Consider the following 113665-nt stretch of genomic DNA (forward strand, 5'->3'; position numbering starts at 1 on the left):
GGATATGTTGTTTTTAAGGACTGTACAGTGAAAATACATTTTTCTTTTGAAACATACTTTAAGTGTCTGTGTAGGGACTCGGTCATCCAGGTCGAGGCCCTCGTTGTCAAATCTTGAAGCAACTTGTTTAGTGTTGAAGATTTTTCATAATTCATCCGATAGGATTCATGCGCTTTGAGATTCTGACTCACTTTCGCTTTCAGTTTTTCAACAGACCTTGAAGAAGCTTCTCTGATGAGCTGTGACATGTCAACTACAGAATAACTCCGGTTGCCAACTAAAGTTAGGTTAACTTCTGCAGATTTCTCCTCTCAGATTGTCTCTCGTCAAGTGATTTTATATATTCATTTGTCTATTCATTACCTGTACCACTTATCCTGCAGTCAGGTTCGGGAGGGGTTGCCACTGGGTTCACCCTGGACCAGTCAGCACTCGATCACAGGGCCACTTCTAGAGACAGACTCTCATTCACACGTCTGGGCAGTTAGTGCATATAATGGGAGGAAAGCGGAGAACCTTGAGGAAATCTACGCAGACATGGGGAGAGTGTATTCAAGAAATTTCCCTGCATATCCTTTGTACGCAAAGCAAAACAGTAAAAATAAATAAAAACAATAATGAAACATGCATGATAGTAAATAAATATATAAATAAATAAAGGGCTGCAAAGTTAATTTCAGACTGAAGCCAGATCAGTTAAGATTTGGTGAGGAAAATTTCAAATAATCTAAAACATATGACTCAAACACTTTAAGTCAAACTGCAATTTTAAGAGAAACTGTAGTTACTGTGGTTGGGCTTTTAACACCAGTATTGATATGTTCACATTTTTAATCAATATACAGCCCATGGATAAGTCTGACATAGAACAAGAATTGGCTATTGTGACAGATATTTTATCCCTAACAAAAAAACGGAACATGACGAATAAAATATCACATAAATCCATTGAGAACGTAGTCCCGCTCTTCAAAGGGCACATTGTCCATGAGTTAGCACCAGATGTAGGAAAGCATGACTATAAAAATATATTTACATTGTATATTATATTGTAATCCAACATAATATTGAGCTTACTTTGTAGATAGGGATATACAATTGTATGCAAGAATGGTCAAAATGCAAAGTTAAATTTCAGACAGACATTTGAATTGTAATGTAAAACAAAGTAGTCATTAAACAAAGGTTAGCATTAAAAGATTGTATGGAGGGTCTTAAAATTGAAAAATGTAAAAGATAAAATAAATTAAAACAAATAAAGATAGAAAAATAAAAAGAATAAAAACAGTATTAAATTACCCCTACTTGAGCTGCCACCTTATCTTGGTGGAGGGGTTTGTGTGTCCCAGTGATTCTAGAAACTGTTGTTGGGGCTTTATGACCCTGGAAGGGTCACCCAAGGCAAACAGGTCCCAGGTGAGGGACCAGACAAAGCATGGCTCAGAAGACCACCCATGATGAATAAAGACTTTGGACCCAATTTTCCACTTGCCCGGATGCGGGTCACCGGGGACCCCCCAGGGGGGGAGAGCCAGGCCTGGAGGTAGGGCTCGAGGGCAACCTGCACCCATGGGGCTCAGCTGGGCACAGCCCTGGGCTCACCACCAATAAGAAGGGCCAAGGGGGTCGGGTGCAGCGTGAGCCAGGCAGTAGCAGGGGCGGCGGACCTTGGTGGTCCGACCCTCGGCTGCAGAAGCTGACTCTTGATACGTGGAATGTCACCTCTGGTGGGGAAGGAGCCCGAGGCTGAGTGATTCGACTAGATATAGACTCACCTCAGACTCACCTCGACACACAGCATGGGGTCTGGAACTGTGCCTCTTGAGCAGGGCTGGATTCTCTTTACTTTGGAGTTGCTCCCGGTGAGAGGCGCCGGGGAGGTGTGGGCCCTGACTCGACCTTGTACGCCTGTATATTAGGGTTTAACCCGGTGGACAAGAGGGTAGCATCCCGCTGCCTTCCGACTGTTGTTTGCAGCTATGCACCCAACAGCGGTTCAGTTTACCCACCCTTCTTGGGGTCCCTAGAGGGGCTGCAAGAGAGCGCTCCCACTGGGGACTTCCTCATTCTCCAGGGAGACTTCAACTCTTAGGTGGGCAACAAGAGTGTGATCTGGAAGGGTGTGATTGGGAGGAACTAGACTTCTGTGTCTGTTATGGATTATCCATAATGAACACCATGTTCAAGCATAAAGGAGCCTAAATGTGCACTTGACACCAACACACCTTAGGCCGCAGTTCTTTGATCGACCCTGTGGTTGTGTCATCGGATTTGTTGCGGCATGTTCAGAACATTCAAGTGAACCGATCACTACTTGGTGGTGAGTTGGCTCCAATGATTTGGGAAGATGCCTGTCTGACCTGGCAGGCCCAAACGTAACACGAGGGTCTGCTGGGAGTACTGCTTTTTAAAAAGGGGAATCGGAGGATGCGCTCCAATTACAAGGGTATCACACTTCGCAGCCTCCCTGGTTAGGTCTGTTCAGCGGTGCTGGAAAGGATGGTCCGCTGGGTTGTAATAAATTAGTGCCTCAAATGAAATCAAGATATTGACGATGTCCTGTGGTGATCCCTTATAGGGAGAAGCAGAAAGAATCACAAGTAGAAAAGAGAAACTCAAGAAGCTACCCAAAGTTTAGTGATGCATCACCAGGAATCCTGCAAAGAAAATCTGACTATCCTGATGAGGTTAGCTCGACACGGCACAGAAATGTATAAAACCTTGCAAGGCATTAAATTAATTATTATTAAATTAATTATTATCCCAATTTTTTATCATATGTTATGATAAAAAATTGGGACAAAATGTGTTATAAAAATCAGCCAGTAATTCCCCCAAACACAGATGGAAATTATGAAATGATGAAATGATGAAACAAAAATAATCCAGCAAGGCATCACTTTTTAAACTTGTACATTTTTTTTAGATTACAAGAAACATCAATAAGAAGTAGTCGAATGATCGTGAATGGCCTCTGATGTGTAAGTACAATGACAAAACACTAATATGTTATATTATCTGTCTGTATTCAAATATCCTTTTAATTTACAAAACGGAAAAATCTTTTGCAAGATTTCTTAAGGCACTTATTTCAAAAGTATTTTATGCTTCTTACAAGAAGGATGAATTTAATTTTCCCAAATGTATCAATAGTTTATTACATACTATCTCATAAAAACATGTTCAACTGTTTTCCACATATAAACACCGCAAATTGATACATTTACAAATCTTTAACCATCCAAATTCATACAAAAAGTAACACTGCCATAGAGCGATACACAAGACATTCTATTGTAAAAGGATCACATGTCTTCAAGTGTAAGAATCTATATCCATCTGTCCGGTGTTGGTAAAGTTCAAATATTGGAGGCAAATGTTTACTTTTTTTTAATTAATTCATCATGACATGAATCGGTTTCAGTGGACACACATTTATAAGATGAACACTTTGGATACAAATCTGATCCAGGCACTAACTGGGGAACCATAGTCATACTGAGGAACCACGGTGATTTACCAGTGTGTATTACTTTTCCAAGTAAAATGTTATCTACATCACTCACTGCTTTACAGTTGTACACTTCAGTTTTAACCACAGAACAGTTAGTTGTACCACATATTCCTAGCTCACCCTAAAACATGTTTTCACTGTGTGCGTTGTAACACCAACCACAAAGACATTACTTTTTTTTTTTTGCTTTACTAATTCTAAGATTGATTCCAAAATACTTTCACACATCCGCATACACACACACACATGCAAATAAATTAACATGAAAAAGAAAACAGTTTCAAGAAATATGCTTTAAAGTTTTTGGTTTGGTGTCTTAAAAATGTATAAGTAAATGGCAAAAAAGAAAATAAATTAGCAGCATAAATTATAGTACATTCACATGGGTGCTATAAAACAAAGTTGCACTGTAGAAATGCAAAAAATCGTGCAGGTTTGAGAACAGTGTTTGTTCGAAAGCAAATATTAATGTGCCATGGAGTTAAAAACAAAGTGAGATATTGTGCAATCAGGCAAAGAAAAAGAGAGAACATCCTGTCTGTCGATTACATTAACCCTTTATGACTACATCAACACGGTGTTCTTAGATTCTTTTTCGCCTAATCTCATTCAACTTTGACCTTTTCTTTGGATAGTTAAATGATCCTCCCACCCAATGCCTTCCTTGTACCTTTCAGGTGGATATTTCTATATGTGAACTTTGCAGCTTCAAGATACAAAATATGACATTTTGCACCATTTGGGATTTATCCAATTCTTCAAAACTTTGCTTTCTGCAAATTAAACTCGACGTGTCCCATGCTGTTTCACTTGGGGCTTGTAGTATGTGGTGCCATCCCAGCGCTTTGGTAAGTACGCAGCAACACCTTGTGTTTGGTGGCACTCTCTGTACGACGGCATTGTTGTTCCACCACAAACTCTTTGAGTTTGTTTGAGGTGAAAGTTAGAGTCTGTCTCTTCAGCTTCATTAGATAAGAGTCCTGCAGCCAGGCAATTGTGAAGCAGTCTCGAGTAGTCGGACGGGCCCTGGAAATGAAGTAAATAAATAAATAAATAAATCATATGTATTTGATTTTATGATCATCTTAAAACTTTTTTTTTTTTTCACAGAATACCAATAAACATATAAGCATCTTTATGTCATGTTAACTTTGTGTTCACACATTGATTTTTAAAGAATATGATGATTATTATTTATTATTTGCACCTATTATCTAAGGTACTTATCTTGGTATAAAACTCTTTTTAAAGCATTGTTTGATGTATAAAGTCACAATAAAAAAGCAGACTATAAACATTATATTATTTAGTGATTGTGTCTTAATTGCAACATTGCATATATGGCTAGTATTTGTTAGCTGGTAAAGGGAACTGCAGAAACAACAAATGAAAAACTGATGCAACCCTAACTTTAAAATATGAGATAGTCTATTCTATTTTGTAAAATGCAATAGCATTATTTTGTGATGTTAGCTGTTAATGTTTAGTGGTCAGCTTAGGCCCACTACCAATCTGTCCACTGTATTTTCGGTAATAGATTTAGTGGGTTCACAAGAAGTGATCTCAGTAATTCCTCTTTTTATGTTTTGTTTCTCATGAAATATTTAAGATAATACACACAAACAATAATGATTCTTACAGAATCATGGAGACAAAGAGGAAATAAAAATATATGTTAAAATTATTTTGGGGGTTATCAAGCGGTAAGTTCTTGTACTCACCAAGGGTAACTACTCAGCAACTTCTTCACAAAGGCAGAGGCACTTTGGGACACGTTTGGGTAAAGTTTTGTTGGATCAAACTTTGCCAATAGGATCTTAGATTCAACCCGCTGAGGATCTCTATCTTCAAAGGGGAGTCGACCACTTAGCCTTTTAGAACACACACACACACACACACACACACACACACACACACTGGTTGTGCTTTTTTTATCGAATTATATACTCACATGAATAACGTCTTAATTGGAAAAACTGCGTTGATAAAATCTGCATCTCCGATGAAATTCATGGAACTTTGCAAAATTTAATTTTGACTCACATTATGTAAGTTATGACTCCGACAGTCCAGACATCTGCAGGAGGCCCCAACACTTCACCTTTGACCATCTCAGGAGCTTTGATTTCATTAGAACATAAGAGATTATTGGTTAGCTTAACATGATTTGCTTTTTAAAAATGCTTATAGCTTAAAAATATAGTAATAAGGCCTTTGTATTCTTGATTATCTGTGGATAAAATATAGGTATATAGCTTGTATTTCAACAGTCAGATAATGCTATTTCAAAGAAAAATCAAAGTTATTATGCTCAAGTTTTCGTATTACTCACGTCCAGACACAGATCACTATCCATATATAGACACCCATATCATTTTTTGTTTGAAAATGAATAAGAACAGATTTTTCCATGAAAATGAACAATATTCATCCTAATCACGAAAGAATAATTACACCTTATACCACGGGTAGGCAATTATTTTGGCTGGCGGGCCACATTTCTTATTTAATTTTTATGTGCGGACCAATTAGGTATCAAATTGCACAAAATGAAAATTTTAATTTAAATATTTCATTTTTTTTGCATCTTATTTCAACTTTAAAAACATGAATGATCATATAAATGTACTGACATTATTTTGTATGCAATTATCCAAGTATCATCCAGTGCTTATATGATACAAAATTAGATAATAATATACTGCTCAAAAAAATAAAGGGAACACTTAAACAACACAATGTAACTCCAAGTCAATCACACTTCTGTGAAATCATAGTGTCCACTCAGGAAGCAACACAGATTCATTTTGACTTGTTTTAAGGACATTACATCAAAGTTGGAATTTTGAGTGTGATTCCCAATCCAGACCTCCATGGGTTGATACAATTGATTTCCATTGATCATTTTTGTGTGATTTTGTTGTCAGCACATTTAACTGTGTAAAGAGCAAAGTATTTCATAAGAATATTTCATTCATTTAGATCTAGGATGTGTTTTTTTAAGTGTTCCCTTTATTTTTTTGAGCAGTGTACTTAAATATTCAAAGAAAGTAGTTTGGCAGGCCGGATAAAGTAGCAAAACGGGTCAGATGTGGCCCGCGGGCCGTAAAATACCCAGGTCTGCCTTATACAGTAATATATAGTAGGCCTATATTTGATATTTCATCAAGTCCATCTATGTTATATGTTAATCTGAACATCCAAGTGGTCTGTCTTACCCATGTACTCCAGCGTACCAGGTCCTGACTCCTGGTTTTTCAGACTGAGAGGATTGAAGCTCTGAGCACTCCCAAAGTCCACAATCTTGATGGTGTTTAGGTTGGTAACCATGATGTTGTCTGGTTTGAGGTCCAGATGAAGGACACGGTGGTTGTGGAGGTACTCGACTCCCTGAAGGATCTGGACCAAGAAACCCACCACATCATCCTCAGAGTATCGGAACCTTTTTGTGAACAGAGGGATGGTTAAAATGATACTGAGGAAATGTGGAATCTGCAGAGCTTATGCTTTTTTTTTCCAAAATGAGCTTGTGTTTTGAAGACTAGATGGAGTGAAATATTTATGACTACCTGTCTATGAGGCTGTGCAGCAGCTCCTTGCCAGTGCAGTACTCTGCAACCAGCACCAGGTAGCGAGGTGTGATGTAGGCCTCATGGAGAGCCATAACCTTTTCATTCCGGAGAGATTTCAGAATCTCATACTCTTTCAGGAATTCCTGTTTTCTCTCCTGGTTATAAGGAATGATCTTGGCCATGTAGATTTTGCCTGTTGCATTCTCCCGGCATTCACGGATGACTCCAAAACGACCCCTAATAAGAAAATTGCATTAGAAAAATGCCTCACAAGCATATCAAGTACATTTTAGTTGTCTCGATGAATAAACCTATTTTTTTTTGTGGCTTTTTGTTGTTTTTTTTATTGTTTTGAGATTTGGCCTTATAATATCTCCGCATTTAACACTCCGTTAAACAGATTTATTTACTTTTGAAAGTGACTCTTAAGGCTCATAAAAGGAAGTTCATTGTGGGTTTTACTGAATGTATTGAAATCCTTCTACACCACACAACTAGCCCATATACAATATAATACAACTAATTGTAAGTTAAGGAAGTAACTCAACTTTCCAAATACCGCATGTGCAGCAAATTTCTTAAAATGAAAATGAAATCTCACCAAAAATCATGGTCAGAGAGCTGAAAGGTAGAAAAAGACTTCTGATAGCAGAACCTAAGGTTTAATACCCATTGCCTAAAAACTAAGATGTCCATGTTTTTATGGATGAAAACATTTTAAGATACACTAAACAATTGTGGATGGCTATTGCGAGCATAAGGGGGCATTAACAAGAGAACAAAATTAGCTTTGTCGTATTTTCTACTAATCTGAGATGAATGTTATGATTCAAATCTAATTCTGATCCATCCCACAAAGCTTTGCAGTCTAATTATGCTGGGGAAGTAATGTTATGATGAACTCACCTGGCTTTCTCATCAAGGAACGTGTAGGGTTTCTGTGGAACGCCTTGGCGTAGAGCAGTGGAGGGAGTAGAGCGTCCCGATGGTGTGCTTCTAGTGGGGATAGTGGCTGTTTCCCCAATGGGACTAAGACTCGACATCTGGAGTACTTGTGGAGAAAAGCAGACTGAAGTAGGGGCTCCACGATCAGTGGCAGAGACATAGGTGGGCACTGGGGTTATTGCTGGCTTGGTGGGACTGGACGGAGGAGTTACAAGTGTAGCGGGGGTTTGGGTCATCGGAGACACCACGTTGATAGGACTCTGGGGCTTTGGCATGACAAAGGGTAGGGTCGCTTTGACAGTGGTCTTAGAGGGAAGTTGGGAACTTATTTTCTGATCTGAAGCTGATTGTAGTGAGCGGATTGCTGTAAGATTGTTAGGCGCAGCAGCTGGAGGTGATGTACTTGGAAGAGGGGAAACAGCCTGGGGAGTGGAGGGAGAAGTGATGGTGGATGTGGTGGGTTCGGGAGATTTGCTCTGAACTGCTCTTAGTGACGGGATCGTCACTGAGGAGGTCACTGCAGGTTCAGGAGGCGTCGGGACTGTTTTTACGACAGTTGGAGGGGGTGAAGTGCGTCCCACTGCACCAAATGGAACAAAAGAAGTACATACTCATAAAGGGATGGGAACATTGATACACAATGGCTGCATATTTTCATAATATAAATAACAAGGGGAAAAAAGCATTAAAATGCAATATAAGGGTTTTGATTTTGCATTCATCAGTCTCAATAAGAGATCAAAATGTTAAGAAAAATAAAAAAACATGACTGGATGGAAAAGAAGGAATGACATAAGGAGTCGCCTTCTTCTTGAGATAGTGATTTGGACCATGGTTCTGTGACATCTTTTCAATGGAAAAAAAATCGAACTACCCGAGTCAAACATTCTTTGACATATTTTAACGTACATGAAAAACAAGAAAAGTTGACAGAAAATTTAGAGATTTTACCTGATTTAAAGACTAAATCAAGTAAAATGCACATTTTCCAAATATTAATGTTTATCAGACAATTTATGATAGTTTAGGAAAGAATGAAGTACCAGTTGAGCCCAGGATGACTGGGGCAGAGCAGCTGCTGTACGGCCCCTGTCCTGCCTTGTTGACGCAACAGACCCGGAACCTAAATGTGCCTCCTGGTGGCAGGTCAGTCACATTGTAATAGCAGTCAACGACTCCGGTGGCAACTGTCAACCAGTTTGAATCTCCTACAGAATGTGGAAACAAATGATTGTCTGAAGGCGGTGTTTATGGATAGTGCGCCATAAAACTTGCTGTGGAGATGATTCTGCAATCCAAAGGTTAACCACAGTAACCCTCCTCTTGCTCCATGACTGAGGTATTTTATTTTGTATTTCACGACAGACATACCCAAAGGTAATTTATATTGATAGTCTACTGTAGTCCTTGACTGAAAAATATGATAATGATAGAGCAAAATGACAAGTTAAAAAGGAGTCAAAATTCAAATACTTAAAGAAAAACAATGTCAGTTGCAGTTTCCAAAAATAGACACTAAATGGCAGTAGAGTAAAACTGGTAGAATAATGCAAACAATGTTCTTTATACACAGTGATGTTAACATAGTGGAAAAATTATCAACATAGTTGGCAGTAATAAAAACAACGACCATCATCTTCGTCTTTAACATCACTATTATAAGTTACAAAAAAAAAAAAACCTACCTGTGTAATATTCTGTAACTTTGAGGGGGGTCATATTGTCATAACTTTTGCAAACACTTGAGGGAATTCGGTCGATTAAGTTTTAAAAAATATGCATTTCTGTGTCTGCCTTTCTGATTTCTGATTATTCAAACCATGTAATGACAAATTTTACGGTAGATTCACAATTCTCTCATAAAATGGCTCATATTCTCTTTTTAACAGATGATTATAGAAGGTTACACCTTGCTAACACTGTTGTCATGTCTGCTTACTGCCTTTTTTTTTTTAAATGCCAAAACAACACATAAATTTAACACCCATCAAAACTGCCAGATCTTTTCCACAACTTTAAAAGAGGTTACTTTTTGGATGATTTTGATTGAAGTGCATGATTAAAATCAACTCACGCTCTGCCCTTCTTTCAAGAGTGTAGCTACATGGGGACTTAGTGTCAGCTGGCTTCCAGATCACCAGAGCTGTATTGTTGTATGTCTGTGGGACTTCAGGTGTCCCTGGTCGTTTTGGAACATCTTCAGCAGACAAAGAAAGAATAAGGTGAGAATAGAGATATGTAACAAAAGACAGCAGCCTCATTCCAGTGAGTTCACTGTTGTTCATGTGTGGCTTCACAGGAGTGGTTTGCATCGTTAGTGATTGAGCAACACACACAAATAAAATATGATTTGAATATGATTTTAAGAAAGGTGAATAAGCATTTGCAAAGTTTTTATGAATTGACTTGTGACTTGTCAACTCTCAACCATTTACCACTTAGTATTTTTATAAAACATTTTAATACATTTTTACTTTCTCATAGGGTTGTTTTCTAATGCTGCAACTTCTAAACACTTTTAAAATCTAAAATGGAAACAGTTACATCAGATAACAGTGAGATGGCTTACTTTTATAATGATTTAAATAACAAAATATGAGATATATATATATGTATATATATACACACACACACACACACATATAAAATTATTTATTATTATTTATTTATATCATTTGTTTATTATTATTTACTATATTTATATTATATATAGTTATAATATATATAATTATTTAATACATGTATTTGTATGATAAATATAATATCTACATTTTATCAATCTAAGATTATACTATCCAGATCATTGTAGCGAAAGAAACAAATGGGATTTCTCTGTGATTACAATGTATGTCCCGTCAGGCTGGTGTAGCGCCATGAACAACAGACCCTGCAGACTCAGGCCAGATAAGCTGTCGGAAGTATTTTCATTCAACTGATAAATGATCAAGAGGAGACAAATAGCATTAGCGGCAGGGATAACTAATTTGTCACAGACAAATGCCCAAAGTCAACATAAATAAAGCTCTAATGCAAGAGATTGCACCTGACATCTGAGAAATATAGTTTCTTCTGCTGCCTCAGAAACATTATTATTTAGTTGAATTTGTGGGCCACAATGTAAGGATCCAGACAGTGTGGCTGCCATGATGTTGTATTTTTTGTTCAAAGACATTGTTAAGATGCTTCACATTTAATTTCCAGAGAAAAACATGGACCAATTCAGATGAGACACCATTGGCCTTTGTTATAAATGGGACAATAGGCAAAAGCCCGCTAAATTAATCTAAGCAAAAAAAAAAAAAGTTTTCTGACATTAATATAAATTTCAGCTGTACTCATATTCCTGCTGCTCATCTCTGGGGGGGCATGTTAAACGCTCAGGTGATTTGCATATAAGGGCAACAGGGCACTTACAAGCTATTGATAGCGAACAGGAGGTGCTAATCGTGGCTATGGGGTTATGTGCGACACAGTCATAAACCCCAGCATCCTTGTGGCTGGATTTTGAGATGGTGAGGAGCTGCCTGCCATCTGAATGGGAGGTCAGGTTGATTCTGTCATCTATCTCCAGCGGTTTGCGATCTGAAACACACAAAAAAAATCCAGCACTGACAAAAACAAATCTCAATGTGTCGAAGAAAGATTTGACTGATTTTCTGACACACCTTTCATCCATGAAATGTTTGGCTGTGGACTGCCGGCTGGGAGGCAGGTAAGAGTGACTGGCTCTCCTTCGAGGAGGACTTGATCTCTCAATTTGATGTGGAACACCGGGGGAAAGTCTGAAGCTGAGCGGGTAAACTTTTGACTGTTGGAAGTAACCTCCTCTTTGGCTGCAGATGAAGGGAGGTCAGGCTGTGAAGGAGTTTTGTCCTTCTTGCTCCTTGTCAAACCCCACCGGTCCCATCGGGATCGCCTGTCACTCTCTGATGCCTTCTCAGCTTGAAGACTTGAAGTGGATTCTATGGATTCAACGGATGCGCCGGCACCTGTCTGTTTTGCCAGCTGATTCTCAGGGATGCCCATTCCTTTTAATCCACGACCCTCCGACTGGGAGTGACGATGGCGAGTGAACAGTGATGTCCTCTTCCCCTCTGCGTCTCCCGTTCTCTCCTCAGACTGACTGCGAATGGTCGTGGATATTCCCGCAACTTTGTTCTCGAATTTCTGTCGCATCGCAAGGACAGGGGAATCCGTGACCTTCTTCAACTCTTTCTGACTTCCTTCAGTGTCTTTATCCTTCCTGTCCTCTGACTGGCTTCTTATCCTAGCAGAAATTCCTGCCACTTTGGACTCAAACTTGCGTCTCATCGAAGAGACCGAAGACTCTTCGGTTTTTCTATCCTCAGATCGCCTCTGTTCTCCTGAGCTGCTCGGCTCCTTAGTGTCCAGGGATTTACTGCGACCGATAGCCCAAGAAACCCTCTTGCTTACAACAGTGTCCTGCACATCTGGATTCTTATCACTTTTTACTTTCTCCGCCTTTTTATCAACAGATGCTGATCTCTTTGCCCGCAAGGACAGCCTTCCGATGAAGCTGAGTCCGGGTTCCTTATCATCTTCCCTCAAGTCTTGAACAGATTTAGATTTCTCTTTTAATCCCTGAGCAACCATTTCAATTGGTGCTCCCCTTGGTCCTGGCCTGTATACCTCTTCACCCCCCTCGAAACCCTTCCGGCTTAAAACAGGTGATTTCTCTTCAGATTTGTTTCTGGTCAGCTTTCTGAGGCCGAGAGTCAAAGCCGATTCCCGTTTCTTAAATCTAGCTTCAAAGACCTTTTCTGAGTCGATGTCCTTGATATCAGATCTGAGCACGAGCTGACGAGGTATGGATGGAAGATCGGGGTTTGATGATGAAGAAATAGGACCAGGAGTTCGGTCACCGGTTGCCACTTTGGCAAAGACTGCTGGATGTTCAGGTAATGAAGTGTTGTGTGTGAGCTTTGTTCCCGCTGGCTTGGCAGATGGCACCTTTACAGCATCCTTGACACTTCCATATGAAGATGAAGGTTTACTATCCTGGGATGATGGAGCCTCTTTTTTATTCCCATGTAAATCTTGAAATTCATTTCTCTCTTCTGCATCATCATCATCATCCTCCTCCTCAACTACAATTATTGGAGTTATTACTGAGGGCGATGTAGACTCAGACTCTACTTTATCATCCTTCTGTAATTGTGTTTTGGTCCATTTCTCCAGTCTCACATCGACATTCTTTTCATCTGGCCTTTTCATAGCCTCTTGTTGGTCGTGTCCTCCTGGTGGTGGGAGTATAAAGGAAGCACATTCTGTTGGCGAGGCAGATAAAGACGTTGTTGTTTGGTCTGTTAGCACAGACATTGAAGTTGCTTCTTGAAGCTTCATCCCATCCATGCTACCATTGCTCACCGATGGGATCTCCAGTGGTGCTCCAAATCTTCGATGCAGGGGCATGGGCTCAGAATCCCCCTGAGTGAAAGATGCACTCTTCCGAAAAACTTTGGTCTTTGGTGTGTCCTCTCCTGGACCTTCAGATGAAGCTGCTCTTGCGAGTGTTGAGGGACCAGCTCTAGATTTTCTCAGATTCCGATCAAGCGATCCTGTCCGCCTCTCATCATCCATGCCAAGCATTTCAAACAAGGGCCCTCGTAATCCACTCATTTTTTTTTCTGCGCTCCCACCCCTGAGCAGCCTTTGTCTCATGAGCTCCAGTTTCAGGGCATAATCCTCCTGACTTAATTTTGTAATTCCAGGACTTGGGCTTCGATCAGGCAATTCCATAGAAACAGCCTTCTTCAGGCCTTTATTCGCCTCTGTGCCCTCACTGGCATTTCCCTCTTCTGAGTCGATGTGGAGAAGCAGAGCGGAATCGGCTGAACTGCCTCTCCTCATGGTAGCCCTTCTTGTTTTGGTCTGTAACTCATCTAGTTCTGTACTGGAACCTTTTTTAAGCGGAGCTCTTTTTGTCTGTTCCATTTTCTCCTCATTTAGGGTTTTCTTTTCATCCTCAAGCCTTTTACAAACTCCTCCTCTCACACCTGCTCTCTCTGGGCTGTCCTTGCGACCTGTCACACCAGGACCAACATGTTGACATCCACTAATGTCTTCATCTCCTGGGATCTCATTAAGAGAGACTCTGGAACCGGAGAAAACCATGTTAAGTGGCATTGGAATGAAGGGAAGCTCATCCACATCTGCATCTGAGTCTGAGGAAGAGGAAGGTGGTGGGGAGCCTTCTTTTAAATGCCGTGCCACAGCAAGGGATACATGGCTGGATGAGTCATTAAGGAGTTCAGGGATGGTTTGCATAACCATCTTGGATTTGTAGCTGATAAGGGAACGCTGAAAACATGAAACAAAGTTATCTGTTACGAATACTTTAATTCTGAAACATTTTAAAATTAAAAGTGAACACTGACTAAACATTGAAAATGCAGCTGATGTTTGTTTTTGAATCAGTAAGCTCTTACAAAGGCAGAGGGGTCTTTGTTGGGGCTCATAAAGATTGTCTGAATAATAAATGTAATACCAATTATGGATGCTATTGATCTGACCCAAAACCTGCCATATCAAATACCTAACTGAAGCTTTAACCTCATGCAGGAGTGGATCTAATCTCCGTATTCTACAAACCATATGAGAAAAACAATATAATTCAATAAATGTAAAACAGTCTTACAGGCTCTATGAAAATTAAGCAATTTAGAGTGTGTGTGTGTGTGCGTGTGTGTGTGTGTGTGTGTGTGTGTGTGTGTGTGTGTGTGTGTGTGTGTGTGTGTGTGTGTGTGTGTGTGTGTGTGTGTGAAATCATCAACCACAGGAACCTACCTGCCATCGTCTTCGAGACTGGACTTGCTTTAGCATAGCAGTGCAGATGTTCTTATTTGTTTTTGACTGCAGAAAGAAGAAGACACATAGATTGCTTTTATAATTGTATAAAAATAAAAGATATGATGCTGCATATGCCAAATGATATTTTAAAGGAATAAACAAGGTACCTTAAACCAAGGATGACGGAGGCACTCAATGGCATTTGGCCTCCTAGAAGGCAATACAAAATACATAGGACACAATTAAACACTGTTCAGTTTAGTGATAGTTAGTATTTTGCATTACATAATACATGCTTTTTGACCTTATGTCTTTGTAACATTTGCAAAAATCCTATAAATGTTTGAATAAAAATAGAATGAAATGTTGAGAAAAGTAACCCTACATCCACACTCTTGTTGAAACTATGACTGTCCAATAAATTGCTGTGAATAAAATCATTCTTTAGGAAAAACTACCACACAATGTTCAGTTTAAACCACTATAGAGGTATTTATCTGACTGTGTGATTCCTGATGTAGTTTGCGAAGATGTTGAATAACAATTGAGAAGCTGAATGTCTTTATATCATACTTTTTCCCCCTGTTCATCTTTTTTGACCAACACGGTTTACAAACGCATAAGGAGCAGAATACTGAAATCATCACTATAAATTATATTGCTATACAGCACAGCAACACACGTAGAAAAAATTTGAAAACTTTCAAAATTAATTAAAAGTCTTACAGTCTATCCACCATCAAAAGCTTGACAACAAATCCCTTTGCTTCTTTGCAGAGATCCTTAAACATGCTCTCCTCAAACGCCACATTGTAGTTGCGGATGTTTAAAGCTGTCGTTCTGTCATTTTCACCCGCAAAAGGAGAAACTCCCGTTAGGCTTAAAAAAGAGAATGCACAACATACAGCCGTGTTAACCATATAAACACCATTTCTGTGCGACAAATATGTATTAAATGTAAAGGGTACACATTTTGTAAGAAGTGATGTGTGGAAGAAATCATATAATCATATAACGTACCACAGATAGGTAATGACACCAACTGGCCTGATGGGGAGCCAGAACAAACAGAAATACATTTTAGCCACAGTGTATAATATTGTCCTGCTGCAGGGTAATGCCTAGAGTGTGTGATCACAGTAGAGAACAGGTGGCTCACCATATGTCCGTTGCTGTGGAGACAGGAGTTTGGTTGACTATCTCCGGCGCAACATATTCCGGTGTGCCATATTTACAGTATTGCTCCTCAGGAGCTTCCAATTTGATGGCATTACCAAAGTCACATATGCGAATCTTGTCACTGCCGGGATGTGCCATTAAAATATTTTCTGGCTAGGAGTGAACACAAAACATTCAGAAATCAGAATGTAACATTGACTGTAAATTTGCTGAATGGTAATAGTGGGATATTAGAGGGACACCTTTATGTCAAGGTGGGCAATGTTTTTATGATGAAGATAACGAAGGCCCTCCAAAACCTGCTGAATACTCGAGCGGATCTGTGGAGGAACATGAGGAGGGAAATTCAAAGTCATGTTACATAACGATGGTGCAGTGCGGAAAGCAGAAGCAAACAAACCTCCAGTTCCATGACTGTTGTTCTTTTTGTCATTCTTTCCAGCAGTTCCTCATGACATCTTCACACAACAGGTCAGGAGAAAAACTGAAAATAACTGATACCACAGTCCGACCACCACATTCAACCACATCCCCTTACTAATGCTAATTCCACTTATTGTTGTGTGAGTAAGAAATAAAAAAAACCCTTTCAGAATTAATGGCCTGAATCTTCAGTGCTCTTCACTTGCAATTCAGTACACTTTAGGTTGAGCATGAATAGAGGAAGTTTGAAGCATCACCACAGGAACTATTAGGCTTTTCAGCATTAAAACCAAAAGTAGGGCTTGGTAACATGGGTAAATATCTGTCTAATATCCAGATACATACTGTATGTTTATACATTATCTAATTAAAAAAGTACAAGTCAAAACACAATAAGAAGGGATGGAAAGTATTTCCTTCATGAATTTTAGCTACAGGTGTAGAGTTATTTATGGATGCACAGCCATTTACACAGATGTATAGTTTATCAACGGATGTTGGAGTTTCTTCACTTTTATTTTTACCTTGTTATATTTTATATGTTTATAAATGTCGGATCCATTCTAGGGTCTTATGCTACCCAATGTGCACCCCAAAGTTTTTCTATTTCTGATTATGACATTCCCTTCTATTTCCTTCTTACTTTCAGCATGTGTTGATTGTGTGCGAGTGTGTGTGTGTACGGTGTGTGTGTGTGTGTGTGTGTGTGTGAGAGAGAGAGAGAGAGAGACAGAGAGAGGAAAAATGCATCACATAATATATCAATGTGTGGCAAAATCTCATTGTACTCGTGAAAAAAAAAAAATACCAAAAGGATACAACTCTGTTATCAACACCACCACATTCTTCTTTTCAAAAGCATCATGGAAATATAGAATTTTGTCATTGTCCAGCTCCGAGAGCAGCTCTATCTCCCTCAGGGCCCAGATTTTCCTTTTTCCTCTCGCAGAGATGAACTTGGCGGCAAAGTCATTCTTGGTTTTCTTCTGAGTCACTCGCTTCACATAGGCGTAGGCCCCCCTGCATCACCAGTAGCACAGATATGGTTTCATGTACCCCAAATGATCATCCACTGATTCATAGACTTATGCATTTCAGCCTGTCTTCTATCTGCTTTCGGACCTCGAGTCCTAAATGTTGGCTTTACCTGCTAGAATGTTTCAAGCAGTTTAAGTGGGTGTAGTGAAATTGAATGCCGTAAAACTCAGCAGTACAAGAAAGTAGTAAATGGGAAACATAAATCCAGGAGGCTATTAAAACAAAAGGTTGAGCATTGTGCAAATGAAAAGAAACAGCCAGCTCTTGCTTTTCCTAAATAATTCTCTAACGTTACATGTTCCCAACTCACACCGTATCTCTGACTCGAATCTGGAAATATTTGAGAGCCTTAACTGATATGGATCTCATGCTGCTAATATTGATATGCAAATAATCTTTTGAAAATGGAATATCTGTCAACATAGCATCAGAGAGCTTATTTTTATACAAAGTCATTTTTTTTTCTTTTATGAGAATACATTTTATGAGAATTTAATTGGTTGTGCTGCTTCTTTATGTAGCTTGTTGTATGTGGCGTGTGTATTTAAGCAAATACAATTTGCTTGAGTCTGCATTTTATTTTGAAATATTTATTTACAACTTGGCTCCCCAGAAATGAAAAATTATGATTTGTATAATATTTGATCACATTTCAAAACCTATTGCACACATCAATATTTTGTCACGTTGATTTGATTATCTCGGTTGTACTTATGGAGAGGAAACCAGCCTCAGTTTATGACTCTGTTGCTATGCCAGATAACCAAAGCACATCAGAGAAAAGACTTTCCTTTGCTGTTTTGCCAAGGAAATTGCTCTATAATTCACAATAAGCGCTGTCGCCTCCAAGTCGGAAAAAAATCAAATAATCCATTGGGTAATGTATTCATCCCTCTCTGGCTGGTGACTCATCGGCTGTGGTTAAGCAGGAGTGACTCCACAGGCTCCCCTCCCTCAAAGAGCCTGACCCTCAGCACTCACACTGCTATTAAGAAAGATGTCCTGGTTTTATGTCAAAGGATGTGAGGCGGTATGAGAGTGCACTCACACCTACATACTCACCTCCCAATCTCTTTGTGGATATCATAGTAATCTGTCAATCGCCTCATCTTCCTCAAAATGGTTCCTTCATCTTCTCTTGGCTCTGTAACATCTTCTTGCTCTGCAGGATAAATCAACAAAATTATTTTTAATTTTGTGTTTGTATGTGCGTTCTATGTTTATGCCAATGTAGCAAAGTGGCAACCGGCTCCATAATGTTGGCAAAGATTCACATGATTCATCTCAAATGGGGCACTGAGAATAATATTTTAAAGTTGACGAGGTGAATGAAAATATGATGTTCAGATCATATTGTTTCAGGTTTTTACGTGATGTTTATTTGTTTGTAATGCTAATCTTACCGGGAGTATATTTTCAAAAATCTTAGTTGACAATGAAGAGGAGATAACCAGCTATAACTGACACATTCATAGAAAGGGTAGTTTATGTGCATTGTCCCTTTAAAAAAACAGAAAAGATAACAATATTTCTTGAAAAGGGGTCTGACTATGTTCCATCATAATCAGCAGAAAGAAAGACAGTAACAAAGTCAAATGTAAAGGGGTAAAACTATAAATTAGAATATTTAGAGTGCATATGGCAATGAACAGCAGACCTGAGCGAACCGTCAGTTCTGCCTTGCAGGAACTGGAACCAGCCAGGTTCTTGGCGGTGCATGTATATACGCCCGAATGCTCAGGGCGGGCGTTGAGAACCACAAGAGAATATTCCGGGTCATCATAAACAAATGTGAAGTAACTGCTCTCAGAAAGCACAACATCGTCCTGTTGAAAAAGTATGAAAAATGATTTAGATGATACATCTTGTCCTGTGGTCATTAATTGACAAGAAAACATCATCAAATATAAAAAATGTCAATAAGTAAAGGATTCATGCTGCTTAGTTTACTATTCTCAAATATTTTACCTTAAACCATAGAATGTCAGGGTCTGGTTTGCCTTCAACCACAACAGCCAGACGGGATGTATCTCCAGTGTGTATGTCCACATCCTCCATGATGCTTTCAAACTTTGGAGCCACTATTGAATATAATTACATCAAAATAAAAATGAATAAAAATAATGGCTTTTTTACAACTGCAAAATTAGAATGGACTATGGAGGTTGGGTGCAATGTGAGCTTGGTGCTGGCTGGAGTGAGGGACCTTGGTCGTCGGATATGCTGCTGCAGAGGCTGGCTCTGGGAACATGGAGTGTCACCTCTCTGGTGGGGAAGGAGCCTGAGCTGGTGTGGGAGGCTGAGAGGTTCCGGCTAAATGTAGTCGGATTCACCTCAACGCCAGGCCGCTCGAGAGAGGTTGGATTCTTTTCCACTCTGGAGTTGCCCCCAGTGAGAGGTGCTGGGCAGGTGTGGGGATATTGATTACCCCTGTCTCGGTGCCTGCATATTGAGATTCGACCCAGTGGACGACAGGGTAACCTCCCTCCCCCTTCGGGTCGGGAGACAGGTTCTCACTGTTGTGTGTGCACTCGACAGCAGTTCAGACTACGCACCCTTTTTGGAGTCCATAGAGGAGCTTCCAAGGAGCACTCCTGTTGGGGATTCTCTTGTCTTACATGGGGAACTCAGTACTTCAACACAACTTAAAGCTTCACGCTATCAACACTGTGTACAGTGGAGATGGTGGGCTTCTGACCTTGACCTGGGACATTGTGGAACGGTGGAAGGAATACTTCCAAGGTCTCCTAAATCCTGATGACTCGCCTTCTAATGAGGAAGCAGAGCCAATAGTCTCTGGGAAGAACTCTCCTATTTGCTTACGGCTCTGGATGTTGTGGTGCTGTCCTGGCTGACACACTTCTGCAGCATTGTGTGGAAGACAGAGGAAGTGCCGCTAGATTGGACGACTGGGGTAGCGATCCCCATCTTTAAAAAGGGGGAGTCAAAGGATGTGCTCCAACTGCAGGGGGATCAGCCTGGGTCATTGAACCTCAGATCCAGGAGAAGCAATGTAGTTTTTTGTCCTGGCACTGGAACAGTGGACCAGCTCTACACCTTCGGCAGGGTCCTAGAGGGCGCATGGGAGTTTGCCCAACAAGTCTACATTCCCGGCTCCTCCTAGTGTGTCGAAGTGTTGTTGAACTAGACACTGAACCACTAACTGCTCCCCTGGCGCTGGTTGACAGCAACCTACTGCTCATTGTTCATTCATGGGTTAATTGCAGAGAACAAGTTTCCCCATGGGGATTAATAAAGGATAAATTATCATTATCATGTAAGTCAGACTCATTTCCAGTCAGGGGGACTCCACCAGGACTGCCCTTTGCTACCGGTATTCAAAACTCTCATGGACAGAATTTCTAGGCACAGCCATGGTGTTGAGGGACTCTATTTTTGTGACTTCAGGATTTGGTCTCTGCTTCTTTCAGATGCTGTAGTTCTGTTGGCTACATCGGACCTGGATCTCCAGCTCTTGCTGGAGCAGCCGAATGTGAGGTGGTCAGGATGAGGATCAGCACCTGCAACTCTGAGACCATGGTTCTCAGCCGGTAACAGATGGAGTGCACACTCTGGGTCGGGGAGGAGGCCCAAAGTGGAGAAATTCAGGTATCTCTGGATGTTCTTCATGAGTGAGGGAAGGATGGAACAGGAGTTCGACAGGCGGATGGGTTTGGCGTCAGCAATGATGCGGACCCTGCACCGATCTGTCGTGGTGAAGAAGAAGCTGAGCAAAAAGGCAAAGCTTTCAATTTACCGGTCACTCTACATTGCTACCCTCACCTATGGTCATGAGCTGTGGGTCATGACCGAAAGGACAAGGTCATGGATCCAAACGGCCAAAATGAGCTTTCTCCACAGGATGACCCCTAGAGATAGGGTGAAGACCACGGCCATCCGGGAGGGGTTCAGAGTGGAGTCGCTGCTCCTCCACATGGAAGGTAGCCAAAATGAGGTGGCTTGGGCATCTGGCTAGAATGCCTCCTAGATGCCTCCCTGATGAGGTGTTCTGGGCATGTCCAACTGGAAGGCGGCCCAAGGGAAGACGCAGAACACACTGGAGGGACTATGTCTCTAGGCTGGCTTGGGAACGCCTTGAGATCCCCCAAGAAGTGCTGGTCCAAGTGGCCGGGGAAAAGGAGGTCTGGGCCTCTTTACTTCAGCTGCTGACCCTGTGACCTGATCCCGGATGATGGATGGATGGATGGATATCATAAAAGCTTTTTACATCATAAGATGTAAGACGTAGTTTTTCATTATCCTTTCTTTTCAAAAAATCAAATTAACCTAAGTGATGTGATTGTGTTTATATTCTACAGTATTTGATTTCCACAGACTGAACTTGCTAATATAAATGAAAGGGTTTTAACATGATTTCCCTGAAATCAAATTACAGATAAATATTTATAGAAGCTGACATGCTGAATGCAATGGTTTATACAAACCAGCCATAGCCAGCTGAAGTGTGCACAGGTCGCTGCCAAACTGGTTGCTTGCTGTTACCACCCATTGGCCAATTTCTGTGCTTTTGACACGGTGAAGCTTCAGGGAGTGTTGATCATCATCTGGCATGCTCATCTCATACACCCCTGGTCTGCTGACCAAGACCACCCCTCTCCTAGAAAACACAAGAGCAATCTATTCTGGTTATAGCTGCACATTTAGTGGCACATAAGGGTGCAATAAATGGCACACAGGGCACTTACAGCTCAATTTTACTATGAGATTGAAACAGAACAAATCTAATGACTTGGATGGATTTTGGCGTGATGAGGTCCCCAGTTAAGTGGCCTGTGGCTCAACTTGAGCAACTACACAAAGCCCAAAAACGGTCCTTGGAAAACTAAACTTGAAACCTAAGCTTCATAAAAGCTCTGGGTTTTTCTCATGAAAAGTCTTTGTGGAACATTTGAGAAACAATTTCAGTTAAATTCACTTGCATTTTTGCCTACAGTGATAGTGTTTGTGCATGTGTCTGTGTGAGTGTGTGTGTGTGTGTGTGTATGTGTGTGTGTGTGTGTGTGTGTGTGTGTATGTTTGTTTTTTATCAAAGTTCATGTGGAACCAGACCAGAGGCAGAAAGAACTACTCCAGAAGTTAAACATTATTTTGGCAGGAGTTTCTCTGTTAAATCAGTAAAGATCAGAATTTGGCAAAATTGAATTTAGCCTTATTGAATTTATAAAAAGCTCTGAATAAATATGGAGATCAAAGATTGTTGATATTCAAGTACGTATTCCTCCCGCATTATGCCTATATTGAACCTAATTTCTTTGAAATTACCAGACTGATAACGGTTGTGATCAGAAAACTTATGGAGACTGCAGATTATGTAGTTACGCCATGATGCCATGACAATGTTGTAAAGGCAATTAAGTATTTATGTCTTTATCCTTAATAATTGATCCTAAATGCATATTAACAGACCGACAGACCAACAGACAGAGAGACAGCATGATCATGGGTCCCATCTTGCCAGCCAAGTCCTGTTTAATAACTACCTGAATATGGTTTATTTGGTACAACTGCTTCATTTTCACATTGGGTAAATATATCTGAGAATACTGACTTTAGCGCAGACCGATAATTTTCTCTTTAATCTCTGTTTTGTAAAATAGAGTGGAATAAACTAACCTCTTCCAGGTGACAACCGCATGTACATGATTCAGTGTGATGGTGAAGTTCACAGGTTGATTCTCAACTGCATACACCACATCAGGTTTGTCCAATATGACAGGTGCTTTTCTCAGATAAGGCCCTACAAAGATTTTTATAGACACTTAGCAAAAAATTTTCTGATTTTTATTTACCAAAAAGATAATGCCAAACGAGGAGCATTCAGCAACCTTGTTACCTCTGTCCAGGAGCTGGACTAGATCTGTGGAAGGGGACGGTTTGCTGACAGCCTTGCCGGTGGACGTCAGGATTCTAAAAGCATATCGGGCTCCTTTTGACAAGTTGGTGATGGTATAGTTGGTTTCTCTCAGGTTAGATGCTACAACAGACCACTGGATTGAACCCAGCGCCTGCTGCTGGACCACATAGACCAGAGTGCCAGGGTCTGCAAACACATGTGGTTCGGGATGAATTTTAAAATTGAAATACACACATATGTGTGTAAATGGAAAATCGTCCATTCAAAACACAAAGAGAGCTCCGAGGCAATTGAGTGAGTCATTAAAACTAATTAAAACCTAATTAAAACCAAAATATAATGTTGCAAGACGATATAAAACGACAAAGACACAGAGGTTACAATTACACAAACTCATTCAGTTTCAACAAAATGAAAACATGGCAATGGAAATAAGGACAAGGAAAAAATGAAATGAAGAACAACTGTACTGTACACACACACACACACACACACACACACACACACAATGGAAAAACATTTGGTAACAAAAAGTAAATAGTTTTGTATTGAAGGCGGCAAGAACTGCAAAGAATTTGTGTTAAATGAAGGACCTACCAAATGATGAGTCAAACTTCTTTGGTCTCTTCCAGCTGAGGCTTATCATTTTTCCTGTAATGGCCTCAATCACTGGAGGGCCATCCAGGGGATCAGGAATGATATCTGATTGAAAAACAAATAAAATATCTGAAAACGCTTGTTTTTGCATAAACAAAAATGTCAAAGGAAATCCCCTCTTCCATACCTGTGACATAAAGATGTGCATAGCATGTGGCTTTGCCCACTTTGTTGGAAATTACAGCCTTGTAAACACCTCCGTGGGCGTGACATGTGTTCCGAATGATCAGACTGTGAATATCCCTTTCTGAAAGACACACAAGATCAATATTCATCATTTTCAACCAAAAGAGTCTCAACCTTTTCATCACCTTTAGGGCCTTGTCTTACCCTGGCTCATTTTCCGTTCTTCGCTGCTCTCAATTTGCTTACTGTTGTGGTACCAGGCAATGGTTGGGTAAGGCATTCCTGCCACCTTACACTTCAGTATGGCCTCTTTGCCTTCGATCACTTCAGCATCAGCCAGTGGCTTGACAAAGTCTGGCATAGATCGTTTCTCCAGTTCGCCCTCAAGAACTTCAGGCTCCTCAGGGATGGATGGCATCTTCTCAAGCTTGGACCTGGTGGGATGGGTTTGGTGTAAAAAAGGTAGATATTGACAGTGATAACAGATTAAGTCTAATAAATGTAAACTGCTGTACCAGACACACTGAATGTAAAATGGTAGGCTGCACTGAATGTGTATGGATTGATTTATTGCACAAAATAGAATGAAGGGAAACATGGTTATTTTCATGGTTCTTCACATGGTTATGTGAAGAATATTGTAATGTTGACTTTTTGTGAAGGGCCCATAACAATTTTGGCGGGCATTGCATTAAAACAATCACTCTTTCCAGTACTTGGAAGGGGAATGAAAGCTCATATCGTGAAAAAAAAAAATCTCGAAATACTGAAATCTTGAAATCTGTGAACTTATGTTGTCTGATTGACTCACTGAAAGACTCGCTGAACTGAAACACTCCCTTCATTACACTTAGAAAAAAAAAACATTCTATATAATTTCAGAGGATTTCCTCCTCCCTTGACTACTTTACTTGTCGCTGAAGTCTAATATATATATATATATATATATATATATATATATTTAATGCCTGATGTTTTATTTAAATCTGATAATGTTTTAATATCTTGGAAATCATAAAGTCTAACTAATGAGTCGATAACCTGCGATAAGTGATTCCATATGAATTAAAAATGTTCTTACATATGAGATGAGATGGCAGCTCTGTGCTCTTGCATGTATAGCTCAGCGGTGCATTCAGACTTTCCATAGATATTTTGAGCCACCGCTGTGTAGAATCCTTCTGTATCACTGCTTACGTGGGTGATGACCAGTGAGTGCCGACCCCCCTCTTTGACGATCCTCATATTATCGTTATCCTCCACTCTTGTCTCTGGGAGAATGGTGAGGAAAAAAATCCATATGTGATGCACATCCTTTGGGAAAGGTTATTTTACCATACCACATGTGCTGAATATCAAGACAGTTTCATACCGAAATGCATCCAGGTGACGCGGGGAGCAGGTGATCCGCTCACCTTACAGTCAAATCGGGCTGTGCGACCTTCAATTACTTCAAGGATGTCGAGTTTGCGAGTAAACAGAGGCTCCTTGGATGGAGTGACCTTCAGGTTGGCACTTGAGGTTAACTCCTCTGCAAGTTAAGTGACGTTTAATTTGATGAAAACCTATTCAGCATATGGTCAGGCTCAGTGGTCAGTGCAAAGTCATCCCAATTAGTGACCCTCAAAAATACTCATCTATTTTTGATCAGTAAAGTTTAACCCTCTAAATATCTCTTGGAAAACAAGATGAATAAACAAGACAAAGAGCCAAAGTCTTCGAAAATAAATGAATTTGATATTCATCCTAATTTTTAGATCAAAAGGAACCACCCCTTGTGTGATTTTGTATAATATACAGAATCAAGCCTTTGTGTGCGCAGATCTAAATACTTTGTAAGCCAATAGCATACCATAATACCAAGAAACTGTACTTTGGTCTTTGAACTCATGGACATGATCTTGGCCAACAACCTCCTTCCCTCACTAAGAGCCTTGAAGATGGATTGTGGCTGGGTCTTCTAGCATGACAACGATAGCCAGGGCAACTAAGGAGTGGCTCCGGAAGAAGCATCTCAAGGTCCTGGAGTGGCCTAGCCAGTCTCCAGACCTGAACCCAAAAGAAAATCTTTGGAGGGAGCTGAAAGTCCATATTGCCCAGCGACTGCCCCGAAACCTGAAGGATCTGGAGAAGATCTGTATGGAGGAGTGGGCCAAAATCCCTGCTGCAGTGTGTGCAAACCTGGTCAAGAACTACAAGAAATGTCTGATCTCTGTAATTGCCAACAAAGCTTTCTGCACCAAAACTTAAATTCTGTTTTCTGATGTATCAAATACATATGTTATACAATATGAAGCAAATTAATTACTCAAAAATCATAAAATCTCAGCAGTGTTTCAGATAACTGTTCTCCCCACTTTATATTATGTCTATGTCGCAAATTGATCACTTCTTGGACCAAAGAGAACTTATGTTAATATGTTTCCATTTTCGGTATCTTGAAACAAGTACCTGAGGGGGGACTTCAAACAGGAGAGTTTGATCTCTCGGCATGGTTTCTCTGGAATAATTCAAGCAGACATGTTCGTCTGACTAATGTGACCTTGCAGTGCTTCAAGAATCAGCCAAGATTGTTTATTTTTTCACAATTAGATTTGCAAAGTGGTAATTGTAGATACTGTATAGTCAGACTAGCCTCAACGCATTGCTTGGGCTACGGAACCAGACTCTTTGAGAGGGGATGGACTCTTTTCCATTCCCATAGTTGTCCCAAGCGAGGAGTGCCGGCTAGGTATTGGCATACTTATTGACAAAGACAGCAAGTATATGGACAACTTTTGTGAATTGTCTTAACCAAAGTAATCAGTGCTGTTTGAGTCTCTTGATAGACTGTTATTTCCATACCTTTTAATCTCTCAACAACATTGAGTAAGAGGTAAACCAAGAATAGTATTATCAGTGCCAGACGAAGTGCAGTTTATATCTTACTCGTCTGATAAAAAAATTGAATAAAAGTGTCTGTTGTTCACCTTTGGCAGTGCTCAGCTTGCAGGTATACGTCCCACTATCATCCTCATGAACCGAATTAAGCAGGAGACGGCACCTACGAAAGAACAGTAAGCCCTTTTTCAAAATGAGAGAAGCTGAATTACTCTTACTGTCTATTTTATACATACAGTATCAAAGTCACAGGAGAAAATATTCTGATCAACCTATCAGTCTATTAGTCTTTACCAACCTCTTGCCGTCAAAGTGCATCTTGCAATTGAGAAGCGCAGGCTGAATCAGTTTCCCATTGGACAGCCAATCTACCTCCAAGTCTGGAGGGCCAATAATGTAACATTCAAACAAGGCTGACTCTCCAGCCCCCACAGCCATGTCTCTTACATTGCTGATGATTTTCAGGGTAGTTTCAGCTGCAGCTGTATACAAAAAACAAGCGAGTGGCCCAAACGGATAAAAAAAGATTTAAAAATAAATGAATAAATATACATATATACATTGTATACTGTGTACATATACAAATATATAGTGATGTGATTCAACTTGACACATTCAGTTTTTCATTGCCTACCTTTAACCTCCACTCTGAATTGCTCCTGCTGGGTTCCATACTCACTGATGATCTTGCAGACATATAGCCCGGCATCTGACCTTTGTGCTGAGCTGATTCTCATTTCACTGGTGCCATCTTCTGTCTCCTGTATGGAGAAGCGCCCCCCCTTTTCAACTGAGACTCTGTCCTTCAACCTAGGTGAGAATTAAGTTGCTGTCAGGGTCATTTATACTTGTGTTTAATAGCAGGCGGTGTGTCTGACAAGGAAAATGAGTGACCTTGGCCACCTGAGGTAATGGCCTGAAATGTCTCCTGCTGTAATGAAACTGTCAGGAGAGGCAACTTACCAGCAAACCATAGGTTTTGGCTGCCCTCTGACTTTCACTGAGATGACGACATCTTGGCTCTCAATTACCACTTGGTCACATGGTTTCACCTTTTAAAAGACATGTCATATTGTGTGTTCAAACACAGATTTGCAGCCTAGAGTCCATTTTACTACACCTCAGTTCACACCTAGTAGTAAAACTTCTACCCTGGGGATGCCACTCAGAATGATCATATTGAAGTATTAGTTGGCTGCTCCAGAACATATGTATTAAAAGAACAGAAACGTAAGTAATGTGTTTTTGAGTAATATATCAAAAATACAAAGGTTTTGTTTTGAATCTCTGAAAAGGAAAACATGCTGTTAAGTTGAATTGAAGTCCACAAAAGGTTGCTATATTGGGAATGTATAGCTTTTGGACACAACACTTGACATTCCGACATCCAAAAATTCCACATCTGAACTATAAACAAATAGAAAATCATGTGATTGGAGCTAAATGAAACACTTGTCTGTAAACATACTATGTTTATTGTGATGACAAAATGAAGCAAGTGTCATCCCATTAAAAACACACATTTTGATACGCTCTGTCAATATCTGAGCTTATAACGTTTTTCCTTTTCCTGATTTCAGTTTCTGGCCCACACAGAGGAGGAGTGTTACACCATCATTTCACTGTTGTTAAAAATAAATGCACCCCCCTCTATCTGTCTTTTTTTACATTTGTTTTAATAATCATTTAGCCAGACAACCCCAATAGATGAACAGCAATAGCAATGCCTTTGCTCTAAATTAATGACATGTTATGATGTGCTATGACATTGATAAATAACAAATGAACACTGGTGTTGATAAGTGCATTTTTTCAAGATGGTAATGTACTTGGTGTTATGAAATGAACTGCCTGTATTCATGATGACTCTTTTGTTTTTTAAGCATACATTGGTTTTAAAGCTATTCACTCATGACTGAATGACCCACGGCGCATGATGATACCATATGTTCTAATTTCATTGTTTCTGAAATGCAACGACAATAAATGTTATTCGACTCTATTAACAGACTGTTGCAACGACTGTGGCAATACTCCACATTCATGTAATAAATGTACTGATAAATATTTGCAATAAATCTTTAGAACTCAAATGAATACATATTTTCATGTTTTAAGGCATGTTGTAAGACAAAAATACATATCAATTTGTTTTGAGGATCAGATTTTAAGAAACAAAATCTTGTCCAGAAGGTTCTCTGTCAGCCAAGTCATGGCTTAAACATTGTTAAATCTCATCATGGGAAGTGGAATTAGTTCTAATAGACTGTGAGAAGCTTTCAAAATATACTTGCTGCAGTCAGGGTTGGCCTGAGTTGAAATGGTCCATTATGCTAATAAGTAAATTATTGTGCACCATTATGGTTGAATGGAATTGTAATGTCCATGTGTGTGCCATTATTTGTTTGTAGTTTGCGGAACACAGGAAAGAATTTGGGAGACTCACTGAACTTAGTCCAATAAGATTTGGAAGTGCTGGTGTTCCATCAGTCTGAGAAATTATCCTACCTGAAAAGATGGAGGCTCTCTAAACTGAACACTTTTAGGTGGAGCAACATCTTTGACCTCCATGGCATCCTCCTGAGGACTCAGGTACTCCTCATCTGACTGGTTAGGGCTGCTGACTTCTGGAGACTTAACTAATATCCCACCTTGCCTGTTGGTTGTCTCTGGAAAAACACATCCAAAATGCAATTTCAAGCATATTGTTGAACGCCTAATTTGCCATTGCTCCGATTCATGAAAAAGTTAACTCTCATTTGCACACTCAATTATTAAAAGCTGTTAAAGGAAAGGCCTTTGAATTGCGGTTAACAAATCACAAAGGTCTTTCATTAAACGTTCACAGAGAAAAAGTCTGTCTAAGCTTTGATATTTCCAGTTTTTGCTCAAGTCTCTGAAGATGTCCATGTTTGCCAAGACATGCATTTGGCAACATGCAGCATTTAGTTTGAGTTGTGTGGGCCATGCATACACAAGTACACACTCAAAGCATTAGCAAAGGAGTACTCTGGAGTGACCATATCTGCAGAGATAATGAATGAATCCCGTAATCCCTGACCCATACGCTCGCTTATTCCCATGGAGTCCCCCGGCAGACACAATGTCTGGATTCCTGGCAGCCTCAACAGATCAAATTCACAGCTGGCTGAGGAAAATATAAAAACACTGCCTCTGTCTTATACTTTTTTTTCTAATTGCACTTGTTTCTTTTTGCCTCTTTGCGTCTCACTTTCTCGGCAAAAGCTGAGAGAGGACATCTGGCACAAGCAGATAACGCTGTATCATGAGAGAACTAAAAATTGCAATTAGTTAAACAGAAATGATGCATCCCCTTCTTTCATGAAAAGAACCGCACTGCAATGAAACCAACACAGCTGCAAAAAAGGAAAGAAAACAATGTTTTATATTATGGGATTTGTATAAACGTCTCAAACATTTACAGTGTTACAATATTCTCTTAGCATCACTAAAATAAATATAACAGTGTATGCCATGATAACATATTCGAGTAACCAAAGATTTGGTGATAAATATTATCACATTGATATTTAAGAAAGAAAAAAAAAATCAAAATAACCTACCGAGTGTCACATCTCCAAACCGTGTCCGTGCACCACGGGATTATACTCCAGAGAGCATTTATGTAAACCTGCCAACTCTTACACAACTGAGGCACGGCCCCGGCCAACTAGCATTTCTTTTTAGCTTTGTCTTCAACTCTCTACTCTGCTTCCCTTCAGCTCATGTATGAAACCACTGATTTTCCAGTTTTCTTTTCATTAAAACACAATCAACCACAGATGCAAGCTTGCTTCATGTTTTTGGATGTTTGACATCTTATGGCATTTATTATATACAAATCATCATTTGACTTTAGAGTTTGGCCAAATTGCCTTGCCACATTTTTACAACACCTCCAAAAACTCTACTTTGATATCTGAAGGCTCAGTGATTACAGCAATCTCTCTCTGTGATAGAAAGATGTCTGCAATTACTTGAGAGCACAGGACTGTGGCTAAAAATACTTCTCTGAGGTTGACTCCGCTGGCCTAATATGGCAACGTGCACCCTTGTGCTACTGCTGCTGCTGTTGCTGCTCTTGAAACTCGATTATCACATTTGTTTACAAAATAAGGGCTGCATTTACATGAATCCGCACATTGGGAGTTCTACAATACAATATAAACACGATCACAAGTATGCCTAATGCAGAAAAAAAGGAATATTCATTTTGTTTACTTCTCATTCTGAATGCCATGCCTGCCTGTAAGACTCAGGGGACCTTTGTCTGATGGGGTAAGTCTGCATTTTGAACCTACACCAAGGAGAGCTCAGCGCATTTAAGAATTAATGGGTTGCTATGGCAACTATCACAGTGATAACTGGATGTTGAGCTAAAGCTTGCCTTTGTAGTCATTAAGACAGAGTGTCACGCGGAGGAGGGCTGGCACCAGAATAAAGCAAGTTTGTGTGACTCAACATGTCATTGGGTTTCACAGCGAAGGCATTACTTTCATGAGACTTGATGTTTCGGTTCCCATGTGTTTGCAAATGTGTCACTGCAGCACAGCCAGAATCAGTAAATCTCCTCTTTTTATTGTCTTTTTTTACCTGACTGGCTGGAGAGTATTGCTCTGCAGGATGCTCTGCCTTCAGTGTTGACAGCCGTGACGCTGTACAAACCAGCATTGTTCAGCCTCATCTGCTTTATCACAAGACTGTGTGTCTTGCCCTTTGACTTAATTTCATATAAGGCATCGTCCCGAATCTCAACATTATTCTTCTTCCATGTCACTGCAACACCATGGAAAAACACATTAACATTATCAACATAAAACAACCTGTACAACATGTTAATGATGTGTTTTTCTGTTCAAATTCTTACAGGAAAAAAAAAAATCATTTTGTTCATATTCATGCAGGCTGGCAAGTAAAGACAGTCTTACGTCATTTTAATCAAACCATTCTTTTTGTTTCATGTTTGTTTGATGTTTTGTTTCAGGTAGGTGTTGTAAGCCATGCTATATTTATGTAGATTGATGCAGTCTACATAAAAGCACTGTATGAAAGCACCCTTAGATTGAAAGCACTATGTAGTCAGTTTTATGTGTAAACACTTGTAAAGCGTCTTTGAGTACCATGAAAAGCGCTATACAAATCCAATGTATTATTCTTATTCTTCTTATTATTATTAACACAATCCCAGAGACTGTGACTAAAAATTAGCCAATTGGCAAATACTGGCACATTTAGAATAGTGTTCATTAATGTGCATGGTCCCTTTAACTTTAAACCAGAAATTAAATAAAAAAGATAAGAGCCCAGATTTCCTGAAAAGAGTGACTGCAAAAACAAAAATGAAGTTGTGCATCCCAAGACTTCCTCATTAAAGCAACTGGACTCAGTTTTTGCTGTCAGAGAACCATAACCAGATTGTGAGCCTTCACAAACATATCCCAATGTATGTGATGTATTGCTATAAAGCTACTGTAAGCTTTTTTTTAATAATTGAGACGATGATGAAAACATGATGAAGGATAATGTTTAAGGTGTGAAGAAGGCATGATGGATACAATGTTCTGCAGTTTTAAGTTCTCTATAATATAAAAATAGTCTGGGGAAATTTACCAATGGTCTTCATGGATTGCTTAAGCAGAAGGCTTTCTTTCTCCATGTAACCATGTTCCTTGCATCACTGGTACACCTGCTGCTTAAAATGCCCGACAACTGACCTTCTGATTGATTCATAGAAGGTTGCAAAAACATGCACTTCCATTTCAGATTGGACTCAGGACAACCTGTGTGAACCATGTACTGGGCACAGTGTTGTTTTTCTTTTTTAATCTTCAGAAAAGCAGGTTTAGATTCAGCAGTCCTTGAATTAATCAAGTTCCTTTGCATCCTGTTCTTTGGACAACATACTTTAAACTGACTCACTTGAGAGAACCGGTTAATCATAATTATAAATAAAAAATCATACTGTACAGCACACACACAAAAAAAGAAAATCACCACCTAAAAGTGTTTTTCATTCATGTGCAAATAATAATCGAGACTGTACCAGTGGGATGTGGTCTTCCAGTGACAGTGCATTCAAGTGTGACCTCCAAGCCGCTGGGAGCAATGGTGTCCTTAAGAGGCCTCTCAAACCTTGGACATTCAAGTGCTTCCTCATCAGCTGACATGTAGGAGTCATCTGATGAGTCCCCTTGAGAGAAAGAAACAAATGGATCAGGAACAAATATTTACCCTTCACATTAAGCCACAACTGGTTGAAAAACTATTTGATTGACAGACATCTTTAAATCCTTACCTTTTGCTGGTGACTTTGGTTGACCAGAGCAAACTCCCTTTCCTTTCCTAGTTCTCTCTTTTGTCCAGGGCATGTTCTTTCCGTTACTCCTGTCTTCAAAATAATCTGTTTCCATGGGTTCATCCTCAACCAGGAGAGTGGGGATGACTACTTTCAAGGCAGGAGATGTCCGTCCCAAATCTGCCTTCCTTCTTTTCAGGAGAGGACTAATGGAAGGGGTGGGTGATGGAGTTGACCGAGGAGGCTTGGATGGATATTGGGACCCTGGTTCTATCACTATTACTGGAGACATTCTTTTCTCATTTGGGCTGGGAGATCTGTAATCCGCTTTATCATCCATCTTGGTCTCCTTCTTTACCTCGACTGCCAAGCCTCTAATGGCAGATGAGTGTCCTTGTAAGGGGTCAGCTGCCTCGGAGCTTTCAAGGGTTTCCCTGCATTAAAGACAAGTAACTTAATTATTGGCAAGTGCGACAAGTGTGGAATAAATATTGTGATTTAATGAAGGCATAATGTTGATGTTAAGTCAGAAACATTCACTTATCAGTGAATATAATTTCCCCCAAACCTGGTGATACTTGTCCTTGTGGCTGTTGGCAAGGGTTGTCCTGGTAACTGGTGAACTGATGCAGTCTCCATGGCAACAGAGATTTTCCCTGTGCATCCTTGAGATGAGCTATCTCTTGGTTTCCCTCGTGAATTTGGTTGTGCCATCTTATCTCTTTCAGCACTTTGATGCCCCTGGCATTTGACTTGAGTCTGTGGATGAATTTGCAGTTCTCTGGTTCCTTCCCCCTCCCGTCTTTTTCTGCTCTCCAGGGCTTGCTCTCTAGCCTCCATATTTTTAATCACTTGAGGAGAGATTGGCTCTAATTTTTCTGTCACCATCCTTTCTCTCTGAAGCAGCTGCTCAGTGGAATATGCCTTTATCAAGCTCGGTTTGCCCACCAGCTTCTTAATCCTCTGTAGCTCATCTGCAAACTTGCTTTGGTAACTCTGAACCCTTTGCGAATAGCTCGTCTTGTCCTCCAGAGAGGAGGCCCGTTGTTTGAACGCCGTTCGCTTCTGCTTGGCGTCCTGCCCTACTGTCCTCTTTCCAGTGTGATCCACATCGGAGGATGTCGCTTGTCCGTAACCCGGAAAATCCACGCTCGCCCTTTGTTCCTCAAAAGCCCGAACTTTGTCAAAAACCTTCGGCCCTGCACGAGCCAGTTTTGGTGTCATGACGACACCAGTAACACTAGATGCCTGCTCAGTGTTGGACTGAGCAACTGACAGTTTGTTTTTATCTTGTTTGGGATTTGGGGTACTGATGTTGTATTTGTGTGTACTTGGAGGGGGCTGAGGAGAAGACAGGGGTACACAGGAGGATAGTCCCCGTGACTCATCATCGGTTTGAGTCCTACAGGAATGCGGATCAAGGGGGAAATGGAGGTTTAAAGTTAGAGCTCCAGTTGAGATACAAGAACGCTCGGAAGAGTTATAAACAGGCAGATTAATATCTATTTGTGTTGTTTTCTTTTTTTTTTTTCCATTGTCACCAGTGAATTTCCATGTGTTTTCCTTGTGCTATTTGTCTCATTGTTGGGGCACATTAAAGTAGAATGTAGAATGAAATGATACAGAAATTAAATTGAAATGAAATAAAAGTCCTCACATTTAAGATTCTTAAGAATTTGCCATAATTTAATCTAACTCTAGTAATGTTGTCATCTAAGACAAACCGTAATTTGTGTAGCATGTTGTAGCAACAAAATTAATTGAAATTTACAACATGAATTTTTACACATCGATAGAATACAAAGGGGTTGTGATTAAATCAAACCCAAGAGTCACATGATCATTTTGTGAAGGTTTTCATGCTAATATTAGCTCGCATCAAAGCTAGCAACCCATGCATGCCACAAAAAACCTTTAAGGATAGGGTGTTAATCTAAAAGTAACGGGTAGCTCTGGAAACATGCAGCAGAAAAATGTATAGTCACAGTTTTCAGAAGTGTTGAATAATACAGATTAGTAGGGTGCATCATTGCATTGTCTCTAGTAGCTTAAAGAACCAATACCAATATCTTTAATAACTGTTAGACTGAAATTAAACAAACCACAGGGCAAAAGAAACACAGAGTCAAAGGAAAGTGCGTAATCAGAATGAAACATATGAAGTAACAGCACTGCATGAAACGAAATAGAAAAAAATAAAAGCTAAATGATCACATACTGAAGAATTTTTGCAAGTTGGGTCTCTATAATGATGATGATAAAATGATATCTTGGCTAAAGCGTCAGTTTTCTTTGAAAATATGGGGTTTTGGCCAGTCTGTTTTTCAGTGGACTCCTTGAAATAAAAAGCCATATACTATAATGGCATAGAAAATGTTCTCCCTCTGTACAGGCTGAACATGCTTCCGTAGTAGTCGCTGCCGACAGAAACACTTTCCTCTGACCCCTGAACCGGTCGAGCCAGGTTAGCGTGAGATGCCCGAATCAGTGGTTCCACACCAAGATGACGGACAGGGGGGGGGCCCTCAGTGGGACCCCCGCTGGGACCTTGCCTGGCTGGATTTGTGGGGTCCAAGTGGGGCCCCGGTGGACGTGAGCCCAGGGCCCGGAGCTCGCGCTCCACAACGGGGTCATATGAGCCTGGAAGAGTGGCTCTGCGATCTGAAGCATCTGGGTTGTAGTCCATCATCTGGCCCACCTCCCCTGGACAAAGATAGAGAGGAATATTTGATTACGGTTTTGTTATTAGGATGTATCACAGTATGGAATGATGACTTTCACAAGAGGATTACAAGTTTTTAAGTTATCAGAGGTAACTTAGTTTAATTGTAACCCACAGGTCTATGCGCAGGATTTATCAGACAACAAAATACACTAAAAGTCAATCGTCATCAAGCATTCGGCAGGCAGGAGGGTGAAGTAGGAAATGATGAATTAGTTGCGAAGGAAAGATTAACAATGTATTCTTTGATGTATAAACATCTTACATGATACTTTAATCGCAGATTCAATGTTAGATTCGTAAATAGATTCACATTACGGTAAGAATACTGTGTTTCAAATGACTTTTTCCTTTGACTTGATATTTAATTGAAGACCACAGTTGTTATATTAAGTACCAAAAGCATAAAAAACTGTTCAAAATCAGATCAATGATAAACAGTCATTATGATTAAAAGCAATGCTCTTCAGTTGGGTGGAAATTGTGCTGATGAATTGACGCGTCGAAGCACTAAGAAGACAGATTGAGGAAATAAACTAAAACATTTGCAGGGCAACAATGTTGAGTGCGCGTGTCTTAAAGTAATCCGCCCTTCCCACTATCACAAATTAGGTAGTGATTGGCATTTTAGTGATGAGCTGTTCAGACAGGAATGCTTGAGCAGCAAAAAGAAATAGCAGTCAGCACGTTCTGTTAACAACGATAACCCAAGAGTCAAGGAAATGGAACCGTACACAACAACCGGAATTACAAATGATGCTGACTCAGCAACATGATCAGAAATCAAAACAATACTATACTAAAATAGCTATAACAAATCCTCATAAAGCCTCCAATGAAAGGAATCTATTCAAAGGGGGTTTCCAAGAAAAATAACTAGTTCGGGTTCTTTCCATATTCACCGATGTTCCTCATCACCTGTCCATGTTCTTTTGACAGTAAACTGCAACATTAGAATTATTTTCAAACACAATATTCTTTTGTTATGTCCAGTGGAGTGATGCTTGTGCCTTCAGAGTTACAGTACTCAGGAGGAAAAAAAATAAAAATTTACTCTTGCTTGACATGGCATTCTGGTTTTAGCATGCAGCCGAGGCAACCAGAGCCTGTTCCTTGAACAGAACAAATGATGTATCACCTCATCTGATATTCTTTTGTCTATTTTTTTCAGTTGCTTGTCTCTGGGGGTGCATGATGAGTGTGCATTTGGCTCACCAACACAATCACAGAGGGAAGGTAAAGGAAGAATATAATGTGGGATTTCTTAGTTTCAGTGAAGAGGGGTTTTAATATTTCTGTCCAAACTCATCCTTTTAGAAGTAAGGAATCACGGCCTGACATCAGAGGATTAACATCCTCTCAGCGAAGTATTGAATGTTACTAAGGTTTTTTCATCCAGGAAAATTTTCAAGGAAAATTTCCTAGTTTTTGTCATTGTCTAATTCTCTGCAATTACACATCCCACAACAAGAGGTAGATCAGTTAAGCTCTCAGAAATATTTATTTATGGCCTTTAAACTAAATTTGTTTTCTGTCCCTCCACAAATTGTGAGACCTGCTTTACATCACGACATGTACGTTCTTATCATATGCAGGTCAACAAAAATAGGATGAATCAGTCAGTTAAGATGATCTGACATGTCACAATTACAGGTGCTTTAGTAATTTGATATCACATTTATCTTGTTCCCTTGTATTGATCCAGTGTCTTCCCAAATGCAAGATGTTAAACTTCTTTATATTTTCTGCACATGCACAGGAAAACTGAAACTGGATTTTCCTAAATTCAGCAGGTAAAGATTTTGTATGGAATACTGAGCAAAAATTTTCATGTAATGCCTGTCCCATAACACTGTATATACTACCAATCTTTTTATTTTATCTTTTAGTTTTTTATAAATTGTACTCACAACTTTCATTCTCATGTCTTCATTAAAGCAAATCATGCATTTCAAAATCAATTCAATACTTTTCTAAAATTTCAGAGGCGGTTAAAAGTGTTTGGCATAGCCACTGTGATTGATCATTAACTAACAAGAGAGGCATTTAACAAAATTAAAATACTAACCCCGTGACAGTGAATTGTTTAGTTACACAAGTTACACAAACCACCTTTCAGTAATTAAGTATTTTACATTCCTTCATTGAAGGAATACCTATAGTGTAGTTTTGCTATCCAGCATGACAGCCTAAAATACTCTAATTTCTTCTTAAGCAATAAAAGGAAGCAAGATGTATTTTGTCATGATAAAATTATGTAAAATAATGCTTTGTTGGTGGGAAACCACAGAGCATATCAGGTACATAATGAAAACAGCGTCTCCGTATGCTGAAAGGCAGGATTGCATTACAAACAACAGAAGCAGGCTGTTACTGCCTCGGTAGCAGTTCTTGATTTTGACAGTCACCCAGGCTTCTTTATGATGGTCACTTTAGTATTCACCAGGAGTGGTGCGAATGTGATAGAAATATCTTGGAAATATACTGTACAATGAAGAAAAAGCTAAGATATGCCAGGAACTTAAATTCCCTCATTAGCAGGCTTATCGCTCTGCATTGATATTCGACTTAAACCCTTATAGCCAAGGACAGCAAAAGAATACTGTGACATAATAGAAGCCATTAGCTTCACCCTGATCTAACTCAAACCCTCAGTTTTCCAACCTGTAGAGAAACCCGGTCAGATACAGACCTGAGACAGCTTTCCTGCTGGTAACTGGGGCAGTGTGTCATATTGTTTCATCACACCATGAGGGATTAATGTATTCCGCTATATCGGATTTCATCCAATGCACATTTGTGCCAAGCCAATAACGAGCCACTATTAATCAATCTGAAATAAATCTAAATTTCTTCCTAGTGTGATTTTGGCAGTAGTCAGTGTTGCAGTAAAATGTGCGGACTCTCACCTCTTAAATACAATTTAAACAGCTGCCGAATAAGTCCGCGTTGCTGCTACACTCTCTCCTTTTACTGTGTCATCATTTACAGGTATTTATAGGTATCTTGTGACAAAAAAAAAAAAAAAAAGATACCTGAATGTCCTCTCATTCCAGCCTTGTCTTGGTGCCTCCCAGGCCCTTCTTTGGTTTCCACCTGATGCTCTGTTGTCTCATCCTCTGTGGTCTCAGAGTCTGAAACAAAAGCAAGAAAAGAACAAGGTGGGTGGACATGGCAGGCGGACATTTGGCAAGGAGTGATAGTGATGGGGAAGATGAAGATGGGGCTGCAAACAGTCAGTGGAAATGGGTTTTCAGATATGTCTAATTTGATGGTTTCATGAAAGAAGGCGTGGAGAATCATCAGAGTAAAAAATGAGGCTAGATATGGCTTATAAAAATACATGACTGGTCCATGGAAAGCAGGGTTCTGCATAGAAGCTTTTTCAACCAAAGATTAATACTCATTTCACAGATCCAACGAAACAGAAGGTTGGCCTGCATTGTTTTTGCATTTCCTCTTCATGTACAAAAATGTTTATTACAATTGCATTTCTAATAAAAAGGCACTGAGGGGGTGAACAGGCTTGAAATTTATTTTAGTGTATCTTGCAATGCAAAGGGATCGTGGCAAACTAAAACCCAACATTATAATTTGCTAACATACAAGAGGGGCACAGGTGTATTTGTTTGGCTTATGATCTTACTAATATGATATTTTTCTCTCGTTGATGGACATGCAATACTGACTGACTGATGTACATGGACTCATTGATAATAACTGTGTTTGTAACACTGGTTGTAAACAGTGGAAACAGCTCTAATTAAAGAAATAAACTATTGCTTTCAATGCAGAGAAAAACACTCATTAAAAATCAGAGAAATGGCAAAGAAAGTACTAAAAGCAGCCAAAGACTTTTACAAACGTGAAATGAGAAAAAAAAGGAACGTGACCCACTGAAAATTAAAATACAGAATGGGCTGACTCCTGCATTTGCAAAGCAAATTCTTATTTAAAAACAAGACAAAGAGGAGGGAGGGGTGGTTTGTTTTTTATTTTGCTTTACATCTAACCTGCTTGTTTTGCTTCATTTTTGTTTTATTCTCTCAAGGTTAATTTCTAAAATCTTTTGTGCTTTATATGTTTGCATTTTGTGAATCCCAGATGCCGAAAGCTTGTGCAATTTGGTTGTAGATTACTGGTCCTTTTCCCTGACAACAAAATACTCTCGTTATTTTGTAGTAATGGCCGTGGTTTGAATTCTGAATTGCATGATGTTATTAATATGAAACAGGTTTACTGTCGATGTAGCGATGGGCTTTTATCTTATTTTTGCGAAAATAAATCATTATAACCACCACCATATCTGCACATAGGGATATGTTTCCTTTCTGAAAACAGAATCTGCAAAACATCCTGGATAAATTGTCCGGTAGCACAAAAGGAAATAAAATACACTTGAAAACATTCACTTCATGAAGAGCTTGAATAGATAATCAACATTTTAACACTGAAAGATAAAATATGTCGGGATGTGATGAATGACAAAAATATTGAGTGAATGTTCCCGACGGATTGAAATATTATGAGCAAGAAAACACGAAAAATGACACCAGCGGAGAAAAGAAAATGCCACTGCAGGGGAGGAACACGATGAAACCAGGGAAGGAGAAGGAGAAGGAGAAGGAGGACACAGATATAACATGAATCAAGACACGTAGGTTTACCATAGCTTTGCTTTCGGCAGGAGCGGAAAACTTCGCTTCCATAGTGGCAGCAAGAGAGGGCAGACGGGAGAGCACCGTTACTATGGAAACCAGCATCTCTCTCACCCACACGACCAATCCTCTTCGTACCCATTAGAGTCTAAAAATCACCAGCCAAACTGCTGGGTGGCTGACAGATATGTTTACTGGTTAGAGAGCTCGTGCAGGGGGAGGACAACAACCTCCAAAATAGGTTGCACCTCATTGCGTCTCACATCATGTCAGATCCTGTTTAGATAATTCCAGAAGGTCTGCCTAATGATAAAAAAGTCAATGCAACATGATCAATCACCATTTACTCATTACATTGTTTCCAGCATGTGTGGGTATGTAGATCCACCCATCTGTAACAAATAAAGCTTAATAGCTTGCACGTAAGATGAGGAAATCGACTCACCAATGTAATTATGGAATATATTTTAGACTGTATGCTTGGATTGTGATGCGTATGTTGTTGGGAGTTGAGATCAGTGAGCCTCTGGTTTGACTTATTATAGATTGCCAAATAATATACTGTAAAGTCATAAAGGTATTATTCACTCAAGGGTTTTCTATGCAGAGGCAACAGCATCATTACAAAAAGATTGCTTTGCGGGGGTGGATTTACAATAACAAAACCCACTCTTGGTGTAAGCAGAAAAGCAGTAAGGACATATCACCACACTAAAGCAATATAGATGTTCTACAACCACAACTTTCATTTATTCAAGATATTAAAGGAATAAATCATAGCACAATCCATACTGTCCAGGCCTAGAATACAAACAGGTCTGAGGAAATCATAATCACAAGGCTAATCTAGGGCTGATCTTTTCTTTTCCTTTACCAGACGAAAGCAGAAGATTGTAACGAATGATATGCTCATACTGATAACACACCATGGGTGAATCTGCCAAATGTCCTTGTCGAATGCCCGGTTTTCTGAAACAAGATACAGAGTAAAATATATTATTCGGAGAATGAGAACAAAAATAATTGTATGCAGAGGCCCTAAGTGGGCTTGTTTTTTTTTTTTTCATTTTCTTTTAACTGAAATATTGCATCTGTGTGTTGTCACATTCAGCACAAGCGGCGAGTGTGAATAGTCCCTGTGGGCCTGAACGATCGCTCTTAATCGACAACATCACCGGAGCAGCAGCTTTTCTTAGGTGAGCCAAAAACAGGTGAGCAGCCAAACGGTGTGAAATTAAAACTGAACCACACACCTTTTGTTTAAATTCAACTGTATTTGCATTAACATATCAGAAAACTGTCTCGTCTGGGCAATTAGTCTCTAAGTGTCAGAAAATGGGGGTATTTTATGATCATAGAGTCCTGAGCGCAGAGCCAGTAAAGAAATAAGATCACTTGAAACTATTGGAAATTGTTTTTTTTTTTTTCTAGTCAAAATATAATTCAAGATGCTCATCAAAAATGTGCATAGCCAACTTAAATTAATCAATTGATCAACTAAAAAAAGAAGTTTATAATGAGTTTATTATATGTTTTGACTTTGCTGAACAGTATAGAAACTTTAGTGAAGAAGTTATATAAGGTTTTCCGACAAACTGTATTTTTTGTTGGATTTTTAAAGGATTTTGTCTAATATTCAGTGCTAAAATATTATATAAAGTCTATGTTGAGGTCCATTTTTTTAACATGTTACATACCATAGCTTTCCAACCAAAAAGAAATGATTTAGACAGCAAATAAATAAAATGTTGCCAGTTGAAGTCTGACTGACAACAAAACCTGTTTTGTAATGAGAAAAAGCGTTGCTTTTCTACAGGTGTTGAATGTTTAATTATAGAAACTTATACTGCCGTAAAGTGCTGTTACAACTCGACACACTACTTGAAAATATGGAATTAAAGGGCGATGGAGCTCACATTTAAGATTATTTCTCTACAGGCCTGCTGAAGAGGCACCCCTGCTGAGAAAGCAGCAGGAGAAAAACTGCTTCTTGGACATTCTGTCAAAGAGAGCTTCTCAGAATGACTCACTTCTTTGCAGTGGATGGAAAGTCTCAAAAAGTGCAAAGTGAAATGACTCATTTCTTACTTATTTTCCCCCCACATTGTCTGTGCGCTCTCATTGGTTAATGTTTTTGTGTCTGGCAATTTGATAAACTGTTGCCGAGTGAAAACTGCTGTTTGATATAGCCGGAGGCTCTCTTCGTCGTCGTGATCTCCATTGTTATGGCTTCCAGGAAATCATGTCAGCGAAGACTAGTAGCAAATGGCATTCTTTTAAAGGACTGGATTCGGCAAATACTTAAAAAAAAATGTTGCATGGATGTAATCCAAAGCCTACAAGAATTATTCTCTCAAATTTGCTACTGGAAGCAGAAGAACAAATCTCAAGGGTTGCAAACGAATGCAGAATTCAAAGGAGGCAAAGTGACCATCAGAACCCAACTGCATCCAATGGTTTGCTCACGGGCGACTGCCTGCCCTGGTTCACTTGTCTCCATGGAGTGTAGCCTACTGACACACTTTTCATGCATTCTGAATTTGTGCAACGCTTTATATGAATTTCATATTATATAACAAATCTGTCAAGACTGCCAAGGCAAGATACATATTTCATGATACAGAATGTGGACTGGTACGGGGGGAGCACAGCAGGAAACTGGCCTGTTTTATTATGTCACAGTGGAATATTTGCAAGACCTAATGTACCCAATGTTGATTTGATAACTGTTTTTCCTATTATATCTAAATTTACAATACATCCTTCATTTGGCTGTATAAGTAGCCTTTGTTGTTGTGATCTGTGTTGTCAATTTACACTAGAGGAAGCGACAACAAAGACGAAAACATCATTTAACCTATCCATCATTTTCTGCCTTTTAGTCTCTTTTCAGACAAAAAAAATTCTCTCTATGGTTTTCTGAAAATTTCAGATCTTCATTTTCCATCATAAATAAACATGTTTGCATCTAATTAACAGGTAATGGGTGTGGCATGATCTCTAAGACATAAAAAAAAAAAAAAAAACAACCAGCATAAAATCAAAGGAATAAACTCACCTGAAATCTCTTCTTGGACCAGATTTTCTTCATCTTCAAGCAAACCTTCCTGTCAAGTGTGCAAGATTACCTGTGGCATGAGCTCACAAAAACATTCCTACAAACCCTAAAAAACTGAGGGTGTGGCATCAACAACAATACAGTCAACAAAACTCAATTTCCAAAAAAACGATACTGCTTCCTTTGTTGCGCGTGTTTGTGTTTACGCTCCAGTCTGGCGACACGACAGAGAAAGGGAGAGAGAGGAAGAAGATACAAAAAAGCCAGTGTAAGGTGTCTTTGTGTCTGAGTGTGTATCCGCTGATGTGAACAGCATCCCCCTCTGACGTAGAGGCTGCCTGCCTTTAGAGGGGCAAATCTCAGCTGGTTCATCCAGCTCCCCAGCTCAACCTATTCTGCCTTGATCCAGCGTGCACTCAGAAGCAGAGGAGATGGGGGGTTGTGCGCTGAATGGGTGTGTTGCTCTCGAATGCAGTGATGAGTGGAAATTAAGAGGAGGAGGAGGAGGAGGAGGGAGCAAAAGGAACCTACAGCTGACCGTGTTGAGGTTTTTTTTTTATTCCCAACCCGAAACGGGGGGGGGGGGGGAGGATAAAAGCGGCATTGCTGGTGATGGGGATGGTGAGGAGTAGATTCATGAGGGTGGATGTAAAACAGGCGAGAAACAGCAGCTCAGTGGGGTGAGACATACACGATTGCTTGGATGCCCAAGCTAAAAGAGGGGGGAAGGGTGAATGTGTCTTACACACTATCAAAGATTACCATTCTCTCTTTTCCCTTTTACCTACTCTAAGACAAGGAGCAGACTTGAGCTAAACCCACACGCCGTCAATCATTTATTCATATTGCATGTCTCCTAGCATTTACCAGTGACAGGGTCAAGGTTACCAGAGTCTCAAGCAGCCAAGGGCTATTTACCCTGAGAGACAAAATACATCTCAGGTCTTAGACCGCAGAATGACCATTTATTGTTAGAAGGACAAAACACAAGCAACATCAGCTTCACATAATGGGAAAATATGTTATGTTCAACACTGATTTATACCGTTGGACGCACTGCAGTTTCCCAAATGAGCAAATGGCAATAAATTACAATAAGCTATCCACATTACAAGACTTTAACTTATTGGTTAAAAACAGAATAAAGCTGCAAATCAATACATTCATGGAAAAAAATGGCTTTTTTTTGCATAGCTGATTGAGATATTGCTAATAAATGACAAGAGGTACATATATAAATCTCTTAATTGCCAGCAATTTGATTAATGGGCTAACTTTTAAATAACCAATAGACCCCTTTTGTTTCCACAATTAAGTTCAGAGCCTGGTGTTGCCATCTGCTATTCATTTTCTAGAGTGCTTATCCTGCACAAAAGGTCGCAGGGGGCTAGAGTCAATCCCAGCTGGTATTTGTGTTTATCCTGGAATGGTAGCCTCTCAATCACATGTCCATATGTAAGGACTTGGAGCTAATAAGTATTTCACTGAAATCCATGGACAATCTAGAGCCCTCAATAAACCGCCTGCAGGTTTTTAAACAGTGGCAGGAGAATCCAGAAAGACCCCATCGGGCTCAGGGAGAAATTGCTCAGGGAGAAATTGCAAACATCGTGAATTTAACTGCAATATTCAAACTGGAATGTTGCTGATATTTGGGAGGTTTATTCACGGTGCATCCTTGCTGCCTCAGTATTTTAGATTGTTTCATAAGACATGACTCTGCTTCCAGTTTCAAGCATTGTCTGTCTCCAAGATTCCAGACTCCTAGATTCTTTGCTGACAGATTTATCGGTAAGGAAAATAATCATTAGCCGCTGCTTTACAAGACACCGGTTTTGCGTTAACCAATGGAAAACCAACAATATCATCATCCTTATAAATTGTGGGTTCCCTTTTACACATATATGAAGACATAAAGAAATATCAGACATACAGCATAGCTAAATGTATTTTCTGATTTCAGATGCCTCGCCCCATGTGAACTGGCAAAAGGAAATATGATAATATATACTTATCAACAATACCTGATGTAATGAGCAGAAATGTGATAAGAGCCCGAAACCACTTCCTCGTCCTCAAAGCCCCTCGCTCTCACGAACACAAATTGTGTTAATTGTTCCTACAGTCACGTTTGTGCTCTCAACACCTTCTTCATCAAATGCAGCTAAAAATAGTTTCAGTCAGACCCAGATCTCTCTGTCTGACTCTTTTGCTGCACTTTCAGCTGAGCTATTCGATTGCTTTGCAGAATAATACGCTTATAAAATTGTTAGGTGAGGCATGCAAATGTTAATAGTCTTTTAAATAGAGTATCAATATCTGATATTTACCGTTGTTTATGAAATGGGAGGGAAAACATTCTCACCTATTCTCAGCTGTCTTCCCATCTAAATCTCTAATAGTCACAAAACAAGTTCTATTCTTTCAGACTTCTGAAACTATATTTAAATTAAAAAATCATCCCTCCATACAGGCCAAGAGACCGCTGTTATTTTCACAAACTTCTTTACCCTGGACTGCCTCACCTTCTCCTCCTCCTCTGCCATCCATCAGCAGTGAGAGGCACACAGTCCTGCCTAACGTGCAGATCAATAGCAATGCTTTATGCCTGATATGAGATACACCCATGAGTAACAGTTCAAACACCCCCCAGATCAATTAGACCATCATAGCACACAATCCCATGATTATCATCCAATCAGAGGCAAAAATTATGGTAAAGCTTCTGTTTCGTGCTGCTTGGAAATCTGTCATTCCGTTTTTTTTTTCCCCCCAATAGTCCAAAAAGCCATAACAGCTACACCCTGAACTGAGCAGGACATCATAGAACACCGGCAGTAAACAGCACACAATAACATGTATCTAAGGCAATGAATGCTTGTGAAAATAAGTTAAAATTTAAAGCATGCTATAATCTAATTAGCTTAAAAACAAGAGGACAGCGGGCAGACTTCACGGAAACCCATTAATTTTGTGACAGACGCAGCTTTCTGTGGAGCAGCCGTGATGGATGCGGTCCAGACATACAGCTTTATCAGCAGTACGTCTGTCATGGTCCCTGTTGTAAAACAGACTCAGTTACTGTTACATCACAACTTGATTGTACTGTTTCTGTTTTTCCGATGCAGCCTGAGCCAGACCAACCAGATCATGTTGTTAAGCTGGGTTCTGTTCTTGGAATCCTGGACGGAGTAACCGGGAGAAAGACTTCAAAAACTGAAACTCTCTCCAGAATGATCACATCACCCTGCAGTTCATCCAATAAGGACATATTGACAAGAAAACTCAAGTCAAAAGTAGTGTAATAATGATGAAAAAGTGATAACATAACAGAAAAGTTCTACAAGCAAGACTTAGGTTGTTTAATGAACAAATGAATTTGCTGCATAAGCGTACTTGATGCAGGTCAACTTTCTAATGAAGTTAGATTTTGTAAAAGCTTTGAAATTGTAAAGCTTCTTTGCAACAAAGTAACCAATGTATGAGCACAATTTCAGCACTAAACCCCATCTGTCTGGTATAGTGAAAACAATAAAAAATTCTGCCTTATATTCTATATATTTTCCCCTTCACAGGTAATTTTTGTATTTGTGTAAAAATACTGAATATCATCTTAAAGTTTCAGGAATTTATTCTAATAATTTTTTACATTTACGCTCGTAATCTATTAAATGTTCTTTAACCTCCATACCTATCTTATTTTAAATAAGAATTTATAAGATTTCAAAATGTCATTTTCAAATAACATTCATGCTGAGAATAAGACGTAAATGCATTTTGAAAATGTATGCGTCCCTTGCATTTTAGTAATTTGATTTGTTTCTCTGCACTGAGAAAGGTTAAAGGTAATGTGAAAATAGCAAAACAGTAGTGACTGCAAAGAACAAAGGGCCACAGATTATTGAATAATCAGTTACACCAGAAATGTTTGTGACTCTTTCCATAACCTTGCAGCTCAATGGTTACATCTGTTTTCAAAAAATCAAACATTTACTGTTTACCGTCATTACATCTGCCAGGAAAATGCATGGTAATTTAAATGTCCTGATACATTGTATCTTATAACCCACAAAAGAGTTATTTTGTACATTAAAGAGCTGAAAAGCATCTTCCTGCAGGTTGTTTGCAGCAACTTGTTTCTAAATCAAACATTTTACAAGCAGGGAGAGCAGGATTTTACAAGAAGGGGAAAAAAGGATAGAATAGAAAAAATAAATTAAGTAGAACCAATAAAATAAAAATTTCCTCTCTCCACTCCACTGTTTCAGTGCTTGATCAGCCAGTAAGAATGCTTTTATAAAATCAAGTAAAGGTGCAAAGCAGAAAGGAATATATTACCCAAAGCTGGACACCCTGAAAAATAAATGGTATGTGATTTCATCTGGTGAGACGGTTTTGGGCTCCTACGTGACACTGGCCAATGTTGACAGTCACACTGCAACCTGATCCGACCACCTAATCCAGACTGAATCCCTGAGGGTTCCTGTCAATGACCGAGCAACAGAACGGAAAACAAACCCCCTCTTTCTCAGATCAGGCACCCGGGGACACTGCGCTGCCCATACTTCCTCAGCTTGGTTGCCAGAAAAGACATGTAATTAACTGTACTGTGTCCTTAAGCCACTTATGAGTAATATTTAGAGAATGTGAAATCGTAAAGCAACTGTTTCTGCTCCAGGATGCTCATCAGGACCCGACAACTGGGTCACCAAGAGGTTGGTCTGAAATGAAAGACCTTTCTGGGAAAAAAAAAGACATCAAATGCAGTCATTAAACTAAAGCTATTTCAAAATGAACTTAAATAAAGATACAAGATGTTTTTTGTTTTTTTTTGGTTTGCATGTTTGTCTGTTGTCACCCAATAATTACATGTATCTATTTCAGTTTGGAATTTATCACCTTGTTGTTATTTTTTAGTTTTCAACTTCGGTCTATCTCTCTAGCAGATCTTTTATTAGCATTGCACATGTTCTCTCAGATCATAGGTTTTATGAAGTTATTGTCAAGATATAACTTTTGAGAACTTCAATTGACAGGGTTATGTAAATTTGTGCTAATTGTTGCATTGATGGAAGAAAATGTTGCTTTGCTGAGGAATATTGAAAGGGAAATGAATTTCAACTAACTGCATAATGTACCAATGAAATAAGGGTGTGGAAATGTAAAAAAATATTACGAGGACATAAAAGCTACGCGAACAATGGCCGAAGAAAACAACACACAGCAACTTACTTGAAAATATTACACATCTCTTTCGAAATCTGAACCTGCTATCGATAACTATCAAATACGGTGTAATGCAGTATAACTCCCCATCTGTTTCTCAATATATCAGTAACCAAATTCACACATAAGATGTCAATAGATGCATGTCAACTTGTCAGGGAAGAATCTGGACCAGCGTATGACATGACATTTATGCACTATATATATATATATATATATATATATATATATATATATATATATATATATATATATATATTAATTAAGGATTTACCATGCATTTTTTCACAGTTTTAAAGAAAAGAATGGAGAACAAAGAGAAGTGCCATTGAGCTGCAATGACACCTTCCTCAACTGGATTAGTTTGTTTACATTTTCACCACAGCTTCCCCTTGAGTGTGCAATTTATAACTCCCTGCAAGAATAAAATCCTTCAGTCTGCTAAAGGATCCCTAACAAACCATTTTTTGATAGCATACTGAACATAAAGCGCCCACTTACCTCTTTGCTTCTGACTCCTCTGCCCACTCACGCCACCACTAACACTCCTCAAAGTCCTCCGTGCATCGAGTAGTTCCTTCCGCCACATCATTCCTATCCTCCTCTGTATTATCCTTTAAATCCGATAGGACAGCTCTTGCTTTACAAAAGATGATCCTCTCAGCTAAGACAAGAATCTCCTCATCTTTCACAGGGAGTCAAATCAATAAGATATCTATTAAATATGGTTCAGACATTTGTTACATGTGAAAATATCTTAAAAAAATGCTTCTCAAGTGAGGGCTGCGTCATTGATGAATTATCAGTGGATCTTAAAACTTTATCTATTTCAGCCCATATCACTTTTTCTTGTCCTCTCTCTGTCCTCCCCTACTCTGACTGTCAACTTCAGCTGTCTATTTCGAGTTCGGCATAGTATAACCCCTCCAGTTGTACAGTACTTTCCCTGTGCACCCCCTTTCTGCTAGCCTGCCGCCCAGGAGATTAAACACCCGACGACCTTTGCTGTCCTCTGTGAGACGCTCTGCTTTGACTCGCGAAAGTTTTAAAACTTCAGACCAAGGCAGACATGCAGTAAGACTTGAGATGTTCTGTATCTGTCTTGACGTTGTCGGAAAATAGGGCAGTTGCAGGGTGGGAGACCATTTATCTGATTCAGATAGCAAAAAAACCTTAAGAATGGAGTTAAAAATGGAACGTCGCCTCACATTACTTCAACATAAAGTTCAAAATGTGTTATAGAAGAAATGAGCGTAAACAGATATTGGTATTGAAATGGCATCTATGCTTCTGAAGTGTGGCATTCACTATGATCTAAATATGAGGGTGATTATCATGGCTCTTCACTGTAATGATCTCACAAGCTTTACATTTGCTTGTCCTGTATACCAGGCCTGTCACTCTAATTTATATAACATGAAATAGATCTCCTGGGATTTGAAGTGGAAGTCCAAGCTCCATTTATGACAAACAATTGTATCTAAATTGCCAGCGTCTCCAAAAATAATATACAATTTGTGAACTAACTGATGAGTCACAGTTCTCTCCAGCAAAATGATTTTCATTAATCTTATCGACATTAATAATTATCATTGTAGCCATACTGATATTAATAAGTATGCGTGTGTATGTGAACCTTAAAATCACATCTGAATAACTAAGGGATCTGCCACACATCATGTATGAAATTCCAATAAACTTTTACAACAGTCAAAGGATACTAATTAGTATTAAAATGTAACTCGTCAGGATGAATGAGTGAATATTGTGCCATTCTTAAATAAACCTACAATTGCATCAACAGTTTATGTCAACATAAATGATAATATTACAGTTTTACATATTATCATTGTGTGGATTTTTTCAACTTGAAAAATTAAGATTTTATGGCTGATTATAATTTTGATTATCATTCTAATTATCATATTTTATATTTTGTATTTTATCCTCTAGAGCTATTCCTGGATATATTCAATACCCTTGAAGATCATGTGTCACAGATTTCTAATTTATACGTTTTCATTTTCTTTATTCAGCTTTTTTTTTTTTTTTATTAAATTTGACCTTTGAAAAAATCCAATAACATCTGTTGAGAGAGATAAATGTTTTTTTTGAAAAATAATCTTTTGTGCTTCAGTCCTCGATCTTCAAACACACAATGCAGGTTTTTTTTCCATTTTTGGGATCCACTGCTATAAAAACGAAAAAAAAAACAGGATGATCAAATGTTAATCTATGACTTGGTGTCACCTCTGTCTTGAAGAGTTCATGATTCGGTGTCACTAGACGACAATTAAATATCATAAAATACCACAGGTGGCCTATCTTTGTAAGAGCATCCATTAAACTTTGCACCCAGCCCTCGGATGCCTGAAGTAATGTTAATAAAAATCTATTTGCCAGATGACGTCACTAACATAGGCCAGACTTGTGACACAGCATTGCTGTGGTTGGTCTGATCATACAGGATGATATTTTAAAGTGACAGACCTGACCGTCTGACTCACTGACCAATGCTCAATAGCAGACGGTCCAGCCATTAAAGCTAACCACACACACGTGCACAGAAACACACTCAGCCACCCACACAAATACACATCCCCTATCCTCCAGCCACAGCGTACCCTCTCTGACTCTCTTTCATCACGCTGACTGTGATTGAATGTGACAGCACTGCATCTTGACCATGGCATTGCTATAATTATCTGTGATGTCTGCTGGTGCAATTTGAGAAGGGAGCCAGCGGCATCCACACATCACTGGAGCAAAAGCCCCCTGGCCGGCACGGTGCATACCATGCCATAAATAAGCATAAGGAGAGAAAGGATGTGAAGGATACTGTGAGGGGGGGCAAGACGAGGAAGTCTGGAACATATATTGTTCATTGGGCAAAATGAGGCGAGAGAAATAATTTTAGCCTTTTTCACTGAATTATTCATTTGATTGGTAGACCTCTCTTAGCAACATAACGCAAAAAAATGTTGCTAATATATAATTTCCAAGCGTTATATTGGAAAGTTGGGGAATTTTTTTGAAACAATAATTCAGGATGGTTATGTTACATCTGATGGTGGGAAACGTTCATATTGGGGAATCTCCTCAAATTCTTCAAATCGGGCATTAATTAGTGATACCACGGTCGGCATTACATATAAAGTTGCTGTTGCTCTGATTGCGATATGATTATTAACATTTTTGCATATTTGGCTTTCACATTTGGTGTTCAGAACATCACCTAGTAGCCAACTGAGGTTTCTATAATCCACATCTGCCGGTGTTGCAAATGTCCATTTATAGGTCTGTGTTACCACAAACTCATGTTTGACCAGGAAAATGTTACTTTGGATATCAGAGTCCACGACTCCCAGGTGTTGAAAGTGGGAACTGCAATTTTTGCATTGTTCCCAGTCACCTCAGGGTTAAACCTCTGAAAATATCTTTAGACATGAAGGTAAAGAAACACACATGGACAGACCTATTTTAAAGTCTTCAAGGACAAATACAGATACATTTTCAAGTCTGAAATATTAAATTGAGTCATCCAAACTGCAGGGTTAAATTGCAATTTGCATTGCAGGAACTGACAATTAATTTGTCAATAAGAATAAATGTATTAATGAATACATCTGTTAGTTAAGTTCTTGTGTAATATTTCAATTCTCAGTGTTGGTTTTACTGATGCTTATAAATCTGACACGCCATGTCTTTAAGTCTGAATACTGAAATTGACATAAGAAGGGGCTGAAAATGAAAAAAAAAAGTAATTAACACAACATAAAAAGAAAATAATTTGAAAAGTGGAAAACATGAGACAAGAACAGTCAGAGACACATGAAAAGAAAAAAAAGGGGATGAAGATGGAAAACAGAAATAAGAGATGCAGCCTGGAGTAGAAGACACTGATATTTATGTTGGATTGAGGTGAGTAGATGAGAAGGAGAAGAGTAAAACAGGACAGGGCTGAGTGACGTGCCAGCTGGACTGTGTGCATCAGTAGGCTGAGAGCTGCTGACAAGTGAGCGACACTGGCAGCTTTCACCTCAGATCATGGCAACAAGCCCACCAACAAAAGCCAAACAGCCCGACCGTATTCTAGCTCAGTCAAATGTAATGTTGATGTTCTTGTGATATTGCACGCATCACTGTGGTTTTATCCTTGAAAGGTTTTTCAAATCACAAACCGGATTTCGAATTAATTGCCCTTGACAGTAAGAAAACTAGAAGATAATGGACTGTGAGGTTTCGCTGTAAACGCCTTACTCTGGTTCAGTTTTGCTGCTTTGTCTTGCAAAAAGACACTTTACGAACCGAAAATTCGGTGTGAAAAGTCAATCGTAAGATAAATACCTCAAACAAGAAAAATATACTTGCTGCATCATTTAGGAGAACCATATATACTTTTTTTCTTTGTCTTTATAGATCTTCTGTCATTTTCAAGGCGTTACAAAACCTTTACAGTACTGACTTCACAATACCAAGTTCTTCAATTATAAATTATACATACTGACCAAAATCTTCCAATGTGGATTGGATGGAAATCAATGAGGTGATGTGGTCTTCAGTAAATTAAAGAGACAAGTTGAAGTATTGTGACAGGAGGTAGTTAAACTTGGCTCTCTCTCTTTATACTTCAATGAAAAGCAGTTATGCAAAGAACCCATAACATTTTCAACAACTTCAATAAACTACGAGACATCGTAACGATACTTGCTGGGATTTAATTATGATGTCACTTATCCACTGACCTTAAACTTGACCAGAATTAAAAAAATAAAATAAAAAAAAACAGCTATTACTGTTCAATATCTCCTCTTCACTGGTAAATCATTTATGAAACATTTGCAGAGTGATGTTTTATATGTCAGTTATCTGATCTCTTTGTTGTATTTCCTTTATACGTCCATTCATTCATTCATATAGATATATATATATATATATATGTATATATACACACGGAAACACACACACACACACACACACATATATATATAACTATATCTATAATTAAGTCTATATATATATGTATATGAATATTTTTTTTCAGTTTTTTTTTATATATAATATCATTATGACTCATGCTAGAATGATTTTCAATTAACTGTCATCTGCCATCTGACTGGTTCCTTTGGTTTGTTGGTTCCAATAATACTCAACTTGCCCATTGCAGGATTCCTCTTAGCTCCAAATATCAGCATCAGCCTTAAAAACTATGGTTGAACCAGATCTATATCGAGCAGTAGTAGTATGGAGGAAGGGGAATATAATTTTCTAAAATAATGACAGTACACTGGTTATCATCTTTCAATTCTTGTCTAGTCACTCGGTACACAAGCCCCCGGGTAAAATATGTCCTTTAATATATTACTGTTATAAACCTTTATGACATAAATCTGACACTGTCTTGTCCTAGAGCAAGATACTTAAGTGTTACTGTCTATCCTTTAAAAGTTAATAGGATAGGTTAAACTAATAGTAAACAGCCAAATTTTCCATCTTGTGGAAGCTACATGCTGCAGATACACTATTATTCCAATCTCCAACTTTTTATTCAGTTCGTACTACATCCTGCCCTGACGAGTTATTTTCTCAATATTTACATGCAAATGATATGTCAACAGTATAAAGGATGAGACGGATGCAAGGGAAGGCACTGCAAGTACTAAAGCTTTTCAAGGAGATTATTTGTCTTTCATGCTTGGCTGTGTTGGTTTATGCAGACAGAAAGGCAACTCTGAGCAAACTTTTGCACCAAATTATCCTGCGATGTTGCAGAGCTACAGCAGTATTGATACACAGATCTATCTATTATAGCTTCAGTTAGGCTTCATTGTTTTGTTTGGTCAGTTGTATTAGAATCAACCATTTGAAAAATGTATTGCTGACATACTGCAAGCACAGTGCATCATGTATCACCGATCAGTATTTAGTGATACGAAGTGGCAATGATGTTTAAAAAATTATTGGGTTGTTTTTTTCTTAAACCTGCTTTAAAACTCTAACTTTTAAAATTGTTCAAATAGAAACAAGTATCACATAACTTTCAAAGTCAGGTAAAGAATTTCCTTTATATTTAGATTTTTTTTTTCATTTATGTGATCTGAAAATTCATTTTTTCCCCTAGTTTCCAGACTCAATGACTATTTCAAGCAGAATTTAAATGATAGTTCTTGCTCTTATGAACTATTTATTTCAATGTATTGAGTTCAATAGCTACAATAAACGCCCTACCAAAGGTTGGTGGGGTCAAAGGGAGGGGGTCTGCTGGGTCTGCTGTAGAGCTTAAAAAATACATCCTTGGTAAGTCCTGTCAATTTATATCAATTAAGATCCAGGAGATAATGCTATGAATACAGTTTTGAGACAGAGGACAAAGACACTGGCTTCAACACCCATTTTCAAGAAAAGCGCTTGTCAATTATCTGTCTCAATAGGTTAGGTGATATTATGAATACAACTGCCACTACCAGTTTACTGCTTTTTTTTTTTTTTATTGACTGATCAATAAGGTGTTAGAAAGTTGAAAGAAATTACCCTCTCCAAGGTCCATGATGGCCAAAACTGCGCTGCATCTTGCCTCTCCCAGCTTATTGGTAGCCACACAGGTATACAGGCCAGCATCAGTCGTATGGCAGTCCCGTATCCACAGCCCGCCGGAGTCCTGGGACTCAGATGGAGGAAGGAGCTTCTCATTGTGATACCAGGTCAGCAAAGGTTTTGGAAATCCTGCTACTGTCACCCTCAAGCGAATATCACAGCCGGTTCCTACTGCCGCCTTCCGCAGTTTACGGATAAAAACAGGCTCCATACATTCCTGCGCTGAAGAGTCACCGTCGGGAACGACCTGGTCCTTGGTGACTTTGGCCCTCTTGGATGGGATATTAAGACTGGGACTGGATGCTGCGTCTTCTGCCATTGTGATTTCTTGACAAACTTCTTAATGGATTGGATTGGATTTTATCTTGAAACTGTCTGGTGTCCAAGGATGAAATGCAATTCATGTAAGCTGAGGAAGAATCCAACAATAAACCAGTTAGAATTACATCAGAAGCTCTATGGTCTATACATGAAGAATAAAGAAAAAGAGGAGGAAAAAAAATCTATTATTTTGACAAATAGAAAACATCATAATGTATGTTCTTGAAAACGAAGACGAATGAGAAAAAAGAATCCTAGCCCTTCCTTTGTTTTATGAAGTCCTTTTGACTTTCAGGTTCATAAAACCACTTTTTATTTTTTTCAATTTTACACATCAAATAAACTGCAAGTTAATGCTCACATCAGTGTTCTTCAACCTTGAAGGAAAGTGTTAGAGAATTATGATTTCTTCAAAGGCTATCCTCTAGACTCCCAGTACCATTCGGCTTATGAATTATTGGCACATAGCTTCAAAATTTACTTTTTTCAACCGTCTCAAATATCTTTCCATCTCTGTCTGTCACTCAGTTATCAACACATGAATTACTTTTGAATAACTTCTAAACCAAGAGTCATTTTACCTGCCAGAAAGAGATGGAAAACACTGTCATGCTTGTGATGTGTGGTAGGTTATGGAATCACTGGCCCGATAATACCGGGGCCCTCAGGCAAAAACAAACAAGAGATTTAATAAATGAATAAATACATGAATGAATAAAACATGTTGATGCAGTATACCTTATCTATTGAAATTCACCTGAAAATTGTTGCATTGACTCACACTAACACTGTTGTTCACTATCACTAACTTATTTGGGTAGACATAATGGTCTTACAATGTTCGAAAGAGTTTGAATCGGAGGGATTAAAAATTGATTCCCAGCAAACTGACCACATCTAATTTCATTCTGTGATTCCACTTTGGGCATTTGACACACCCGGTTTCTTATACTAGCTCTTTCTAAAACCTTTTAACACAGTAGGTTTCCTGTAAAACACCCCAGAAACGTTTATGTTGCTTAGCAATATATATATGTATGTATGTATGTATGTCCACAGGGTGACCAGTTCAGCAAATTTGTGAATTTAAGACCACTTTTTGAAACAATTTGAAATATCAGTACACGAAATTTAATCAATGATCTTCCAAAATATCAATACATAAGTATTTGCAATTGTTACACAGCCGGTGATTATATTCAATACTGGATCATAGTGATGCCTAAAATAGAAAACTTACCTCACTCCTGCTATTAGAGCCAAAATGATTCCCTTTTGACATTCCTTCAAAATCCGACTTAAGGTAACAAGATCCATGGAGTAAAATATTTCATCTCAAATCATTTGTCGAAGCCTGTGTCTGTATGTGTCCTTTCGTGAGCCCGGCTATAGGTGTAAGTCTGCCCAGATCATGTAGCATTAGCAGCCACAGCCATGGTCCCTTTCAACAGCTCTGACCCTGGAGTAGAAACCAGAGATAGAGGGAGAACAAGTGGGGTGGAGGGGTGGGGGGTGCTCCCTAAATGTCACGCCACACAGGCCTCCAGTTCTACCCTGTTTTTTAAGTTGGCTTTCCAGTCATTTAAAGAAAATATGTAGGTTAAACCGTTTGACGCTTCTGAGTATTTGAATTAGCTCATGTTATCTGTCTACTGTCCTGTCTCTTCCCATCGCTCTGCTTCAACCCTCACTCCCTCTGGTTTGGAGTGACAGCTGCAGCACCACAGAAAGGTTAAATTCTTTGGCCCTCCATGTCCAACACACACACACACACACATTTTGCATGATAACATTATCTATAGAACTTGCTTGTGTGTGTGTGTGTGTGTGTGTGTGTGTGTGTGTGTGTGTCAAGAGACATTACCCATGTGACAGTTGGAGTCGCTATAAAAAGTGAATCTAAGAATACACGCGCGTCTGAGAGATTCACAGTATGTATGACAGAGATGTGACAATACACTGCAATAAAACAATTCATTGCAACAACATAATGAAGAAGAGTATTCCATTTAACACCGTGTCATAGTAGAAATCAGATGTTTTTTTCTACGACTCGTATTTGCACCTGCCTTGTTATTTTTATGGTGTGACATTTAAGTCATCACAGCTACTCAATATATTTCAAGAGAGAGGCGGCTATATTTAAATGTATTTTTCTAACAAATCAAAACAATAAAAGAAACACTTTTGTATCAGGTAATCATGAAAAATAGAAGACTGAAATCGTGTCAACTGGTTCTGTGACACTATATCGGCGCGTAACTGTCATTCTGCTGTGTGTATCCCGAAAACTCGCATTCTTACATTAATCTTACACATCAAATTGTCAATTCCTCTTCTTCTTCCGCTGCTGAGTCTTATCATTATATCATTATTGCCATCATAATAATTTCACTTAAAAAAAAATATTACTCATATTGATGGTATTAGCGATGTAGAGAAAGAACCCAACACAAAAGTGTATTGCAGTGGTGGTAAAAGAATATAAAACATTTTAGTGAAACATGGAAAATGCATTAAATTTGTCAAAAGATCAAATTCCCATATTTCATTTTCATCCATATTTAAGAGTTTTAGCAAGTAAATAATTTGAATGGCTTCCACCTCCGCCAGCTTGCAGAGCAATTTTCAGGTATTAGAATTTAGTTCTGAAAACATTGAATAGTTTTCATGACATATCAACTATCAAGTGAAAAAATCCCAAATGACAACCTAAGTATTTTTACTCCAATGTAAAACATGCATATTTTTATCTTTAAAACGTTTTTAACCACATTTTGGTTACAAAATTCCAACAGCAGCCCTATTATCATATTAAGAGTTGTTTCAGTCTTGTATTTAATTGTATTCTTGAGTCGAGGCTCCTGCTGCTCGGAAAAACTGCCTCATGACGTATTAATACACTTATCTGTTCTGTAACTTATATCTTTATATGAATCAGTCACAATTTCAAAATACACTTTTTCCTTTAAAACAGCCAACCTGCACTTATGGAAAACTGCAACACAAAATATACTTTTAAAATGTTCTCTTCTGTCAGAGCCTTAGAGCTATTTTGCCCTATAAAATTTGACTTGAAAATATTTACAGTGAATTGCAATTTTGGAATATAATATCAACTCTGACAAGAAAAATTATACTTGCAGGTGGGTGTTAAAGAGTGTATTAAAGGACTATCAGTGCAGTTAGTGGGAATTTGTGGCATCTTGTGGTAAAGGAGCAAACTGCAATGAAGTAAATAAACCCCATCCTGGCTTACCTGCTGTTCTTACTACCATCTTCTTCATTTGGTTTGTCATCTACAATGAAAAGGACTGTACAATTTTTTTATCCACTCAGGGTTCTTATGTTTCGTACCACATTGAAATACAAATAACAAGGATGTGACCATGAAAAGCCAGGTGCTGTGGGTTTCAAGTATTTGGGTTTTTTTATCATGCAATGAAATATATTTCTTTGCATCTGGTACAAGAGCTCAGTGCTAGATTTTTTACAGTATAGTGAAATACTCATATGACTTAAGATACTTGAAACTTAGGTGAAACTTTATGTTGAAACTTTGTGTTTCGCCCCGTAAAATCTGTGCCATTTTCATAAAGTCCAGCCATAATAGTTACAAACCTATCACCTCTGAGAGAGCAGTGTCATAAAACATTTAACCCAATTGTCTTAAAATGATAGAATTTCATCAAAAGCCACTACTAATGCTTGAAAATATTTCAAAAGACTGGGATTAATGACCTTACAATTGATAAATAATCTGGGCTGTGTGATACTTTGTTTAATATTGGATTACTTCAAATCTTATGCAACTTGAAACCAAATCATTGATGATTCAAAGTGTAATGACAGGGTTATGTTGTTTTTTTTCCTACATGTTGTTGATTAGAACATTAATTTTATGGTCAAGAGTAAGTGTTATCCTCAAAAGTGTCATCCTCCGCTTGTTGAAAATAGCAGAAACGGTTTGGTCCATCCATCTATTATTCTACTTCTTTTAGTGCCTTCATATCAATTTAAACTTAATTAATGCAAGATCTTTGTACCATATCTGGTTTGATAACAGTTTTTTGGCTGCACATTGGAATATTCCAACATTGCTCCCCTTAATAATGACTGCACTCAAATGTTTTTCTCACAATATCATTATTCTTTAATGTTGGATTTGGATGTGTTCAATAAATACTCTGATCAAATTTGTTTTGGAACCAGTATTTTCATTCTAAAACATTTAAATACTAAAAAAAGACAAATATTTAATTGCTAAATGGATATCTGCGTGCCTTGATATGAAAACTGCTCCAAACAAAAGAGTGCATCTGCTATGAAATATATAAACCCTGTTACCGATTTCTTGGATGTAAATTTTTCGCTCCGTTCTCAATGTGCTCAGGTTATGGAATAAAAGACTGGTGGGTTTTAACTTTGGAAGAAAGAAATCCAAGTTTTCAGCTTCCTCAAGCTATGAAAACCAACATGACTGCCAGCAATAATTGACAGCCATTGCAAATGATTCTTGCAAATGATCATTTGTATTCCTTTTTTTTAATACAAATATTGGCCTTGGTAAAAATGTGGGCATCAGTCAGGGTTCATTCAAATGTTAAAATAACAGATAACTGTATAAAAGGCCATCTGCCATCACTTGTTTCAGTAGACAAGATGCTTCTCACAAGACTCTCAGTCATTGCCTGTGAGTATCTCGCCTGTACTGCTGGATTTAATTCATATTGCTTTTCAATATCGTGAATAAACTTAATGACATTTTCAAATACTCTGTGTTCCAAAGTCGTGGCTGCAGCATTCGCCTTGGACAGCCCAGGTAATCTGTTTTCAGTGATTGGTTTTCATTAAGTACTACTTCGAATTTTTTTTCGGATTTATTTACTCCAGTTTACGCACTGAGCTTCATTTGGCTATAACTTTTAAGTTATGGAAGTCTGATGCTTTATAATGTCCGTATGCTTGCAACACTGAATTATCATTGTTAGCCTTTTGTAACAACTTATATGTTTGCTGTGTGTCTCTTTTGCTTGTTCATGCCTTCTCTAATTCTTATCAGATGTTTCTTGGAGTATTTATACTATCACAATTATATTACATATGCTTAATAGTTCTTCTTCTTTCCTTCATTCTTTGTGGTCGATATTTGAATTTGATTTTTATCACAATCAAAACTACAGAAACAGACTTGGTTTCATCATGGTTACAGAAATTGAATGAAGATTAGTGCGGATATTTAGTTTTTAATTGCTTTAAGTACACCCCTGACAAAATTTAGGGCTTTGGGAAGAGGAGTTTTTTTTATATATATCATAACAGTACAGTATTATATTTATATTACTTTTACATGCCCAATTATGTATTTAGAGCAAAATTGGTAATTTCTGACTCAGTGTGATATTCATTGATATTAAAATATATATATATTTTGATAGACATTTCATATTTTTGAATATAATGCACTCTGGTCTACAATTATCTTTGTAAGCTGTGATAAGTAGTTTCAGGTGACAGTATAAATGAAATAGCTCTCCTTTTATTTTAGCTCAGATATCAAATTGATTTGGTTTAATCGTTTAAGCATTTAATTTTTTCCTCTCAAAACCTTATTTGTAACCAGTAATTTATTTTCATTTACGTGACAGGAGAACTCTATGATGTGGCATGTCCCTCTGTCAACAGTGAACTGAAATGTCGTAAGTACCAACGTCACCCAAAAAAAAAAAAAAAAAATCAACAGGTTTGTTATCTCACAGGAATGTGCTGTAGATCATTGCCTCTTCTCTCTTGTGTATTTTCAGCTGAAGGACATACAGTGAACGTGCTGAAAGTAAACTACGGAGCTGAAAAATTTGCAGATTGTTCAGCCAGAAATGAGCCTGCACAGGTCTCCGACGAGCCCTGCATACATCCATTCCTGTCACAGTGGTTTAGTTTCACGTAAGACAGTATTTTTGGTTCCTTTGATGAAAACACATACATTTTCTATATTTAAGAAGGAGCTAATTTGTACAGATAATATCTGACTTGTAAGTGAGAATGTACAAATGTGTCATTTCTTTTATGTCATTTGAATTTATCGTTTACCGTAAGCTATCTTTCATTTCATTCACTTCAGTGGAAAAGTTAGAAATGACACGAGCAATAAAAAAAAAAAAAAAGATATCTATCAAAAATTAAAATGCAAATCGATTAAGACAATTGTGATTTGTTTTGTTTGGTTAATTTTATTCTACATTTTTTATAGTTGCAAAGGCCTGGAGCGCTGCCTGCTGCCAAAGCCTGAAAAATCTATGTTTGTCTGCGATCATTCTGAAGACAACTTCATTCAGATCACCTATAACTGTTTGAAGAATGATCCTCGTGAGTGGCATATCATCATTCATTCATTCATTCATTCATTAGCTCTGGTTTGCTTGCAATTAATCAAGAGAATCAATATGTGCTATCGGTGTCTTTAAAAAAAAGCATACGATTTCTTCAAACTATTATGAATTTTTGTTCCATGTTTCTTGACAGATTTTCAAACTGCAATTATATGCCATGGAAAAAGTGAGGAGATCGAGTGTGGTAAGGGCTGACGTGTCTGAAAATGATTAGCTGTTCCAAAAAGTAATGTCTGATGTTGACCTGTGTTACATTAAAGCTGATATCGAATCTATTGTTTCTTTGATTGGCTTTGGCCAACAGCTTCTCTCAAGTAAATACAAGTATAGTGTTTTAGTGAATCATGGAAAATGCATATAATTCAGCCCAAAATATCATAACAGAAGTAACAATGATACCCTGAAATACAATCTATGAATTTATCATTAAGAAATCAACAAATAATCAAGAAAGGGGAAAACTAACTTTTAGGTAACGGTGGCTAAACTAGTTCTCTTTTTGCTGAGAGAGGACGACCAGTTTTAATTTTGTGTTGAGCCTCTGATATTTAATTTGATTGAATTTTTTTTTTCATCAATCGCTCTTTTCACCACATGATGGATTTTCTTGGAATGAATGTTACATTGAAATTTGTTTCTATTATACTGTACGTCTGTCTTTGTGTGTATTATTATAATGTCATACAGAAGACTTTAAGGCTATTTATTTGGTTTTGTATAAAAGTCACGATTTTTACTAAGTTGGTGGGAAACATAAAATCATAAAAGGGTCTTTGAAAGATAGTGTGTTTTTCCTCCAGATGACGGAGACATTAAAATTTTGACGGCCAAATACGGACGTTTTGATGAGAATATCTGCACAGCCACACCGACAAAGGTCACCTACTGCTCAAGTTACTCTGCCCACCCCATCGTTAAAGCCCGGTATGTGCTATGCTATACATACATAACAATTGCAAAATTGTTACTTGATAAGTGAGAGTTCAAGACATTTCCCTCCAAAGTTGACTCCAAAGTTTTGTTTTTTTTTATTTCCCTCAGATGTGACCATAAGGATGATTGCATCCTTACGGCAACTGATGAAATATTTGGAAAACCGGAGCATTGCGAGGATCAGCCTGCTTACCTCCATGTGAATTATGTTTGTCATTGAACAGTGAGTGGTATAAAAATGTGCGAACAAACAAACACACACTTGCTGAGCTTGTCATGAAGCCTTTGTTTTGATCTATATATTGTCTTAGGACATCTCTCCAGAAGAGGGTTTTTAGAATCCAATCTGCTTTTCTGGCTCTACTTTCTGTAATAATATTGACTGTTACAAGAAGAATAAATTATTTGCATCAAACCATTCTGTATTGGTCTTTGTTGACTAAATGAAGAACCAGCTTCTGCATTCATGTCAAGTGCCTGAGAGCCCAACAAACAGTAGGACTGCCTCGAGTGTGATTCCATATTTTGTTTGTCTGTCCTTCCGTCCGTAACACATTTCTTTAGCCACCACTGGAGCTCTTTAAAACACTTCTTCCATTTAGAAGGATAAGACAGAGTTTTCAAAAAAGAAAGAAAATGAAAATATGAACCTCGTCACGTGATCCTTGAGTCTTTAGTCCAACTGCGGATCACAAATAATAATAGTACTAAATATTATTCAACAAAAATGGCATACTATATTGTCACTGTGAATAATTTATTTCAACATAACACTGTGATAGGTGTTTTTAATGTTATCCCATATTATAAATGTTAAAAGTTTTGAACTTTTTGCTATTCATGGGAAATTCCCTAAGATAATAATTTACTGATTTAAAAAAATAAAATAAATAAATCCAGATTTGAATAAGCATCAATGGAAAGCCCACTGTCTTCGGATACTTTTTTAAACACAATGGTTTACCTTCACACAACAGCTGAGCAAATGCTACATTCTCAGGACGATCATATAATGTGGAGGAGGGTTCATAAAAAGTTTGACTGTTTTAAGACCAAGGCATGACAACAAAAGCAAAGATAATGAAGTTGTGTAAAATACCAGCGCTGCCTAGCTGAGATTTCAGACACTTTGCGAAGGAAATATTTCTCTCAGAAACTGTCAAGGCTGGTTAGATAAGGAGGGAACACATTACAGTGGTTCAAGACTTTGTACTCAGTGGGAAAACAGGTGTGTGATCAGTGTTAGAAATTGCTGCTGCGGTAACAAGCATTCAAATAATTTCACTTACTTCAAGTACGCCCAATTAGATATAATTTTTCTTGCTTTTTTTGATATGTTCCAGGACATTTTATGCAAGAATCAAAACAAGAGCATTAAGATTGAGAAATGTGTATAAATAGTTCAGGAGACAAATCCCGTGACTCAATCCAAGACAAAGCAATTGGCATTTTAGTGTGCTGTCCCTGTGGCAGACAGGGGCCAAACCTCCTGACCCAGTTTGAAATATCCCTGAAGAGAAACATGAACTCAAATGATGAAATTTGCAGACACATTCCCTCAACAGTGTGTGAAACGATAAAGCTACATCCCAAACATCAAGGTCATTCTTTCCTATCTGCTGCTTGTGTATTAGCAACAAAAACCTCTTGCTTAGAAACATTGTCCACACTCAGATAGCAGTATGAATAAGGAGAGAGCTACCAGGGGATATTGCTTTAGGAGTTGTTGCAGTTCCATCCACAGTCATGGTGTTCCGTGTTCTCCTTGTCCTTGCTCTGTTGTGGATTCACAGTTTAGCAAATGTCTGCCAGACTGAGGATGTGTCCAGGGAAGCAGTGTTGTCCTGGTTTAGAGAGCAGGTTCTGGAGAGTTTAGGCTTGGAGGAGCCACCTATGGACACAGTGCAAAGACCTGATGGGGACTTGAAACCACAAGTGGACTGGCCAACGATCCCAAGGACCAGCCACGCGAGCAGGGTAGAGCCTAAAATCAACACAAACTCGGATACATCTCAGATAATTCTCTTCCCCACTCCTGGTAGGATTTTTTTGTGCCTTTAAATGTATATATTTATATCAATAAATATAAAAGTCATTCTAGGTCAAAAATTCAAATTTTGAACAATATAGTAGGCCATCCTAAACATTTTGTTTGATAATTATAAATAGGTTGTGATGTTTTTTCAAATGAATAAAAAACACTAAATCTTTACTATTATTTGAAAGCACTGCATAGGGGTTTTATTGACCTTGCATTGTCATTATGATTTTGATCACTACAGTTATATTATTGCTAGTGGTAATACACTGAAATTAAATTAAAATGATAAAATATGAAGAATATGAATAAAACACAGGTTGTACTTGGGCGGAAAAAAAGTCAGCAATGCTAATTTTAAGAGGTACAAATATTTTCTGCCCTAAAAATTATACAGATATTGAAAACAGTAAAAAATGCATGAAAAAGTTTTTGCCCACTCAATGGTGTAAAAAGACTAAGCTTGTCAACTTACCATGGTATATTGGCAGACTCATCCTGTGACCAACTGGACTCAGCTTCTGAGGGAACCCCGATGAATAACCTTACATACCACTTCAGGCCTTCTATGAACAGCCAGAACTCCCTGGTAACATCTGTCCACTTCTGGTTCCATGTGGGCCAGGAGCTCACATCGAACTTCACTGCCACAGTGTTCATCCTAACTTCAGCTCAACCGCGTCGTCGGGTGGCTGCTGCTCCATCACAGATAAGCTCTGATGGCTGGAGGACCTATATCTTTGATCAGACACTGCTGAAATTTGTGTCTGAGGGGCCATTTTTGCTCCAGATGCACTGTCAAGCTTGCCAGTGTCACACTAGTGAAGTAGAAAAAATGCCTTTTCTCCATCTCCATGCCAAACCTCACGGTCGTGTCCGTTCACCCAGGAGTGCGCCTGTTGTCATCCCCTGGTCCCCGGCTGCTATTGACTTACTGCAGCGTCCCTCCCAGGAGAGGCCGGAGCACAGTGACTGCCACCGAGAAGAGCTTCAGATCAGCTTCGAGCAACTAGGCTGGGACAACTGGATCATCCATCCCAAAGTGATAACCTTCTACTACTGTCATGGCAACTGCTCAGACAGAAATGAAATCACAGCAGTGCTGGGGATCACACAATGCTGTGCTCCAGTGCCAGGGTCCATGAAGTCCCTGAGAATTACCACAACCTCAGATGGCGGGTACTCCTTTAAACATGAGATCCTGCCCAACATTATCCCTGAGGAATGTACATGCATCTGAGGATTAAATGGCCCTGCAATATCATAAAGTTATTGTGTGTTAACTAATGTGTCAAGTTTTCGTTTTGATATACAAATGTGTTCAGGTTTGAAAAGATGCTATTGATAAATGTACATTCAACTTTTACTTGAGTGGAAGGCTTTAGATTGGAATTATTACATGTTAATGGAAAAATATAAATAAATCTATTATAAAATAGAAAAGGTTGTGGTTTTTGTCAGCCATATTCGAACCAGTGTGTGATGGTGTTCAAGTCTAAAACTTCCCCTCTATTTCGTCACTGTACTCTAAGAAATAGTCATGCTGGGGGTAAGGTGAACTATAAATATTCAAGATGTGCATAAAGGTTTAAAAACACAAAACAAGGTTAAAGATGAAGATACAACTAGAAAGTCAACATTAGAACACAGCTGTTAATAGAAATTGTTAATAGAAATTTGAATTCATGATTGATTTGGTGACAGGTTTTAGCAGTCACATTTGGACAATTTCTGCAGATGAAACAAAAAGTTTTGGGTAGCTCTGGTATATTTGCAGAACTTCAGCAATGTATAAAGATATGGTGGCAGTTTTGAGTCTTACCTGTAGATGGCAATATAGACTTACATATGAAATAGTTTCTCACGTTCTAAATCCATGTTAAAAATCATAAGTCTCTCCTCTGTTTTAGGTTTCATTAAAATACACCCAATTTATCAGTATGTTTACACAAAGGAGGAAGTGAAGTTTCATATACACAGTTCAACAAAATTGGACATTCAAACATTCAAATATATTTATTTACTCTTATGAGAATCTCTACAGTTACATATACTAGAAAAAATTCAAATAGAAAAAAAAGGTGTACACCATGAAACAAGTACCATTTTCAAAATGGAATGTCATACTAAGTAGCAAAACCCAGAGTGAGAGGAATACAGCATCCGGCAGCTCTCTGGCAAACATCTTTCCAGCCAAGACCATAAATCCAACCAGCAAGCTACAAAGAACAAATTAAGTGGGAATGAACACTGCAGCTACAGACCCAAGTCTCAGGATGCAGTGGACATTAGAGGTTTTTACATAAAATCCGGCTGTTGCAGCTCCATCAACTGTCATTGTTTCCATTGCCAGGCAACTATTTTCATTCCAGAGTGCTTGCAAATATCCATGTTTGTACTCAAGATGAGGTGTATTACAAGTCAAGGATGGAAAACCGTCTCACCAAAAAAAGGAATGTAAATTTAAAAAGACAAGCTGACTGGAGGATTGCAGCTGGTAAACAAAACCCACAAAAAATGATTTAATAGTTAATCTTCCATAATTGTGAGTCAGTTATAAAGTGTAATTAACGTAAGAAAAAAGTTATTTCCATCCAAGTACTAAATATTCTGTCCTGAAAAAGGTGCTGCTTGAGATACCCATGGTCCTCCATGAAGAGGAAACAAATGTTGAGCTTTGCTCAAGTCTAGTAAAACAGATTGCTAAAATACACAAGTGGAAATAATGGAAATCCCTTGACGCATTTCCGGTAGATAAAGAATTCAAGCATTTCCCAGAAAAACAGATCGATTTGCGAGGAGATCTAGACTTCAAACTAAAAGTTTCAGAACTTGTGGCTTCTAGTGAACACCCATCATCTCCCAAACCAAGATGCAGATAAACATGACAACATGACTCATCCTGCACACCAAACTGCCTTCTATCTTAAAATTATCATTCAAAATAATTGTTCATACTTGTGAAATGACATGACCTCAGGTAGTGCTAGAGATTCTCGTCTAAACCGACAAGCCTTGACAGGGTGAGACAAACACTCAGAAACTTCACAAAAAGAAGGCCTTACTTAGGACAAAAAAAAAGAAAAAAAAAGCACTCATGCTCAGACTGCAATAGAAGATGGGGAATTCATTGCATAGCATGGGCAAAGGAAATAGACAGGGTTTTGGCTTTGCAGTTCAGACTCAGGTTGTCGAGCACAATGTTTGAGATGTGACAGCGTTTCAAGTTTAAAGGAGATGAAACTTAGGGAGGTCAACATGTCTCTTTCTTCGCCTGACAAGTAATACTGAAAGGCTCATTCTCTCATCCACACAAATACACACTTCGGCCCTCCTCAGTTGTCTGACTGCATTCCCATATGGGCTGCTTCCATTTTTAAGACCAGTAGGAATGGGACGACAGACGATTGAGGCAGGAAGCATGCTCAGGCATGTACTCCTGTGGAGGGATGAGACAAAACAGTAAAACTGTGCATTGAATGGAGAAAAACAAACAAAAATTTTAGTCTGAAGGGAACTTGACTCTCTTCAATTTGTTAAAATGATCTAAAATTGAAAAGCAGTATGAATATTACTTAAAAAAAATGGGTCAAACTGCAGCCTTACTACTTCTCTGCACATAGTTTGTTCAACCATAAATTTTGAGAATACAGAAAACCTAGAGGCAAAATTAAGTTGCACATGTTATAAAAGCAAAATGAAGTGAACATGTTACTTGATAAGGTGATCACAATAATTGATAGCTAAGTGATAGTTAACTAGGGAAATATTTAAAAAGCAGTATGTTGAATCTAAAATTCAAGTCTTGAACTGGAAAGAATCAAAGACTCTTTAGAAACAAGAAAATTGCAGAAAACATTCATACCTTTTTGGCTTGCATCTCCCTGCTTTTCCTGGGCAGAATTGAGGCGGTTCTGTTCAGTCGGTGTCTGTACTGTGGTGCTGACCTCAGGGCTGCTGCTTCGAGAAGGGCTTCTCTCCTCTGCCTGGTAGGCAAGGTCTAGGTGTTGTTGCGCTAGCTTCAGGTGTCTCCTTAAACGCTCCACATCCCTAGTCGAATTTCCTTCATCCCCAAAACTCTCCCTACCAGAGTCACCCAATGGTGACCCATGCTGCTCCCCTTTACGCTGCTCCTTCTTCATGGTGGCATGGTACCCTGGTGGAGCTGTGGGCATGGCACGCGATAAGGGACGCCCAGGGATGCGCGACCTATGAATGGCTCGCTGGCGTAACGTGTCTTGAATGCCACCAATCCCCAAATGGATGATTTCAAAGATTGTGAGGATCAGGCAGAGGAATGACACGACATACATCACCAGCAGGAAGATGGTCTTCTCTGTGGGCCGTGACACAAAGCAGTCCACTGTGTGAGGGCAAGGCATGCGAGTGCACACATAGGTGTCCATGACCTTAAAGCCGTAGAGGATGTACTGGCCAAAAAGAAAGGAAATTTCAAACGCAGAGCGCCACATGAGCTGGCACACATATACTTTCATCAGGCCATCACGCAGGATGCGGCGTCGACCATCATGCTTTTTCTCGGTGCCTAGCAAAAAAATAACTCTTTAGACTTAGAGCATCCACAACATACAGATTTGTAGCTTATGAATAATATAATGAGGCTACCTTTTTCTAATTGACTTGGCTTCTCTGGCTCAATCTCCTCAGCGAGTATTGGGTCTTCCTCACAATTATCTTCTGCCTCCTCATAGTCTCGAAGTGCCCCACGGTTAACAATGGGCATCCTCTTTTTCTGCAGGGTGACTTTCCGGTATTCTGAGTCATCCATTCGCGCAATCTTGTGCATTGCAAATCCCAGGTACATGACGGTGGGAGTGGTGATCATAATCACCTGGTCAAAACAAGAGTCAAAAAAAAAAAAAAAAAATGTAGACAATAGTGTTCAAGAATCACTGTCAATGCTATTATATATTGTCAGAAATTCAAATCCAGAAATAAAACTTACCTGAAAGATCCAGAATCTGACATGTGAGAGTGGTGCAAACGCATCGTAACACACATTCTCACACCCAGGCTGGTTTGTGTTGCAGACAAATTTACTTTGCTCATCATAGTAAATGGTCTCACCACCAACGACGGTCAGCACAATGCGGAAGATGATCAGTACTGTCAGCCAGACTTTCCCCACAAAAGTGGAGTGGTTGGAAATTTCATCCAGTAAACGGGTTAGGAAAGACCAGCTCATGGTGCCAAGGTGACAGGGTTGCTAGATGAGTTCTGGATGAAAAACAGAAGTTTGTCAGGGAGTTTCATATTCTTATAAAGAACAAGCTTCTCTGAAAATACAGTGGCCCAAGTGCTGTTGAGTCCAAACTCAGCAAGTACAGAGGTGTGCTAAAGACACTGATTTTTTTTTTTCCCCTTTAAGACCACCACATTGAAAGCATTCATTTTCTGCAGTGCTTGTACAGGGGTACACCCTGGACATTTCGGCAGTCAAAAAACAGGCTTGACTGAGAGAGATTACATTTACAGTTTCTTTTGTAGTCACAAGTTGATTGAGTGTCTCCTTGGACAATGGGCAGAAAAAAAGCAATCCATAGAACTTTACACAAAAGGAGCTTCAACAAAGGGGAAAGAAAAAAAAAGGCAGGATTCCAGTGTGGGAGCAAGGAAGAAGTCTGTCTGTAGTGCTATTTTTTTTCTAATTTTTAGCCACATTTGTTGATATTTGATTCCAGACAAAATTATCTAATTTCATTCTTATTCTTGCCTGTTAGATAAAATGCATATTAATTAAAAACCTTACATTGCACCCACAATTAGTCATTCCCTGCTCCCTAGCAGTAAACAAATCCAGGCCCCTATACAGATATAGATTTATCAATGATTTTGCTCCAACCTGACATCTTTAATAGCTTTTTTTCAATGTGTTTCACGTGATTATAGAAATTTAAAAACAATTTCACAAATATACTGAAGTACTAGAGGTTGATCTACGCAGATGCACTACGACACACAGCAGGACATCATAATCAGTCATCTCTCAGATATGTCTCATCTAAGCGGAAAAGTGGGCATCAGTTGTCTAAGTTGTCTAGGTCAGAGAGGACGAATCCAGGCAGCAGCTCGGTGAGACAAACACTTTCCCGCCTCACAGGCTTAAGCTACTTAAACATCAGATTGTGGCTGGCATGTAGCAGCTAACTGTAAGGAGACCTGGTGTGGCAATGGACAGGAAGGGCTAGAAACTAAGAGGGTAAAATAAGATGGGAATAACATTTAATTCCACCAGAAATAGTGCTTTTACAATTCTTTAGTGGCAACATTGGTCAGGTTTGCAAGTGCAGAACAATGGTGGCCCTGTTCCAGTTCAAGAAGCCTTGAAATGGATCATAAGTAGGATTTTTTTCATTTTTGTCCAAATACTGGGGAATAGCAGGGAGATATATCAACAGGCCACTTTGATAAGATTTAAAAAGTTTTTAAAGTTTGCCTTGAAGCCATTGGAGCCCCGAAATGGATCCCTCTTGAATAAACTCTTACGCCATTGATTAACAGGACAAGCAGCCACCTTTTCTCTATCAATGATTTCAGAAAACAGGGTGTAGCAAACAATTGGCATTTCATGACTCATTGTAAAAGGATGTACTTTCAAGAGATGAATCAACATGCTTGTCTCCTCTGATCAGATGACACCAGATAAGTTCTTTTTATGCTTTTGGCTGTTAAAAGTAGCAAGTCAGACTTGCACCAGTGTGACCAGCGCCATAACCATATTTAAGCTCCCAATGCCATTTGGGGGACAATTCCAAAAGAAAAACAATAAACACAATGTGTTGGCTGGGGCAATACAATGACATTTCTGACTTCTGTAAATTGAATGTTATGCACACCAAATTAGGAACAAAATCAGGCATTCAAAGAGTGCACCATGACATGGCCTGTCATTTTCTCAGCCCGACCTCCTCAGTGCAGTATGTGATAAAATTAACCTGCTGATTGCAAGAAAAACACTTACATGTCCCGCTGCAGAGAAGCATCTGTTTTAATCCTTGACACACCCGGATCACCATAAGAACAGCAGATATAACATCTTATAAATAATAATTTATCCTTTATTATTCCCCAAGGGGAAAGTCGTACTCTGCAATTAACCCATCATGGATGAACCATGAGCAGTAGGCAGCTGTTGACCAGCGCCAGGGGTGCAGTTAGTGGTTCAGTGTCTTGCTCAACAATACTTTGACACACTAGGAGGAGCCGGGAATCGAACCAGGAATGTTCGGTTTCAATGACAATTGCTCCATCTCTTGTACCATGCCGTTCTCCAACAAGTAGCATGGAGGCAACCATTTGAGGACTTAAAACATGACCTGCTGTTTTTTGCAGAGAGAAATTACAGCCATTTCGACAGCGAGCATGAAGTGAAAATACTGAAAACACTGAAATTGCAAATGTGTGATTACGATGGAATCAAGCAAAGACAAAGAAGTCCTCTGCTTGTGCCTCCTGAACTTTATAAACAATAAGTGCAAAAATAGATTACTGGTATAACTGCTTGGGAACAGGAACCTTGAGAACACCCACAAACATAGGCTTACCCCAGCAGGACATAATGTTCACAGTGTTTTGAGACATGCTTCAGACTTTGGTAGGCAAACAACATTTACAAGCAAATTTAAAAAGGTAACTTAAATTCATCTGCCATTCAAGAGGGGAGAAAAAACAAGAAAAATTAGGACCAGATGTCTCAATGGTGTTAAGTTAATCGGCATCCAGTGTCACAAAATACAAAAGCGCCCCAACTTGAGGACAATCAGGAGAACCAAGCAGATTACTCACGATGGGGATAAAAAGTACTGCATCCAACCTAAACCGACCTAAAGAGTAGTTCTGTATCAAACTTGTATCCGCTGAGAAGCTTGCCCATGTTGTCTACACTCTTCATGTCTTTCTACTGAATACACTAACATTCAATTTGAAAATTTAGTCAAGACATTCCAACAGTGCTGATATTTTACACAACAGTATATAGGAGGTACAAGATTTCACCTCAAATAATTCCTCATCTGACTCTCTGAAAGGCAACGGGAACAGCAGATATTTGCCAGAGTTACCTAGAGTTTAATTCTTCCACAAACATGCATGATCTGAGATTTCTTTCCCATCTGTGTTTCTAAATGAGGCTGCTCAGCTCATCATTCAAAAATGCTTCACTGATTAAAAAAGCTTTCATAGATTCATTGCGGTGGGTACAGGTCACAGATAACATGATTATCAGAATTATGACAATAAAGAGTTTTGTGTTTGCACCCGTTCTGAATTTTATTTGCATGTTTTTCCCACTTAAATGTTTCAGATCAACAAAACTTAACTAGACAAACAAAAAATGCAGTTTTGAAATGTTTTAGGTGAGGGGGTGGGGTAAGACCCCCACATGGCCCAGTGCTAAAAAGTAATTGTCCAATAAACCTATCAACTGATTTGGCCACCCTTAAAAGTGACAACTGCAATTCAGTGTTTGTGATAACTGGCAACGAGTCTCCTACATTGCTGTGGAGGAATTTTGGCCCAATAATCTTTGCTGAATTGCCTTGAATTCAGCCCCGTTTGAGGGATTTCGAGGATGAACCGCCTTTTTAAAAGGCCCTGCCACAATATCTCAGTGGATTCAGGTCAGGACTTTGACTGGGCAACACCAAAGTCATCCTTTTGTTTTTCTTAAACCATTCAGAGTTGGACAAATAAAAATGTTACAAATAAATGTCAATGAAATGTTAGAGTGAATTTAAAACACTCAAGTGTTTAACACAGTTCTTTTCAAAGTGAAGACAGAGCAACCTAATTTTAAAGCCTTGTTTGCAGAGACGTACAATTCGATGACAATGTCATCTTAGAGATCAACACATTTAACTGAGTTTTGGAAAATAAAGCAGAAAGTGCGAGTTGAACTTTCAGCTGCAGACAGATCTGATCAAGCACGGAGGTCAGGCTCCTGGTCGGGGTTCCTTAAAGAACTTTGAGGAAAAAAAGGGAGGGGGGTACCCCATTACCTCTAAACAAATGTCTCAGTAATAAGAGCTAGCCAAAGAAAGAGTAGCATATTCACTTTTTTGGGCACTTCAAATGATTTAATGCTCCTTTTTTTCCTTTGGCTTTAGAAGTCACCGAATGCTAGGGAGAGATGGAGAGGCCTGGCAAAGTTTAGGCAAGAGAGCAGAGGCAAGTTGGCATTCCTGTTTAACCAAAAGGAGTCAGATGGATTTTAAGGCTCTGTGCGCAACCACGGGGACCGTGAAATCCCCACGCAGTCAGTTCAGTAGGGCACCACTCAGCTGCGAGGTCACAATCAGGATACATTTTGCGGGGAGAATGGAAACTTTATGGAACAGTGTAAAAATAAGCAGCGACTGTCAGCTTGTTCAAGACTACTAAGCTAATTCATAAGAAAAACCAAGTCTGACAGGCTTTAAAAGTAAACAAAATATGGTCCATTTCGAGTTCAAAGTTACTTTCTGGAAGCCGAGACAACAGCTACTTGAACAAAATAAATCACTGCGGCGGCAGTTTATTAGAACTTTTATGTTCTTACGGCTACTAACTATAGAATTTCAAACAGCATCGCTTCGAATCCGAAAAAAAAAATATGACCTTCTTTAGCAACTCACCGCTCCGCGGAGCAGAAGGCACGGTTCCACGTCTCATCGTTCATCGGGTCAATACTCGCGGAAAAAAATAAAAACAAACCCACTCGGGGAGCGACGGGACTTCCAACAAACTCCCCTCAGCGGACGTAAGAGTTAAAAATCAGGCTCTTTAATCGGACTTTTCATTTCCCTTCAAAACACCCACCTTTCTGCGTCCTCTCCCTCGAGCCGCTTAATTGCTCCACCAGGTTTTCCTAATTAGTCCGCGAGCCCGGGGCCCACGCTCTCCCTGCGCATGTCCGAGCCGCGCGCACTGTCCCCATCTATCTCAGCTTCCCGTGGGCTCTGACCCCCTTCCTCCTCCTCCTTCCCCCGCTTCCCTCTTTCGACGTAACGGCCCCATTCACAAGGAGCTCCCGCTCCTGAAACCTGACACGGTAAGACGCCGACTAAGCAACAAAAGAGATGGACTTTGTGTCAATCTTATTTTAGGCCATGCCAAGTTCTTCATTCACAAAAAAACAGAAATCAAAAGTGTCCCCCCAATTTTACGTTCTTTATAAACGATTTTGAATTATATAAAAAACAATCCTTAAAAGTTATGGAAAAATCCAAAAACCAAAAAATATGCAGTTTGATATCTGAGATTTCTTGTGAACCACCAAGTTAAATATATGTCATATTACCCTTGCAAGTTTTTTTTTTATGTATCTTTTTTTTTTATTTATCTATCTATTCATTTAATTGGTTTCTTTTACTTTCTCTTTTGTCTAGGATTAAACATTTCTCACAAACCTTTAACATTGTTAACTTCTGATTACATACAGAACGAATGTCCTTATGTTCTTTGCTCCCTCAATCCTGGTTGTTTCATTGACATTCGATTCAACCTTGTCATGTTTATTTGTACATATGTCTATTTGTTTATACTATTTATGGTCTATTTAAAATCTTTTTTTGTTTGTTTGTTTAAAAAAAAAAAAAAAAAGACGCCAACTACCGCTCTGCCTCCACGACTGAGGGAACCTTTCTGCGTGGGCCAGCTGGACCCTGATAGGTTGCACTCGCCGAATGTTTTTTTTTAATGATTAAACTGTCAGGTGAAATTTATGCAAAACAATACAAAAAGTTGAATAAAATTATGTTCGAGTGTCTATAACTATACCAGTGACGTCATGGCTGGTGAGGTACGCCAGCCATGGCGTCACTGGGATAGTTAATTAAACATTGTAATAGCAATATATAGAGTGACAGCAATGTGGTCTTAGTGTAGAGCAGGTGTTTTTGTGTAAAGGAGGTAACAGGTAAATTATAAACATCTTTATATATAATGAACTGTTCCTCTAAAAAAAAAACAATAAAATGATGAATTAATATTGAAAATAAATATAAAAAAATAATTGATGAAACTACACCCTTCCGCAGTGTAATTGAATTAAAAGAGAAAATCTTGTCATTGTGGGAAAATTTGCCACTACAATTTATTCGAAATTTGATTGGTAGCATGCATAAAAGGACGCATAATGTTTACAAGGTTAATGGTGGCTATTCTGGCTACTAAATCAATTTTTTTAATTTAGCCTGTTTTTTTTTTGCTATTTTTTGTGGTGTTTATAGAATTTAGAAAAGAGCGTTTTAACAATGTCACGAGACGTTTTTTTCATCAATAAATAATTTTGTTTTCAAATTTTGAATCAAAAAATATATTGCAAAGTTACTTTTTTATTTTTTCCTTGCCCATTTTTTTTTAAACCCACTGTATAAAACCCCCAGATGCAGTCAGCCGTGATTGTGCAATCTACGTTGAGGCTCAACAATCCACAGCCGCACCACACGCCTCTCCTCAGTATTTGAACAATAAATGTGAAAATCCAGTGATTCTGACTTAAAAGCAACATACAACTGGTGAAGTTGAATGAAAAATAGCTTAATAGCGCAAATCAATGATAAATAAACATTTAATTATTTTTTTCATTTTACATTTTTTTTCTTTCCAAGATTGGCAAGTGAGGCATGGCCTCTACTGCTTCCCCTGACTACACGTCTCTGAACTATACATTCACTATGCAAACAGCAGACATAGAATAAAATAGTCTTTTAATCATCATTAAGTGGGGAAATGTAAATGTTGTAAAGGAGGTACTCAGTGCGATCATTCATTTACAAAAATACATCTAATAGAAAATAAAATGAAACAATGCAATGCCCGTGATGAGAAGTTTAATTCCACAACCATTTTAATAAAGGAAAAAAAATATCTACACACTGGTCTGTCAAGAGTTTCATGTTAAAAATTCAAATTTATGTATTTTCTTTGATTTAAGTTGCTCTTTTCCCCTTGCAGATTTTGATGCCAGGGATGTTGTGATGTGCTAAGTGTGACTTTGCATTTCAGTCTGGACCCACTAGATTCCCCTGAATTCATTGAGTGCACTTAGTAAAAAGGGAAGTGAGTAAAGCCAGGCAAGAGAATCCTTTCTTGTACTGAAATAAATTGTTCCTCAGTGAAGTTTACAATGTTCAGTGTTGGATGAGACAGTGTGAAGGAGTTGTTGATCGACTTTTTTGGTTTGTTTGAGACTTCATTTTTTTCTTTCCTACCATGGGCCAAATCCCAGATACACATGAAAAGGCTCAAGCAACACCACAATCACTCACAAAGATCATAAAGTTAAATTAACACCTCTTTAAAACAAAAACAAACAAAAAAAAACAACAGGGCAATATAATCCTTATGGAGGCTGAGTTTATTGCGGGGCTTATTTTTGGCACACTGCACATGAGTTTATCTTGTTATTCTGAATCATTCTGTTTATTCCAATTAAAAACAACATTTTTTGCTCCTCCATGCATCTGTAAAACAATAATAGTAACAAAACAACAACATGAGCAATTCAAGATTACGAATAGCAATTGTGGGGGGGTTTAAAGAAAAGTTCAGTGTTGATAAGTACTTCAAGACTCTCTTTAGTATATATATACTGTTGACAACTGCCATTTCAGATGCAAAAAGGCTCTATCCAAAAATTCCCAATTTGTCTTTTTCTGTTCATACATTATTTGTATCTGAATTGTATCAGATTTCAGGCAGTCATTGCATTTGCATTGCAGCTAAAAATCAGGTTTTTGATGAAAATCCAATGTTAGATTTGAAACCAATAAATTAACCCTGTCAGTACACAATTAAATAGGATGTTGTATGGACATTCGTGGGTTTGGAGGACAATATTTTGGTTAATTTACAAAATAAAATAAAAACTCATAACCTTGAATATCGAGCAAGGCGCATTTAAACAGCATTTGTTTCCAGCCAAGTGTCTGATGAGAGTGATCATCTGATGTAAAAACTTATTAGATTTTTTTAACTTGAAAAGAATATGAGCAAAGTTTTAATGCCAGCCAACGTATTCAGTGTTGGTGGTTGATGACATCAGTTAAACTGAGGGCAAGTCTGTGTTCAGACATTAGAAGTCATAAAATCTGTCAAGTATTTGCCTTTGTCCTTCAAGCAAATGAATTTTTCCCATGAAAATCACACCCTTGGAAATAATATCGCCACTTTGAAAGATCTACCACCCAAACAGTAATTCTGCTCTCACAGGTTTAACTGTGCATTATGTGATTGAACTTGTCAGTGTTATGTGTAGCAGCCTTTTAATGTCTCCACAATGTGTTTATCTGTTTATATATATAGTTTTTTAACATTAAGTACAACACAGTAATCTAATCCTTCCCCTTTTTTTGTAGACAACCCAATGTTATCCCATAGACCTCACTTTCACAAAATACAGGCCTGACAGAGCACAGCATGACCACAGCATTCATATAAGGAGGTCCACTATCAGAGCATGTCAAAGACTTTAGCATTTAGCAAAACAACTGATTTCTCACTGTCATGGACTGTGCAGCTGTGGGACTCTGGATATACCAGATGATCCAAAATGTTTGGAGTAGATTGTGAGAAGCTGAAAGCGGCCAGATGTCTGAGCCTGGCCAAATCACCACGGCTGCGTCTCAAATTTAGTCCAAGCGAGGCATGAACTCAATCACCTGCGCCTTCTCAGCTGCACAAATTTACACATGAAAATTGTCTAGGTCTCTTGGCTAAATATTCATCATTACTTATGGATTATTTTTTCTATTTTGCCTGATGTAGCCAGAGTAAGTCTCAGTTTGGCCTTCTCAGGAGTGATAAGTGTTTAATCTGACGGTCTACAGTGGACAGGAGCCAGAAAGGAACCCTCTGATTATAGAGAATATAAGAACATTTCTTTGAGTTTCATTCAAAAAGATCTATTTTGTTCATCTCTTTCAATCTTGTTTTAACCAAGCATGCTGAGAAACATTTTGAGAGACCCCAGTAGAGAGCAATGCGTCTAAAGCAGGACAAACACTATGATAATGATTACTATGAATGTAAGCTGTGTGCTGGCAGCAGCAGCAGTTGTCTGAAGTGGACTACCTCTGCAGATGTCCGTTGTTTACTTCAGCCATCAGAGATCTTCTTCAACTTCACATCAGCTGAGATTCCCTTGCTCAGGTGACATAAATTTGGCAGATGAGTTATGACAATAATGAGATACAAATTGTCAGGAAATCCTTTCTTTGACAGGAAAAAGTTGCGACAGTTGTTTTGGGTGTCATAATTTTCTTTGTAAATCCAATCCTTTACTTTTACTTGTTGAAGTGAGATAGTGTCACACTGGAAGATGCCCAATACTGGCCTGTATTAATCAGTCCTCCGGCTTTTTTTAGATTTTTAATTCAAGAAAATAATTGCAATAGTGGACACCACTTGCGGATTTCATTATTTTCATCCATCCATCCATCCATCCATCCATCCATCCATCCATCCATCATCTACTGCTTATCCTGCACTTAGGGTTGCCTGAGCCTATCCCAGATGTTATTGAGCGAGAGCTTGTACACCCCTGATTGTTTGCCAGTCGCAGGGCCTCATATTAAGAGGAAAAACTCTCATTCACACATCTGGGTAATTTTCCACTTAACGATCTACATGTTTTTGGACTGTGGAAGTAAACCCATGCAGACACGGGGAGAACAGGCAAACTCCACACAGGGATTCAAACCAGGGTTCTTTGTGCTGTGAGGTGGAAGTGCTTAACACTGCTCTGCCACTGTGTACTTCACTTGAATTGATGGTGGTGTGATGTTGTTCTGAAATCATTAATTTTGGATTGCACTATATTCCCATTTTAATAAACAAACAGTCAAAAGTCAACCGACTTAGGTTTTTGAAGGTCTGCACAATTCCTTTTTTTGGTTTTCATCTATAGATCCCTTGAAAGTGTGGCACACTGATCTTTTACCAGCTAAGACAAAGTTTCTGTACCTACTCTAACCTTTGACCAGAACAATACATAGTTTTATTTTACGTGCTAATTGAGTTAATCGGAAAAACATTTAAAGCAGCCCAGTGAAGAAAATGGATGACTACTCATTCACGTGTGAACTTGCAGTTATTCACTGGTTCAGGGAGTCTGCTGGCCACATGGCTTTAATCGATTGAGGTCTTGAACAAGCATGTGCATAACACATGGGGATAAAGCAATACTATATAATAAACAGTGTTCAACGGCTTGTCATAACTTTTACACAACTGAATTTTCCTCTCCTTTGACTTTGAGCTGAAATCAATTAATAAAAAGCAAACACTAAGAAAGAAACAAAAGTCATGATTTCTTCTTCAAATTAAAACATTTGCAAATGCAATATGAAAGCTGGTCTAAACTATTAATAAAGCTTGTTCCACCCAAATGAAAAAGTGAACATTTTGGAAATCATCACTGGAGGTGTTCTTGAGATGCACTGTAAAACTGCACCTTAAAACTGCGTTTAGTGAGGTCATACAGACCTCACCCTTTTGACAGTCAGTGTAAAGCTAATGTCATAGAAATACTGGAAGTGAACATTTGTACCAAATATCATTAAAATGGAAGTATATGGCATCGTGTGGAAAATGGTTTTACTTCCATGATGTAAAAAGAGATCATAATTTTTATTTGGTGAGTTTTTTTTGTCTGTTTTTTTTCACAAAAGGGAAAAATACATTCATTTCTACACTCTGTGTTAACAGACTCTCAAAGTTTGTATAAACACAGCTGTTATTTCTATAAATTACCAACCAGGCAGTGATTTATGAAATATCAGGTTTTGCTTACTGTATAAGTATTTTAAATTAGGCCAGAAAACCCATGTGATAGGTCTCAAAGATCTTGTTCATTGGGATATCACGTGGACATATAGGGATGTTTTAATCATTGAGAAGGAATGCAACATTTCAATGTCAGGAAACTACAAATGTGATGATATTATATTACTTAAAAAATCCTGCTTTTTTGCTTTGAGGAATGTGACTTTGAAAACACAATACATTCTGATTTTGAAAGGGAGGCAGCTATTGCACAACCTCAATTAGCCAGCTTCCAAGAGAACTGCTCAACCATACAATGAATGTATCCTTTTTAATAAAACGTGTCTCCAAGCTAAACAGCTGACACACTTGTTCCACTATCTGTCACTGCACTCAGGAAACAGTTGTCTGAGAAAGCAAACATGATTCTTTAAGTTATATTTTTAAATCCCTGGGTCATGGATTTCAAGTACAGCACCTCGGCCTGCAAGCAAAACAAAAATAAATAAATCATAATATCTCTCTGTTCAAAATTTGAGCAAACTTGATGGGCGTGGGAATGTTTGTTGTTATAATTTTGATAACCTTTATGGTACTGATACTATTATAGCAGGCCTAACAACAGGCACTGATGATGTTTGTGGGCGAATCGGGTTTCAAACAGTTGATTACGCTGTCATGAGTTATTTCACAACATGAGCAATTCACCAGTGGGGATTGTCATCAAGCGCAAGGCTGTAAAATTCTAGATGCTTACTTCTCATAATGATTTAAATGACGGGGAAGTGCTTAGCTTTTGTCAAAAAGCTTTAGGTGCAGCAAAAAAAGAAACATTAAAAGTGCAAAAAAAAGTAACTTCTTATTTCCAAAGACAGGAATCATATATACATACAGTACATACATACATACACAAACATCTGTATACATTCTTAGAAAAATAAAATAATATTCTGCATCAAAATTTTTAATGAAAAAATGTGGCCAAGATAATTACTGGTTGCTATAAATGAACTTGACAGTGATCAAGGCATCTTGTTTGTGTCACTTAATGAAGATGATAGACAAATTGAATTATAAAATCATGAACCTGAAACAATATCAACAGAGCAGCCATATAGATCCACTGCATTTTTCGGATGCTTTGTTATAATCAAAAGAAGACCCATGTTACTTGCTCTTTACTTACATCATTCATCATCATACATCATCATGTTACTTACATCATTACTTGCTCCAATTATTAAGAGACAAACACAAGCTACTTTTTAGAATTCTAGTGCATTTCAACAGCCTATATAGGAGAAAATAGTGCAAAGTAACCCCTGATAACAGTGTGTTCAACCTCAGGCTTATTTCTGCATAACTGATGTTAAAATTTTCTCAACCCAAAGTCAGAGATAAAGGGCTCTGTGAAAAATAGGGCTGGGGGACCTACTTCCTTTAAGTCCATTTTACACACATTTCCATTCCCACTTTAATACTGTCAAAGCTCAGTCACAAATCTGTCCCATAGTAGTTTGCTATTGCAGTGCTACAGTGATTTCAGAATGCTATGTGATCCTTTGAGGAAAAAAAAAAATGAAACAAGGCACACTCCGATTCAAATGTCTGCCTGACTAAAGAAAACATCATGCCACCACTGCTTTTATAGGCCCACATGAGCCGCATGAATAAGTCTGGATCAAAAGCGCATGAAAGCAATAAGCCTAATGGGAGCAGCCTGAGTGCAGAGAAATAAAGAAACAATCACTCTTCATTTACGACATGGAGGCACATACACACACAAACACACACACACAATTTTTGGGGCCCTCTGAAATTATGGCCACTAGTCTTCCAGGCTTGTTTGCAGTTTTACACCAAACATGGCCTCCCACTGTACTCTGACCCACTCCTGGAGACCCTGGAGGAGTTCCTTACTCTCCGAGCGCACACACCATGTCTTCTCCTGTTTCACCATCTGAGGGACAAAAAAAGGTGGAGTTCAAAACGTGGTTATCCAAACATAAATACAAATCTAAAAAGTCTGACGTCAACAAATAAGAATAAGAATAAGAATAACTTTATTTATCCCGAGGGAAATTGTTGTGCCAGAGTTTCAAGTAAAACATAACAATAATAGACAATAGTAGGAAGGAGGGAGAATAAGAAATACAAATAAAAATATAAAGTGTCAAAGTCAAGGCTATAAAGTGTTTTAAGGTCTTAAAAAGTACAATTTCAAGAATATGGACATTTTCTAGATGTGAGATCGATAGAACACTTAAATTGCATAAAATTTCAACAAAAAAAAGATATCCTTGAATTCCTAATACGTCCTATAAGTAATGTTCATTTTGTGACATTGTTCACATACTGCAAGTATCACTCGCAGACTCATAATATTTCAGGTATGTGCTTTTATCTGTGTCTGAACAAGATGTGTCACCAACACAGTCAATAAAATGAAGCCCTTTTAATTTTGCTGCCTTGTAATCCATCCTACAAAAATCATCAACAAAGTAAGACAAAAGTCAGGTATAAAAATATAAAAATGAAATAAATAAAAAATATAAAAAAAAAAAATATATATATATATATATATATATATATATAAAAATAAAAATCCATGTAGCTTTAACAGATGGGTCTGGTCAAAAGAAACCGCATATTTAAGTAATTAAGGTTAATTTTGATCAACTATGATTATATGTGCCAGACATGCAGCGAATAGACTGCAAGCTTGTTAAGCTCCATGGTGGAGGGGTTTGCGTGTCCAAGTGATCCTGTTAGCTATATTGTTGGGGGCTTTATGCCCCTGGAACAGTCACTCAAGGCAAATAGGTCCAAGGTGCGGGACCAAACAACGTGTGGTTTAGAAGACCCCCATGAAGAAGACTGTGGACCCAGTTTTTCCTTGCCTGGACAGGCAAAAACTGGAGGTACCCCCAGAGAGAGGTGTCGGGCAGGTGTGGGCATATTGATTACCCCCTGTCTCTCCACCTGCATGTTGGGTGTCAACCCGGTGGATGAAAGGGTAGCCTCCCTCTGCCTTCAGGTGTGGGGACAGGTTCTAACTATTGATTGTGGCTGTGCACCCAACAACAGTTCAGTTTACGCAACCTTCTAGGGATCCCTAGAGAGGCTGCTAGAGAGTGCTCCTATTGGGGACTCCCTCGTTCTTCTGGGAGACTTCAATGCTCACGTGGGCAACTTGGAAAGGCGTGATTAGGACCAGCCGATATGAACCCGAGCGGTGCCGGTCAGACCTGGCAGACTCAAACATAACGTGAGGATCTGCTGGGAATGTCTGGCAGAGTCCCTCGTCAGAAGGAGTCTCAACTCCCACCTCCGGAAGAACTACAACCACCTCCCAAGGGAGGCGGGGGACATTGAGTCCAGATGGGCCATGTTCTATTGTTGCTCCAATGTCCATTGAGGCGGGAGACGGGAGCTGCGGCCGTAATGCGGCCAAGCGCCTGTCAGGGCGGAAACCTTCAAACCTGCTGGTGGACTCCAGCGGTGAGGGATGCTGTCAAACTGAAGTAGGAGTCCTATCGGGCCTTTCTGACCTGTGGGGCTCCGGAGGCAGCTGCTGCTCCAGCTGCTGCCCCCTTGACCCGACTCCGGATAAGTGACAGAAGATGGATGGATGGAAGATTGTCAAGTATGCAAGTGCTTAATGAAAAGACCCATGTCTAGCCTTTAGGTCTTCAACTAAAGATAAAAGGAATTTGAAGTAAATAAGGGACATTTGAACTGAAAATAACATAAGCACAGAAAATATCAGAAGTATTGATAAGTCTGCCTTGTTCAAGAGAACTGGCTGTGATTGGTACAGTATTTACAAATTTAGGGGAAAATCAGAATGAATGGAAGGGGGAAAGTTTGAGCTGTTGAGTGAAATGTAAATCAACAAACAGCTGTACAATATGCATTGCACTTATTATCATGCTAGTAGCTTGGCTCTTCTTTTGAAAAACTGTCAGACAATAGTCCTGTGAGTAGTCAGGAAAGTATGACAGGATACATGCTTTGCCGGTGAAAACATAGCAGTTTGCTCTGGATTACTGTCCTTAGTTGAAGAGATCGTGTGTTATTTCAGAGACATTCTGACTCATTGTTGCGGTTTTGTTTGCAGAGAAGGTGAACAAGTTGAGGATTCAGTCAGCTTAGTGCAGTTTTTAACATGTGTGGATTTCAGGCAAATCCAGACAAATCATGGCTCTTTAGGGATTTCTATCTTTTGAAAAGGTTTTTGCTTATTGAGGAATTAGCAAGTACAGCAGTATTGTGGAGATAACCTGAGTACATAAGGATGGAAAGACAAGTCTACCTGCAATCAATTCCAGGTGTGATTCACTCACTAAACTTTTCTCCCGTAAGTCCAAAGCTTCAGTCCTAAAGTCTTTTACCATATTCTCTTATCAACGACAGTTTTCTTTCCTGAAGCATGATTTAGTAAGCCCTAAATTAAGCTTGGCATCGATTTTGATAGGAGTACCTTTTTCTTAAATCAATTAAGTTAATAAAAAGTTGTAAGAATCAAAATTTTTTTTGGTGAATTCAAGCAACATAAATATTAATGCCTGTTTCATGATTAATAAGCCTGCTGATAGTCTACATCAAAAACAGATTCTTTGTTGACAGCAAATATTTTGAAATTTTCCTTGTTAGAAGTATAGGAATCTTGAGGCAGTATTTTTAACTTTTAAACTCCAAATTAATAGTCGATCTAAAGATGCTGTAAGGACGACATAAGAAAATTGTTATAGATGGGCAATCTTATTTGTGATATAATGAACTCTGTGTTGTCAAGAGACGAACATATTCTCAGCTGTATGTAATATAGCCTTGTAGGCTCCTCGATGGCTTAAAGCTCTCAAGGACAAGGAGAGGACACTTAATCTGGACCAACAAGTTGGCCTTGTTGCTCTTAGACACTGGCTAACTTTTGTGTTGAAAGAGAGACCCATAATTCAGAAACTCTTCCATCCAGGCACTAGTTCTCCCAAATCTTCAATTTCCTGTCCAGCCAATACAAAAATGGCAGCTCCACCGACTGTACAACCCCACCTCCCATCTCCACCCCCCTCAACCAACAATGACAATATGGCATTATTCATTATCTTTTTCTTTTTATGTGTGTGGAGTGACAACACAATGCCTTGTGAAAAAGTAATGACAGAATTTCAGTCAGTAACAGTTTCTTTGGAGAAAACACTAACTTACCTCATCATAAAGCTTAATATCTATCCTGCTCTGCTCTGAAGGCCACACGTTGATTGAGCTCACACAATTGATCGGCAATGTTTCCAACACAGTAAAACTCCCACTGGTTGGTCCTATGCTGTCGTTGACTTCCTGGTTGTTTGAGCTCTTCCTCCATTGGTGATCCTCTTTGAGCAGGTACAAAGTTTCCCTGGTGGCCAGAACAGTCACAGGCATCCAAATATCCTCTAGAAGTGAAAATATAAAAATGTTATAAACGTGTGTTGACCAGAAATGCTAATTTAGAGGTTTTTGTACTAAAATCTATGTTATTTCTTTTGGATGGGAAATGATTTACTTGATGACACACTGTTGTTGAAAGAACTGCTTTCATTGAATTTTCTAAGTTGTCTGAGTGTCAAAATGGTGTTTTGTCACAGATGAGTGGCATTTAGAGTTTTACAAATCACTTTTTTGTACTAAGACAAATTTTGGCGTTAAATTTCCTGTCAACAATTCGGCTTTCAGACGAGCATGCAAAGGTAGCAATGGCACAAGACAGATCTAGACATGCTAAAATTACAGCCGTCTGAAATTCCACAGACATGCAAGGCTATGTATCCTAAAGCCATATTCCATTAGCAGAGTTTGTTGAAGGAGAGCCAGAAAGAAACTCTGTCACACCTTTACACGTGTACAAATCACACAGATTTCAACATGTTGTACAACAGCCTTCAAGACAAAGCTGATTTTGGATGGATGCCCATGGTCAGCCTCTCTACAAACAAACATCCCTGCCTCCTAATGCAATCAAGTTTTATCCTGAGTTAAATCAAATCCTATGGGTCAGTAACCAGATTATTGTTTTTAACTTTAATTCTAGTTTAACCCTGCTGCAGTTTAAATGAAGCAAACAAATGCATTGAATCATATAATACAACAATGGTAACAGTATACAGAATCATGTTATGAATATTTTATCATTATCATTATTTTTCAGAATGGTGGGTCACTGGATCCAACTGGTAGGAAATTTTACACACATTTCAGCTAGTGTGCAAACAGGAAGCCACTATCAGCTGAAAATGAAAATCGTTTCACAAGTATGAAATGGTATGGTAAAATTAAGAGCTGTGTGACTTCCATGATATCAGCTTGATCTTTCTCAGTGTGAGATGAATGGTGGTGTTTGACTGATAGAATATTTAATCATACTACTGTCTTTTTCTTCTTTTCCTTTTGGCTTTTCCCTTCAGGGGTTGCCAAACCAAATCAAACTTCTCCATCTATCCCTATTCTCTGTATCTTCCTCGCCCACACCAGCTACCTCCATATCCTCTCTCACTACATCCATAAATCTTCTCTTTGGTCTTCCTCTAGACCTCCTGCCTGGCAGCTCCAATTCCAGTATCTGTCGACCAATGTATTCACTATCCCTCCTCTGAACATGACCAAACCATCTCAGTCTGGCTTCTCTGACTCTCTCATCAAAACATCTAAGATGTGCTGTCTCTCGCCGCTACTCTGGACTTGCCCTAAGTTCTTAAAATCCTCCAAATTCTTGATCTCCACTCGCTATAGCCTCACTGTTCCACCTGGGTTTCTCTCAGTCACACAATCATACTACTATCTATGTTCACTAAATTATTGTTGCCTTTATTTGATTAAAAAAGCAACTACTTTTCACACTTTGAATAGTTATTCAATATCCGTTATTGAAATATTTAACAAAAAATATGTCGTCAAAAGAGGCTATTGACAATATTGGCAGATTAAGATGTGCAATTCTCCTGAGTTATCTCCAAGGTTTAATTTAATCAATTATAACTTTTAACATATCAGGATTTGGCACCTGATTGTATTACTGACCGACTAAATCCCCCTTCCAAGTTTGAATGTCACTTTGGGTCCTCCAATTCAGTCAATCAGTCAATCGTTCCAGGAATAAGGCCAAATACCCGAGAAATTACTTGCCAGAGGAGTTAACACAAACCTGTCCTTTTTAAGAGGCACTTTTGCAGAACTGCTTCTACTTGAATCCTTACACTTCCACAATATCCCAGCAATTTCTCGTGTCATCACAACTTCAGCCATCTCTAACTGTTTGGTCACATGAATTTGTAAAGTGTTTTGTAACTTAATGTTGAAGTCCTCAAAAGGAATAGAAAATAGAGATACATTGTTTTTACATTGTCTATTCTCTGAACAAAAGTGATTTTGTGATGAAAAAAAAATAGTACCTTGTAAGATGAAAGCCAGAATGTAGAAAAATTGCATCTGGCCATCCTCTACATCTGCCTGAATGTCTTCAGACACAAGAGACCTGAAAGAAGACAGAAAAGGGTTCACGTTCTACAACAAAACATTGACAGAAAACTGTCCTGTCCCATGTAAACTGGCATAGCATTGGCTCGTGGTCGGCAGGAACTGTGAGGTCATTGGCCACAGCAGCATCTTAAATGGAACTGCTGCTACGACATGAGGGGAATTTTACAGCAACTGTGATGTAAAGAGGATAAGTGACTAATAATAGGTGACAGGATTTGGGTTGCATAAACAGTTGAAGTGTATTCTAGAAGAGCTGCCACAAAACCCTTGAATGAATTCTTTCATTCGTTTTCATTTTTGATTACTGACCTTTAGAGTGTGTTTTTTTCCTGGCATGTCACATTTACTCATCTATCCTTAAGAAAAACCTTCATTTAACTTCATGTTATTCTTAGTTCCATTCTTTTGAGGTATTCTAGAGAGGCATACATATTGTAACCCAATCAGTTGTAATACTTTTTGAACTCTTTCTGCCTTTGAAAAACTGGGGCTGTTTTTTTTGACATCCCAATGGTAAACAGAGCTCAAAGTCAACAGTCAAAGTCAGCTTGATGGTCAATTTATCCACATGTACGGGACATACAGAGGAATCGAGAAGACGCTTCTCACCATCCCATGGTGACATGAAGATAATAAAATAATGATCAAGTGCGCATTTAACAATAAAGTGCAAAATAAACACTAAGCATAAAACTATAAAGTGCATGCAGATACAATTTATGGGTGCTGGCAGGCTGTTTGTTTAATGAAAAATAATTAAAAATTGTAAGAAAAACAACAGTGGTAATAACAAACACTACTTGATTGATAAACTGTAGGTGTGGTAGAGTAGATTCATGTTACCAGTTCCGATGTAGCATACCAGATAATTTAGTGTGGATGTTTTACGAAATGAAGTCTACAAAAATTATTGTAACTAACTAAAGATGTGCCACAAATGTGCAGCATTAGTAATCTTTCCATGTACACTACAGCAACCATTAACTAATAAGAACAAATACTGTTTGGCCTTTAAGGCTTGGCATGAAAATGAGAAAAAAAATATCAGGAATGTTCTGTTCTCTCTCGGTTTCCCGGTTAAACTGTAGGAAAACAGAGCCAGGAGCATACCAGAGGTGGTGCTTCGGATCGAGTCTTGTGGTGCAGATGGACTTGAGTTTGCTGTCTGATTTGTGAGCCATCTCACGCACAATCTCTGAAGAAACAAAGACAAATTGCGGGACTTTTCATTCCAAATCATTACACAAAGTCACATAAGGGATTAATCATACATGATAAAACACTTAATTGCTTTCTATTTTACACTTTCTAAATTCACAATTAGAGTAAACCAGGGTTCAGTATTAAAAGTTCAGACAATGGACCTTTGTACTCAACCCAGGATGACAGTAAAGTAGGGAAAAGTATAAAGTAACAAATTTCCATGCCTCAAACCAAGAATGTTGCACTACTGAGCTAGATCCTGCCAAAGGACAACAGGGTGTTTCATTTTTTTTTTTTAAACTTTATATATAAATATCAGTTCATTTATTTTAATATATCCGTATAATGATTTATTCAACGTAAGCCCCCTTAGGTTGCTGTATATTATATTTATAGAATTATTCAAAAGAATAGGAAGAAAGTTTAAAGGTTGTACCAAAAACTAAAAAATAAATCAAGTTAATCTTTGAGATAGTTTATAGTTTTGACAATTTTTGTAGGATTTGCAGAAGTAATATTATCAAAATCATAATACAGTTAAGATGTGATCCAAATAGCTGAAGCAGCATTCATTTTTCAATGTAAGTCAATTGTAGAACTGACATTGATTCTATTTTAGATGGAGCTGGATGCTTTGGTTACAAAATAAGACCAGGAACAGAAAGGGACAAATTTGAGCTTTAAGCATATCAATGTTTTCCAAAATAACTAAAAATGTTTTGATTTGTTAATATTGATTGGCCTAATGAGATTGCATTTTCGAACCTGGGGATTACAGCAAAGGCGTTACATGGCAGATTATGAAAAACATTATAGCATTATATTATATACATTATGTTAGGATTTAACCTTTTAGGATCTGCTGTAATAAATCAGAAACAGTAGTGATGATTAATATCGGTGTGACGATCACCCACAAACTGAATAGAAATATCCTTTCACTTGTTTGAAAAAAGTACATCTTTTTTCGAACAAGTATTGACCATGACTGGTTGACCCCGAGTATTGACCCTGAGTGTATCAACACTATTAAACATTATCAATATGTGCAAAGAGAAATAAAAATGAGAAGGAATCCCCTTGAGTGTTTCAGAAATGTAAAAGATTTGAAAAAAGAAAAAAAAAAAAGAAAAAAAAAAAACAGACAAACATTGATAGAAAGAGGTCTGAACGAGAGAGAAAAACTCAATCCAGGACTACATCTTCTAATTTTGTTTCTATGATATGAACACCAAGAGGGATCTCTGGTTGCGGGTATAAGATTGCAGCTCCTTGGAATGGCTAGGTGAGAAAATGCTGGGAACATAATGCGCTGGGTCATGCTCCACATTCACACACTGTGGCATGTCATTGAACTTGACAACAATGCAGGGCAGAGGGGATATCTGAGGTGTTGCTTCACAGTCAAGGTCAAAGAGACAGACTTCAAAAGGACTTACAGGGACACTGAAATGGTAAAAGGAGGAGAGTGGAAAACACTGGGGTAGGGTAAAGGAGGATTATGGAAAAAGTATACTTCATTGTGAATAAATAATAAATATCCCATTTTAGTGCAGCTATAACTAACTACTGTATCAGTGTGGCCTCGATATCCCATTGTAATGATCTGTTTACCCCTGGGGTGAATTCAAAAATAAGAGTCCTTTGCTATGTATATGCATGTCTATGTGTGTCAGCGTAAGTTCACCAAACAAACAAAAAACAATAAAAAAGACATCGGACACTGACAACAGGATGACTTTGTAAGGTGTGGTCTAAGATCACAAAGTTAGAGAAGGCAATGGGCTGAGGAATGTTTTTAACCCAGTCGGTGCTTCGGTCTCATTTATATCACTACCCTTGTTCTGTCAGTCTCTAATTCATTTGAAGAGACATTTTAAAATAAAATCTACATATCAGTGTTTTGTATGCTGGACAGATAAATGAAGACAATGTGAAATTAGTTTGTTTTGAGATCTAGCCTCTAAAGATGTTTAGCAAACGTCTGGTAATAAACATTATTTAGGCCTTAAAATCATAATTAAATGTTACTGAAAGGTTACTGACAATGTTGTTATGCACAAGATCTTAAAAAAACACTAATAGGAGGCAATAGAACAATCATGCATTTTATTTTTGAATGATTTAATATAACTTTTATGTTAATGAAGTTTTTAGTGGTGTAATGATAATAACATTGTTTTGAATGAAAACACCAGGCTTGAAATTCTGCAGATTCCAAACATTTTTAGCAATAATTTTGTCAGAGACAGAAAACATCAAATCAAAAATATATAAATCTCAATAAACAGGAACATGATCCAAAACTTAATTCAGCCCTTCCAAGGGATATCTATTTTGTGCTGGTCTCTCGCGAGTATTGAAAAAAGAATTGTCGGACAAAAGAATATTGTCTAATATGTTTCACTTCTTCTGTCATGAAAGAATTTTTTTTTCACATGTTTTCCATGTGTGGAAAATCAACTGCATCCCAAATATATCAGCTTTCCTGTAACCCATGACACAAAGACTTTAAAACTGGGTATCAAACATCCTTACCTCTTGCTTGCACATTCACTTTTTCTACATTGTACTAAAATAAAAAAAAAAACAAGACCATTTTTTACAATCTTTGCTTCTTAATGCCTAAAAAAAATATTTAAATTGCCCAAAATTTCTAAAATGAGATAGATGAAGCTGCTTTGCCTTGAAAAAGTGCAGCTGCTAAATTCACTAAAATTGGGCCGAACTTAAAGGACACAAGGAACACAAAAAATAAATATGTATATTGTACAACCTCATATTCTCACACTTTCCCAAAAATACCAAGTAGAGTGTGGTTGATATGCTTTTCAAAACCATTACAAATGTGCCAATATTTCATTCCAGGGCTCACAGAGAGCCCCTTTCTAATAAAAGCATTTTCTCCAATTTCTGGTCCTTGTTTGCAAACCAGTAATTCTGGGCAGGGTGTATTTAACCAGAAACAGGGGAGAGGGGGCTGATATATGTGTCACATATATGCACACATATGGTATAATATTAGCTGAAGAGGGGAGAAGGTTAGGTTTCCATTTGCAGTAAAATGCCTGTAAGGGGAAAATGCTGTTCCAATACCTACTGCAGGAATTCAACTATAGGCTACAATGTTTTGGAAATAAAATGAGTCCAGGGAAATGTGTGTGGCTTCCAGCCCTGCTCAAAATATTTGATGAAACGGGTAAAACCAGTGAATGAAGATAAAAGAGGGTCAACGAGTTTCTTTCTTGAACTTGGACTAAATTCATATAAACAAAAACGTCCTTTTATGTGTTTTTCCATACGTTAAACAGAAATAATTTTCAACTTGGCTTGTGTCTGGCAGTGTTTCCTTTTACCTGTCAAGATGCCAAAGAATTGTTTGCAGCGTATACTGTCTCTCACAAGGAGGGTGTAGGCAACGCCTCCATCTCCAAACTCCATATGGATGCTCTGAGAGCCAAGACCCACCTCCAGATAGCTGAGCTCAAGGATTGGGTGGTAGTCCCTTTTCTGAAGCCAATCAGAGAGCTGACCTTTGCTGGGAGGACACAATATTGGGCATAACAAAACTGCATTAAAGGGTAATTCACACTGGAAAAAGACAATAAATTGAAAATAAATAAATAAAACATGAATATGTCCAGTTGCTACAAGAAGATTTCAACAAGAATTCACCATGACTTGGATGATTGAGAGCCTTCACAGAGAAATAAAATAATTACTTGATCTCTGATACATGATGGTCTTAAGTCGATACCATAACAACTTAAACTGTTATGGTTTAAGCTGTTATGGTTAAACCATAACAGCTTATCAATGGACAGATAAGATTGCTAAGATTGATTGATCGATACACTTTTTTAATCCCAGAGGACAGTTAATTTTGACAAGATTCACAATAAAATCGTGTAAACTTGCCAAAAAAGGGATCGTAATTTAAAAGCCTTGACTCACTTGTTTTCAGATGTCATTTCAAGGAGATAGATTCTCTTATCTGACACCACCAGCAAGGAGGGAAGCTCCCTGTCTTCTCCATATCTGACGGCGGACGTCTGAGAGCAGCCAGAAAAAAAAAAAATGAATGAATAAAAATAGAAACAAATGAAGAGCAAATATAATTCCAACAGTTCCTTTTTGTTTCTCTTTCATTAAAATCTTTCCAAAATTGAAATCTGAAGAAATATCATTGAAAGTCAAAATGTCAAAATGAAACTGTGATAAATAGAAACATAAACATGACGAATTGACAAATCGAGCACCTCCTTCCAGTTGCTGTGGTAATCTTTGTCAAAGTAACACATAATTGATTTAAAGACCTCATAGGTTGAGATTCATAACAAAGAGGTCTTAAACAAAGGAGACTGACAGGAGACTCAGGTAAAATGGGCTCCAGAAGGTAGAGGGAACTGGTCTAAATGAGCCCTCAGAACAGAAAGTAAATACAAACATCTTGGGGGATGAAAGTACTGTTGAAGTGCAGCAGAGCTGAAGGTTTTCACCACCCACTAAGCTGTTGAAATACACAGTTACAAGGGAGGGATTTTTGGAAGGTCTTTAAAAAGCTACAATCATAAAAGGAGTACTGGTAATAACACCAATTGTGGTTCATCCACAATGAGTTAAAATGCATAGAACAATTGCCTGCAAGGGATTAATAGAGCAAAAAAAAAAACAAATAAACAATCCCCCCCAAAGGAACTGCACAGCTAGTCTGAGCAATAAATCATAGTCCAAGCACTGTTCTGATTTAACTGTAGTCAAAACAGAGTTTTGCGCCATTATATCTTAATCTCCTCCAGAGAATGAATAGCCCTGACAGTCATTAGATACACACAAGTAATTTTGGCAGGTTTGCTTGAATGAATGAATGTTGAAATAATACCGCCTCATAAGTGTGCGGTCAATACAATACATATAATTAATTATATATATACATATATGGCATGCAAAGGAGTGGAAGTGGAAAGTAGTGGAAGTTGAGAGTGTCGCCTGACACTCTGAATACAATGCAACTCTTTGAGACAAGGAAAATCAAGAGGACAAAGGCAGAGCAGAGGACAAAGTGGTGGACAATGAAAAGGGAGGAGTGTTGTATGGTTTTCAGGGAGGAGTTGAGAAAGGCTCTAGGTGGTCAGGGAGAGCTTCCAGATAACTGGACAACTACAGCTCATGTTATCAGGGACACAAGTAGGAGAGTACTTGGTGAGTAATCTGGAAGGAAAGTAGAAAAAGAGACTTGGTGGTGGAATGAGGAGTATATACAGAGAAAGTGGTTAGCAAAGAAGGAGTGGGACACTGAGGGGACCGAAGAGAACAGACAAGACTACAGGGAGATACAGCATAAGGTAAAGATAGGGGTAGCAAAGGGCGTACAATCACTTTTATGTAAGGTTAATCGCAGCAAGACAGAATATATGTGTGTGAATGAGAGGGACCCCGGTGGAAAAATGAGGCTACAGGGAGTGTTGATCGAGAGGTTGGAAGAGTTCAAGTACTTGGGGTCAACAGTCCATAGCAGCGTAGACTGGAAAAGAGGTAAAGAAACAGGTTCAAGCAGGTTGGAATGGGTGGAGAAGTGTCAGGGGTACTATGTGATAGAACACTATCAGCCAGCATCAAAGGAAAGGCGTTCCATACAGTGGTGAGATGCCGTATGGCCTAGAAACAGTGACAATGGAGAAAAGACATGAGGCAGAGCTTGAGGTTGCAAAGATGAAGATGCTGAGGTTCTCTTTGGGAGTGACAAGGATGGAAAGGATCAGGAATGAGTCTACCAGAGGGAACGCACATCTTAGATGGTTTGGAGAGAAGGTCAGAGAAGCCAGACTGAGATTGTTCGGTCGGGTACAGAGGAGGGATAGTGAATATATTGACTTTACAGCAGTAATCCCATAAAAATGTGAAAATACTTTTCAACTTGAAGCAGAAAAGCAGAAAATTCAAACAGCACAGAGGAATTGTTTGTGTGTGCAGTGGAACTCACAAACATGCGCTGTGTTTGTTTGAGAGGTGTTGTATATGTATGACTGTGGGGTGTTTTGGGTGAGGTAAGTGACTATGGCTGTCACTGGTGGTTGTCACTCGTGTTGAAAATTGCCTTATCCTGGTCCGCAGAAACGGATTTCCGCTGTAACTCGAGTACCACCTGTAATTCATTATTTTTTTTTACCTCACCATTTGTTTGTTTCACAGTTAACATCCTATAAGCAATTTTGAAAATTGTAGTACATTTCCTTTCTTTTGAATAAATATCTTTTGTAACCACTGAATTTTCTATGGTCTCAGTGCTGGGCCATGACAAACTCAGGGCTCTACTTTTAGAAAACACAGGTTATAGGGTTGTTTAAAGTCTTGATGGCTACATACCTTTAGAAAAGAATGAAGTTCCTCTTCCTCTTCAAAGACATCCATATCTAGGAAAAGCTTCAACCGATGGTCCACCACCTCCTGGACCCCAGAGAGCAGGTCCAAATCATCTACAAACATGTAAACAAAGTCATGTTTCAACTGTTTGTTCAACATTGATATAAAGTCCAAGCTGGAGCAGTATACTGTGGAAAAGAGGGAAATTTCTCAAATAATACAAATTACAAAGGGAATAATAGAAATTAAATTCTTCTAAAAATTCTGAAAACAATTCTTGTAATGCATGGCGTTTTACATTTGTACTTGATCATTTGTCTCAGATTTTATTAAGGCAGGATTACCTAACAACCCTAACACATGGAGGCACATAAAAATGGCAACTATTCAGGTAATGAACACAAACTGTGTTTACTTAATGATGTCTCCATGCAAAACAAATGAGACAACTTTTATTATAAGGAAGGGAAATCAGAGGTCAGATTAAAAAGCCGCAGTGTTGTATTAGATACACTAAGAGCAACTCATCTTTGAAGACAAAACACCCCACGTGCAAAGAAAGGAAATTAGTGCAATGCTCCGCAACGATAGGTCCCAATGCCACCAAAAAACAGTGTCAGGAATTATTTTGATAAAGAAAAATCAGTCCTTTAAAACTAAATCTGTTTTCTTTGCATTTATACCAGGCAAATGTGTATAAAAAGTTGTGGATTCCAGCAGGTATATGTTGAGTATGTTGCAGCATTTTGTTTTAAATAAATGTTATTCAAAACATTTTTGCCAGGAATTTGTCAACCATGCAATAATGATTTTAAGCTCAACATAATTTTTAGCATTCCCTATTTTGGACAAATTACATGTTACATTACAGTTGAAGAAAGTTGAAGTAAACCCACCAACTGTCACTCTTCCTGCAGGTTGGGCTTCAACTTTAGGTGGAGTTGCACTAATTGCTGTGTAATGGTAGCTGCCAGCAAGATCTTCTTTACTCTGGCAGCTTGAATTGTAAGACAGGCTGCAGATTTCTCCCTGATCCTCGCCTATAAAGAAGGAACTTCCCTGGGCCGAAAAGAAGGTTGGATCTTCTGTAGTATTGGTGGTTGTGCAGACCTCTTGAGTGGGACTGCTGCTGACACTGACATAAGTACACTCCTCCTGCCATGAGCCAGAAAAAAAAAATAGAGTAAGAGCAGAATCCAATGCTTTTTGTGCATAGATTACAGAAGATAAAAAGAGACAGGAATGAAAACATTACCTTGATTATATTATTAGCAATGCAAGTGCTTGGGGTGGCATTGAGATGGTCTAAGTCATCATTCGGCCATGATGGCTGAGGGATCGGTGTACTGCTACTCGGAGGAGATTGACTGACCAACTGAACCACATGGTCACTTCCACATTCAGGACAAATATCAGTGTTTCCTGTAAAGACAAAAGAGCAAAAATTATGTTTTCATCATTTTCTTTCAAGGTGCTGCGTAGTGAACAATTGGGAACCACGTTTGACTGATTTAAGACCCCAAACAGGGGCTAGACAATTTCTGACTTAAGAGCACATTTCAATCCCATTTCCATATTAACTAGCTGTTCTTTTGTAAATTGATAGTTTGCTTCAAAAAAAAATCTCTAGTGCAGATTTGTTTATTTAACATAACATTCACGATCTCCTTCTCTTCTCTTTGGAGTTCAAGTCATATTGGCTATAATTCAGGGAGAAAACAAACATGATAACATTTGTTTGTTTTTGTGTATAGTAATGAAACAATGTTCCTTTACAGAATACAGAATTCATTGCCTGAAGTTACACCACACTGGCTAAGTAAGCCATTGAGGAAACCTCCAAACATTTGTTGAACAAGCCAACTCTCTACAGGTATAAGTGCATGCTAGTGCATGCCTTAATGTCAGGTTTGGTCCAATCACGGTGAGGTTGCTGCTAGAGCAAACTGTATTATTAGTCTTGGGGTAATGACAGAGGTGGAAACTCAGTGAACCGGCAGCTCAAAAAGAGATAACACCTGGGATGCATCACTGCATTGTGGCTGGAACCCAAATTTAGCCTTGAGAAAATTTGGAACCCAGTGAAAAACACCATTAGGAACCTGACACAAAGTACAGGGTTGTTAAGTGATAGACCTTTGTTGCCAGGTTTTCCATTTTCGAATACCAACAACAGGGCAAGCTGATTAGGAATAATGGAGTAGACTTTGAATGGATTCAAAGTGCAGAACCAGCATAATTTGGATTGTCTGTTCTGTATTGAAGTGAAATTTGAATCTCAATAAAAAGAAAAATATGAAAATATGAATTGCAATATAGAATTTTAAATTCCATAAAAAATTAAAATAAATCCAAATGTTTTTTAAGACTTTCCTGGTAATTTCTTGCAACTGCTTACAAACTTCTTCTAGATTTTCAGGGTGCCATTTCAGATGTTAAGCAATTTCTTTCGTGCCTGCCAGTTTAAGTCTTTATCACTTCTATTTTTGATATAGCTCCTTGTTGACCTTTTTTTTTCCCCAGATTGTTTTGGACATAATTAAAATTTACTTGTGGTATTTACCTACTATTCAAAAATACAAAATAAATAAATAATAATAATCAAAGCAAGTTTGTAATGTCCAGCACAAGGCACAACAATCTTCAAAAACTTTGAAGAAAAACATAACTAACTAGTTATGTTTTTCGTCAAAAGTTGAATTCACAATCTCAACATTGAGGAAAGGCAACTGGCTCTACTTTACAGGAGAGGCTGAAGACAGACACTCACCTTTTTAACTGAGTTCTATTATCTTGCTTAAGTGAATACTTCACTTTTATGACATGTTTTCTTCTAGTGAACATGTTCAGAGAGATTTATAGAGATCAGCTATTTTTACATGCCTCTCTTTTTTAGCAACTGCATTAATCTTTGCATGGACCTAAGTTGAAAATTAAATTAAATTTTTTCTTGATTTATCTGGTAGCCTTTAACATTTAAGATGGACAGACTTATCAACAGATGCTTCTTAGACCAAAAAACATTGGCAAGATCTTTCAGTGTTGCTTGAAGGCATAAAACATATTTCATTTTTGTCACCTTTGCGGTTGTTATAGTCCATTAACTCCTCCTTATCCTGTTGGTCCACACGATCCTGCCTCCTCCCTCTTCCTCCTTCCTCCTCTTCACTTCCGTCTCCCTGGAGAGTGAATTCTGACCTGCAGCGGAGGCACTGCAGATGAACATAGCCGGGGCGGAGTTTGGCATCTCGTTGATTGTTTTCCTCCACCACATGAGACAGGACTTCATTGAGAGCCTAGTATGAACATAATAATAACAATCTGAACTTAGATACAAAGTGAAAAAGGTAAAATTCACCAAGGTGGTCATGAGGTGCCAGTGAAACAAATGAAGAACAAAAGAGGTCTTATGGTAGTGAGTCTATAGTCTTTTAAATAGTCTATTCTCACACAATTTGACAAGACAAATGATGGATGATATTCACGTTTTCTCCAAAGCAAGTAAAGAAGAACAACGCATCAAGTAGAAACATACAAAGACAAAAATGGATTAAGACATTTCCCACTGACAATATTGCTTTTACTGATTCCTGAGTGCTTCTGTGCGCTCATTATCCAAGCTATGCAAGCTTGGATAATGTTATTGTTGCCATGTGCAACCATGACAATAAGCACTTTATAAGAAATAAATAACATAATGACATGACAGTTCACCACTAACCTGAAACCAAATTTCTTTTGTGTTGTGGTAACACCATCTGTGGCAAAGTTTTGGGTAATATACAATGTGAGACCGGACATTTAAAATGGTAGTGTACCAAATACCTTTGGCGATATCACATTTGAGAATTGAGATGAGCGGTATTGCAGTGTGTGGACGGGCTTTGTTGCGACTGTCCTTGTGATAGGACGTTGGTGTGTACATAAATATCTCATATAACCTCTCATAAAACTGATTTTTACATCTAACAATGTTCCGGGGTTTTATTTTGTCACATCATTTGTGAGATAAACCTAACAATTTTTTTAGTCTGTGTGTCCAAATAAAAGTGCCTATGAGGGGTTTTGTGTCTGCCATTTACTCTGAGGGCCTGTTGTGGTTCATCATCTAGCAGCACATAACATCTCCTTCTCTTCTCCTTGCAGATGTAGTGGAATTGCAGCTCCACAGCTGGAAGAATCTCTTCTTTTTCCTGAGACAAAGAAATACGTACATATTATGAACATGAGGACTAAGTTAATGAGTGAACTCATTCATTCTGTTCAATGTCCTTCTAAACACGTAGCCAAAACAACCCATATAATAATTCATGCAGTGTGAAGTGATTGCACAATTGTATTAAGGTTTAACTGAGAAAAATAACTTTCATTCAGCTTTATAATATGATTTGTGCCAAATTACAGATTTAGGCATAAGAAATTAGTAAAAAATGAGGCAATAAACATTGATCTTATGGCAGCACAATTCAACACAGAAGAATTAATGCTAAACTTGAAACATGGTAAGCACTATGCAGTTATTCATTAATTTATCATTCAAGAATCAAGCACTTCATTCAGAGCAAATATTAATTCACATCCTTACGTAAAGTAATATTTGCTATGAAGTGCTTATTTCGTTGTTATACAAATACTTCGCACGAAATATCTAGAAATAATTCTCAAAAAAATATGACTATCTTCATACTATTGCAGCTCTATTTTTTATTTCTATTCAGGTTTTCTGAGGCCAAGTAAAATGAGCAGCCCCTATGCATTGTATAGTCATTGTTTGGAGTAATTATATTGCTTGAAAAAATTAAGCTGTAAACTTTGAAGTGACATTTTTTGTGCACACTGTAATTGCAAAAAAATCTATATACATTGTAAAATTGTAGTTGAATTCATCTTACTGCATTTATGATGACAAAACAATTGGGCATTTGACAAAGAACTGGGATGTGCACTTGATATCAAATCCCATTTTCAAGGCCTCTCTCTTCTTTTTAACTTCTTTTCAAAAGCCTCCAGCCCTCACCCCTCGTCTCCAGGCAGCTTCAGTTGTCTCCACCCTGGCCAAGCTGTCGAGCTCCAGGCGACATCTCTCCTGGCCTTGCTGCATATCCACCTCCAACATCAGGCCCTGTTTGAGGCGTAGAAATATCTCTCTTCGACCCCTCTGACCCTGGTCTTCTTTGGATCCTTCATTTTCTGATAGTACACCCACAAGCAGGGGAAGACAAAGGTCCACTGCAGGAAAACAACAGAAACTCATAACCGATTTCAAATTCAGAGAAGCTGTGCTGTAAATTCATGTCAGGTTTGTAAGATTTGTAATATTAAGCACAGCCTGTGTCTGCACCTCTGTAGGGTGGTTTTGAGGACTATTGTACTGTTGAAGACAAAATTTCTAATTTTTTTCTGACATTTTAACATTACGTGAAAAATTCTGTCAAGAATTCTTGATGTTGATGTCTAAAGATGTTTTATTTTTCAATAAATGTCTTGCCTCCCAGGTCCTCCTCCACTTCTTCCCCCATGTCTCCAATCTTTGATCTCGGTAAGCTCTGGGCTTCTGGACTCTGTCTGTGAGTCACCTCTTGACTATTTATCATGCTGTCTTCCAAGGTGGACTCTGTCTGGTGAGGCCACTGTAATGTTGACTCTGTATCCTGCTCTGCATCTGTGTCAGAACTTTCTAACTTTGGCTCTGAAGAGAGAAGCGGTGGAGGGAGAATCTCTAAAGCTTCAAGGGATGATGGACATGGCTTTGGATCAGCTGTGGAGCTTGCACATTGGGAGGTATTAAAACTGTTTGGGACGCTGTGTGGTTGCTGGGGGGCAAGCTGGACGGTACAGATATTTGAGGTTATGGAGGATGGCGCTTCATCCAGATGGTGTTTGAATCGCAGCCAATTGTCACCCTGCTGCTCTCTGAAGCTGGACATGCGTTCAATCTCCTGCTGGTGGGGGAGTATAATGTCTAGGAGAAATTAAACAAACTTTAGAATTTTATAGTCATTTAATATCTAGATGAGCATTAGTGTTTGAATATTATCACATTCAGTTCGAACGAAAGACAGGAAATTCATGCATTTGGAGCTTTGTTGCAAATAGAAATGGTTTCATAACTAACCCATCATGGAGGACTGAGCTCTGGGCTCATAATCTGTATCACTGGGTTCAGAGATGCTGGCCTTCCGCACCTTCACCTTACTCTGAAATACAGATCAGTGAAACAGAAGTAAGAACTGCCCCCCCAAAAAAAACATTTCTTTATCTGACAAAGTCAACAGTCTGGGTGGAGCAGAATCTTTGGATACTGCTGTGCCCTAAGAAAAATGTACTGATTATTAAAAATCTTGCAATTCTTTTGACTCGTACCCTGGATTTTTTCCGACGAAGGTGTGAGACTCCCACTTCCCCAACTGAAACACTATCACTTAGCTCCCCTGCTCCACTGGAAAACTCCTGGTTGCTTCTTTCCAATGGATGGCCAACTTGAACAGATGTCTGGGCCTGAATAATCATCTGCCCTGGTTTTGGTAGGACCTATGATTTAAAAAGGTCTAAGTAAGCACATCTGCCAAACTGCAACAAATACTTACAGTATTGTAAATTAAACAAACCATATGAATATTTGTACTCTAAACTCTTTTCACAATGAACTTGGACATAATACAATAATACGCAGACAAGATTTGTACTATTAACAATATTCTGACAGTGATACGTACTGATAACTCTGAGGAGGTCAGCTGTATTCCATCAAGTTTAAGCTGGTAGACACAAAAAACAATTCTGTGATTTTAGAAGACATTTTTACACAAGGACACATTCTATAAAACATCCATGCACATAAGAACACACATACACACACACACACACACACAAAATACATGCACACACAAAATACATGCACACACAAAATAAATACATTTAAAAAAAGTACAGATAAAAATTCATCTAACAATATGCTGCATCAGATTTAATTGATTTAATACCCAACACAAGTGTGCTGAGATACAAAACAAACATTTATCGATATAAATGAATACTGAACTTGCAATCAACAATCAATTCTTGAAAAAAATAGTAATTAGATTGTTGCTCTGTACTGTATCAGCCAATGAGTGGTGCCTCAAACAACCTTCAGTAATGGCCATAAACAGTCAAAGTTAAGAACCACATCTGAAATGTATCAAGTATTCTTGAACATAGTATTAACCTGTTTTTTTAATACCTTCTAAAAGCCAATATTTGGATACTTTTGAATATCATTCAGCATTATTACTTACTTATTACTTACTTATTATTCACTTATTTCAGCATTAAATTGCCATATAAATCCCAAACAAAAATGGATGGAGATTTGACAAAATGTCTTTTGATAAAGTACTTTAACGTCCCTTGAAATATTCACTAAATGTCTGCAATTTTTTTTACTTAATAACATACTTTTCCCCCATTAAATTTGTGAATTCAAAAGTATGTTCTTTTCTTGTTATTTATCTTTCCAAGAATAACATTTTGCTTTTCTAAGGAAATTTAGGTAAATTGTATTTTTGTTTTCCTTGCGAAACACATTCTAAATTTTTTTATTGTTCATTTCTGTTCACTTATTAGACAAAGTTTTGCAATTGCTCATATGACTCAAAGTAGTATCTTCATCATTTTAATTAAAGTTTACCACTAAATTCTCCAGGCCATTGCCTTTTCTCTTTTATTGTCATGCTGGTCACCTGTTTTCTACATATTGCAGTACTTTTGGGGGATGTGCGGCGCCCATTCAGACCACTAGACAGCAGAAGGATTTAGTTACACAAGTAGAACAAGGCCTTACTGGAGAAACTGTAAAAGCTAAGCTTTATAATTCATTTGTTTCTATTTTTATACTTTGGCATTTATCAATTTAATATACAGCTGACATGTCAATTTTTGCTTTTGAGGTTACTCACTCTGAGTTTGACAGCTTTTGGTGAGAGATGGCTGACTGTGCAGATGCGGTGAGTCTCTTGAAAGTACAGCGGGTTCCCCTCCAGGTTCAGCTTTGGGCAGAACATTAAACTTCAATGTGAATATTTATCTTGCACACTGGACATGTAACTACACCTGAGCACAAGCTTTGAAACGACCGAGTGAATATCACAAACTTTTCTGGGTATATATCAATGTATGTTTCTACTTACTGTTTTCAGGCAGTGTAGTAGAGACAGGGGAGCTAGCTGTGAATGCTCCAACAGAAAATTATAAGCCAGGTCTAAGTGCTGTAGTGATGACAAAAGCTCCACACCTGTTTCACAAAGGAGATAATCAAGATAGAAAATAAAGACAAAATCAAAACCTGTGAGATAAACCTCTACTTAGTATCCAATAACTCCACTTGGGTCTTTGGTAAGTAATAATGAACAAGAGGATTTTAGATGAAAAACAGTAGTCTGGAAGCCAACAACAATAGGGTGTAAGCCATTGGATGGTTTTCTTTCTGGCATCTTGGTCTATTGTACCATTTATCGTCTCCAGTTCATTATTCCTGAGGATGAGTATGTGAAGTTTCACCCTGGAACTCATGCCCAGTTGTGGTGCCCTCTGCAGGCAGTTGTAGCCCAAGTTCAAGTGTTCCAAATCGCTCAAGGGCTAAGAGGAAGTAGTGAGGAAATGAGAGAAAGAGGAATAAGAAAATTAGGAATTATCACAAGCAGAAACAAAAGAAAATATCAGTATTCACAGACCTATTTCAATACTTCTTTTCCAAGAATCACTCTCAGGAATGTAGATGGAATGACACAGATCACTTGACACTTTATATTTTATTGTATTTCTTATTCTCCCTCCTTCCTACTATTATCTATTATTGTTATGTTTTGCTTGAAACTCTGGCACAACAATGTCCTTCGGAATAAATAAAGTTGTTCTTATCTTATCTTATCTTATCTTATCTTATCTTATCTTATCTTATCTTATCTTATCTTATCAGGCCCAAACAAAAATACGTCCCTTTTTGTCGATGTTCTGAGAGTAGATTTGACTTTGAGGGCTGCAGCATTTATCTCAGTTATAATTGTATGTTGGTAAATATTGTCAAATAATATATACATACAACATTGTTCAGATATTCTAACTTATGGTTGACACTTGACAACCTGATAGCATAGTACTTTCACTTTCTTAAACAAACACACACATTAAATTGAGACAAATCTGTTAAACTGACCAAGTAACTGGTCTAAGTTACAACAATAAAATTACAGTATTTCACAGTAATCTTTTTAGTCATCTAGAGCTGGTAAGAAATCAATTTTAGAAACATAACCAAGCATGCTGACCTCCTAAGCTTTGTCTTTTCCTTTACCGCAGAACTAACTTTCACTACATGCGTAAATCTCTGCTTTGGTCTTCATCTAGGCCTTTGTCTGACAGTTCCAACATTAACACCCTTCTATCAGAATATTCACTATTTGTTCTTTGTACATGTTCAGACTATCTCAGGCTAAACTCCTAATGATCATTTCTTGAGCTTGGGAAGTGGATTTTTGTTTAAAGTGGTTTTGGGAACCAGTGACCAAAATTTCTCAATTTTCCGATTCTTTATAGACCTATCAGCTGAATAAGAAAAACACTCTCAGCAGGTTTTCTGTTGCCTGTAATTATTCATTTGTTGCAACTCTAGCTTAAATTGTGATGGGAAGAATGCAACAAATATAATGAATAAACCAGATCAAAGTAATCAACCAGGAGTAATTCATAATTACATTTCAGGTATAACTTTATGCCAACCCTCTAAAGTTCCATTAATGCCTTTTAGCCCACAGGTAACCATTTGTGATTTGACTTCATTTTTCATGAGTAAATGCAGGACCAAATTTTATTGTTCAAATTCATGTTATCACTTAAATGTTCAGATTTTCCAAAGCAATCCATTCCAGACATTAAGCTCAGTTTTGAGAATCCTTGATCATGAGAGTGTACTTACTTTTAAAAATTCTGCGCATTCCTGAATCTTGTTATGGCTTAAATCCAAAGACTTCAGGACATTCAGTAAACTCTGGTGCATGAAAAGTAGAGGCATTGCAGTCAAGAAACATCAGTTGAGACATCTGTAATTACACATCTATGTGTGGTTGTTCGCCTTACTAGTGACTGGTCAAGGCAGGCAATGGAATTGTAGCTAAAATTAAGAGTGTGCAGTTCCAGCCAAGGCAATGCTGAGCTGAGGTCACCACCACACAGGGAAAGCAGCTCCTGCATAACAAATGAGAACGCCATCAAGACTTGTTCTTTCTTTTCCAGGCACATGGACCACTCATGGTCAAAAGACTGACAAATTTTGTAATCGTACCTCCAGGGTGCCGAGACTTTTTGAGCAGGTAAAGACCTCCAATTGAGAATAAACTGCTCTAAGTCCCTCCAGACAGTGAGGGGGTATTCGCTTCAGCTATTGTGGAGGAGAAAACAATAAAAAGGCATACAGAGTTTGAGAAGAGGAAAAGGAACAAATTATGACAAAAAGGTTCATCTGACAGTGGCCACAATTCATTAATCTCTCAGAGAACAATAACGAGCTGCATAATAAAACCATCTTACAGGAATCTTATTTGGATTTGAATAGTTCAAGCAGCATAATAATCGGATGCTAACAAGTGCAGTAGCTGAAAACAAAGCCATTTAAATATATCACAATTTTACGCATACTATTTACATGCCATGTCCCAATAATTAAATCATGAAGAGAAGTTGCTTTAAAACTATAGTCAAAATGCTGTGTCTATCAACAATAATTTAAAAGTCAAAAACACAAATCAATTTCAAAGGGAAATTTGTAACAATTACAAAGAAAACAAGACAAGGAAGAACATAAGATGTATGTACCTCAAGATACTTGAGAGATTTGAAAGGGAAAATTTTCACCATCGATTGAAGTCGAGTGCCTGGTGGGTTGATGAGCTGCATGAGGACAAACAACAGGACCAAATACTTTCAGAACTTTTTAAGAATGTGTTGGTGCAGCTCCTGTCAGTTATGAGCCAGAAGGAAGATGGTTATCAGGAAGGGGGTTAACGCAGCCAAAAGTACCAAAAAGCTGAAATGCAATCAGTAAAAAAATATCTCAACACTTCAACACAATTTTGACACCTATACATTTGCTTTTCCACCCAAACATTTTTCTCTCCCTGTAGCCCGCTTTCCATGAAGCTGTACTGATACCCCAAAAACAGAAACATGGCATAATTCATATGTATAATACCCAATCAGGTTGGGAATTAAACACCTCAACTCCAGAGTGTATGATTACATTCATAAACACATTCATAAATACAAATACTTAATGAACTAAACTTCATCCTGAATCATTTTTTTCAACTGAAGACATATACTTCAAAACCCCTGTGATATCGGAATATCATTCAAAATTTGAGCTGATAGGAACATTTCACATATAACAAAGCTCAACTGTTTTCTGTATATTACTTTCCAGGGGGCACTCTGCTGAAAACCAATGCCAACCACTATTGAAGGCAAACCCAATCAACAAAGCTGTAGTTTGCAATAGTAGCATAACATAAAGACTTGTAGTCAAAATACACCTTAAGTGAGACAGTCTTCTGGAACATGTCAAAAACAAACTGCAATTGCAACAGGAAGGACGTGTCAGCAGGGTGGGAAGGCAGCGCCAGAAAGCCATGCGACTGGTTCCTGGACAGCAGATGCAGCTCAAACAACCTGTTTAGCTGCTGTAAACTGGTTGCAGGCAGGGTGAGCGTACTTTTACCATCCAGCACCAAGTCACCTGAAAGGCAGAAAAAAGGCTACATTTTACATTCTAAATAAATAGTAACAAAAACAGTACTCTAAGGACCAGCTGAGAAGCAGGTTGATTTACAATATTTGACAATTATAGTTTCCTACGTTTTTCTCCCACAAAAATGTTGATTAATGACAACAGTAAAAGGAAAAAAAGTTAATTGAAAAACTTGAACAAACATCTATAGAGGCCCAGAATTTCAGAAGCTGTTCATAATAAAATATAAATCTTAAATAAGGACTATTAAACAGTTTCATGATATTATAAATTTTGACCGTAATTTTAATTTTGGTTAAATGAGCATCATAAATTTGCTAGCTAAGGCCTAGAAGCTTATTCATATTCATTGTTATTGTTGTGCTGCTGTGACAAAAAAAAAATCCCCTATGAGGATCAATAAAGTATTGTCTTATAATGTCTTATCAGTTTACTCACCCTTATAAATAGAATGATTAATATATTAATCATAATAATTTTTGGCAAATATAAATGCAATCAGTATCAACTTTAAAATTGTGAGACACTGTGTTTAAGTCCCTCTGCCAGCATTAAAGCATATAGTGGGAAAAAAACTGCACCAATACGTTTGTGTTAGTAACTACGCCCACTGCCACCTGCGTCAAGTGTAAATTCGATTCACAGCCTCTGATAAGTAGAAATAACTACAGTTCCTCCAACTCTGACAGATATTTAGATATTCATTTATTTAGATATTTAATCCTGTCCGTGTGCATTTGTCACCAAAACTCACCATAATTACGGAGGAGAGTGGCCAGACTGTTTACCATGGAGGACAGGCCACTGTGAGATACAGCCATCCTGTGATTACGTTTGAGGAAGTATTAGTACGACATTTTCGTATTCCAAAAAGCAAATTGATTAAGCCAATTCTTCTCAACAGTCTTGGCAGAGACAAAGCCGAAAGGAGAAGGAAAAGAAAAGGAAGAAGAAGTCTTGGCAGAGACCATTCACTAGCCTACAGCATGCTACATGGTGAACATACTGCATTTTCGTGACAATAATAATGATTTGTTAGTCACCTTACAAGGATTTGAAAATGTATTTTGCTGGTGGCAAAGATTACAAAACAAACCTGCGTAGTGGCAGCAGAAATGTTGTAAGCTGACATGTATTTAAAGCTTGTTAAAAAAAAAAAACAGAAATAGAGCCCAGCTGTTTTAGTAGGGGCGCAGAGACGACGTTTCATCGGTAAATAGTATTTTCATAACATGGTGCAGTTTACGGCTCACCTCGTCACGTGACATTAAAGAAGCGGCCTGTATGGTGGCCTCGATTTACCAAAACAAACGAAATTGACTTCTTGTTAAAGTCACCATAACTATGTGTGTAATGTAGACAATTTCAGAATCCTCATTGTTCTAGTATTAAATCAGTATTACAGTATTATATTAAACCACAAGTCCATGTGTCCAATCCACATGCAGTCGCTCTTATTTGAGAGGTAAAACGCCGCAATATTCTATTTTTGTTGTTAGACCCTGTGGCCGCCAGATGTCGCAACATAATAAGAAAATTTTATGAGCAAACTATCACCTTTGCCTTGAATGCCAGTGAAAATGATCCATGAAGTTTCACTTGAAATTAAAGATTATCATTCTAAACATGTACGACAGAAAGTATGCACTGTCGGCAGTACTCAGCTCAGTATAGCTGTGTAATGGCAGTTACACGGTTTATCCATTATTGGCACCACAGCTGCTGGTGAAAACTTTCTCAATTCATAGTAGCAGTCGTGAAAAAAAAAGAGAAACATTAGTCGGAAATTCATTGGTTGTTAAAACTATTTATCATTAAAATGAATGGCTATAACCTTGATTGCAGCTACACTGTTAATTAAATATTAAGTTGCTGTTGTGCAACATATAAAACAGAAATGGCTTTTAAGGGTATGTGAGTCAAGATCCCTCTATTAAAATTGGAGAACTAATGATCTCAACTTTGTTACTGAACAAACTGTAATGACAGTGTGTGGTGTAATGCTGACACCAGTGCATTACCATTTTGAAAGCCTCAACTTATGAACTCGATAAAACTGTTAACTCGCACATTAAATAAACACATTAAGAAAGCAGTTTCCAGTCTGTCTTCATTTTGTGTAATTGGGGAATACAGAACCCTGTGGCTCCTACAGATACTTTGAGATTTGCATGAGCAAATAAAGAAAGAACTTTCCTAATTTGCACATGCATCACTTGTTGCTATAGGCAGCAAACAAACACACTCATAGCTGGGTACACATCCACACATATGAGCATTTTGCCATTTGGGACTTGTGATGTGAACGTTTCCATGTAAGTATTTATGTACTGTAATTTGGTAAACATTTCCATTCAGTGACATGTTGCACATTGCACCGGCTATGAGTCTCAGCACAGTTGGTTAACTGTGTAAAGCTCTTTGAGCCCTTTCCTAAATATTACATTAAATAAACCCCTTAAAGTAACTGAGAGTTTATCTGTGGCGTTGCATGGTGGACAGTATCTGATACAGCTGCCATCGCACACTCAAGTTCCTTAAATATCTGTTTGGCTTGGAGCACAGTAAAGTGGCGCCCTTTGTAAATTTACATCGTTTTAGATTTAGAAACCGAATCCAGCTGTTTCAGCGATGTAAGTACAGCCTATGCGACTCCATTTTACATGGACCCGCTAATCAGATGATAAATTGCTTTTCCAATCCCCCTACTCACTGCCTCTACTTACCCAATCAGTCGTCCAAGCACAGAGTGTCTCGATTAGGTATAATGAAAGCCAAACACTAAACAGAACACTCATTCATTATCAAACTTTTTTTTTTTGAAAAAGAACACAAAGATGTCTCCAGGGATCACACTCCAATGTCTATCTTCAAACTGCTTCAGTTGATAAGAGCCTAGTTCTGGGAGAAATTGAGAAATTAAAGTAACCATTGCCTCTGTTTTAGGAAAATGCCTTTTGTACTTGGACACAGCGGCACAATTATTAACTCAGGTCTTATAACGAGTTAAAGCTGGGTTACTGTCTAGCTTTAAAAGGGCAGCAGCTGCTCCCTAGAGGGCTTGTTGGATGAAATGTAGCCTCATAAAAATGAATTCCCTGGTTAGAGGTTTATGTCACCACTGGATCGATTTAGGATTTAAATATTTGGACTTAGCGTTTCACAGGCAGTGATAATCAGTCATGTGTTTCCATTTAGATGCTTAGCTGTTAACAGATTTTAACTCAATTGGCACAATTCCAAAATTGTGTAATGAGCATCTGCATGTGCGAATGAGATTGTACATTTCTTGCACAACATGCTTTAAAAGAGATGCAATTAGGTAATTTAACATCTAGTTGCTTTTCAAAAGATGTTTATTTACATGGTTATAACACACTTCCTTTAATATCAGTTACAGATGACAGTTAAGCACTGATTGTGTGTAGGCACCTGCTGTAAAGGCAGTTTCTTGAATAATTTGTAACAAATCTTAAAGACTAAATCTAATTGAATTTCTTCTTTATTTATCTAATGTTGATTTTTGGACTGAATATATATGTATTTATGAGGATAACCTCTAACATTTCTCCAAACACTTGGAGAAATGTTAGCAACCAGCATGCAACATTAATGTTCATGAGTGTTCCTATTGCTTCCTCTATCATCATGGATTTTATCCATCATCTATATTTTCCTTCAATTTCTCCAGGGGAGGAATTTACCTGACCTTGTTGGGGATTACTTTGCATCCCATCCCAGACACAAATCTTGGCCCAGAGGCTTGTATTTATAAAGTGCCAGACCTTCTCTCCTGCTGCTTTTCCAGTTTTGATTTCATAAAATGACATATGAAGTTCTATGTGCAAACAACCCACTGGGCATCAAGACCAGTACCACTGAGACACAAATGTCTCCCCGCCTCTATCCTCAAAGTGACGGGTTGCTGATTGTGAGCAAATCAGTTGACACTCACAAAGTAAAATAATCTGCATTAAATGGCTGCTACTCCTTCCATGCAGCAAAGTCAGGTTATACTTAATTCTCGGAGCGCGTGGTAAATACATTTTTTTTTCACACCCGAGGGACTTAATAGTTGCTTGTCCTCAAGACTGGGACAGACAGATTGATAGGAAACATGCTCAGTACAAAGGGATAACTGTGAACAGGGCTGGCCACTTTTTTGTTTGCACATCAATGGACATGTCAGCAAAGCAGGGGGCTCTTTTTAAAGATACTCTGCGCATAGTCCTTTTCTTTGTTTGTTTATTGATTTGATTTTGCATTCTTGGAGTTCCTGATTGAGGAGAAACGGGATAGAGCAATAGGCCCATCGTAGAACCTTGATGCAGCAACAACAGGCTTTGTAATTTACTTTCCTTTTTCTAAATTTCCCAGTTGTTTCAGGTCCAACTTATTTTTGAGTAGTATTCAGGAAAATGAACTTTTATTAAGATTTTGTTTTTCTCTGACATGAGCTGGAGCAGTAGAATGTACATATAATGACACATAATGTGGGTATTTTCATTTTTATGCATCTCTTGAACTAAAATCAAAGTGTATCTGACATTATGCCCTGCTTAGTCATTCACTGGACACTTAAAGATGACAAATCCTCGCTCACAAATACCTAAAACACCTTTAAAACACATCCCCTCCATTACAAAAAAATCTGTATTCATCCTTTATATCAGTTTGTATTTATTGATCAATGTTCTTGCACTCACGAGTTTAACAATACACAATTTCTCTGGATTTCCTGTAAAAAACAATCCCCAGTGACTGGTTTAAAGGTATATGTGACGTCACAAATGCAATTTTCAATGCAAAGAAATGTCACTTTACCTGACAAATACAAAAACAGGCCCTTTTGTCCCTTTGTGCTGTTTTATGTCATTTAACCTCGTTATTATCAGTTAAGCCATTGTGAATTGCATTTAATGAGGGGTGAAATCCAAATAAATCAGTTAATTAAATAAATAAAAAAAAGCTTGGACCTCTATTAGCACATAGACACGGAGTTGTAACATTCATCACAATGCATAACAAGACATTGTTTACCGGAGGGGGCTTTAAGAGATAAGAATAGGGAATAGTGTGGTCCCAGCTGGCAGCTCTCTGACCTGGAGGATGCATTCTGATAGATCTCATTGTCACCCATTCACGCGGATTTCACGTCCAAAATATGGTCAACCTTGTCGATAAATCTCTCCTCAAGCTTCGCATGTAACTTGCTGCCATGGTGATTTGACGTGTATTCCAACCAACGCCGTGTTCTCAGATTGACACCCGTGTGTGGCCCCGAGCGCAAACCTGGCAATGTGTAGGACCCAGCAGACCTCCCAGCCCCCGGCTTCACCTGTTCGCGTGCACACTTCTTCTCCTGGTTTCACTTGGGAATGCCTTGCATTGCCGCCTGAAAAATGACCAAAAACATCAAGGCTCTAACAATGCTCTCGTACGCAGTCTACGGCTTGCTGGTCCTCACCGCGTCTCACGGCGGTTCCCCCGTGGCCGAGATGGTGTTCCGCTGCCCGGGTTGTACTGCGGAGCGCCTGGCGCTGTGTCCAAAGCTCACCGAGCCTTGCGCGGAGATTGTGCGCGAACCGGGCTGCGGGTGCTGCCCCGTGTGTGCCCGGCAAGAGGGCGAGACTTGCGGCGTGTACACCCCGAGGTGCTCCACCGGTCTGCGATGCTACCCGACACCCGACTCGGAGCTTCCCCTGGAGCAGCTGGTGCAGGGCCAGGGCCAATGCCGGCGCAAAGTGGACGCCGAGACGAGTA

General features: G+C 38.4%; 6 protein-coding genes across 7 annotated transcripts in view; 3 read left to right on the forward strand and 3 right to left on the reverse strand.

Moving 5' to 3' along the window:
• Positions 1 to 3132: 3132 nt before the first annotated feature.
• Positions 3133 to 49517, reverse strand: spega (striated muscle enriched protein kinase a). The gene is made up of 44 exons (XM_086148360.1): positions 49501 to 49517; positions 43774 to 43822; positions 41642 to 41684; positions 40725 to 40759; positions 39093 to 39191; positions 35888 to 36038; positions 33904 to 34737; positions 33336 to 33769; positions 33084 to 33230; positions 31634 to 31816; positions 29528 to 29688; positions 27983 to 28071; positions 27654 to 27829; positions 27318 to 27501; positions 27109 to 27182; positions 25512 to 25670; positions 25221 to 25410; positions 24344 to 24573; positions 24141 to 24260; positions 23954 to 24058; positions 23336 to 23542; positions 23116 to 23239; positions 21927 to 22099; positions 19450 to 19562; positions 19139 to 19307; positions 18544 to 18643; positions 17263 to 17463; positions 16421 to 16478; positions 16263 to 16340; positions 16001 to 16173; positions 15862 to 15888; positions 15568 to 15720; positions 15009 to 15051; positions 14839 to 14904; positions 11697 to 14352; positions 11446 to 11613; positions 10106 to 10228; positions 9075 to 9239; positions 7993 to 8611; positions 7084 to 7323; positions 6733 to 6956; positions 5558 to 5633; positions 5236 to 5385; positions 3133 to 4540 (listed from the first exon to the last, which is right to left on the reverse strand). Exons 5-44 carry the CDS (start codon positions 39106 to 39108, stop codon positions 4321 to 4323), a joined length of 9579 nt encoding a protein of 3192 aa, XP_086004486.1. The 5' UTR covers positions 39109 to 39191; positions 40725 to 40759; positions 41642 to 41684; positions 43774 to 43822; positions 49501 to 49517; the 3' UTR covers positions 3133 to 4320.
• Positions 49518 to 60576: 11059 nt separating this feature from the next.
• LOC147233500 (L-rhamnose-binding lectin CSL3-like) lies at positions 60577 to 63456 on the forward strand. Its single transcript, XM_086147412.1, has 8 exons — positions 60577 to 60607; positions 60704 to 60736; positions 61563 to 61613; positions 61719 to 61857; positions 62165 to 62280; positions 62437 to 62487; positions 63104 to 63227; positions 63345 to 63456. The coding sequence occupies exons 1-8, from the start codon at positions 60577 to 60579 to the stop codon at positions 63454 to 63456; spliced, it is 657 nt and encodes a 218-aa protein (XP_086003538.1).
• Positions 63457 to 64982: 1526 nt separating this feature from the next.
• inha (inhibin subunit alpha) lies at positions 64983 to 66514 on the forward strand. Its single transcript, XM_086148361.1, has 2 exons — positions 64983 to 65274; positions 65766 to 66514. Exons 1-2 carry the CDS (start codon positions 64983 to 64985, stop codon positions 66512 to 66514), a joined length of 1041 nt encoding a protein of 346 aa, XP_086004487.1.
• Positions 66515 to 67267: 753 nt separating this feature from the next.
• On the reverse strand, positions 67268 to 75229 carry LOC147233502 (gap junction gamma-1 protein-like). 2 transcript variants are annotated; one of them, XM_086148353.1, is made up of 5 exons: positions 75091 to 75229; positions 70241 to 70512; positions 69901 to 70126; positions 69140 to 69820; positions 67268 to 68713 (listed from the first exon to the last, which is right to left on the reverse strand). In XM_086148353.1, exons 2-5 carry the CDS (start codon positions 70478 to 70480, stop codon positions 68700 to 68702), a joined length of 1161 nt encoding a protein of 386 aa, XP_086004479.1. In that variant the 5' UTR covers positions 70481 to 70512; positions 75091 to 75229; the 3' UTR covers positions 67268 to 68699. The 2 variants fall into 2 exon arrangements, with proteins under 2 accessions (XP_086004479.1, XP_086004480.1); XM_086148354.1 differs by lacking the exon at positions 75091 to 75229 and adding an exon at positions 74907 to 75006.
• A 6650-nt stretch (positions 75230 to 81879) lies between these two features.
• Positions 81880 to 109125, reverse strand: stk11ip (serine/threonine kinase 11 interacting protein). The gene is made up of 26 exons (XM_086148355.1): positions 108999 to 109125; positions 108657 to 108724; positions 107688 to 107890; positions 106972 to 107046; positions 106442 to 106537; positions 106237 to 106344; positions 106076 to 106147; positions 104610 to 104739; positions 104292 to 104395; positions 104061 to 104150; positions 102840 to 102881; positions 102487 to 102654; positions 102239 to 102320; positions 101612 to 102085; positions 101141 to 101352; positions 100206 to 100316; positions 99203 to 99419; positions 97379 to 97545; positions 97020 to 97278; positions 96127 to 96236; positions 93715 to 93812; positions 93117 to 93298; positions 89668 to 89752; positions 88470 to 88552; positions 86251 to 86477; positions 81880 to 82999 (listed from the first exon to the last, which is right to left on the reverse strand). Exons 2-26 carry the CDS (start codon positions 108721 to 108723, stop codon positions 82868 to 82870), a joined length of 3594 nt encoding a protein of 1197 aa, XP_086004481.1. The 5' UTR covers position 108724; positions 108999 to 109125; the 3' UTR covers positions 81880 to 82867.
• A 4047-nt stretch (positions 109126 to 113172) lies between these two features.
• The window catches only part of igfbp2a (insulin-like growth factor binding protein 2a), a 17669-nt gene continuing 17176 nt past the window's right edge, over positions 113173 to 113665 (forward strand). The window contains exon 1 of the mRNA XM_086148362.1: positions 113173 to 113665. This exon is cut by the window's right edge and continues 33 nt beyond it. Coding sequence (XP_086004488.1) covers positions 113305 to 113665 — 361 coding nt within the window. The 5' untranslated portion in view covers positions 113173 to 113304.

The sequence above is a fragment of the Fistularia commersonii genome, chromosome 6, assembly GCF_037954325.1.
Source record: "Fistularia commersonii isolate RoL2024-O1a breed Wild chromosome 6, RoL_Fcom_v1.0, whole genome shotgun sequence".
Lineage (NCBI taxonomy): Eukaryota > Metazoa > Chordata > Actinopteri > Syngnathiformes > Fistulariidae > Fistularia > Fistularia commersonii.

What these genes read in the sequence shown, in the direction of transcription:
- spega (XM_086148360.1), bottom strand. An exon ending in TTGCCCACCTTGACATAAAG is followed by an intron (nt 16,174 to 16,262) that starts GTGTCCCTCTAA and finishes GTTCACTCCTAG; the next exon opens with CCAGAAAATATTTTAATGGC. An exon ending in TTGCTGAGTAGTTACCCTTG is followed by an intron (nt 4,541 to 5,235) that starts GTGAGTACAAGA and finishes CTTCATTTCCAG; the next exon opens with GGCCCGTCCGACTACTCGAG.
- LOC147233500 (XM_086147412.1), top strand. Translation starts at nt 60,577, where the DNA reads ATGCTTCTCACAAGACTCTCAGTCATTGCCT. An exon ending in TCACAGTGGTTTAGTTTCAC is followed by an intron (nt 61,858 to 62,164) that starts GTAAGACAGTAT and finishes CATTTTTTATAG; the next exon opens with TTGCAAAGGCCTGGAGCGCT. An exon ending in CTGTTTGAAGAATGATCCTC is followed by an intron (nt 62,281 to 62,436) that starts GTGAGTGGCATA and finishes GTTTCTTGACAG; the next exon opens with ATTTTCAAACTGCAATTATA.
- inha (XM_086148361.1), top strand. Translation starts at nt 64,983, where the DNA reads ATGGTGTTCCGTGTTCTCCTTGTCCTTGCTCTGTTGTGGATTCACAGT. An exon ending in AATTCTCTTCCCCACTCCTG is followed by an intron (nt 65,275 to 65,765) that starts GTAGGATTTTTT and finishes GTATATTGGCAG; the next exon opens with ACTCATCCTGTGACCAACTG.
- LOC147233502 (XM_086148353.1), bottom strand. Translation starts at nt 70,480, where the DNA reads ATGAGCTGGTCTTTCCTAACCCGTTTACTGGATGAAATTTCCAACCAC. An exon ending in TCAGATTCTGGATCTTTCAG is followed by an intron (nt 70,127 to 70,240) that starts GTAAGTTTTATT and finishes TGTTTTGACCAG; the next exon opens with GTGATTATGATCACCACTCC. An exon ending in GCCAAGTCAATTAGAAAAAG is followed by an intron (nt 69,821 to 69,900) that starts GTAGCCTCATTA and finishes TTTTTTTGCTAG; the next exon opens with GCACCGAGAAAAAGCATGAT.
- stk11ip (XM_086148355.1), bottom strand. Translation starts at nt 108,723, where the DNA reads ATGGCTGTATCTCACAGTGGCCTGTCCTCCATGGTAAACAGTCTGGCC. An exon ending in TACTACACTGCCTGAAAACA is followed by an intron (nt 104,151 to 104,291) that starts GTAAGTAGAAAC and finishes TTCTGCCCAAAG; the next exon opens with CTGAACCTGGAGGGGAACCC. An exon ending in AGCTCAGTCCTCCATGATGG is followed by an intron (nt 102,086 to 102,238) that starts GTTAGTTATGAA and finishes AATTTCTCCTAG; the next exon opens with ACATTATACTCCCCCACCAG.